The sequence below is a fragment of the Leiobunum rupestre genome, chromosome 7 (assembly GCF_980474605.1).
Source record: "Leiobunum rupestre chromosome 7, qqLeiRupe1.1.hap1, whole genome shotgun sequence".
Taxonomy (NCBI): Eukaryota; Metazoa; Arthropoda; class Arachnida; order Opiliones; family Sclerosomatidae; genus Leiobunum; species Leiobunum rupestre.
In genome coordinates, this window is record NC_143390.1 from 52247833 (window position 1) to 52392011 (window position 144179).

Sequence of the window (144179 nt, forward strand, 5' to 3'; positions counted from 1 at the left end):
AGTTTCCACACCTTGTATTCTCTAATCTCTAGAACTTGAAAAAACTAGAAAAAGTTATTGAACGTTTTGCGCAGTCGGGAAATCTTAAACTAGAATTTAGATACATTACTAGGTTAACAACTATACTCTGTAGTCTCCATCAAATACATATATTTCCTCGTATATTTCAATAACTTGCAAAATTGGAGAGAAAAAAAAACTTCTAAGGGGGGTGGGGAATTACAATTTTGTGTATTCAACAGTGCACTTACTAGACGATATATACAGAGTGTAGTTAAAAAAAGATACAGGGCCAAAAACTCAAAATGTGTTTTAGCTGATAATTTGAAATTTTCAGCAACGTAAATTGTTATTTCAAAGTTTATCTCAAGAACCAATGGGCTTAAAGAAATGGTTCCAATTTGGAACGTTTTCATCATGGTGTTTTGCATCGGGTCCGAGACATTTCGACTTGAAATTTCAATTCACACACACTTTACAAATTGGAACTATTCCTTTATATCCATTGGTTCTCGAGATTAACCTTGAATAAAAACTAGTTGAGGTTAACGGTAATAGTGAGTGTAGGGAGCTGTTGGCTCGCGTGGCATGCAGGGCTTGCCACCACCCTCCTACCCGGCCACCGGAATTAATGGCTTCAAAAGTCGTTTGATGACTTAGGCCTAAGGTGGTGCCTTGGGTATTAGCCTAGATGATGATGATTATTATTATTATTATTAAAATGACCTAGGCTTGAACCACCCTACCAGATTAGTTCGGCTAGCAAATTTTGATAATCTAGCATGAATACTTTTCTGAGTGAATAGCCCTTCAACCTGCTCTCTAGTACATTATTTGTATCACGACCTTCTTGTATTTGTCTAATATTCTGCAACTTGTTATTGGTCAAATTATAGGTAGGATCAAAGTAACGTATACCTATAATGTGACGGAGAACACTTTGGCAATTGAAATCAGCTTTGTATCTCTAATGGTTCTCGAGCTAAATGTTTAATGACCTTCATGGCATGGTTCAAGGTCATGAAAATTTTCAATGGGTCCTGAAAATTTAAAATTTGTACCTAAAACGCATTTGGAGTTATTGGCCCTGTATCGTTGTTTATGTAACAGCCCGGAATTGAAGTGTTTCCAACATTCCGGTTAAGAAGACTGCCTTACCAGGCTTCGGTAATAAAACAATGAATGGATTTCAATATGGCAAATTTTTTATCGTGTCTTCCTGAGACTGCAGTACATGTATTAGGAACACTTACACGGGTCCATAACAACCATATCTTTAAAAGTAAAAATTATGTTTAGAATCTATAGAAATGTTTCCATTCAACATTTACGTTCTGTGCCTTCTTAGTAAATTGTCATTTACGATTTGAAACAGTTCAAATAATGAAATTGCATTAAACATTACCATTACTACAATTGTCATTAACTTAACGGTATTCAAAAGTCCACAAAACTTATATTTCAAACCTACTAAAATACAATCGATGTCTTCTTCTGTCCACTAAATAAGTTATTTAGTTTTTCACTCGAAGACCTATCGGTACAAGCTATTTGTAAGTTTTTAAATTTCTTCAAATTTGTTTAGGGTTTAGATTTTTATCCCTTTTCACAATGAACTAATCTACGTATTCGCTAATTTTATCATCCTTTGCATTGCAGTCCATAGGTGGTTTTTTTAACGTTATTTATCGTCTTTATTATTTCCTTTACGTGTGACGGTGTGAGTGACTGATGTCACCAAAGAAAAAGGGCTAGCTAGATAAATGTCTTCGGATAATGGCTTTAGAAAAAACTTTAATTCGTTACACAAAACATGATTTTGTGCCAACCTCTGGAAACAGGATCGTTTTTAAGCGGTCACGTTCTCACTTGTCTTGGCGAAGTTCTCCTTAAATTGGCCTTGTTCTCACTTCACTTGACCAAATTCTCACTTATTTTGGCTAAGTAAAGTAAGCTTCGCAAATCAGACGAAACTGTCATATAAAAAAGTAGAGAGAAGTTTGATAGCGCGAGGGTCTAAAATTTGATAGCGCGAGGGTATAAAAATTTGATAGCGAGAGGGTATAAAAATTTCATAGCGAGAGGGTATAAAATTTGATAGCGAGAGGGTCATTAATTTGATAGCGAGAGGGTATAAAAATTAGACAGCGAGAGGGTCAATAATTTGATAGCGAGAGGGTATACAAATTTGATAGCGCGAGGGTATAAAATTAGATAGCGAGAGGGTCAATAATTTGATAGCGAGAGGGTATAAAAATTAGATAGCGAGAGGGTATAAAAATTTGATAGCGCGAGGGTATAAAAATTTGATAGCGAGAGGGTAAAAAATTTGATAGCGCGAGGGTCAAAAATTTGATAGCGAGAGGGTCAAAAATTTGATAGCGAGAGGGTTAAAAATTTAATAGACCCCAAAAATTTGATAGCGCGTGAGTGTATGAATTTTGTCCGGTTTGGCGTGCCATAGTTTTCATCATCGGGAAAAATGGCAGAACCCTTCGGCATAGTTGACTTAGATGTTTTTCCGGTATAAGAATCCGCTATAGATGAGTGATTAAAACCAATACATGATTTAGAAAAAATGGTAGTTTGTAACCAAGCTTCAAAGAAAAGAGCGATAATAATGGTCCGTAAAGATGAAATCTATTTACCTCCAAATCCCGAACAAAGGCCTAACAGCTCAGATTTAGAAGCATAAAGTGAAGCAAATGTTTATCAAAATCCTGTGAGAGTTATCATAACATCCAACAAATTAAAGGCCATCCTATCATGATAGGATTTCAAACATGCATTCCATAGTGCTTGGCAAAAACTATTGGGTCTTTTCCTTGCATGAACCATGGACTAATTAATTAGTTAAATGCATGAACTCAATACAGTCTTTACACCGGCACGGAGGGAATATTAAAAATGTCGTTCTCTAAAAATATGTTAATTTCCGAAACAACTGCTTTCAACCGTGTTTTTAGGTTCTTTGATAACTTTGTTCTTATTCAAATTATGGTCTATCAGAACATTATAATCAGCCTAATTAGCAAACAGACGACAGAGCAAACAACACATTAGTCACGTGGTTTTATGAGAGGACGAGCTGACACTCGTCTTATAAGCTCCGCCTACTATGTTCCGCCACAACGGCGGGGAATCAAAGTCGTTATTCATTCCAAGTAGCGTTATGGATTCCTGGTAACACGCAATTTGAGCTATTTTAGCATCCGTTTCTCGAGAAGAGTAGCGGTTCTTGTTCGAGGCTACAGAGTTGATACCGAGAGATATAAAGCGACAACGGAGGTTCAATGGAATAGCTATGTTGACACAGACGTTCGTAGACACGTGGAGTCTAAATGGTAGAATAGAGTAGCGGGACACAGGTCCCTACAGATTTATAAAGCCAAAGCTAAACCAAGTCAGGAAGATTTATATAATGGTAGTTTCCACAGTGGACTCTTATCTCAAAGCTCGGACAGGCGAACGTTGTGAACAGTTATTTGGTTGTTCGCCGAGATTTGTACAGTGTGGAGCAGAAAATGAGACCCTTGAACAGGTCTTACTGGAATGTCCGGCCATGGAGGATTTTGAGGTAATTCAAGATTGGAGAGAGTCGTCTTTTCATTTGCCCTTGGAAGACCTCCTTGGTTTCACGATTACTAACTGGAATCCATCACTTCTGAAACATATACTAAATAAATGGTACTGGAAGAAACTTGAGGTCTTGCAAAGGAAGTGACCAAATTCAAAATTCCTCTGTATGAGAACGCTTAATTTTATTTTATATTTTATTTTATTTTATTTTATTTATTTTTCATTTGTAATTTTTTTCAAATACATATCTATATATTTTCTTATTTATGTATAATAAGATTTTGTACATTTCTGCCTACTGATTGTGCTCCCCAAAGCGGAGCCGCCTTGATTTAAAAGTGTGCCTACTGTATGCAAATCAAATAAACTATTAATTCATTCATTATGTATAACTTCTGGCAATACACGGCTTCGATAATCTCCATAACCCAGCAAGCTCACACTTATTTATTACTTCTGGCCATACACGGCTTCGATAATCTCCATGACCCAACAGGATCACACTTATTTATTACTTCTGGCCATACATGGCTTGTGCAGTTGACATATTATTACTTAGTCACACTTATATAGGATAGTTTGGATTTATGTCATAAAAATTTAAATATAATCCCCCCTTTTCCTCCCATGCTTTTAGATGGTGTTAGCTTTCAAACATACAACGGAACTACATGAGTTACGTTACGTGGTTTTAGCTCTCAAACACCTCAAACATACAACCTAACTACACGAGTTACGTTTCATGGTTTTAGCTCTCAAACACCTCAATAACTACACGAGTTACGTTACGTGGTTTTAGCTCTCAAACAACTCAATAACTACACGAGTTACTTTACGTGGTTTTAGCTCTCAAACACCTCAAACATACAACCTAACTACACGAGCTACGTTACATGGTTTTAGCTCTGAAACACCTCAATAACTACACGAGTTTCGTTACGTGGTTTTAGCTCTCAAACACCTCAATAACTACACGAGTTACGTAACGTGGTTTTAGCTCTCAAACACCTCAATACCCACACGAGTTACGTTACGTGGTTTTAGATCTCCGAAATTCCCGCTTTGCAATTAGCTACGCCACCCTTATTAAATTTATATTATTTTAAAAAGTACAAAAATTTAAAAAAAATTAAACAGTGCAGCGGAGTTTTAGTATAGCAATACGTAACTGAACGAAGTACAGTAAAACCATCCAGTATAATTTAAACGGTCCCGTTGCATGATATTATTGCCTAATTATATTAAAACTATTTATAATACCTTGATAAAATTACAAAATCATATCTTACTTATTAATTTCGTTCATCGAATATCCACCTTCAGCCACATCGTGCATTGGGGTGGATATTGTCAAACTTAAGTCTAATGGACTGAATATTGAGGATTGTCGAGGGGAAAGGATATGATAATGGTGCCAACATGGCCAGGAAATACAACGGTGTTCAAGCTCGAATATCAAAAATAAATAAATTAGCTATATTTGTTCCCTGTGCTGGCCATACCTATAACCTTTTTGGAACACATTCAGCTAGTGTGTCGCCTATGAGGGCTACGTTTTTGGTATTGTGCAAAATATTTTTAGTTTTTTGAGTGCTTCCACAAGTAGATGGGAAGTCTTAGTAGGAAATCACTCTTAAGGTACATTGTGAAACGAGGTGGTCATCCAAATTACTGATGTTTTCTCAATATTAAACGAAATTACAAACAACACAAAATATAACTCGGACACAGTTTCTGGTGTGAAAGTTAGCTATCATAAAATAGCTTGATTTCCGATTTCTATGTCTTTTACAGTTGTAGAATAGAATGTTAACGAACATATGGATAAAATAAACAAAATCGTTCAGACCAAAAGTGCTTCTCTTAACGAAGGGAGAATTCCGAAGGTGGATGACGTGAGTGAGGATGAGTCATCCCTGCCTTCCCCAGCAGCGATGGCCCAAAACAACGAGAGAACTCTCTGAAGTAAAGGGAAAGGCTGTTAGGGACAAAGCCTACATATGTGAATACAAATGCGGGCTTTACACACCCCTTCAAACCCCATACGTTAAATATAGATGCCATCAAAACATCCTGGGAATATTCTTCCCAGGTCAAAATTTGCTTACTTCTACAAAGCGGTTTTATTGAATTTTCGGGCGTTACACTGACCTAGTTATCAAATTAACTATAGATTTGGAAAACTAAAAATTCGCATACAGCTCTCACGATTGAAACCATCTTATTTCAGTTCAGCCGAGCAGCGACCGCGTACAACATAATGAATGCTAAAATATAGATACGGTCACGTCGACCTTGACCTTGAACTATAGGTACCCTGGTATGTCTTTTTACGTTCCCGAAGCGATAGAGAAAGAAATGAAGGATTAAAGAAAAGGGTGCTACTAAAAGGGTCAATGATATTTGAGCAGCGCCAACTCCGCGAATCTCTTCCAGGAGGGAAATTCCCCTCGAAAAGAGAAACTCTCTCTCTCTCTCTCTCTCTCCCATATTTGGACGATTTGAAATGGTCACTATTTTCCCTTTACAAACGCTTCGCTATGATACTTCAGGCCAGTGATGGGCATTTTTCTAAATTTTGTGATATCTCTCACTCCACCTCATTCCCGTTTCTAAAATTTTAAATATAAACTCATCTCCTCTAAACACCGTAAACTAACTTTTTATTTCATCTCATCGAATTTCGCTAATTAATCTAACCTCGCGCACACTCCCGCTATTTTTTTTGTTGAAAAATTTGATTTGATCTCACGCTCTTTTCCGTTTATGGAAGTCATAAATTATCTCCTTTCAATCTCCTCTCTCTGAAATACATACTTTGTGAAACTCCTCTCACGCTCCTCTCCTTTTGAAGTTTCTCACATCTCACCTCCTCTCAGATTCTCACACTGTTCTTACAGGGGTAGAACAACGACCATCACTGGCCGGTGGCCTCATTAGATTTACTGTCTATAACTTTTTTATAGCCTTCTAACGTCAGCATATTATGTTATTGTACGTTTGGGCTTTGTTATTGGCCAAAGTTACATAATTATTTGCAAGAAGGTCATATTTTTATATTTCCTTTCATTTGGTTTTCTTACATCTAAACTCAAACTCACCTCCTCTCACCACCGCAAACTAACTTTATAGCTGATCACCTCTCATCGCATTTCCCTAATTAAATTAACCTCGCTCACACTCCAAATACATTCTTTGAAACATCTTATTTCCTCTTAAATTCATAGCTTGGAAACTCATATCGCACTTTTCTCCATTGGAAGTTTAGAGCATCTCGCCTCCTCTCAATTGCTCTCACTGATCTCACGGTGAAAGGAGAGTGCCCATCACTGCTTCAGGCATTCGGCTTTGCTGACATTGACATCAAGTCACCAGTTTGGAAAAAAATCTTCTTTTACCTAATTTTTAAATTGGTCAGCAAAACTCCACACCTGGTCACTGATGTGAACTAACTGCCAGGATGAGACCCTTTGTTACAACCGATGAACTTTGAAAAAAATAGAGATAGAAGAAAACACCTTGGTCATGATGTGAGGAGTTTCACCGACGGTCGAGTTACTATGCGGTTCGTGACTTTAAGTAAAACTTCATAGAACAAATAATCGAAAGAAAAACAAAGTAACATGCCGCGCATCATCGGACCATGGACAACTTAACTTAGCTCTAATCACTATTCACCGAATCTTTGTTGTTCCATGTTCGCTGTATTAATGTGCAAGGAGTGATAAAATACGCGAATAGGTATAATAGTCCATAATGAAAGGGGACAAAAAAGCTAAACCCTTTAACAAATTTGAAGAAATTAAAATACTTACAAATAACTCGTACCATAGATCTTCGAGTAAACATATAGACGTGAATCTCGGACCAAATAGACCTTCGATTAAAAATCTAAATAAAATAGCCAGAAATTCCAACGGTAGACCGGTTTCGTCTAATTTGGGACTCATCAGTACCGAGCCGGAAATCTGGCTTGCGACTATTACACCGAAAAGACAAACTATGCCTTAACATTAAATTCGACTTTCCGTTGCTACACCTCAAATCAAACGCCATCTTGGGAAATGACGCACAGAGTTATCTCTTTGAGCGATAATTAACTACGGTAGTTTTAAACCTCGTTGGCTTCGATTTTCTGTATTAGTTAGTAATACCTAGTAGAGACATGATGTTATTGTTTAAATTTGGGCTCCATATTGAAAAATGGCGGATAAAGTAGTAAAAATGAAAACTCACTGTAGCTGGCTTCTCCCAATAGTTGTATGTTAGATCCAACTAAAATCTAGTCAGTTTTCGTTAAGATTAACAAAAAATTTTAAACCTAATTTTAAACGTATGTTAAAAGTTTTTTTTAATAATGGTGCCTTTACAATTGAAGGAGATCAGAAGTGTTTGTTAATTAATTCAGGGAATTCAGTTGATACTCTTTGTAAAGAGAGGTAGGAAACATACATTTCTTTGCATTTCGAGAAATACAGGTTTGAGGAGAACTTCACTACTTTTGTTACAATCTGTTATTTTAACGCGATTAACTGTTGCACGGCTAAATACATTTTAAGATAATATTATTTTTATTAAAGGTCACATTTTATTTTTCAAAAACGTTCCGAAAGTGGGTGTAAACTTGAATAACTTAAATTTCTGCATGAGCAAAGTCCACTAAAGCATTACGCTCTCGTGTAACCCCTTGCATTATTTATAGCGAATATAAGTATATTAAATCACAAAAATTAAACATATATGACATCATCGTCTGTGTGTAAGAGGGTCATGATTAATTAAAAGCAGACTAACTTGTGCAATTATGCGAGGGTGACGGCTAGAATATTTGCAGTTCTTAAGCGTTTATGTCCAGGCTAGAAACACTTCTTTTGAAACTTTGAAAACTATTATTACACCATTTAATAAGTGATGCGAATTCAAAACTTCAAAACTACTAAAAGCGGTGAATGATAACAGGGTTTCTTTTTCTCCAGCCTAATCGATGGCAAATGATTTCCAGAAGGAGAACTGTGAACGAGAGCCCGTTGAAAAAGAGAAATAAAATAAAGGTTCCAGAGAGATTCTTGAAAGACAAAGGCGTCGCTTCGTTGTAGTCAGGCTTCAAGAAACACTTCCAAAGGTCACGGCTTTCATCGTCGATCCATTTGTCCACTAGGTGACCTTCCAACATCCTTCGAATACTATAAAATGTGCAAATGCTCTAGGTTAATTAATCCAGATTATTCAATAAATTGTGCACTTGCTCGAACGTACTATATCGGAACGGATATGCCATTTATGATTTCGAACTAGACTAATTCTAATATCAAAAGTAGCATAAGACTCAGAAGTGTGTCAGAACGGTATAGTAGTTAAGGAGAGTTTGTCGCAAAGTAAACAAGTCGGCCCAGGCCGTAATATTAGTTCCACATCAGTGTATTCGAGTGGGCAAACCCATACACCCTTAGTAGACACAGGTAGGCAAACTAATACAAAAACTGTTGAGGCTACGTGATTTCTTATCGTTTGATATATAAATTGCCATCCTAAGTTAAAGAGTGGGTGCCGCCCACCCTCAGGATACCCGGGTGCGCAAACCAATTTAAAAGCTGTTGAGGCCATGTGATTTCCTATCGTTTGATATATAATTTACCATCCTATGTTAAAGAGTGGCCACCGCCCACCCTCAGGATACGCGGGTGGGCAAACCAATACAAAAGCTGTTGAGGCCATGTGATTTCCTATCATTTGATATATAATTTACCGTCCTATGTTTAAGAGTGGCCACCGCCCACCCTCAGGATACGCGGGTGGGCAAACCAATACAAAAGCTGTTGAGGCCATATGATTTCCTAGCGTTTTATATATAATTTACCATCCTATGTTAAAGAGTGGCCGCCACCCACCCTCATGATACCCGGGTGGGCAAACCAATACAAAAGCTGTTCAGGCCATGTGATTTTATATTATCTCGGTGATTAAATTAGTATTTTCTTAGAGCAGATATTTAATATGGATTACTAACAACTGCATAAATCATATTATTGCAAGAATGTATTTATGTACTAAGAATATGGCAAGACGGAGATTCTGTCCCCATGGTCGCATACTTTTCAGCTTAAGGGCCTGTTGCCAAAGCCCTAGCCAAAGTGCTAGCCCATTTAATTTAACATGTTTGATTCTAGCAAAGCAGACTTTTGCAACACGCCCTAAGTTCGACTGCTTTGGATTTTTTGGTCTCACTCTTTCAAGTAGACGCTAGCGTAGACGATCCAATCTTTTACTTTTATTGTTCTATGAGACCAAATTGTTTTTTTCGATCACTCTCCCTTTAAGGGGGATGGTCGGAGGGGGCGGAAATTAACGGCACTGCGTGCGCGTCAAAGAGTTCTATCGAATGAGACCAAATCTCTGGACCAACTATACAAACTATACAAGTTCGCCAAGAAGGCGATAATATTATTTTGTGCCACATATAAACGACTTCGATAAGAAAGTGCCACACCTATTACTTCTGACCATACACGGTTTCGATAAGAAAGTGCCACCCTTATTTATTACTTCTGACCATACACGGTTAAATAATCAGCTAGGCTAATACCCAAGGCACCACCTTAGGCCTAAGTCATCAAGCGACTTTCGATAGCCTAGGTCACGTGTGACGCATCACGCATCAAATAAAATATTACATCCGTTTTGACGATTTCGCCCGCGAGAGAGCTTAGCTCTGCTGAACATCCTTAGTTTTTTAATCCATGTTTCACCTAAGAAGAATCTATTTCCGTTTGATTAAATGCGACGCGCTAGAACTAAATTCAACTTTCACCTAAGAAGAATCTATTTCCGTTTGATTAATCCATGATAAATCCTTCTTAGGTGAAAGTTGAACATGGATTTATCACCTGCAGCTTTAGCCAGTGCAAGTTTTTATCATATAACTATTCTTGTTTTTCCTTTGAGTAAACAGAAAACACGATAAAGAAAATGTTTACGCCCAGGAACTAGCATTTTGTAAAATATTTTCGACAAATTGAAGAGAAAGGCGTGGTTCGATTGGTAGAGCGTCGGTTTCTCGAGTTTGCGGGGCCAGCGGCTGCCTGTGTTCGAGTCCCGGCGCCGGCGTTACTGTAAGTTAACTTAATAAATTACTTTTCGCAGCTCCATCTTCCGTGTCGTCACAACACTTAACGACCGTCGTTAGCAATAGTCCCACTTCGATATATATATCTCGATGTGGAACTAAAAAGGGAAACGAAGGGGGGTCGGAATATACGTCATCGAAATCGAGGTACTCCAGCGCCACCGAGTGAGGCGTTTTAGAACGTATGTATACGGTGGAATTAATCGAAGAGAGAAAATCGCACCACACTATAGACTAAATATAATGTTGCTAGTACTATTCCAACTAGTAGGTTATGTAGTCTATAGTGTGACTAGGTCTTACTATAAATTTTAATAGGCGCGAAGGTACAGCTGACACACTTTTGGGTCTTATGTTACGTTTGCTATTACCTAAAGCTATTTTTAGCTGGTGACCAATAGGGTTTCTTAAATTGATTTCTATTACAAAAGAAATATATCATATTTTTACATTAACACAAAATAATTCATTTCAGGTTTTGATTCAAATCACTGAAATGTATGGTAAAAAGTCGATTTACGCCAAACCTACCATTTAAAGGGACACACCGGTGTTTGAATTTAACCAGTTTCACGCGCTTGTTTCCCGAATATGATTGGTCGTATCTGCTACCACGTGGTAAATCCAGGCTAAATTTTTTCAAACGCCGGTGTGGCCCTTTAAACGACATAAGCAGAAATTTAAAGGTTGAGTAACTAAATTTAATGTTTAAGGGAAGGGACGCTAAAATATACTTTTTCCAACGAATTAAAATTTCCCGACTTAAATTTCAATTTTCTGCAAATCATATGAGTGAAATTAGTGACCTTGACTAATCTCACTCTTTAAGGCAGAGCGAACTCGGCAAGTGTCGAAAAGCGAATGTGGGAAAGAGTGAAGATTTTTATTTAGTTCCACTCTCACTATTAAGGGTGATTGAATCTCTAAACATTACCCGCGATTTTGCCATGTCTGCTTAATTGAGTCAATTGTAACAAGGCACCGGGGCTTAGTTGGTTAAAGCTCCTGTCTAGAAAACTGGAGATCATGAGTTTAAAACTCGGCGGTGCTTTAAACGAGAGGTAACACTTTAATTTACATAATGTATTTTCAAGTGTGTAATTAAGTTGATAACAGCAAGGTGCCGGGTCTTAGTTGGTTAATTGGCCTCACTAGGAAACAAAAGATCCTGAGTTCGAATCTCGGCGTTGCCTATAAAACGCGATGTTTGCTTTTATTTACGTATAATTTTCAAATGTGTAATTGAACAATAGCCCAGCCTCATTTTTTTCCACTTTTTAGTTCCACCTTACCAACGTACTTATTAAGGGGAACCTAATGGTGGGAAATTTTTTAGCCGCAAATAATTAATTTTAAAGATATACTAATTTTAAAGACGTACGAACCGAACGGTTCGGGGCGTAGAATTCACTCCGCGGCGAAGAGAGCTCGCCGTCGCGCCGTTTTTGCCCTTTCGAAAATCAGCCCTTCTTAATTTGTTGGCGCCAGTAGGACCACAATATACACGAAATATGTAGTAGACGTGGGGTCTAAGGATTCAAATGACGGTGCCCGAAACAAAGCTTTTGTTAAAGGATTATAATGACGGTGGACTACTATACAGATAGGAAATAAACATTTCACAAACCGTATTAATTTTCCGCTAACCATGTTCAATACCGGGTCTACGCGTAGTTCCGCAACGTCGGAAGATTCTGTTTCAGTTCATTCTGGCGACGAGAAGAGTGATTATAAGCGTTATTTAACCCAATATACGTATAATAATAAAGTCTTTAATCAGTATGAAATCCACGATCTTACCAAGGATCCGTTAAATTTAATCGAGTGGCTGCAAAGCCTCAACCTAATTGCAAAAGATGTAACGTGTCCCAAGTGCAACGACTCTATGGGTCTGACCAAACAGACGAGAACCACCGACCAGTACGTTTGGCGTTGCGATAAAAGACGAAAAATTGCCGAAGCAAAAGGAGTCCGTCAGGTGTCAAACCGAAGTTTCAATTCGGAAAAATTCATTTTTTTCAAACCACCACCTTGTTACATTTAAATTATAACTTAACTTGCGCCCTCTACTTTCAAATATTTAGACCATGTGACTTCCAAAATACAACCTGTACACTATGGCAATCGGAGTGCGGGTTATGGAACGAACCAAGTAGTATTTTTGTAACCAAGCTAATAAAAAGTATTTGTTTATCGTTGAACCGTAGACTTTTTAATTGAAGTAAGACATTACATTAATGGCGACGGATTTGTGTACCGATCTCACGTTTGTTTCTGGAAACGACCGTTTTCTTTTGACCGTATTTTATTTGTACAACTATCGCGCTCGACCGAGGCTTAGCTTAAAACAATGGCTACGACGTCGCTCGTTTCTCTCCCGCGCTATGAGCCATTTCTTGTTCATGGCGCATCACCTGAAACTGCCTCAAGTTGGAAAAAATGGTTGCGGCGTTTTGAGAATCTATTAACAGCTATGGTTGTCACCGACGACGCCAGGAAAAAAGCTTTATTGCTACATTATGCTGGGGCTGATGTAGAGGAAATTTTTGAAAACATTAACGTTTTAACCGACCCGCAAACCTACGATTACGCCAAATTAAAGCTAAGTAACCATTTTGCTCCTGCGTGTAATACCGATTGCGAAACGTTAGTTTTTCGCTATGCCAAACAAAGGGTGGAAGAAACCATGGATCAATACTGCACTCGACTTCGTCGTTTGTCCTCAACTTGTGGTTTTTTGGATGCCGACAAGGAAATTAAAATACAAATCATTCATGGCTGCTTATCTTCTTCACTTCGCACTAAGTTTGTACGTGACTCTAAACTTACTCTCGGTGCCATACTTGACATACTTGACCTAGCTCGTTCACACGAATTATCGACAGCTCAGGCGAATTGAATTGAAAGCGCTTCAGGATCTCTTGCAACATCTTCTAAGCCGTTGTTTACCGTGCAACATGGCCTTGAAAAATCTTTGCCGAACAAATCGAATCCCTCATCATCCCAGACTTGCGGTTTATGTGGTGGACGGTATCCCCATCCCAAGGGAAGGCAAGGATGTCCGGCATATAAAAAGACTTGTCTGAAATGCGGAAAATTGGGACATTTTGCAAAATGCTGCCGCTCAAGTACCGAGCAACAAGGCGCAAACAAGACGTCGCACCACAATCGCGCCTACACCCACCAGAAAAGCCACTACAAAGGCCAAGGTAACAAGTTTGGAGGCAAGAGTAACCTAAATCAGGTGGAACAAACCACCAAGGAATCGTCCTCGGACGACTCAATCTTCAGTATCGTCACATCGAACTACGAAGAATCAGATGACATTATCTTTACCGTCGTCGATTGTCAGAAGCCAATTTTTCCCACAGTATCGAATAACTCACCACCCAAGGTTACCATCCCAATTGGGTCTACCAAAATCACCTGGATTATAGATACGGGCTCCTCGGTGAATGTGCTTGACCAAGACACGTTCCAAACCATCAAACCACGCCCAGAACTTTCCCAAAGGGATAAAGGTGTTTTTCCTTTCTCATCTATGAATCCTCTAAAATGTATAGGTTCTTTTGTAATCACCTTGTCGTATCGCGACCAGACAATCACCGCTTCAATCTTAGTTGTACCAAGTCAAGGTAGCCATACAAAGCCTATACTTAGCCGTCACTCCAGCGAGACTCTTGGGTTGGTCATCATCGTCAATTCTCTAACGGGTTCCACCAAAAATATTATATCGAATTATCCAGATCTATTTCACGGTATTGGCAAGCTGAAGGGAAAAATTGTAAAGCTGCACTTAAACCCCTTAATCAAACCTATTGCGCAACCGGCTCGTCGCGTACCGTTTCATCTACGAGCGCCCCTAGATCGGGAACTTGAGAAGATGGAACAGCTGGGAATCATTGAAAAAGCCACCGGTCCCACACCGTGGATCTCGCCGTTAGTACTGGTACCCAAACCACACTCAAACCCGTCAGAGCCTCAAGATATTCGTGTTTGCGTTGATATGCGCGCCGCAAATACCGCTATTATTAGGGAAAGACAACCTTCCCCTACCATAGATGATATTGTCGCCACATTACATGGATGCAATATTTTCTCCAAGCTCGATCTTCGAAGTGGTTATCACCAGCTTGAACTGGAACCATCATCTCGCTACATTACCACGTTCGCTTCCCACAGAGGGCTGTACAGATACAAACGTCTAAGTTTTGGTATATCGTCAGCGTCTGAAGTTTTTAAACACGCCATACGCGAGGTCATAAGTGGAATCGATCGTACCTTGAATTGCACGGATGACATAATTGTTGGAGGAGTTATTCAGGCGGACCACGACGCAACCTTAGACAAAACGCTCAAGGCTATCTCGGAGAGCGGCTTAACACTTAACGCTGGGAAATATGATTTCAACCGAAGTTCCCTATCATTTTTTGGAATGATCATCAGCGGCAAAGGATTAACCATCGATCCATCCAAGGTTTCTGCGCTGAAAAATGCCAAACCAGCTCAGTCGGCCAAAGAAGTTCGCAGTTTTTTAGGAATGGTCACGTTTTGTTCAAGGTTCTTACCTCACTACTCTACCATCGCAGAACCGTTACGGCGTCTTACCAAATCGGACACTCAGTTTATTTGGGGCAAAGAACAAGACCGAACTTTGCGCTGAAAGGAGTCTTGCATTTTTTTACCCTAACTTGCCAACGGAGATATACACTGATGCCAGTCCCGTTGGGCTAGCGGCAATTTTAGTTCAAGTTGACAACGCACAAAAGCGAAAGGTCATTGCGTACGCTAGTCACGCTCTATCATCTATCGAAGTTAAATATTCCCAAATTGAAAAGGAAGCGCTTGGAGTAGTGTGGGGCTGTGAGAAGTTTCACATATATCTTTTCGGCAACCCTTTTACTATTATCACCGACCATAAACCGCTTGAATTTGTCTTTAATACGACTAACCCACATTCTCCAGCACGAATCGAACGTTGGCGCTTGCGTCTCCAACGTTATGACTACGTCACCCGGTATGAAAAAGGAATAGATAATCCAGCTGATTTTCTCTCCCGATCGCCTGAAATTGCATCAACTCCGTATAAAGAGTCATTGTTAGGAGACATTTACGCTCTCCACGCTCTGCACCGGGCTTTACCGAAAGCGATGCCCTAGAACAAGTTCTCAAAGCAACCACCGCGGATACAACTTTACGACTACTTCCGTTTGCGGAATGGCGTATTCCAAAGACCCAAACACATAACAAGGACCTTCAAACCATGAAAGCTGTTAAGAAGGAAATCTCCATGATCGATGGTGTTCTTATGCGTGGCTCTCGAATTATATTACCCGTCTCATTGCGTGCCCTAGCCGTCGACCTGGCGCACGAAGGTCATCAAGGAATGACCAAGACTAAGCAGCTTCTAAGGACTAAGGTATGGTTTCCTAACATGGATGACATGGTAGAACGAAAGGTTAACGACTGTCTGTCGTGCCAAACCACCGGCCCCTCTAGAGAACGGAACCCTTTGACGCCTTCGCCTTTACCCAACTCTCCATGGCACCAAATATCCATCGATTTCGCTGGTCCCCTTCCGACCAATGACTACCTTCTAGTATTAGTGGACGATTTTTTCCGGTTTCCATTAGTCGAAATCGTACGTTCTACCTCCGGCGAAAAAGTCTTCCCAATTTTGAAGCGATTGTTTTGCACCTTTGGAATTCCGCATATTGTACGAAGCGATAATGGCCCACCGTTCAATGGACACGCGTTTGCCGACTTTGCCTCAGAACTCGGATTTCGCCACCGACGTGTTACTCCTTTGTGGCCCCAGGCCATAGACCAATCCGATTGGCGCGACTCCGTACATCAATTTTTGCTGAACTATCGCTCAACGCCTCACTCTTCGACAAAAGTTGCACCGGCGACTATCCTTTTCGGTCGCGACATACAGAGTAAATTACCACAAGTATGTTTTGACGCTGACACCACATCGAACTTCGCGAAAGTTCGAGTTAACGACGCACAAGCGAAATCTCGTATGAAGAAACACGCAGATAAACATCTACTCCAGTCTACAGTACCGTTCTCCACCGGTGATCGCGTACTCGTGAAAACTAAAAAGCAAGGGAAACTCTCTCCTATATTTGCTCCAGATCCTCTGATTGCGACTAAAACAAAAGGCTCCATGGTTACAGCGACCAATGAACATCGCACTATTACCCGCGATCAGAGTTTCTTTAAACATTTTCTGGGACCTTCTCTTTACGATGGGAGGGACGACGATGTTTTTGATGACCCTCAAGCACCACATCCTCCACAGTTAATACCACCTCCAATGCCACAAGGACGGGACGAGCAAGTAGTCGACCGTCAACTCGCTGAAGCACCCCAAGTCCATGCTGAACGCCGATATCCGCAGCGACAAAATCGTCGCCCACCGCGATATTTAATTGATGAACTTTAATTGTATATTATTAATCAAATAATACTTCTTCACGATGTTAGTAGAACTTTATATCTTTAAAAAGGGAGGAATGTTACATTTAAATTTCATGTATAACTTAACTTGCGCCCTCTACTTTCAAATATTTAGACCATGTGACTTCCAAAATACAACCTGTACACTATGGCAATCGGAGTGCGGGTTATGGAACGGACCAAGTAGTATTTTTGTAACCAAGCTAATCTAAAGTATTTGTTTATCGTTGAACCGTAGACCTTTTTAATTGAAGTAAGACATTACACACCTCAATTTGCTGGAAATTCTTTTAATGGTTTACTTATCACTATGCAATTTCGATTTGCAGCGCCAAATTGCCGCAACACACGGTGTTTCAGAAAATTCAGTGTCTCAGTTTAATAATTATTGCTGAAAAGTAGCTGTGCAGGAGGGTTTACTTGCTAGTCAGCATATTTCTCTAGTTTTTCTTTTGTTTTTTAATGAGAAACATTATTTTTCGGGAATTAATACTTAAGGAGATATAGTTAATGGGGTTTATATATGCACCCATGATGTTTATAAGAACGGGGCTGGGGGGCGCCGGTATAGTCTTTGGGCAATTTTTAATTCACTTTTCAAATAATTCTTTGCGGGGAATAATTTTTGCAACATTGGAATCTCCTTAAAAAGTACTTTTAGGGGCGTCGGGAAAGGGGGACAAAGAGAGTAGCGGGGCTATCGTTCCAATTTACCGTAATAACAATACCCCGTTGCTTAGTTGGTTAAAGCACCTGCCTAATTAACAAGAAATCTTGAGTTAGAATTTCAGCGGTGCCTAAAACGTGATGTTGTGCTTTTTCAAATGTGTAATTGTGTATATAATTAGTTGGTTAAAGCGCCGGTCTAGTAAACCGGAGATACTGAATTCGAATCTCGGCGGTGCCTAAAATGCGACGTTTTGCTTTTGTTTATGTAACAATATTTACAAGTGTGTTATTGAGTTAACAACATAAAGGCGCCGTGGCCTAATTGGTTACAGCGGATGCCTAGTAAACCGGAGATCGAGACTCGACGGCGCCTAGAACGCAATGTTTGCTTTTATTTATGTAATATTTTTTCATGCGTGTGATTGAGTTATTTAATTCGTCTGTCTAGTATTCAGGAAAACCTGAGTTCTAGTCCTGTCAGTGCCTAAAAGATGCTGAGTTCGATAAGAAATATATCTATATGAATTTGAAGCGCATTTGTAAAGCTATAATGAGTTTGCCAATTAGTATTAATTATAGCTCATAGTTTTGTGTGAAATAAAATACAAGCTTCTTTTGGTAATAGCTGGTTTGGTAAAAATATTCTTTTATGTATGCCAGAGACGCTGACGCGCTAGAAGCCAGCAACGTGTCCGTTTCTATATGGGAATTCTTATTATATAAACTTTTTATGATACGAGGTGGAAAATACAATCATGTGTAAAACCCGAAATTTTTTAAATATGACCCCCAAAACATTTCTTCTTCGAACGAAACCCCGACTGGTTTTTTTTCTTTGTTACCGAGGTCGAGGTCGGGGTCAAAAGTCGGGGATACCCACTTTTCGGGGACGGGGTTGAAGTCATGACATCCCCTTACGATTAAACGTGTAGCTTAAATTTGTTTGTATAAAGATTAAAAATTTAGCAATTTTGAATCTTGATGATTAGGAATAGAGTAAAAATTCTTGAACCATAAATAGGAAAATATTTAAATGAACAACCTGACATAAATATGTGTAAAATCCGAATCGCTCATTTTGGGAGACGCGATGAACGAAAAGAAAAAGATGGAGCAGATGCCCTCGAAATAGTAGATGATGCGATCTCCTTTCAAGGCTCGGCAATGCTTGGCCAAGTTGATCTTGATGATGGCCGGGTCGGCGATGATTACTGTCTTTCCGTCTTTCGCATTCTGGTAGAGGCTTGGTTTGTGGAATTCGGGCACTTGGAAAGCGGCCTTTTTCACACCGTGTCGTACAACGTTAGACCATATTTTCTGGTACGACGGCAATTCAGTATCCTATCAGAATTTTAAAAAAACAATTAAAAGATGTAGAAAATCGGAATTTCCCGGTGCGAGATGTTATCTTGCAATATAGGCACTATAGCATGTTTTGACCTTCCCTGCTTGGGTTCAACTGAATTTAAATAGGGCCGCTGTTCTCTTCATTTTTTCTATAGGGAAGAACTTGGGACAGGGTCGCTCTTCTGTTGCTATTTTTAAACATTTTTAATTTATATTTAAATATCTTGTAGTGTAAATGTTAAACACATTTTTAGATTTTTTGAATACCTTAGACCCAGCCATACAATTCACTATTGAACTCGAAATTATTAATTGCATCCCCTTTCTTGACGTCTTAATTACTAAGTCCTTAACCATTTTTAATCTCTTTACTCGACACGTCGCTTTTTATGTATATCAACCTGTTTATTGTGAACTCTAGCTGTATATATTGGCTAATCGTACTACGCTTGAGTTAGACCTGGTGATGTTCCCGAAGAGGTAACGAAACTAGTTGTTGTTTTTAAAAATAAAAACTTTTATTGTAAAAGAAGTGGATGTTGTTGTTTTTAAGTTAGTGTAAATGTTATTTTACCATTTTCTATCTTTAATTTATTTAGATTTCGGTATAGGAGCATTTTGTCGTTTCGTTTAAAGGACCATAGAATCGTTTCAATTCCACTAGGCTACCGTGCTGGTGTCCGGAAAAATGACTGGGAAAATGTCAAGTGACGTAGGGAATGGAGTAAGCTACTCCTGCAAATGGAATCATCTCTGAGTTAAAGAAAGAACTTTGTGTTTGATTAAATAGAGCTAATAATGTTCATTCATTTATTGGTCTATTAAGGAATCGGAGATTAATGAATTTTGAAGTGAGACCCAAAAGGCGATGTTTCTATTTCTACCTATAGTTGAATGTGAAAACCATATTAAATAATAATACTAAATTAGCTAGGTTAAGACCCCAGGTACCACTTTAGGCCCAAGTCAGTCAGCTAGCGACTTTTAGTGTCTTAAGAAACTGAAATATGAACTTCATTTGGTTTTACCCGTTGGGTTGGAGATACGTACCCTTAAACACTCGTAAAATGAAAAGTAGTCCGGAAAATTGGGCATTGGACTCGGATTGTTTCCCAGGTCTTCGGCGTCTTTCATTTTGTCTCCTTCCGAGCTGATCATTAACAGAGCCTTGAATTGCCCGGAGAAAGAGTTCAACAGGACGACCATGACTAACAGCCACAGCGCGAATACAAACCGATTGCGAGACGATGACGGGTTTTTCGGCGATCCTGACAATCAAATAGAAATCGAAAATAGGAGTTACTCTTGATTCTCTCTGGTGAAGTTTACCCGAATCGCTCGGAAGTGTAATGGGTTTCACTGGTTGATATTTACAAAGCCTTAGTACGGGACTACAAAAGTGCGGAGAGTTTACAATGGATCATGTGGATTTAAATTTCTATTCAAGTCCTAGTTTCTAATATATAAAACATACCCCATCTGATGACCGATTCTTAAAGTCAAATTTTATTTCGTATATTATAAGAAAAATGTAAAAAAAATTAAATTAAAATAGGAAAACCTACATAAATACACTTCATCGCTTTTATCATAAACAATGCCTTACGTAAGAAAGCATTACTACTATTCTGTGGGGGAGAAGAACTTGAAGACATCGCTCAAAAACTACCAGTGCCAGCAGGAGGGAACGCCTAGGACGTTTTTGAAGAAATCATTGCGGCTCTGGATAACCATTTCTTACCCCAGCGAAATCAGGTTTTTGAAATATTAAAATTCCGGCAAGTGACACATAATGAAGGCGAAACTATAGCGGAATACCAGAGACGTCTACGAGCCTTAGCTATTACCTGCCAATTTGCCAACATTGATCAAGTAATACTTTTACATATCGTACAAACTTGCCGTTTAGCATCTCTTCGTCGTAAAGCGCACAGAGACCCAGAAATGACTCTCAACGACCTGCTCATTCTAGCACAATCCTATGAAATCGCTGATCAAAAACGATCGAAGGTCATCAGTCCGAGAAGCAAGGAAACCGACCATCTGTGGACGCGGTTCACCACTCATCAAAAACTTATCACAACAACCAATCTCGTATCTATTCTCAACAACAACCAACTCGATCAAACCGAATCAACCCTCAAGCTCAACAACAACCAAATCGAACAAACCGAATCAACAACAATATTCACGATCGTATCAGCCACGCTATCAACCAACGAACCACCGAAATTATCCCTCCTACCCATAACTACAAACCAATCTGCAATCAAAACAATCATGCTACCAATGTGGAAATCAACGACCATATACAGGACAAGACCGACCTTTTTGACCCGCGTACAACGCCACCTGTAACTGGTGTTCAAAAATAGGACCTTTCGGAAACATTTGCCATAGAAAGAATCGCCACAACCGAGAACACAATCAAATCGTGGCAACAGCTACAACTGTCGGAAACACGTCACACAGTAAAGAAGACCCCGCCGATGAGGGCGTATCGGACGTCATGATCATTCATTCCATTTCTGACAATGAAACCCAAGGATTGAATACAGACAATTCAACAAAAGAAAAACGACCTATGAAAACAATCAACGTTAATGGTACAATTATTGCGGTCTTGCTCGACTCTGGATCTTCTATCAACATATAAGACAATGAAACGTACATGAAGTTAATGCCGAAATCCAAGCTTATGACGTCTGATATCAAGGTGTATACTCTTGCATTTCGTGACCCATAGCCACTTCAAGGTAAATTTTTAGCCACCATCAACTACAATGAACAAGCAATTCAAGCACCCTTCCACGTTCTTCACCATACGAAAACAGTGTACCCAATATTGGTATATCGCACGTTATCGTATTTAGGATGTTTGCCAAATATTTCGTTAGTCTCAGACTATGGAAATCCATATGACGCAGTTCTTGCCAGATTTCCAAGCCTCTTTGAACGAGTGGCGAAACTCAAGAAATACCGAGCTCATTTTTTATTGGCAAAACCATCCCACCAGTAGCGATAAATAATCCTAGAATCCCGTTCCACTTCCGAGAACAAGTCAAACAGGAAAATAACTTCTTGTTAAAACACGATATCATCGAACCAGCTGAAGGTCCGACGTCATGGTTATCACCAACCATGAATATACTGAAAAAAGACAATCCGCACAGCATTTGACTGTGTGTGGATACGCGACAACCTAATTGCGCCATTAAAAGGTCACGACACCTATCACCACATTCGTAACCCATATGGGAAATTTCCGATACAAAAGACTCAATTTCGGAATCAGCTCCGCAGTAATAGAACACATCATTCAAAATATTCCCAACGCAATCAACACCAGCAACGATATTATTTTTGGTAGAAGAAACACAGCCGATCTTCTCCACAAACTAGAAACAACGCTTTGTAAAATCAGTGACTCATGACTCACTCTAAACAAAAGCAAGTGCAAGTTAGGAAAACAAACACCTCTTTTTTGGCCATGTATTTTCCGACGAAGAACTGAAACCCGATCCGTAAAAGATCGAAGCACTTTAACGACTACCTGCACCGAAGAACGTAACTGAACTACGGAGTTTTTTGGGACTAGCAAACTACACTGCGAAATTCCTACCCAGCTATTCTACCCTAACATAACCTCTTCGCAATCTAAAAAAGAAAAATGAACCATTTATCTGGACTAACATACACCAACAAACCCTGGACAAGATAAAAACGAGTATCAAATCAAACACTACACTCAGTTTTTTTTATCCCAAAACGTACTCGACAATTTTAGTCGATGCCGGTCCAGTTGGCCTTGGTGCCATGTTCATACAATATGGTCAAGATGTACAAGAAATCATCATCACTTACGCTTGTCGATCCTTAACACCAACCGAACAAGGCTACTCACAAATTGAAAGAGAAGCTCTCGCAATAGGCCTTTCTATAAAATAACATTGGCGTTCTTGTTTAGATGTATCGGGCGCGTCACTCGTGACGTTGAAGTGACGTTTCACTACGATAGCCAATTAGAATTCGACGAGTCGCCCTTTTTATAAAGATCGAACCTTCAAAACTGAACTGAACTCCTACGTATCTCGTGACGAAAGCGATACATTAAAACAAGTTCGGCAAGCGTAATGACTTTATAGAAAGGCTTATTGTGTTTCCGTGTGAACATTTTCGCCTATTCATCTCTGGAGCTCCATTCACGGTTTTAACTGATCATAAGCCTTTAGTAACCCATTTTAACAATCCACGATCAATCAACTCTATCCGTATCCAAACATGGTGACTTCGACTCCAGCATTTTAAAATAAATGTCTTATACTTCTCTATTTATCTGAACACAACGGAACTACGCCAAGAAGACGAAGTAATCGCGGTAATTCACCAATTCGGAGCCATTAACGTTGAAACAATTCAAGAAGAAACCAAGACTGATACTATTCTTCAGAAAGCCATCAAAGCCGTACAAGAAAATTCTTGGGATAGTTTAGAAGCAGGCATCAATTCATGCCCTAGTTGATAATGACATGTATTTTAAGTTTAATATTTTATTTATTATAAGTTTTTTGTTAAAAAGCGCAATTAAATAGTTGAAAGATTTAATTGGTTGTGATTTTGTTTGCATTTTGGGGGTAAGTGTGATCAATAACAGAGTTAAATTAAATAATTAATGTTAAGTAACTATTTGATATTGAAGATTTTTAATTACCTGAAACTACAATCTAGTCATAACTCTTCGTTAATTGTATTTAAGAAATAATATATAAAAAATTAAAGGATTTTATTAGATGATGATATTTACTTAAATTTATATACGTGATCTTTTTATATCTTTTTATGTTGATTTTGCACTTGTTTATTTTTGGTTAGCTTATGTGTGTTTTTTTTGGTGTTGACTTAAAATTCTTCAACTCATATTACCTGTATATATTTCCCACCCAATACAAGCTATCCTTAATGGATGGGTTGTACAACCATGTACATTAATGATAAATGATTAAATTCAAAATTAATTCAAATTTTGGTTGCGTAGTTGTGTAGGATATAGTGGCCATATTAATGGTACCAATTTTTAAGAGGTTGCTATTTTTATTTTAGGAGTAATTTCAAGTTAACTCCCAAAAAAAAAAATATTTTGGCCACACTTACCTCCATTGCCCTAGGTTAAATGTTTACCCGGTGAAATTGGTGCTTCTCGTCGGGTGATTAAATAAAAATAGATTTGGTGCTGCGACTATGATAGAAGACGAAATTTCTCAGTATCCACTTGGTGTAATATGGAAAGCATCCAAGAGGTTTTATTTGAAGCTACCATTTGCCATAAAGGAATTAGCTATATAAAAAAGCTCAAAACCCTGTTTGCTTGAGGGAGGCTTTTTCCCAGTTTGAATTGGACCTAGGTTTTTAAAGCAAGTGTCGGCTCTAGGTGAAGTAGCTCTTTTTTCAACAGATGTCGCTAGCGTCGAAATCAAAACCAGATGCTGAAGCTACATTTCGACCCAAAAGGCGGGACATAAAAGTATGCTTCGCGTTGATTGGCTCATTTGTAAATTTGTCAATAACTTCAATTATAGTAATTATTTACAATATATTTTATATGGGATATATAGTTTGGGTTAAAGTTCACCAACGACGTAAGTAGAGTAAAAGTGGTCTACTTATATTACTATATAATGGCTCTCTGACGACGTTATTGTTTCGCTATTTTGAATTTTAACTTCCGTTCCCATTAATAGATGGCTCCACGCTTTCCACGAAATGCATTTTTTTCGAAGATTGGGATAGATTCATGGCCATCTCTAATAACAGGGGCCTATTAATAATACAGGTGGCAATGATAAAGCCGACAGTTGCTTTAAGCTATGCTAACTTTTACATCCCTTTTGTCTTGAAGTATTAAAATTCCCATTTCTGATTGTTTTACTCTCATACGTTGGCGTTCTAAATTTTTCCAATACCATTAGACATAAGTTTTCAATTCCCAACCATTACCGAAGCGTTGATAAATTTGTAATTTGTTATTTATGTTCCGAGTAATAATTATAGCGTGCATTTTGAGGTCATTCATCTCATCCTGGGATCTTCCACTGACTATTATCATTAAGAAGCAGAGTCCACTACCAATCATTACCGTTCCATGCAGCGGCGCGGATAAATGGTTTCCTGCACTCTAGGAAATTACCGCCACTGAACCGTAAATTCACTGTAAAATTTACAGTTATATGAACGTTTTAAAATTCGCCGTATAATCAACGGTCAAACTATAGTTTTATTTATCGAAAAGTTGACACTTAAATTAACGGTTAAATCAAATTTCGTATTTTTGACCGTTAATTTCACGGTGAAAATACAGTTTGTTTTTCTAAGGTAATACAACCCTAAATAAAAGTGTAAAACGTAAAATAGATTAATTGTATCAAACTTTGCCATTACCGTTGAACAGCTAGTATCAATTTTAAATTATTGTTTAATATATGCTGTAGCGATAATAATTAACCAATATGCTGAGTAGGCTTATGCCCAGATCTCGGAACTGGTCAAAATATCAGGGAGCCCGAGTCCAGGAGAGAGTGATAGCAGAGTGGCCTCTAATAACGTAGCTAATCCACCACCGAATTGTTCAAGTCGACATAAATTTTAGCCCACAGTACCATCGGATATGGTATGACATCTTCGTGATTGATTTCCATGGGGACCAGCCTGCCAGTAATTAAGCCGTAAAAATAACGCTAATTATACTAATTTCCACCACCTCGTTGACTTGCCTCTGAATATTAAAATCTCCATCAAAGTCAAATATAGAGTTATAACTGGCACTCTTTACACTACCGAAGCTGTTAGCAAAGTTCTTTCAGAAATGTTTGGTAGGGGCAAGACAGTCAAGGAGGATTTTATGAAGAAAAGTTAAAGTTTCTAGCAAGCATTTCCATTTAAGTTCCATTCAATTGTTCATTTTCCACCCGTTCCCCTTTCGATTATAAATAACTCATCTCAAAACTGTCCAATACCTAAGTAGTTCCAAGGTTACCGTGTTAAATTAGAAAAAAATCACTTGCAAGTAGCTCAATGCTTCCTCTCGGTAAATAATTATAATCTATCTGTATTATAAGGAGCTTAGTCACGAAGCCAAAGGCGGGGCGGCGAGGAAAAAGCGACCCGCGGAACAGAGGGAAACCGAGACTGCCTTTGGCTTCGTTACTGAGGTGGTTCGACTATCTATTTTCTCAAAATCTGTCGCCCCTGAGAGCTGGGCCGTGTTTGTCCCAACCCGCAATACACCCGAAATTTTATCTCTGTTTCCGCCACAAATTTCGGAGGGGGGGGGGGGGGGAGGGGTGATCGTATGGGGTAGTTTCAGCAACGGAAGAAGTAGACCCTCACGCGCATCCTACCTTATGTTATTGGTCTGAATGTCCGTAAGGTACAACTTATTTGTTTGGTCATCTACTGCGTACTGTTTTTAAAATTTTAACGGATATTTTTTCATGTGTAACAGTGTAAGGCTTAGGTAGTTTAGGGCAAATTGGGTACCACGGTAATCACATGGGAAAAAGTGCAAGGTGGGTACCACGGTAATTACACATGGGAAAAATGAGGAGGGGGTACCCCGGTTATTATCACATGGGAAAAAGGGGGAGGAAGGGCCTTACTGGGGTGGTTCTACTTTGGGGAAAAGGGTAACATGGTAATTACACATGGGAAAAATGAGGAGGGGGTACCCCGGTAATTATCACATGGGAAAAATGGGGAGGAATGGCCTTATTGGGGTACCCCGGTATTTATCACTTGGGAAAAACGGGAGGAATTGTCTTACTGGGGTAGTTCTACTTTGGGGAAAAGGGTTCCATGGAAATTATCGCATGGAAACGAGGGGTAACTCTGTACACCGAGTTCGTGCATTCAGCACTGTTAAAGCTACATATTTTTAAGAGTTTGAGAGTTCCATTTACCACTGTCAAAGGTACGGCAGTGTACACCGGGTTCGCATGGAAAAAAGGGAGGTGGCCTTACTGCGGTGATTCGACTATGGTGAAAAGGGTGGCACGGAAATTATCCCATGGGAAAAAGGGGTTGGAGGGGCGTACTGGGGTGGAGTGTCTCGAAACACACAACTAGCTGAGGTCCCGCCTTACAGGCGGGCTTCTCGGCTAGTAGTAAATAAAATGCAGTGGGTTACTCACCTTCTGAGAAAAACGACGCTAAGAAAGTCCAAAAGTAAAATGAAAATGTCACTCCAAATGGTTTACGAAAACCCCGCTGTGTATTAACGATGTGTTCGCTTATTGTCGTCACAGCTACAAGTGCTATCATAGCTACTATAATTCCGTACCAAATCTGTTACAAAAGAACAAAAACCAATTTATAAAAATCGACTACAACATAATTTATGATTAGTCTTTTATTAACGCTACTGTTGATAGAAGTCGAACCTTGGAAGAATAGTTACTGGATCCGAAACCAAATGGGGCGCTTAGTGCTTTTACGGCAGCACCGTAGTGTCAACTTATCAAGTATTAGAAAGATTTCTATCCAAATACCAGGGTTGGCTGGTTTAAATCATGGTTTAAACCAAGTGATTTTTTTTTAAAAACCAATGGTTTTTTTAATATTTTGGTTTTTTTAATTAACTAAAAATTATTCCAAAATGTTTGTAAATTTTCTTACCGAAATGATTACATTTCTAAAACATTTACACGGTAACCACATTTCCTTTATTTTCAATACCTTCCTATTCACCCCTTTGCTTTTCTCATGTAGTATATAACCCGTGGTATATAATATCGTCGTGTACCCTTCTTCATCCTATACTTCACTTAATTTTATCTACGCTTTTTCGATAAGAATCCTTATTTTTGCTTTTGGTTTTTCCTATGCCAAATGTCACGAGGAAAGTAACTCACGTTACCTCAATGCCAAATGTCACGAGGAAAGTAACTCACGTCACCTCAATGCCAAATGTCACGAGGAAAGTAACCCACGTCACCTCAATGCCAAATGTCACGAGGAAAGTAACTCACGTCACCTCAATGCCAAATGTCACGAGAAAAGTAACTCACGTCACCTCAATTTCCAAATGTCACGAGGAAAGTAACTCACGTCACCTCAATGCCAAATGTCACGAGAAAAGTAACTCACGTCACCTCAATTTCCAAATGTCACGAGGAAAGTAACTTACGTCACCTCAATGCCAAATGTCACGAGGAAAGTAACTCACGTCACCCAAATGTCACGAGAAAAGTAACTCACGTCACCTCAATTTCCAAATGTCACGAGGAAAGTAACTCACGTCACCTCAATGCCAAATGTCACGAGAAAAGTAACTCACGTCACCTCAATTTCCAAATGTCACGAGGAAAGTAACTCACGTCACCTCAATTTCCAAATGTCACGAGGAAAGTAACTTACGTCACCTCAATGCCAAATGTCACGAGGAAAGTAACTCACGTCACCCAAATGTCACGAGAAAAGTAACTCACGTCACCTCAATTTCCAAATGTCACGAGGAAAGTAACTCACGTCACCTCAATGCCAAATGTCACGAGAAAAGTAACTCACGTCACCTCAATTTCCAAATGTCACGAGGAAAGTAACTCACGTCACCTCAATGCCAAATGTCACGAGAAAAGTAACTCACGTCACCTCAATTTCCAAATGTCACGAGGAAAGTAACTCACGTCACCTCAATGCCAAATGTCACGAGAAAAGTAACTCACGTCACCTCAATTTCCAAATGTCACGAGGAAAGTAACTTACGTCACCTCAGAGATAAATGTCAAAAGGAAAGTAAATCACCTTACTTCAAAGCTAATAATATTACGAATAGAGTAAATAACTTTATCTCAATGTCATGCGAACAGTAAATCTCGTCACCGCCGTTCTAAATGTCACAAAGTAAATCCACTCACCTCAATGCTAAATGTCATGAGGAAAGAAAAGAAGTTGCTGGCTTTGCTCTTCGAAGTGGACGCCAGTGTCAGATATGATGGAACCTGGTAAAACGGAGGAGATACTTTGAAATCTTTGATGTGGGCTGAAGCCAGAACTACGGGTCCAGTCACAACGTCGTACTCCTGCGTGAAGTAAAATTCCACTATTAGCAGTAAGTGTAATCTAAAAATATGTTTCTAACTACAAAGCATGCGCAGCTTAAAATGAAAACTTATAAATATGATTTTGTTCATGATTCAAACATATAACTCGACCTCAAAAAAGGAGTTCGGAAATTTTCGATTTACATGTTAAAGCTTCACTTAAACGTAAACGGTTCAAAATTTTTAGAAACTGGATTGTTTAAAAAAGAAATAATTAATAGTCTTATTGGTAGAATCCAGATTATTCAACTTTATTCAATTATAGTTAAATAATTTTCTTACAATGATGAAAAGAAAGGGGACAAACTTTAAACAAAGTTGGTTTTATTTCTTTGAGTACTATTTCTCAAGAATTTACTTAAATAATTGAAATCTCTAGCTCCCACTAGTGGATTTTCTTTCAGGGTTATATAACTTTTTTTAAGTAGGTGGTTATCAAGCAATCATAACTGCGCGTTCGGCAAACATGAGTTTGACACTGACAAGGAGACATCCCGAGGTGTTTCTCCTCGATTTGACCTCTTGGTCGCAAATATTTCCTCACTTTTCTTAGTACAGAAATGGTATAAAATTTGGCAAATAAAATACGAAATTTTCCCGAAAACTCTTCGATCTGTAGTTACCTGCTTTCTCAGTTTCTCCATGAATCCGGTCCAATTTGCTCCTTTTTTGTTGGCATCCAGCCAGCCGTGACTCTCAATAGCTGTATAGCTAAGACAACACAATTTTTTTAATAATTAAATAAAAATATCTTGGGAGCATTTTTCTCATTTAGGGTTCATGAGCAAAGGGTAGAAGCTTCATAATAACCACAAATGGCGAAAAATTCGGAAAAATGGTGGCAAGATTGCGTCCGCTACGCTACGTGTTGCCGCCATTTTTCCGAAATTTTCCCGCCGAGCGTGCGCTAAGCTTCTTACAAGGATGCTGGCGCGTTCATCCCTTTTACTTCGCCTCCCTTCCTATCCTTCTTGGTAGCACTATTAGCGACAGTTCAGTAAGCCCGCTTAGGCTTAGATTTCCTTGGGTTTTGTGGTGAATATTTTCATGGTAAGAATAACCTTGCTCTTATTATTTGTATATTTTAAAATTAAACGGAATTTAACCAGTTTTTCGCGCTTGTTTCCCGAATATGATTGGTCGTATCTGTTATCACGTGGTAAATACGGGCAAAAATTTTCAAAAGCGGGTGTGGTCCTTTGTGTAACAATGTTTATTATACAATGGAAAAGTCGAACGTTTAGGCCTCAATAACTTTCAGTCGGTGAACGATTATTACTATACTAAGCCTTATTTAAACAGAGATGTTTTAATTTACACTACTCTCTGATGCTAAATTAATAACAAATACCGATACGTTTCAAAATGTTTTGTATCGCCTATTTTTAACAATGCCTAAAATGAGATGTGCAGTGCTATAGTGCAACAATAAACGACCCACAAAAATATTCTTTATCACTTTTCCCAAAGCGATGCTGACAGAGGAAGTATGGGGATCAATAAATGTAAAAGAAAGGATACATTCAATCCATCTACGAGGGTTTTTTGCTCTATACATTTTTTTGATGAAAATAATCTCAAAGATGGATTGTTTTAAACTATCAACTGAAAACTGTAACTCACGAAAGTAGGAAAAGTCGACCCTGAAAAAAGGAAAGAAAACTATGGCTGGAGATGTGTTCAGCTCTGAATTAACCACTATTTTTTCTTGGGTCGGAGCACACCAATACCAATGATAGCAAGAACTAATTTAAGGAAGCAAGACCCAGGGACTGCCGCTTATAGTTCCGGCATACTGGCTCTTCACCCCATTTCCAGCCCCATATTAATTTTAGGTCTAGGGCACCATCCAGTGCCAGTCCGAGGAAAGTTTTGGGATGGAGCGAGATCCGATTATGGCTCCCCCCTGGCTTGCCCCTAATATCAAAATGTTTTTTTTTCCTTTATTTTTCTTAACCACTGAGGCGCCCCCTGATACTTGGGGCATGGAGATGATAATAATTTTAAGAAATATAAGGAATTGATTTCGAATGTTAGCTATTTTTTTACAGAAATTTTTGACATATTCATAATTATTACCAAACCAACAGAGCTTAATTTCTTTGTATTCACATTTTAAGCCATAATGAGACTTGCGAATAAAGTAACCGTAGTTTTTAACAGAGTGAAACACCAACAGCAGTATCGTGAGGGGGTGGGTGGTTGAGACGGGGATCAAAACGGCCTCACATCTGCCATGTCTGGGGGATAAGGCATTGGGTCAGAAATTTATATATTGGTGCTCCAAGCGAATCAAAAAGCCTACTACACCGGTGGTCTCATCAGAATGCCCTACGCCCGCGCCCACAAGCCCGGACAGGTGACAATAACCGTCATAGGTAGCAGAACCCCATTACTGACGGTCGCACCTTCGACGCGAGCCACTCATACCGACAAAAGACGCAGCAATGGGGCGACCATTCTCGCCATTTCTCACTTCGCGCACAGCTGTGGAATAGAGAGTGGATGCTTTACACTCTTTTTCACGGTATTTTCCTGGGCGCGTCAATGTTTGGTTTTCCCCCATTCAGCCCCATCCTCCATTACGAAATACCCAAAGATTGGATGCTAGACTCCCCGCTGAGGGCAGAGGCAATGGCCGACGAGCGGGAGGCAAGTAAGAGGGGCCAAATAAAGGCACGAAAAAGAGTGTATAGCAACGCCAGCCGACATCCTACCTACGTAGGTAGAGAGCCATAACCTTCAGAAAGGGCTCGTAAAAGGGAACGACGGGCACACAGCGGCCTAAGTAACCCGGCACAGCTGGCACCGGACACCCGGTGTTGCCCCAAAGGCCGGGAAACAGGACCACTGCGTCTAATACGGAGATCCACCGCCGCAGAGCAGGCTACCCAGTCCTCCGAGGCGACCAGTTTGCCTGAGCCCTCTCCGTTAGCCTAAGCCGAAACTCCGTTTCCAGCCCATACCTGACGGAAGTTGGAGGTGGAGATAGGACCATTTGATCAGAGCTAACATCTCCCAGTGCGCCACCGCCCTTATGGGTTACAAGAGCCGGACCCTGACTCCCCGGTAAAGCCACCAGTTATTGCACACTCCGACCCGTAAAAACCAGGGTGATAAGCTCTCTTTGCAATGGATTCCCATTCCTCTGTTATGTAATAGGCGCTCTTCCTGTAGGCTGCCCCGCACTGCTTCGTATCCAAGTCGTGATCATTGAACAAACTATTTTTGGTTGGTCACTTGCCATATTAGCCTAACTAGTCAAAGATGGGTGACACTGTCTTTGTAATAATATTACTGCTTCTCGTTATTTCTACTTGCAAATCGACATTTTTGTTTTAATTATTTAATTTTGATGGGGGCGGATTAATCCCTTTTGCTGCCCTAAGCACTTGAAACATTTTGATTCCCCTGGACCCCTATGAAATAATGAAAACCATAATAAACAGAAAAATTATATTATAGTTTTGGAAATGACTAACCCTGTATTGACTTTTTGTCAGTTACTCAGAAAAGTTGATAACTTAATCACCACTAATCGAACTTCAACCTCGAAGACAGTATTGCCAATGTTTGAGAGTAGAAATTTTCCCTATTTCCTTAATATGTAAGTTTGTCGCTCCAATTCTCTTGTTGCCCTAAGCAATTGCTTATCTCGTTTAATGGTTAATCCAGCCCTGATTTTTGAGCAAACAAGTGTTAATTGTGTCACTTCAATAAATACCAAATCAGCTAGTGTTTTACCTAGAATTAAGTCCTGGAATGATTGGTTATTTATTGCATATAGTCGTAATAGTCCTAAAGTTAATATTTAGTAGGAAACCCATAATAATCATTTATGTTCTGGCGGTGGCGTGAGAACGGTTTTTTTACTGGGAGGGGCCATTTAAATTTAGGCATGAGTGTGACCGGTGACGGAAATCTAGAAAATTATATTTGTAAATGAGTGAAAAGTTTTATTATGGAGCGAACTATTATAACTTTTTTCAGAAAATAATGAATGTATTAAAAACAATTTTGTAGAGGTCTACCATGTATTTGTTACATTTTTAAACATCTTTTGTAAATGGGTAAGAACTGAAAACTAACCGGAAAGCCCGAAGTGCCATACCTAGAATTATACTAGTCCTGGATTGTTTGGTAATTTATCGTCTATTGCCGTAATAGAGACTTGGCACTCTGTAGCTTTGGCCATGGCCGCCATTGTGGTCATATTTTTCTCCCAACGATAAAAACTATTGATAAAAACCAGTGGCGTACCTAGACCCTTTGACACCCGGGGCGGGTCACGAATTTGCCGCCCCTCCAAATTTCCAAAAGAGCCAAAACGCAATGTAAAGTATATAATATAATATAACTAGCTGAGAAACCCGGCCTAGTTGAGTAGATTGTGGTTTAGAAAACGGAAACAACATGCACTTTACTTTAAATATGCAAATGAAATTATTTTTAATAGTAAATAGCAATTTTTTAAAATTGCAAACGTTTAATAGTGCAAAATATCATATCTTGTAATATTAACATATATTTGTTTTCTTTGATTAGTTTAAGATGTAATTCTGATAAAGCGTTTTTTGTACACAATATTAATATTTTGTCCGTACGGAGTAAGTATGTACAGCAGCGTTGCCAGACGTACAATAATTATTGTACAAAACAATAATCTTAGGTTAAAATTGGTCGTACCATAATGTTAGGCTTGCACAATATTGTACGCTTATTTACAGTAATATAATATCTATCTATATATATATATATATATATATATATATATATATTGGTTTGTTACCTTCTATGCACGCCCAAGATAATTTTCCGATTCGCACGAAATTTGGCCTGTGGCAATGTGGCCCCTGCCGTCAGGTTATAAGGGCGTCTTGAGATTGCTAACCTTCGTAGTTTTTGACCACGGGACCAATAACCGGTGACCGCCAGACCGAAACTCCTGACCTCACGCTGGCAAGAGACACGGGTATTAAGAGACACGGGAGTTCATATCTCTGGCTATAATTGCTTCACTTAGCTGCTTCACTTAGCTGCTGCATGGCACGACCTTCGACCATGGACTCTATACAGTGTCCAAGCTTCGACCCTTTTCGCTGGCGTTCGTTCTCTTTTCCCAGCCCCCCCCCCTCCCTCTCTATCTGTGTCACGCAGGCACTTTTGCCCGAGCCGTATTCATTCCACGCATACCCATAATACCAACCGATATGCCATTTGATATTAAACGCCTGTAATTTCCAATCAATCTTAGCTTCGCAATGACAATTAATAAAGGTCAAGGTGCGGGAATTAAGAGTTGGAGCTGAAAATCACCTGTACATCAGTGTTGCCAGATGGTGCGAAATTTTCCATGTTGTGGGAATTTTTTGGGTTCATTTTGGCTCTGTGGGAAAAAGGTAATTTTTTTTTTCAAAAACGTTGATTTTGTTGAATTTTCATGTCCGCGGGTATTTATCCTATGTTTTTATTTAAATTTGACTATCAACAGAAAGCCCAAAATTATCTAGAGCTGTGTATTTTCGTGAATCTTGTGATTTTATAAATAATATAAAGGAGGTGCCTCCTAATACTGCAATCAATCAATGCATAAGCCTAACAACCAAAATGTTTAAACATTGTAATTTCAATCAAATTTAATTTTAAAAAGTTAATTTTTCAAATATTTTGAAAATTATGGCATGTTTTCGTTGGGGGCGGAGCTAAATATGGTTGTGGGAATTTGTGGGAAATTTACTACCCAGCAATGGGAATTTCAAATTTCAAACATTTGCAACACTGCTTTATATTATATATTGATAATATTATTAGATTTTCGATTTTAAACCGAGGTTTAATTAAAGATTAATAAACTTGGTTAACAATTTACAATATATATATTATCAATGTCAGGTCAAATTAATGAAGTAAAAACAAATACAGAAAAAAAAGAACTTACAAACTTAAAAGTCGGTGTCTATGTCAAATGAGTAATCTACACTACACAGCACAGATATATTTCAACTATCCGTATAATCCGTTTCCGTTAATCTAAAAACTGAAAACGATCGGCTAAAACTTCGACGGACATTTATCTACGGTTATTACTACGTTAGTAGCCGCCGGACTCAGGAAAGTAAAATTCGTATTTAAAAACTTGTATAATCTAATACTTTCTTCATTTATAATTATCCCCGATTTATCGAAAAATCTTTTCCTAAGGACTGAAAACCTTGTGCCGTGATAGAATAAAATAAAATCAAGGTCATAAAATGAACTAAAGAGGGGCCCTCTGGAACTCCCCAGGGCCGTAGCTAAGTCTCAACAAATTTTTGGATTTTTTCAATCCTTTGGAATTTTTTTTTAATTTTTGTGGGGGCCCCTTGGCACGTGCCTAGGATGCCTACCCTTAACTCCGGGTCTGCTCAATACGAGAAAACCATTACTAAAAAGACGATTTTTTTTCTTGAGTTAAAAATGCCGCCCCTAGAAAGTGTCGCCCGGGGCGGACCGCCCCTCCCGCCCGTCCCGTAGGTACGCCACTGATAAAACTGTGACGTAGCACTGCCAAGTCCCTATAGTCCGAAAGTTACAATTTAAAAAATTCAAGTAACATTAGTAGCAAATCAATAACAATCTTTTACGTTCTCGTACGTATGGTAAATTAAAGTGTGACACCATAAGTTACCACACCGGGTGACACTGCCCTTACCCGATTTTTTTTTAAACTCGCGAGTTAAGTAGACTTTCATGTAAATTAAAAAACCTTAAAAGGAAATGTTGCTACGGGCTTTAGTTTTGTCATGGCAACCGGGAACGTTTTTGACAACATGGGAAAATCGAAGATTCTTAGGGTTATATAAAACAACAAAACGTGGTTAAATTTGGATGTATAAAAATTGAATAAATTGTGAAAGTTTTTGCCGTATTCGAAAATTTCGTGTAATTTTGGCTAAATTTTAGTAAATACGTGTAAAATTGGTAAATTAGTGTTAATTGGATACAATCGTGTAACTAAAATTAAATTAGATCAAATACTCTAAATTAGATAAATATTGGATAAAATCGTGTAAATTAGCAAAAATTTAAAAAAATCGTGTCAATTAGTGAAAATTGTATAAAATAATTTTAGTTTCCAAAATTCATTTAAGTTTTTTTTGTTGAAATTCAGTAAAGTTGGGAAATATTGGTTATACATTGATTGACGTTTATTTAATTTTCATTCCTCTTGTATTTCCAAAATCAGCAGAAAGAGTGATCTGATTGAGATATCAAAAAGAACTCACGATAGCAATAATTATATTAAACGTAATTCATCGGTAATACTATTTATATCAAACACAAAACTATATATTAATTCAAATAAATTTATAAATTTTTCACAAATCTCTACCAAATTTACATTTCTTAGCCAATATTTTCTTTAATTTTAACCAAATTTAGACATTTAATAAAAATTTACCCAAATTTAAATAATTGAAGTAAATTTTCCCTATTTAATCCGGAATGTGGGCAATTCACATACATTTTGTCAAATTCTTAAAATTTCGGGAATTTTTCCAAATTTATAAAATTTATGTAAACCACCCAATCTAATTATATATACACAAATTTAACCCACCTTTTTTGTTTTTATAAAAAATAAATAATCATTGAAAATTTTAAATATTTCATAAGGGGGGAGGAACCCTAAGATATTCGATTTGCCCATGTTAATTTACGTTGATAAAATATTCGGTATATTCCCATTCGATCGAAATCCCATTCGACCGAATTCAATATGTTTCCGAAATATAGCCCAAAAGGTGGATTCGGTTCATTGGGACCTTTTGTTTGGTTTTTTACTTCTGCCCCGAGATATAGCAGGGTACGCAAAAAACGTTATACCTAAACAAAATTGCTACAAGTGTACTAACGGTCAGGTTAGGTTAGATTAGGTTAGGTTAGTCTCTCACTTCCCTAAGGTGGCGCGCTTTTATAAATATATTTATGCTTTGAACTTTTTATTTATATCAAGAATACAATAATTCGAACAATTTCTTTTTTAATGTGAACTGGCTCCAATAAGACTATCAACACTTATTTATATAAGAAGTAAACCTATTTAAAAAACGTCTCATAAAAACGAAATTTGATGTACTATAAAAAAAATATAAACGTGCAAAATTGGGCTGTAAACCGCACAATTGGGGTATTTTCGATCGATTGGGACTCAATGTTAAATCGTTTTCGAACGAATGGGATTTCGGTCGAATGGGACCAAAGCAAATATTCTGCTTAAGTTTTTAAAAACGTTTCCGGTTGCCATGGCAAAACTAATGCAATATTTCCCTTCAGGGTTTTAAGTTAACTCCCGCGTTTAAACAATATCGGTGCGTTACACTTCTGGTAGTCCTTGTTAGTGACGTATCCATAATTTTACCAAATTAAGAAAGTTCTAAAAAGATTAAACGACATCAGAAAATGTGTATTTTGCAATTTTATTCGATAGATATATGACCTTCGCGTTAATCTTTACAGGGGAAATAACATTATAAAATTTTTAATCTGATCTCTCTTACGGTTTTATTCCTCCTTTAAAATATTCCTCCTATAATTGTGAGATTTATATTGTATAATTTTGTAATTTTTTTCTAATATTATCCAATGTTTTAGCCATATTTAAGTTTTTTATAATATAATTAGTGAACAATTTTGATATTTTATCACCTAATTATTAAAAAATTTGGATAATAAATTCTTAATTGCATATTAATTTATTTAAAAAATAGAACAACTTAAAAATATGCAAGAACAAATGTTTAATAAATTAAAGTCATTTAGAAACATTAATAACACATTTAATTCCTGACCACTGAGGACGGAAGGTTGGGTCCACCGAAACGTATTGTTTAAATGTACTAATAATGTTTATAAATTATTTTAATTTAATAAACACTGTTTCCCGCATTTTTTTAAGTAGTGGTACTTTTTAAATAGTGTTGAGATTCTATCATCGAATTATCCAATAATTTTGAGATTTTCCTCCAATAACTCTTATATATTTTTTGGAACTATTGGTGTGAAGCCGTTTTATATTTATAGCATTATGCGTACACTTATTGTAGGTTTAGATTACCTGATATTGAGTTTCTCCGTCAAAAGAATAACCATCTTTTGAATAATTCCTCCAAAGTGTGTTGAATGGTCGTCGCCAACAGTCCATGGAAAGACCTGACATGTGTTGTTGAATGTCTTAATATTTTAATATCAACGGAATTTGGTCGGTAAGTGATGTAGCAAAGAGGTTAACATTTTCGCCTCGCAACGAGAGGAGCCGGGTTCGATTCCAGCTTGTGGCACTGGGTGAAAACTCGGAACTTCTCCTTCTGCGTTAAGTTTTCAAGTTCTCACCCCATTGTTTAAAGGGGCTTTCCCCGAGTTCTTCCGTTTCCCTATCCATAAAATACTTGTGGAGGGTAAAGGTAATAGTGAGTGTAGGGAGTTGTTGGCTCGCGGGGCATGAGTGCTAACCACCTCCTACGAATTGTAACCCGGCCACCGGTAAGTCGCTAGATGACTTGGGCGTCAGGTGGTATTTTGGTCATTTATTACAGATAAATTTGGAAATTGTTTTTATTCGGGATTGGACAATCAAATCCTCGAATCCCGTGGAAAAAACAGAGATTTTAAAAGTCAATTTTTTAAAGTTATTCGAATCGTAACTTACAAGTAAAAATCTATTAATACTTTGGTAAGATTATTTGTAACGTAGAAGCGTTTAGTAACAAAAAACAGTAGAACCGGATCGCGAATGGCGGCCCTGAGTGTCAGCACTGTTTACTGAATGCCATGCATACAGTGGTAGACTTCAAATTTGGTTTCCTAATATTCTTATATTGATTCGAAATATTCTTTTAGGACTCGGATTTAGATTCGGATTCTCGAAAATTAAGCATTCGACTCCCCTCTAATGTTAATAAAATGTATTTAAGTTGATGCCAGATAAATATTATTTTCGGATTTAAATTAACTAGGAATTATTTCTTCGACGCTATGTCGAAAATAAATACATTCTTTTTATTAATAATTTGACTTACCGGTAAATAAACGAATTTCAGATGTTTTTGCATGGCTATTAGAGTTCTCAAAAACACTTTCACCAGTTGATACCTAGCTGTAACACATAAATTATAATTACTTTTCTCGATATATATATTTTCTATTAAAAACATCGTAATTTAACTAACTATATTAAAATTGCATTTTTATGATTTAACAAATTTACAAAAATGTTCTATAAATTATTTTAAAATGATAATTATTAAAAGCAATAATGAATCTACGTACTGTTGTAAGTGGTTTTTTTAAAATTTACTAACCAAGAGCCGGATTATTCAGAAAACTCCTGAACCTGTCAGCTATTGTTTGATAAAATGCAAAAATGAATCGGAGATTTTGATCCAGTCGGTGCTTTTATTGCAGACCTTTTTCGGTAATAATTTGAGTTCCGTCTTGTTATATGCTGATAACACGAACGTATTTTCCTCCCAAATCAAATCCTTCAAAATGATTGAGATCGTAACAAGAAATATTCCCTCGTCGTATTTCCTTAGTTAACAAATATCTTATGGTAATTTCTTCCCGAGAATACGTGAAACGTTCGATTTTCAAATCACGAAAGGGTTTTTCCTACTAACGTAATACGATATAAAAATGATTTTGTTGAAAGAGATCATAGCAAAAATATCGAATATTGTTGTTAAACACGGTACAAATACTTTTACGGCCGGAAAATATATTCATTTTATTTGTTAAATGATTTTGTAGATTTTTTTGGATACCCCGTTTTTCTAGATAATTTATTTAATTATCAGAGATTCATTGTAGCTACTTGAAACCTAGCACGCATATTCGTTTCCTAAGAATTATTTGTACAGTGTAATACGCTATTATAAATAATTTTTTTCCAAAAGCAAAGATGGTGGGGTGGCGGAGTGGTTAGCACTTTCGCCTCGCAGCAAGAGGAGCTGGTTGAAAACTCGGAACAACTCCTTCTGTGTTGGGTTTTCAAGTTCTGTGCCCACTGGTTTAAGGGGTTTTCCCCAAAGCTCTTCGGGTACAACATCTATAAAAACTTGTAGAGGTTATCGGTAATAGTTAGTGTAGATAGCTGTTGGCTCGCAAATTGTAAACCGGCCACGTGAATTAATGACTTTAAAAGTCGCTTGATGACTTAGGACTAAGGTGGTGCCTTGGGTATTATTAACCAGATGACCTCCAACGTAGACATTTTAAATTATCTATTTTCCGTGAAAAAAAAATAATTTTTCGTGTTTCTTGATATAACGTTTTCTTTCCTAGTTGGAATTCTATCTGTAGCTTTTTATGTAAAACATCGCGTAACATTGTGGTAAAAATGTTTTTTTAATGAATCCGTATTAAATTTCTTCCCACCTAAGCGTTTTAGTTAGTGAAACATAGTTCAAATAAAATCATTAGAATCGAATTTTAAAGGGCTTCGCTAAAAATGTCTTGTGAATTAACCTACTGTTGGATAGGGAATAAGTGACGACTATTTTCGTCCGCATGCTGCAACTTTTAAACCCTGACCTGGTTAATTTATAAATGGTATCAGCATTGTGGTAATGTATTGCCTGTTTAATGATTCAGTAACGAGATTTCGGTTTAAACTTTTAAGTTTGCTACATAAATGTCATCTGCGAAGTGTCGATTTAAGCTAAGACCATTTACACCTGGACTGCAATGAAGGTAGACGTTGTTGTTAGGCTAGTGTCGCCGCTACCCCAACGCCACCATCGTTATTTAGAGGCAACTCTCGTCCACAAGAGAATTCGGGCTGAAAAAACGCGTTCACTTCGCGCTTCTCTCCCGACATTTTACTCGGTCGCCCCGCGAGTCGTGACCAATTTTGGCCCGTTATTTACGGCGTCAAGAGAGAGAGAGCGCGAACCGTTCGCCTCCTAAAGAAGGGGGATCAAAAAAAGGGGGTTGTTGAACCTTTGTGGATAACTATCGCGGATTTTCTCCACTTGGTGGTGTTTTGCATTCATGTAAGGATATGATTTACGGAAAATGTACTTTCATGGGTTAGGCTTAGAAATTTAGTCTTAGCTTTTTACACTTTACAGGTTTTTAGGTCTAGCTTTAATTTTTTTGCGTATTTGAAAATGTATTTCAGCGTATTATTATAAGTAAAAGTTTAGTCTTAACAAAGTCCACCAGTTAGGAAATGGTTTATGGATAGGAAAATATTTATAAATACTAAAGACAGAGGCAGAAACTAGGAGATCAGAGGACAAAGAACCAACGCGTTCGAAAATAATAAAGCCTTTAAATACGTTTTGCGTTCTTTATTGCATACTATTACCATATTTTAGTTTGGGGTTACTGTATTTAGTACCATGGCGCCATCTAAACTTTGAAATAATCCTTAATTAAATATATTGATAAAAGGGCTCAAGTGATGACACTTCCCCGTTCTTTTAGTTCCTGGACCCCCTCGAGAGGAGACACGTAGCACGATTCTTTTATTTCCTATCCAACAATAATAATTTCAGTATATATCTGCAATTGCTAAAATAGTGTATTCTGCCGAGTTAATAGTCTCTTAGATTTCCTCTAGTGGGAGCCCCGAAACAGGATTAATTTTTATCAAAGTTGTATCAGAAGTAAATTTGGGCGAAGTAAGCGCAATGTATTTTCAGCTATTCTAATTTGCCTAATTTAACACGTGACGAATTTTTTATCGCTAACCGATGAGCAGCAACCTCTATTTTTGGTTATGTTTTACAATCTCCCGTGACGTCAATTTGTTTCAGCCAAGGAGAAATCAGGATTTACTTGTAGTTTCGAGTGTTATTTGATCTCTAGATATACGACACAGCGTTCTTTTAGTTCCTGGACCCCCCTCGAGAAGAGACACGTAGATTTTCGCGCTCCGTACGCCGCCCTCTCGACTCTATTTACAGGCATAGGCTTAAGGATTTCCGTAAAAGTAAGTGACTTTATTATTATTTTACTGTAGAGGAAAATTAGGCCTTTTTTAAATTGAAAATGTAGCGTATTTGAAGTAAATAGACTTAGATTCTAGCCAATTAGTCTTAGAGTCTAACCAGAAAATTACGCTTAGCATGTAGGCTTAGTGAGAAATTTAGGCTTACCATATAGCGTTAGTGCAAAAATTATACTAAGAAAGTTTCATTTTAAACTATATAAAATATTTTATCTACAGCCACTATGGACATCGAAGCGTTTCGACTTGAAACTTTTCGTTACTGGAGAAATAATAATAATCAGCTAGGCTAATACCCAAGGCACCACCTTAGGCCTAAGTCATCATGCGACTTTTGAAGCCCTTAATTCAGGTGGCCGGGTTACAATGCGTAGGAGGGTGGTGGCAAGCCCTGCATGCCACGAGATCGAGCCAACAGCTCCCTACACTAACTATTACCGTTAACCTAGACAAGTTTTAATGGAAGGGGAAACCGAAGAACTCGGGGGAAAACCCCTTAAACCAGTGGGGAGAGAACTTGCAAACTCAACGCGGAAGGAGTTGTTCCGAGTTTTCAGCCAGTGCCACAAGCTGGGATCGAACCCGACTCCTCTTGCTGCGAGGCGAAAGTGCTAACCACTCCGCCACCCCACTCTAATGTTACCAAAGAACAGCTCGCAGCCGCTGGATTCTACTATATTCAACAAGACGACGCAGTCAGATGCTACAAATGCCATGGAATCTTAGAACACTGGAAATCAGGAGACGTACCAGAATTGGAACATGCTAGATTCTTTCCAAACTGTCCGTCGAGGGATAATTCACCATCTGAAAAAAAGTATCTCTCGCAAGAATAGGACATTCCACCTACGCCAAAAGCAACTACTGTTATCGATAAAAGCTTCTCACCTGTACCTGAAGAAGATGACGACGTTTGTGACTGTCCCTCTTGTGATAAATGGTACTGCTGCTAAACACTACAAATACGTGAGTTAGAACTTTTAATTAAATTAAGTTGCAGGAGATCGTTTCACCCCTTTAAAGGAAAATGTTTATATCCGTTTCGAATTAATTAATTACGATTTAAATGGATTATATATAATATCGGATTAGTCATAGAACCAATTTTACGTAATCATGTAATTAAAAGTAAAATAAAATTGGAAATGTATATTTCTTGTTTTTATTGCCTATAGATTAGAAATTAACGGGTTCGGAAGCGATAGTGGAAATTATGGTTAACCCGGTGGGGTTAAGAGTAGAGAGGGGTAAATTCCATCCTCCAGAAATCTGCACGAGGGAAAATCTTGGCGATTATATTTCGGCGAATGGGGAGAGGAAGCAGAGAGAGAAAATCTTTCTGTTACCGCTGGGGGATTGTGATAAGATATCAGATTCATTATCTCAATCCCCCAGGGGTAATCCTTCTCTCTATTAAGAGTACTGTCAGTAAATCCTGGGGCCTTAGTCCCAGAGTTGTATACTATGATCACCAGAGCCAGTCTGTCTTATGCAGCTGCGGCCAAGGGTTACTTTAAAAACCTTACAAAGGCTAGCTTGTGTTGGCATTCTCCTGAATATTCTTCCGCTACATCTTTTTATGGAGGAAGCTGCTGCTTTTGATGCCTATAGGCATAACCAAAATGGTTGGTAGAATGTTAATAATTAGGAAAAGAGCCACACAAATCTCTACTGAGATATTTCTAGACAGTTACCGGTACTTGAGATGGGTTCTGCCCGAGGGGTCGGACATTAGTACAAAATCCCGTACACTTCTCAAGAAATCTCCGACGAAATCGTGAAATCCCAAAATCTCTGACCAAATTTGAAAATCTCTGACGAAATCGCAAAATCTTATGAAATTGCGAAATCTCAGACGAAATCTTTGACGAAAACGCGAAATCTTAGACGAAATCACAAAATTTCTGACGAAGTCGCGAAATCTCTAATAAAATCGTGAAATCTCTGAAGAAATCGCAAAATCTTTGACGAAATCGCGAAATATGATGAAATCGCAAAATCTCTGACGAAATCGCAAAATCTCTGACGAAATCGCGAAATCTTTGACGAAATCGCGAAATCAGAGATTTCGAAATCCCGTACATTTTTTTTGGAAATGTCCGACCCCTCGGTTTTGCCACTTCGGCTGTTAAATTACACTTTAGTAAGACCTTTGAGGTTAGCTTCCCAAGCCGCACGGACTGGCCTAATATTTCCCTTGGTACCCGAGGTGTGGTGGTCTGGTTTACCGATGGGTCTAAGACCATTTCTGGTACAGGTGCGGGGATGTACTGCCTTACTAGCAATTATGGTTTTTACGAAAGCACGGGGGAATACGCTACCGTTTTCCAAGCGGAAATATCTGCTATCTACTTCTGCATCGACAATTGCCTGCAAAAGAAGTATCACGAGAAGGTTATACAAATCTATTCGGATAGTCCAGCCACTCTTCATGCTCTTAACCAGTGTAGTATCACCTCTAAACTGGTTATTAGCTGTTTAGATCCTTTTTTTGTACTTCGGACCAGTGTTACCTAAATGTCACATTTTTAGAATAAAGTCCATGTCAGTGGCATAAAGTGGCAAATATGGCCAAAAGTGGCAAATATGGCCAAAAGTGGCAAATATGGCCAAAAGTGGCAAATATGGCCAAAAGTGGCAAATATGGCAAAAAGTGACAAATAGTGACTAATAATCAATAAATGCATTTAAATGATGTAAATAATATCTTTCAGAGATGTAGCATCACTTACATGTGAGATAATGTTTCAGTTTTTCACAAAAGAACCATTAAAAACACCTTAAAGATATATAGCAGACGAATTCAAACTCAGGAAAAATCGTTGAAAAATAGCCAAAATAAATTACTAGATTGGGCTATAATTGAGTATCTAGCCCAAAACCTGACAACTAATACAGTATATTTGTCTAAAATAGCACAAATATATTTTTCCTTTCGTATGTTTTTTTATTTTTATTGAAATTTATTATTTCCCACTTTTTGGCATATTAGCCAGTAAAAGTATTATTCGCCATGTCGGTATTTACCACTTTTTGCCACATTATTTGACACCTGACATTTACCACTTCGGAACACTGCTTCGGACGCACAATAAAGTTCAATTTTAATGGATACCTGGTCATAAAGGGCATCACGGGAACGAAAAGGCTGACGCCTTTGCTAGGGAGTGTGCCAAGGCTGGGTTTAGTGGGTCGAAACATGCTCTACCCATCACCCGTGGGCTGGTGCGCAGCCTGGTCTCCTCCAAGTATATGTCAGATCGTCAACTCAAACTTTGGCTTGAGATGGATGGTCAAATGCAAGCCAAATAGTTTATCCCGGGCCCTTCTGGGCAGAGAGCAAAAGATTTACTCTCACTTTCTAAGACTAACATAAGATTGGTCAGTGGCCAACTTACAGGCCATTGCCAACTTAAAAGACACTAAAATCTTATTGGAGTCAGTGATGCCCCAATTTGTAGGGCTTGTTAAGCTGTAGTGGAAACTGCCTCTGACATTCTTTGGAGCTGTGATTACTATGCGGCTCAAAGGTTTGAGCATCTCGGTATGCTCAGGTTTGAGACGTATGACTTCTTCAACATAACGGCCAAGCGGATTCTTAGTTCGGTGTCGGATGTAGGACTTTTTACTTAGTCATAGGTAGGGGGTTGCACAATAAATAATAATAATAATTACAAAAATAAACGTGGGTGCTTGAAGTTTAGTAGTGCCAATGATGTGGTGTTAGAGCAGTGGTTGAAAGAGGCGACTTCGATCCATATTCCTAAAACCAAGAACGACAATTTCCTGTGTACACTATTCCTCAATAAAAGATTTAGTTTACAACTGTCCAAGGCAAGAGCCACTACACTTCTGCCAAGAGTGTATTTATTTAAACTCTAAGTTTAAATAAATACATTCTTGCTCTGGCAACGGATAAAACAAAAATTTACGAAATTCCAACAAAGTGAATTGGTTTCCCTGTAGCATGAGTCTCTATTTACGAAGTTATTAGTTTCTTTATTTTATCACAAAAGCTATTACATTTACATAACTGCGCGTTAACTTCTCAAAATATGCAAAATTTAAGTACTTAATGGCTGTACTGTTTCCCGTGACACGTCTTGAGCAGGATACATTGGATCCAGAGCCAGTTTTGTTTATGAGTGCGACACAAAACGAGGATAGAGGATTGTTTGAAAATTTACAAATGCGAAACTCAATCGCCTGAAATTGTCTTATAATTTTGGTACAAAAATAATGATGCAAATACAGTGTAACAGGTAAATAAAATGAATGGAAAAAATATTTGAGGTTAACGTCGTCTGCTATTTAAAATTTTACCTCCCAAAGTGTTACTACTAGATAAACTTTGAATTTGGCTCCGAAGAGCGCTTTTGTAAATATTGTTATTGTCTTCTTCGGTAAAATACGGCGAAAACGCACGCAATAGTCAGCTAAGATAACACAGACGTTATTAGAGTATTGTAGCAATAGTCGAATCCACCATTCTCGGACTTATTTTACTTATTTTTATTAAAATATTTTAACTGTTATGACTTCCCGCCTTCGTACAATTCCTTCGTTTTAAAGTTGGGAATACTTCCAACTTTCCCAGTGCGCACGTTTCTCCAGACGCTGAAACCGTCTTCTAGTTTGCCATTTAACGCGTCGTTTTGGAAGTGATAAGTGTCAGCCACTTCCAAAACATCCCCTGCACGGGCTGTCAGCTGATCGGACTCGTCGTCGAAATGGTCCAGAATAACCACTCTTTTCGGCGGAAGAACGTAGGCGTAATGAAGAGGCACATCCAAAGAATACACGCTGGGGTGCAATTCAATCTCACGCAGATGTTGACTTGTGGTTTTCAAATAATTTGATAATTCGAACGCCAGACGACAAAACTGAAAAGAAATATTCGTTACAGTCATCTACTATCACCACTTTCCCACTAGTAAGCCCTCATCAGGGGAGGATTAACCCTTTCGGCACCTTTAGGCACAGAAACATTTGGCACCCCTTGGCATTGGTCAGCTAAGAAGGAAGGGGCGTATCGGTTTTTAAAAAAAAATAAATATATTTTAGTTTCCCCAAATCTTTTCGGCGTTATTTTGAGTAGGGGCAAGCCAAGTACATGGACCGTGGGGCTTTATCAGAGTTTTGGCGCCCCTAGAAAAATGGCGTCCTAGGCACGTGCCTACTTTGCCTAATGGTTAATATGCCCCTGGCCCTCATACGGAATGCCTTATCTACTGGCTTCAACAAAATAAGCAGCTGTATTACATAAATGACGAAAAACTAAAGCATAAATGTAACTATCATCTTTGAAAAACTTTTCATTCACATGCCATTTCCGTTCAAATATTTGTTTTCCAAACATATATACGCATTCCATTTATCATAGTTTTCTCATTTCCGTCCGTTTCCCGAAATTTGAAATACCTTCCTAACTGTGAATTATCTTTCCAAGTTTCAATCCAGTTCCTAACCGAAAAAACATATCAATTCCCGATGCATTTCTATATTTTCCGTGTTAAATATTAAAAGACCTTTGAAAAAAGAGCTCTTAGTTTCAAAGACCGCGAAAAACTGTTAAGGGCCGGAATTTTGTCTAACTGTAATACAGTGGCGTGAATGCCGATCTCCGTAAATATACAGTTAAATCGAGCTTTCTGTTTATGTTTCAGCAGAGCACTTTGCGTCTGTAAATTGGTTCTAGTGGTAAAAGGAAATTATTTCTAGTAAATATATATAAGATAATAGAAAGCGTTACAGGGAGGTCTTCCTCACGCGGCACTCTTCTCAAAAACGCTTAATTCATACGATTCTGTGGCCTCTTGGCTTTCACCGCCGAAGCGAAATTAAACTTTTCTGACCTTTCATTTTACAGGTCAGTTAAAGGGGGTATCCGAATAACTGGTAACCATTATTAATAAGGACAGCTTTTTAGACTTCTCGAAAATATTGAGGATTAACTTACACCAGATGACATTGTGCAGACTAAGTAATCGGAGTCGGCCAAAAGGTAGAGGTCAATCAAGAGGCCGTAGAGGGACTCATTGCTGTAGCGAGTTTTCTTGTTTCCAGCCAACTCGGAAACCCTCTCTTGGAATATGAAATTGTATTCTGGATATCTATAGGTCAAAGAAGGCAAACTTGAGTTTCTGAAACGCCACTTGGTTCATTTCGAAAGTCTATATCTATTCGAATATTAAACTATTCTACTTTAAAAATTCGACTATATTGTAAAATAGCACTTAAAACTAATTAACTCAATATATTTCCTCAACCACCATTATCATAATTAATAAAAGGTCTAACATAATTTGGTATTCCTAGCAATAATGAATAAATACACAACCTTTAAATACTGTTTAAGATTACTTTTTTACGCTGGTTACCTCGATTTGTTTACCAAGTATTTTTTACCAATCACACGAACCCAAACCTTAATGTTCGCATTTCCCTGCTGCTTGGATTTGCGCTTGTTGCAGCCAACTTCCAGGGGCTAGTAGGCCACACTTTGAAGCTCTCTGGCACTATTTTAACTCATCGTAGGAAAATGGGGATAAAAGAGGCATACTTCTCAATTCACCCCCTACAACTCCTTCAAATTTTTGCATAACCTTTTGAAACACCCTGTATATACACACTTTACTTGTTGATTCGGCCGCTTTGAAAAACCCCTCATTAGACCTATCATACTTATTATTTTATTTCTTTTGTTCTTAGTTGTTACAGAATTAAAAATTAATTGTTTAATGAAATGGCTGCGCAATAAAATAACGAAAATCAGCGATAAATTGCAAGGCAGCCGCGTCACCCTGGAGTGCTTTGTTAAAGTCCATTACTAAGACGCGATGGTCGTGCATCCAGAGAATAGATACCACCAATATGCAACATTATTATGACATCACCTTCTTTTTAAATCCTGGAAGGCTTCGGGGTCGTCTGTGGCCACGAAAACATTGCGCAATGTCTCTTCTTTGGCCATGTCCAGTTTGTTGTAAAATCGTTCCACCTCTCCCATGTAAACTTCGTTACCATGAAACAGAGCCTCTTGATTCACTTTATCGCTTCGTCTAATGTGAATTCTAAGGACATAAGAAAAATTTCACCATGTCAAAATTTCTATTATTTTATTACAAATATTCTCAAGGCTAAAATAGCCGCTGTAAATTAAGCAATCAAAAGCATTGCGAGTTCCAGATTCGGCAGTTAGGAAATAGAGGGCTTCCACAAAGCAAACTTTAATGAAGGTGCACTTTGGATACTTTACAGGCGGAATAAGATCAAAACATTTCGGGGTCCATCGTTAATATAGTGTTGCGATTACGTAAACATAAAGAAAAAAAAAAATAGAAAAAACCCTAAAAAGGTTTAATTTAAAAGAAATAAGCGTTAGTTAAAATTAATGTTTATTATCTTGATAAGATAAGGTCGAACTCAATACTCTTTTAATAAGCTGTATATAAACCCAGTTTCAATTGTAATATTCACTCATATTGTTCCATACAAAATGTTGTATCTTCAACGCAACTCAATGAAAGAGTTAAGAAAATAAATTCAGTTTTTAAAAGTAATTGCCTGGCTAGTCATTTCCAACAGCTATGTCACCAGTCCTCTTATGATCCAGCGAAAGACGTGACAAATTGGTGCCGAAACCCGGGAGGAACATAACCAAGTACAAGTTCAATAGGAAGATTCACGTATTAAGATCCTTCAACGTATCCTTGCGGAGCCACTTAAGAAGAACGCAAAGTCTATTAGCTTGGACGGTGAAGATACAAGAACCAGACCATGGAGCGATTGGTGAAAGCAAGAGCAACTTTAAGGACAAGGACAGACGCCATTATGAATAAGATCGATGACGAATGGAGTCAACAAGAACGGAACGAGGACCGACTAAGGCAATTATTAAAGCAACTCTCAGAGAAGAGGGACAAGTTGAGCTACAAAGACGAGCAACTAGAACCGCTGGTACCTGAAGACCTATTGGGAAACGAAATCGACGAAGTAGAAAAATACAGAGAAGCGATCATTGAAAGGCAGACCACGCTAGAGAAGTTCTTTCAAGACCTGGAAGTAGAGGAAGTATCCCGAAAAGAGAATATCAAGGAGAATTATGACGAAAACCAAGGAAAAATCATGGTCAACCTCCCTCGAGTAACGATACCGCAGTTTAATGGGGACCCTACGCAATGGCGAAGTTTTTGGGATCAGTTTAGCGCAGCTATCCACGGAAAAAATGGCATCGGAAACGTTACCAAGTTCGTCTACTTGAAATCCTATATGGAAGGAAAAGCTCTCAACACGATATCTGGACTTCCGCTTACTGAAGAAAACTACATCGTCGCTGTCGAACTATTGGAGAAACGATACGGACGAAAAGGAGTGGCCATCAGTAGTCATCTGGATAAAATAACCAGATTAGATCCGATCAGAAGATCCACGGATATTTCCGGATTGAGGTCACTCTATGATACATGTGATGTCCAGGTCAAGTGTCTCGAAGCATTAGGAATTCCTCAAGCAAGTTACGGATATCTTTTTTGCCACATCGTAATTCAGCTTTTCCCTCACGATATGGCGCTGGAGTATTCAAGACAATTGGACGAGGCCGACGATGAATACGATGCAAGCGTTCTGATGGAGTACTTGAGAAAAGAAGTGGAGTGCCGAGAACGAGCTGCAGTGCTTAATAGACCAATACGAGACCATAGTGACGACGCTAAGAAAGTAAGATTCCATTCAAGAGCTGATGTCGGGACCTCCAGATCGAGCGCATTTCCAATGAGAAGCAAAATACCCACAGCGTCGATCCTGAACGTAGCTGTAGCTGATGCAGATACCTGTTGTTATTGTAATAGCGATCACAAGCCGGAAGACTGCACGAGTGCAACGCTGGAACGGAAGATGGAGTTGCTGACCCATCAAGATAGATGTTTTCTATGTCTTAAACCGAGACATACCGCTCGACGCTGTAAATCAAAAAACAGATGTAAGAAATGCCAAAGGCGACATCACGTATCAATATGCCGAGACATTCATGGAGAAAAACCAAGAACTTCGGAAAAAGAACTACAATCGTCTGAGAAAAATAATGAATTGATATCTATGGCGGCGAGCTGTCCGACGCAAGATTTTCACGGTCAGCAAGTACTCCTTCAAACAATCGTTGTATACGCAGAAGGTATTAATGGAAAACAGCCGATACGATGTCTCTTGGATAACGGCGCTCAGAGGTCCTTCATAACTAAAGACGTAGTCGAAAGACTTCAATTGCCAATCATTGGAGAAGGTACCATCACCGTTGGAGGGTTCGAAACAGAGAAATCAACAGCATCGACCAGAAGGAAAGTCAAGGTCCTTCTACGGGGCCTGAATGATCCGACAAGTAGTATCGAGATGTCCGTATTCGAGAGCCCGAAGATCCTAGGAGCAGTTATCGGTATGCCAGATAACGATATCAGAGAAACAATGGCGAAGAGAGGTATCCAATTGGCGGACAAGTCTGAAGTAAATGGTCAACCTGTAAGAAGAGAGCTGTCTATGCTAATAGCAGGGGACTACTATTGGAAGATAGTCACCGGCGTGATTCACAGATTAACGGACTCTCTCGTCGCTTTGGAAAGTCGACTAGGATGGGCAGTTCAAGGGCCAACCCTGATGTCTTCGAACGTATTTGCTCAGGGTGTCGTCGTGATGAATGCGATAGTTGAAGAGGAAGAAGAAGAAAAAGACGAGATGAGTCTAAAGGCGTTCTGGGAGCTTGAGTCCTTAGGGATCCTGGATGAAGAATCTATATCAAGAACGGATGAAGAGTTAATCCTGAAGCATAATTCTAATATCAAGATTCAAGACGGACGATATGAAGTAAAATTGCTATGGAAGGAAGATCAAGTTGAACAACTTGGAAGTAATTTCGCACTGGCCAGTCGACGCATGCAAGGCCTCGTGAAGAAATGTCAGCGAAACCCTACATTATACCAGCGCTATCAAGAAACGTTTGATGACTACCAACAACAGGGTATCGTAGAGGAAGTCCCACATGAGCTGATCCAGTCCGAAGAGCCGAAGTACTACATACCACATTTTCCTGTAATACGAGAAGATAAAGAGACAACGAAGTTTCGTATCGTCTTTGACGCAGCGGCGCACGAAAAAGGATGTCCATCATTGAACTCTCTACTTAACCCTGGGCCGAACTTGAATCCCGACTTACTAGCGTTACTCATCCGTTTCCGAAGAAACAAAATAGCTATCATGGCAGACATTGAGAAAGCGTTCTTGATGATAACGCTGGCTGTACCAGACCGTGAATTCACGAGATTTCTTTGGATCAAGTCCCTACCAAAGGGAAGCGAACCCGTAAGATTCATTCACCTGCGCATGACAAGGGTCTTGTTCGGGGTCTGTTCAAGTCCATTTCACTTGGCCGCAGTATTGAAGTATCACTTCGACCAGTATAAGGACCAGTATCCTGAGACAATAAAAGAACTCGAAAAAAGTATCTATGTGGACGATCTCATATCAGGAAAGCCGAATGTCGAAGAAGCGAAGATACTTTACCATCAATCCAAGGACATCCTCTCACGAGCTGGAATGAATTTGAGAAAATGGACATCGAATTCTGAGGAGCTAGTAAAACATTGGAAAGACCAAGGAGTTCAAGAAGATAAATCTTTGGTCCCGAATTTAGAAAAATCCCCGCTGCCTCTCAAGGTCCTCGGCATCTCCTGGAATTCTCAGGCAGATACTCTGGTCTTTGACGTATCGACTCTCAAAGAATTTCTGAAGACAAGAAAAAATACGAAGAGAAGTGTTTTGCAAGCGGCGGCTCGAGTCTTCGATCCCATTGGTTTCCTGTCTCCATTCTTGGTACGTGTCAAATGTCTCTTTCAAAAGCTATGGCTGGCTGGCTTGGACTGGGATTCTGAACTGCCAAGTTTTCTAACGGAGGAATGGAATAAATGGTGTCACGAACTCGATGATTTACGTCATGTCTCGATCCCACGATGGTACTATCAAGATTGTGAAGAAAGAATCATCTCGAAAGAAATCCATCTATTCTGCGACGCAAGCAAACAAGCTTATGGAGCCGTAGCATACCTAAGATACGAGACAGTTACCGGAAAGATTGGAGTCAGTCTGCTTTCATCAAAAACCAGAGTCGCTCCAATAAAAGAATTAAAAATACCTCGTCTGGAGTTGATGGCAGCATTGGTTGGTTCTCGATTACTGAGCTATTTGTTGGGCGTCTTTAACGGCGAGATCACCACTTATTATTGTTGGACCGATTCCACCATCGTCGTTCAATGGATCCAAAGATTGGCTAGAGAGTGGAAACCTTTCGTAGCAAACAGGATTGCCGAAATTCACAAGTTAACAGAGCCGTCGTCCTGGGGTCACTGCGCTGGAAAGACCAATCCCGCGGATCTGCCGTCCCGAGGATGCTCCGTAAACGAACTCATGTCAAACAGAATCTGGTGGAATGGACCTCCATGGCTTCTACAAGAAAAATGGACGTGGCCGAGAAATTCGAAGTTTTCCAACGACAATCAAGAAGTAGAAGAAGAGAGGCGAACTATTCAAATGCCCGGTCTCGTGCAAGAAAGTGAACCCGTCATGGATCTGCAAAAATACAGCTCAGTAACTCGAGTACTTCGAGTAACTTCCTGGATTCTACGTTGGCGAAACAATACAAGGAACCAAAGAAGAACTGGTCCCCTAGCAACAGAAGAAATAGAAAATTCTCGTAAAAAATGGATACGTCAAGTCCAACAAGAGTCATTTCTAGAGGAAGTCGCGTGTTTGCTGAACAGTCAACCGTTACCAAAGAACTCAAAAATCATTCAATTTTGTCCATTTCTACAAGATGGCATGCTTCGAGTCGGAGGACGTTTGCAGAACTCAAATCTCGAATATCAAGTCAAACATCCATACCTTCTACCATCAAAACACAGGTTGTCCGAGCTCTTAGTAAAAGAAAGCCATTGCGCCATGATGCACGGAGGTCTAAATGCTACCTTGACGCAACTAAGGGAGAACTACTGGATACTTCAAGGTCGTCAGATGGTGAAGAGGATAATTGGAAGATGTACGGTTTGTCGGCGTTTCAGCGTCAAGGCTGGAGATCAAATTGCCGCCCCCCTGCCTTTCCAAAGAGTCAACGAGGCGCCTCCATTTGCGACAACCGGAATCGACTTCGCCGGTCCTTTAAAAACTGCGAGGCTGGAAGGTTCCAAGAAGGTCTACATCGCTCTCTTTACTTGTGGAGTAACCCGAGCCATTCACTTGGAGTTGGTGTCTGATATGAGCGCCGACAAGTTTATGATGGCTTTCCGAAGATTTGTGGCTCGAAGAGGAATTTGTTCAAACGTATATTCTGATAATGCAAAGTCCTTTAAGAAAACCGACCGAGATCTTGAAAAGCTTTACCGGAATATCGAAGAAAAGCCGTTTCAAGAATATCTGGGCCACAAGGGAATAGCATGGAGATATATCACGGAGTACGCTGCCTGGTGGGGCGGTTTTTGGGAACGGCTTGTCCGTTCCGTGAAGACCTGTTTAAAGAAAACCATTGGGAATAATGCAATGTCCTTCGAAGAACTAGTAACGAGTCTAACTGAAATTGAGGCAGTCGTCAACTCAAGACCGTTGACGTACAACGACACCGACCCGAACGAGCCATTCCCGTTGACTCCCTCACATTTTCTCATTGGTCAACGAGCCACTTCGATTCCCGATCATTCCTTCAAGAGACCAGACGTCAACGCCAACGAGAGACGGCTGATTCAGCGACTTAAACATCGTCAAGCCGTTCTGAACCATTTCTGGCATCGCTGGCGCAACAATTACCTACTAGAACTTCGCTCGGCCCACACCAGCAAAACAGTAACCAGCACCGTTCCTTTCAAGGTGAACGATGTCGTACTCTTGGGCGATGAAAAATTACCTCGACAAGTATGGCGTATCGGACGTATTACCGAAGTCTTTCCTGGACGTGATGGAAAGGTTCGGGCGTGCAGTCTAAGGCTACCTGGTGACGTCACAGCAAAAAGAGCCGTTCAACACCTATACAACTTAGAAATCAGCGAAGGGTCATGAACAATCATTGTCCATCGGGCGGAGGATGTTGCGATTACGTAAACATAAAGAAAAAAAAAATAGAAAAAACCCTAAAAAGGTTTAATTTAAAAGAAATAAGCGTTAGTTAAAATTAATGTTTATTATCTTGATAAGATAAGGTCGAACTCAATACTCTTTTAATAAGCTGTATATAAACCCAGTTTCAATTGTAATATTCACTCATATTGTTCCATACAAAATGTTGTATCTTCAACGCAACTCAATGAAAGAGTTAAGAAAATAAATTCAGTTTTTAAAAGTAATTGCCTGGCTAGTCATTTCCAACAGCTATGTCACCAGTCCTCTTATGATCCAGCGAAAGACGTGACATATAGTAAACTAAAAAAATTATACATATTTGTGAATAGAGCGTTCCATAAAATCGGCGTGGTGTGCGTTCCCCCTTTGGAGTTCGGAGGAGGTAAAGGTTTGGCCGATTTTTCGTGTGAGACAAAAATATTTATCTGGCAAACCCGTATGAAATTGAGAGGAGTCGATTTTTAGGAGTAGCGTAGTAACGTTGCTAGCCTAGGCTTCACTAATTTCCGGCTTTCCGCGCCGTTTTTCTTATTTTAAATGATTTTTGTAATAAATGTATGATGGTAAATAAGCAAAATACTAGTCCCAAATCCACGGGTTTAAAAAGTAACTCCTAAAAGGTACGTCTCTAAAATATTCATAAAAAGACAGGACATAAGTCGAATTATCTTATACCAAAAAATAACAAATGTTGTTAGTCCTTCTGAACTAGCTCTATAGTCTGTATGAAAAGTTTGGCCGGTTTTGGGCCGATTTTATAGAACGCTCTTTTGGCAATTGGTTATTGTAATGTTTAAAAGTTCAAAAAACAAAAAAATTCTATCATAATTTAGAATGTCAGAAAACGAAATTTGCTGGTGTTTCACAGTAAGTCTGGGCGCAAGTGGCGTCAAATACTGACAAGGAGTTTGGGTGTCAAATTCTCCCTTCTTAGTCCGATTTCCCTAATTACTTTGTAGAATTCGCGCTTTCCGCCATTTTAATACTTTGGGGTAAAATAGGGACACCAGATGTCTCTCGTGTTACCGAGGCACAGTGTTTCGAAAAGCCCAAAATGCGGCAGAAATTAAAAAATTACCAGACACATATAATATTTACATATTTATAACCAGGAAGTAAACAGGAGTAACGTAGCACCGAAAATTTAATGCTGCGCCCCCTAGCGATGAAGTTAGCTTCCCCCTTGGAATACGGGGTTAACGTTGGTGGCATTCGATAGCCCTTAAAGAGTTTAGAGAGTTGACAAAAATTCACGGTCGTAAGTCTTACCATATACTAATAAAATTAAGTTATAGGGTTGGAAAAGTCCATTTTAGAGCATGTTCATCCGAGATTTCTTCCGAAACACGCAAGTGGATACCCAATATTTTTCGAACGTTTTCTAGTAAACGTTCCATTATATCCATTCTATAAATATTTCCGGTTTCCCTTCGCGACCGTTGAAGAAAGTTGACCTCGAAGGTTTGTAGAATATTACTGTTAATCTAGGCTGAAACCGCCATATTTGGCTATAAATTTCATCAGCGGGTAAAGCAACTTATGCATACCAATTTTGTAATACTATTTGGCAGATGTCAATTAAAAGTAAATATCGTTGGCTGAAAGCCAAAAACGCGTAATATTCTGACAACTTTTTTGATGAGGCTCTAATCTGTTATCAACGCTATAAATCATTTTTTATTGCAATATAGTAAAATTGCATTACACTTCCTGAATTTTTTCTTAAAAATTTAACGATCTTAAATAGAATAAAAGATTAGGGTAAATTTTTTTTTAAAAAGACGATATCATTTTGAATATTTGGAGTATCGCTATTTACGTAGAATTTCAATGATTATTTAAAATCATTACCGAATACATTTTGGTAGGTCGTAGTTGCTTTCTGAAGAAGAAAACAAATTGAAGCGAGATAACTATACAGGGTCTTTTTTTTTGCTCGGAAAAGTGTTTTTTTTTCAAAAACTATTTATAGTACCGATTTCAAATTTGGAAGGTCAATTCTCTATACCGGGGGACATCAGTTTGAGAAATTTGAGCGTTTTCGGTAATGTTTTTCACCAATTTTGAAAAATTATTTTTCGACCACTAGGTGCGAGATAAAAAATTTCTATTATAAAGTTGTAGGCCGTCATCGAAAACCCTTAAAAATTGTTCACTCGACGAAAAACAATTTATTTATCAGTGAAAATTCGAGCTTGAAAAATTTACAAGTTGGTGAAGTCAAATTACGATTGTTTGAAACGATAATTGAAACCGAATTACCTAATCCAGTTGAAACTTTGGTTAAAAAAACGACCCGATTTAAAAAACACGAGGCTATAGGTCAATCCTAAACATGCATTGGGTATTTAAAGGAAAACTTTGGGAGATTATTATCAGTGTTTGATAATATTTCGAACAATGCCTCGTTATTCAGTAGCTGAGCGTACCGAGATAGTTGCCATTTACTATGGAGAAGCAGCGCAAAACCTTAGAAGAGTGACTGAAATCTTCGCAGAAAGACATCCAAATGGAGCACCATCTGTAAATACAGTAAGACGAGCAATTCACGATTTCAATCAATTTGGTAACTTGCAACCTAGGTTTCGCGGATTGGGTCAACCGGATTTAGACTTCGAGAACAATGTACTCGCGTACTTTGTGGCATATCCTCGTCACAGTTGCGCTAACGCCGCTGCTTATTTGGGTGTTCTGCAAATCGTGTGTGGAAAATTCTTCGTAAGAATCGCTATCACCCATACAGAGCTACGCTCCACCAAGGACTAATTGACGGAGACCATCAAAGACGTTATGAATTTAGCAACTGGTTACTAAATGCTGTCCAAGAAGATAGACAATTTTTGCGCCATGTTTTGTTCTCCGACGAAGCGTCATTTTCAAAACAGCCATCTTTGGTCTGACATCAACCCACATTGGGGTTTTGAATATCATCACCAGGTTCAATTTGAACGGGTCAATGTTTGGGTTGGACTTGTTGGAAACCGTTTGATTGGTCCCTTTTTCCTGCCGACGAACCTCAACGGCCAAAGGTATTTACATTTTCTACAGAACGAACTGAGTGACGCAATCGACGACCTTCCATTGGCTGAAAGACGTCAGTTGTGGTTTTAGCAAGATGGCGCCCCTCCGCATTTTTCCCGGCAAGTAACTGAGCACCTCAACAACGAGTTTCCTGAAAGGTGGATATGGAGAAATGGTCCAGTGCATTGGCCAGCAAGGTCACCTGACCTAACACCGCTGGATTATTTTCTCTGGGGATTCGTTAAAGCAAAGGTATACGCCACGCCCATTGAAACTAGGGAGGAACTCATTAGACGAATAATCAGTGCTTGCCGAGACGTCACACCAGAAATGGTAGAGAAAGCGTTTAAGAACTTAATTGTCCGCGCACAAACCTGTGTTGCAGCCAATGGTGATATTATTGAAAATGTTTTGTAAAAATTTATGTGAATAAAATATCTGCATTTAAAAACCAAACGTGTACATTTTTTCAAGTGTGAAAACTCTTCTACGTTTGTATTAGACTTGTTCCCTTTTCAATTATCGTTTCAAACAATCGTAATTTGGCTTCACCAACTTGTAAATTTTTCAAGCTCGAATTTTCACTGATAAATAAGTTGTTTTTCGTCGAGTGAACAATTTTTAAGGGTTTTCGATGACGGCCTACAACTTTATAATAGAAATTTTTTATCTCGCACCTAGTGGTCGAAAAATAATTTTTCAAAATTGGTGAAAAACATTACCGAAAACGCTCAAATTTCTCAAACTGATGTCCCCCGGTATAGAGAATTGACCTTCCAAATTTGAAATCGGTACTATAAATAGTTTTTGAAAAAAAAAACACTTTTCCGAGCAAAAAAAAAGACCCTGTATTTAAAGCGCCAAAATGTGTGTGTTTTTTTTAAATCAAAAGTTACTTTTATATTTAACGCGCTTTCACTTATTTGAATAACGTGTTTGTTCAAATATGGATAACCCACAAAGTCAATTTGTTGGCAATGTTCGCCACGACCGCTCTTTCAACGCAACAATAACAAACGACGCCTCATTTAGTAGTAATATTTTACCTTCTTTAAGTTCTTCGCCAACCAACAGTAATTCAATTGATAAGAGCAACCCAAGAGTTCCCATTACTAAAAGGGAATTGGTTGGAATTTTCAAGGAACACAAAAACCTAGGTGACTGTATTTCGAGTATCCGAATCTTACTTGGAAATCAAATAAAGGAAAACCTTTCGAAGTTTCAAATGGTAATTCTACGGAGAGCAATTGAAAGCAAAAAAAAAAAAAGTTTAACCGTTGGTGGAAAAAAGCTGGTAGAGTGATGGCTGACTTTGAGAGGAAGCACCACGTCTGGTTGCAGACAGCTTTTAAAATTCCTGAAACTCTTCTTACTAATTCTGATCCAAATACGCCCTTAGGAGTTCCTGATGTAGGAAGGCCAATTATAGAATTTTCAGTTGCATCTGCTCGTTCAAAACGAGTTCACGTTAGTGAGTTAGCATCCTTATTGGAAGACGAACCCGCTGAGAAAATCATAAAAGGAACAGCAGTAGCGGTTGAACGGAAAGGAGAAACTGAATTGACCTTGGGCCTAGAAAAACTGATGAACCGTTCGAATACAGCATCAGCTGTACCCGAAAGAATGTCCAAGGACGTGCCAACGTCTTGTTCTGACACAGAAGCTCTCGCGTTGATTTTAGATGGAGATTTATCAGTAAACACCTATAATATGATCAGGCAAACTTCTTTATCTCATGGCTCTTTTCTCTTCCCATCTTACTATAAAGTTCTTCAGGCAAAATTACTCTGCAGGCCAGCTGTTGTGAATGTATCTGAAACGGTAGCGTTCGTTTCTCTTCAAAATCTTTTAGACCCCACTGTAAACCGGATTTTAAATCTTCAAGGAGAATTTATCATCAGGTACACAAAGGACATTAATCAGGAAAGTTTACATCTAACTCTTTCAGTCTCTTGGGGCTTTGATGGAAGCACCGGTCAATCGCGGTATAAACAGAGCTTCGGTATCTCTATCGACTCTAGTGATGCCTGCCTTTTTGTAACCACAATTATTCCTTTGATCCTAAGATCAGAATATGGACATACCGTCTGGAAAAACAGAACCCCGCAGTCAGTACGCTTTTGTCGGCCCCTAAGTATTCAATTTATTAAAGAATCCAAGCAGAAAGTGATTGGGTAAAACAACAAATTGAACAACTGCAGATCTTCACTTCAAACATTTCGGGCATATCTGTGTCAGTCGCGTACAGTCTTAGTCTTAGTCTTACTGTAATCGACGGCAAAGTGCTTAGTATTTTATCAGGTGCTTCGTCTCAGCAATGCTGCCCAATCTGCGGGGCAACACCTACCCAATTTAACGACATTCATCGTCAAAACTTTTTACCGAAAGATGGAACTCGGTTACGATATGGACTGAGTCCATTACACGCTTGGATACGGTTTATGGAGTTTTGCTTACATTTGGGGTACCGCAACGTTGATGGATTAAAGACCTGGCGCATTAAGGGGGGAGCTAAGAACCCGACCTTTATTAAAAGAAAACCAGATATTCAACGTTTGATGTGGGATAAGTTATCATTAAGGGTAAACTTTCCTAATCCTGGTGGGTCTGGCACGAGCAACGATGGAAACCCGGCCTGAAGGGCTTTTTCGCCTTCAAATCAAGAAATATTTGCAGAAATTCTTTCCATTGAACGTTGGCTTGTGGAGGGGTTGCATGTAATTTTATGTGCCATATCCTCAAATTTTCCCATTGATTCCGAAGAATTTGGCCAGTATTATCTAGAATTAAGTAAAAAGTACGTTGCCAATTATAAGTGGTTTAATTTGCCTGTAACCCTACATAAAATCCTTGTTCATGGTTTAATAACTATTCAGCAGTCCACTTTACCTATAGGAGTTCTAAGTGAACAGGCGGGTGAGTCCCAGACAGGGAAATGAATTCTAGGAAAACATCTAGAATTGAAAATTTACGGGACATATTTAATCGAGCCCTGGATTCGAGTGATCCCATTATTTCGAACATTTCCCTCGGCAAAAGAATAGCAAAGTAAAAACAAATTCCACTTCCGAGAGCCGTTATGGATTTACTTAAAGAACCAAATGAACCACCTTATCCAGTCAGTTTAAATAATTCTGAACACGAGATAGAATTCTGTTATGAAAACCACAAATATTTTCTGAATAATATGCGTTTAGCAACTGAAAATATTGAATAGCTATGTTTGCTTCATATATTTTAAAACAAATAAGCAATTAAGATATTTGTTAACATAATTTTGGTATATTTTAAAGTGATGTTAAACTGTTTTCTATAAAATAATTTTTGCAAATTAGTATAAGCAAGGGTAATACTAATTAGCATAACGGTAGGGCTTTTCTACTGTTATTCGTTTTAGCCAAATTTTGGCTAGCAATTTTATTACTAATTTCTAAATATTTTAACTCAACTTTCTTCAACGGTCGCGAAGGGAAACCGGAACTATTTATGGAATTTATATAATGAAACGTTTACTAGAAAACGTTCGAAAAATATTGGGTATCCACTTGCGTGTTTCGGAAGAAATCTCGGATGAACATGCTCTAAAATGGACTTTTCCAACCCTAAAACTTAATTTTATTAGTATATGGTAAGACTTACGACCGTGAATTTTTGTCAACTCTCTAAACTCTTTAAGGGCTATCGAATGCCACCAACGTTAACCCTGTATTCCAAGGGGGAAGCTAACTTCATCGCGAGGCGGCGCAGCATTAAAATTTTGGTGCTACGTTACTCCTGTTTACTTCCTGGTTATAAATATGTAAATATTATATGTGTCAGGTAATTTTTTAATTTCTGCCGCATTTTGGGCTTTTCGAAACACTGTGCGAGGGAAGTCACAGTGACGGTAAAAGGTATAATTAAAGCTATATGTACAGTTATTAATTTTTAATAATACCAATAGTTCTAGGAAAACGTTGAGACTTGGTATGTTTCCTATATTATGACGTCCGCTATATTTAATAATAATTAGCTAGGCTACAAAAAGCATTGGTAAGTGTCACTTTTAAAATGAGGCTTCGGTTATTAATAATAATAAAAAATAATCAGCTAGGCTTATACCCAAGGCACCAGTCATCGTGCGACTCTTGAAGCCTCTAATTTAGGTGGCCGGGTTACAATGCGTAGGAGGGTGGTGGCAAGCCCTTCATGCCACGCGAGCCAACAGCTCCCTAGACTTACTATTACTGTTAACCTCTACCAATTTTTATGGGAAGGGAAACCGAAGAGCTCGGGGGAAAACCCCTTTAACCAGTGGAGAGAGAACTTGCAAACTCAACGCCGCAGTGGTTCCGAGTTTTTCAACCAATTCCACAAGCTGGGATGAAACCTGGTACCTCTTGCTGCGAGGCGAAAGTGTTAACCACTTCGCCACCCCACCAAGGGATAAAACATCTGAATCATTATGAAATGCTCGTAAAAACTTAAAACGTTAGCTATATTATACAGGGTGTTTTTTTTACTCGAAAAAGTGATTATTTTCAAAAACTATGTTTTCTAGAAAGTTGAAATTTGTACTGTACATTATACGTGCCGGGGGACATTTTCTACCAAAATTGCATCTAAATCGAAAAATATTTTCACGTTTTTTGAAAATTTAAATTTTAACCGCTAGGTGCTAGAGAGCTGCAGAGCAGCGAAAATACCATACCGTTTCCGCTCCGTTTTGTTTCCCGGTATGTTACATGAATCCGTTTCCGGTCCGCTTTGTTTCTCGTCCGTTGTTTCCGTCCGTTTCCGGTCCGTTTAGTTTCTCGTCCGTTTTTTCCTTCCGTTTCCGGTCCGCTTTGTTTCTCGTCCGTTATTTCGTTCCGTTTCCGCTCCGGTTTATTTCTAGCCCAATATTTCCGTCCGTTTCCGCTCCGGTTTATTTCTAGCCCATTATTTCCGTCCGTTTCCGCTCCGTTTTATTTCTAGCCCATTATTTCCGTCCGTTTCCGCTCCGGTTTATTTCTATCCCATTATTTCCGTCCATTTCCGCTCCGTTTTGTTTGTCGCCTATCATTTCGGTCCGTTTCCGCTACGTTTCATTTATCGTCAATATTTTCCGTCCGTTTCCGCTCCGTATGTTTCTCCGATATTATTTCCGTTCGTGTTCCGCTCAGTTTAATTAATCGTCTATATTACTTAATATTTATTTCCGCTCCCGTTTTATATTTTGCTTTCCCTCAGTATACACTCTTTTTAGAAACGTTTACTGGGCGCCGCCATTATCGTACAGACAACCAACAAGCAAGCCCTCTACCGCAGAAATTTCATCCCCCCAAAACCGGTTTTCTCATCACCCTCCCCGTAATGGCGGTCGATTTGGGAAGGCGCGTTTCAGAGTCTATAGTCTTCAAAAATGAGGAAAAATTATTTTATTTTCCGGAATACAGAAATTTACAGAAACAATTATTATTTTTATTGAATTGAATGTAAAACTAAAACTTTACCGCAAGCCGGGTCACCCCGCCAATTTATTCCCCCTTTTTCGCTAAACGGAAATTTGCTCCGATTCCGTTCCGTTACAAAGATTTTTCGAAAATTTGCTCCGATCCCGTTCCGTTACAACGATTTTTCGGAAATTTGCTCCGATCCCGTTCCGTTACAAAGATTTTTCGGAAATTTGCTCCGATCCCGTTCCGTTACAAAGATTTTTCGGAAATTTGCTCCGATCCCGTTCCGTTACAACGATTTTTCGGAAATTTGCTCCGATTCCGTTCCGTTACAACAAATTTTCGGAAATTTGCTCCGATTCCGTTCCGTTACAACAAATTTTCGGAAATTTGCTCCGAATCCATTCCGTTCCTCTACTTTCTTATAAATTAGCTCCGATTCCGTTCCAGCGCCGCGGAACGGAACGGAGTCCGCGGAAACGGAATAATTTCCGCTCCGTTGCAGCTCTCTACTAGGTGCTATAAGAAAATTGTCGATGAGAAAACGTACAAATAGCGTTGGCGCGAAAAAATCGACGTCTTTTTCACTGAAAAAATACGACTTGAAAAAGTGACAAGTTGGTCAAGCTAAAATAACTTTTTTTGAATTCCATTGGGAGAGTAGTGTAACTTTATGAAAATCAGAAATTTGTTAATCTGGTGTTTAATGCAATAAACACCGCTGAAAAATTGAGGAGACAATGGCGAAGAAGGTATTACACGATTTAATTTCGTAGGATGAAAAATGCGGTTGAGACCCTTGAAGAGCTGCGTCAACGAATTGTAAGCGCTTGCCGGGAAGTAACCCCGGAAATGATTCAAGCCGCCTTCGACAATATGAATGTTGGCGTCCAAGCCTGCCGAAGGTGGTATTTTAGAAACCCACTTATAAATTTTGTTGTAAGTAGATAAATAAAATGTGTCTTTGTTTTTTGAAAAAATTAGAATTTTTCATCCTACGAAATTTAATCGTGTAATACCTTCTTCGCCATTGTCTCCTCAATTTTTCAGCGGTGTTTATTGCATTAAACACCAGATTAACAAATTTCTGACTTTCATAAAGTTACACTACTCTCCCAATGGTATTCAAAAAAAGTTATTTTAGCTTTCCCAACTTGTCACTTTTTCAAGTCGTATTTTGTCAGTGAAAAAGACGTCTATTTTTTCGCGCCAACGCTATTTGTACGTTTTCGGTGACGCTCTACAATTTTCTCTTTGACAATTTTTTTCTTATAGCATCTAGCGGTTAAAATTTAAATTTTCAAAAAACGTGAAAATATTTTTCGATGTAGATGCAATTTTCGTAGAAAGTGTCCCCCGGCACGTATAATGTACAGTACAAATTTCAACTTTCTAGAAAACAAAGTTTTATAAAAAATTCACTTTTTCGAGCAAAAAAAAAACACCCTGTATAATAGAACCACAATTATTATTTCTGTTACCGCGTTTCGTTAAAAATAGATTAAAAAAATGTTACTGTTTACGATTTATGTTTAGAAAGTGGTAGTTTCTTTGTGAACCATAAGATATGAAAACTAGAGGCGTTTTCTGTTTATTCCAAGACGGCCAAAATCAATTGTATCTTTTTGTTCGATCAATCATGAAAGAATTCATAACAGCTCCAAATATCTTTTAACTAAATTTTGTCTCCAGAGAACACGACTTTCTTGACAACTAGCTTTTGAGACAACTTCCAAACATAAACCTCGTCACATTTTCTATTTGGATTTATATAATAATAAAATTTAATTATCAATTGTGAACTTTAATTTAAGGAGTAACGCCACGCTTTTCGAAATATCACCTTAAACGTTGATCCGTCCACTACGTACAAACGAGCACAAATGGATATTTCTGTTTCGGTGTTAATCTTTCCAATCAAAAATTGGTCAACATTTTCAAGCTACACAGGGTGTTAACTAAAAAACTGTACAGGGCCAATAATTCAAAATGTTTTTTGCTAGGAATTTGAAATTTTCAGGCCACAAGCGTGACAACGGAATTTTCCCTGACCTTGAACCATGTCTTCAAGGTAATTTAAAATTTATCTCGAGAACCATTAGAGATACAAAGTTCGTTTCAAATAGAAAAGTGTTCCCCTTCACATTTTAGGTGATCCTTCCTTATTGGACCAATAACAAGTCGAGATAATTTAAACATAACTATGAAGGTCGCGATGAAATTAATGTACCAGAGACCAGGTTGAAGGCCTAATAACTCGAAAAATAATCATGCTGGAGTATCACAAATTGCTAGTCACACTCATCTGGTAGGGCGTCTTTAGAATTTGCAAACTCCGATGACTTTAGCTCCTGGTTCAAGGCCATACAAAGTTTACCTAGATAACCAATGGATTAAGAGAAATGGTTCCAATTTGAAAGGTTTTCATCGTGGTGTTTTGCATCGGGTTAAAGACATTTAGACTCAAAATTTTAATTTACACCCTTTTCAAATTGGAACTATTTCTCTAAATAATTGGTATTCGATATGAACTTTCAATGACCTTGAATCTTGAGTTGAAGGTCATCCGAGTTTGCAAATTCTATAGACCCTACCAAATAAGTATGTCTAGCAAATTTTGATACTCTAGCATGAGTACGTTTCGAGTTAATAGCCCTTCAACCTGGTCTCTAGTACATTTTTTATCACGACCTTCCTGTTTTTGTCTAAATTCCCTAGACTTGTTATTGGTCAAATAAGGTGATATTAAAACTATTTAGATCTAAAATGTGACGGAGAACACTTTTCTAATTGACGCCAACTTTGTATCTCGAATGTTTCTCGAGATAAATTTTAAATAACATTGAAGACATGGTTTAAGGTCATGGAAATTTCCGTTATCAAGTGACCCCCGCACGTTTAATGTGTCTTGAAAATTTCAAATTCCTAGCTAAAACACATTGAGTTATTGGCCCTGTACCGTTTTCAGTTAACACCCTGTATAGATTAATACTGGGCAAATAATTTACTTTGAGTAAATCGGATGTGCATTTATAATTTTGATTCGGTTATCAGATTTCAAGAAGTTAATGTAGACTTTATTTTACACCAAAATGTGTCCGCCGCCATTTTGTAGAAAATAGGACTGCGTGCTTGTTTACAAGAAGGCAGTATACATGGTACAGTAAGAAATGTACCATTTAATTTGATATTGCCCGACCAACCGGCCAGAAGGTCAGCGAACAGAATATTAGTAAAAACATACAAATAATATAAATGCAATATTAACACAACATTGAGAGGTCGTTATTTAACTGAAAAAAAAATGTTTTAACAATCTAAGCGATAAATGAATAGAGTTATATGCAGTCATATATTAACATATTTAAAATCTGTCCCGTCAGACTCAAAAGGTAAAAAGCATTCTGTAGCAGGAAACTAAGATATTGTAGGAACATGAGAGGAATATAGCAATGTCAAAACGTGATTTTAAACCCGTGACAATGAACATAATAGACCTTTTAAAACATCAACGGTAAACTTGTGAGAGCGTAAACGGTGTGGGGTGGCGGAGTGGTTAGCACCTTCACCTCGCAGCAAGAGGAGCCGGGTTCGATCCCAGCTTCTGGTACTGGGTGAAAACTCGGAACAACTCCTCCTGCGGTAAGTTGCCAGTTCTCTCCCACTAGATTTCCATAAGCTTTTCGGTTACCCCTTCCATAAAACCTTGATGTTAAAGGTAATAGTAAGTGTAGGGAGCTGTTGGCTCGCATGGCATGAAGGGCTTGCCACCACCCTCCTACGCATTGTAACCCTGAATTAATGGCTTTATAAGTCGACTGATGACTTCGACCTAAGGTGGTGGCAAGGGTATTAGCCTAGCTGATTATTAGCTTTATTCTTTACAATCTACAAATAACCTGTCAAATATAAATGTTAAGGTTAACATACCCAACAACTGGTTTGGTGAAATGTAAACGTTTTCGAGAGTCTTCGATAACTTTGGACAGAATGTCATTTGGTCTCAGAATATAACCAACGAACTGTCCCCACCACCATGCTATAGGATCGACTCCAGTTTCCACTAGTTCGTCTTTAATCTCGCTCGGAAGATGCATTATTTTACCTCGTCCAATGTCACCTTTAAAGAAGAGTAAAGCGAAGCATATTATTTCATTTAGAAATCAAGTAAACAACGGTTGGTGTTCCTCATTTAAAAAAGAAGTAAGTATATTTTGAAAACCTCTTCTAATTCCAGCGGAGCAACGAAATATTATCTAGGTGGACTTGTTGTCTAATAGAATTTAAAGATGCTATGCTTAGAGATATTGAATTATCTACTATGTCATTCCACGGGAACTCCACTAACGACGTCATTATGGGTAAACAAATTATATTCTAATTTTTTACACAATTTCTTCTACATTGGAAATAGACAATTCTGAAAATTTAACTGACAATTAGAAGTAGCTTTAGAATACCACCAGAGGTTGTATAATGATCAAATTACTCTAAAATTAAAAAAAAATATCAAAACCGGGTTCTTTGACCACATAAACATTAACAGATTTTCAAAAGTTCAACCTCGACCTCTTTTTGACTCCACCTTTATCTGTTGGGTGTTTTCATTTGGTAGATAATAAGGTAGGCATTTAAAAAATATATATTTATAGCTAATCGAAGGATATTTAGCTTTAAAGTTTTAGAAGCAGCGGATAACTGATAATTAAATATTATTAATTTTTAGTGATAGTTTTATGATCAGCTGCACAGTTTTTATTTTCAAGGTCGTAAGTTTGATCTCAGAAGCAAAAATACCAATAAGGTATCCACTCAAAACATAATTATAAAATAATAAATTAAATACACACTATTAACAGGCGTTCCAAGCGTTTCTTCATTTCGTTTGAAGTTTCCATCTTTGCAAGTGTCACTCAGAGGTCGAAAGCCAACGCTGGTCCAGTCTCTGTCCGGCGTATAATGCCACTTAGACGTCACAAGTACCACTCTCCTTCCGGCGTAATAGGCTTCGACGAAGCATGACATGGCGTCGTGGACTCCGGAAGCGAATCCGGCCTGAACTGTCAGTTCGCAAAGAAGTACTTTGTTCGGGTCGCAGTTTGCAGGGTCGTTCTGTATAAATGGAAAATGGCGCGAATGGAGTTCCTTATTGGCAATTATCTGTATCATTACACAGGGGAATTGGCAAGCCAAATATGCTTTAAAATCAAAATAGCACTTTCATCTCATTGCGTTACTCAGAAACGTTTTCTCAAAAATGCTCAGGTAACTCTTAAGACGTTTAAAGCAAGTGTCGGCTCGACGTCAAGTAGCTTTTTTTTCAACAGATGTCGTTATCATCGACATCAAAACAATGCGATAACTATAGGAACCACTCGCGTTGATTGGATAGTTGGTAAATTGGTCAATAACATACATTACAGCAATTATAAACAATACTTTTACATGGGATATTTAATTTAGTTTTAAGTCCTCTAAATAGTGTATAAGTTGTTTAAATAAAATACTCTACAATGGCTCTCTGACGACTTTATCATTTGGCTATTTTGTATTTAACTTCCTGGGCCATTAATAGATGGCACCACGGTCTCCACTACAGTCGCTTTTTCCCGAAGAATCGGATAAATTCATGGCCACCTCTAATAACAGGGGCCTTTTCATAATACAGGTGGCAATAATAGAATAATAAAACGAAATCCGACGGGCTAAACACTGTCAGATGGCCTGTACACCAATTAGGGGTACTCAATAAAGGTACAGACTCAAGTTTACGCGTAATCTCATTACTATAGTCAAAGTTACGGGCTTGTACACCGATTACGCGGAGTGACTAGCCCCTCGCGAAAATCGAAACTTAATTATATAGAAAAATAATTACCGACCGATCCATTGCTTTCAGATTAGTACTTTGAAAACAGATTTTCAATTTCAAATCAACTTTAGATTTCAAATCCAGTTTCGATTTCAAATCCAGTTTCGATTTCCGACCCAATTTGTGATTTCAAATTCAAATCCAATTTTCGAATTCAAATGGCATTTTCGATTTCAAATCCAATTTTCGATTTCAAATCCAATGGTCTATTTCAAATACAATTTTTAATTTCAAATACAATTTCTGATTTCAAATCCAATGGTCAATTTCGAATACAATTTCTGATTTCAAATCCAATGGTCAATTTCAAATACAATTTCTGATTTCCAATCCAATGGTCAATTTCAAATACGATTTCAAATAAAAATTTCAGATTTGAATCCTTTTCGATGTAAAAAAAAAGTCCAAAGAGGCTTAATGCGTACACTATGAAGTAACGAACCTGAAAGTGGAATATTTTTTTTTGAATCCTCCGAGTGATATTTTGAAGTTGAAGTTTTTTATTGACAATTAAATCGTTCTTCGTTTCAAGAGTATCAATGTTAATTTCTAAATAACTGAAAGATGAAAATTTCAAAAAAAAAAACTTATACACAGCCCAAACAGCCGTCAAAAGCTAAGGAGACAATGAGAATAGTGCGTAGTACGACGTCTCTCCTTGTCTGGGATGTGCAGTGACGTAACTAGAGATGTTTTCACACAATGCGAAATGAGAATATGGAATTGTATTAGCCTAGTTACGCCCTGCAGTGGGTGCTAGTTTCGCACTAAGAATGTGTTTGGTGTTCCGCTTATAGCGTGCGTAATACCATATTTTGTGCTTCTCCAAACCAACATCCTGCCAGCTAGTAACAACAAACACAGCACCCCACACAAGGAGAACGCAACCCGACAAAAGTCGTGCATTTTCTTGTGTACAGTTTTCATTCGTTAGACGCTTTAGCGCCTGCTGCCGTCGGAAGGGGACACTTGGGAATTTGCCTTCCCCCTTTCCGTAAAATGTTCAGCGTAAAGGTTCGTCCAATGAAATGTGTACGCAACACTGCGTTAGCGTGTTTAAAGGCTAGCTGCGTTTTCCTTGTGTGTTGGCTGAGCAGAGAAAATCGTGATGCGATTACTGACCTCATTTAGCTCTAAATTATTTCTAACGCAATTGTGACGGGTACAGTAAGAAAAATTCCCCAAAAATAGGAAAGCAGTGTAATTATATGAAGGCATTAACACATATTGGAAACATTGAAAATATGAGAGGTGTGGTAACTTTGTAGTTGTTTGATTTGCCGGTTTAAGTTATTTTCTTTAAAGAAAAATGCCTTACTTGATAAACTCTCCGCTCAATTTGTCGAGTCTGTTCAAAAGGCCATCTACTTTGGGTAAATCTTTCTGTAACTCTCTAATTCGCCTAGACTCGCTTCTGATGTACTTGGAGAGGTCTCTCAGAGCAGATCGGCTTCGTTCTAGGATCTCCAGATTGGCGCGGTCGACACCTTAAACAATAAAAAGGTTTTTAAAAGATTTTTCAAACCGATGACAGTAGAAGCAAGAACGAATGAGCGTGAACTTTTAATACGCGGAGGTAGCACCCAGGTCACCTCGTGTTTTGCCGGAGAAAAACTACGTCTCATCTATTCCCAGATAAAGGGGGAAGAAACACACACAGCGCTTTCACTTTGGAAATTAATTTTTTTTTCTATACTAGGTAGCCGAAATATTCCCTCTTAAATGTTAAAAATTCCCCGAAATTTTAGCTGTACTCCAAATACTGTCATTTTGGCTCTTGATAAAGAAGATACAGAATTCAATGTTACTTTTCTTACTCTTCCATTTATACTGCCTTCTTATAGCAATCATGCTAGCAGTCGATCGTACTTTTACAAAATGGCGGGCATCACACTTTGGCGTAAAATACATTTTGTAAAAGCTATTCTGTACAATTGGGGTGGCGGAATAGTTAGCACTTTCACCTCGCAGCAAGAGATGCTAGGTGCGATCCCAGCTTGTGGCACTGGGTGAAAACTCGTAACAACTCCTTCCACGTTGAGTACTTGTTTAAGAGGTTTTCCCCGGAACTCTACAGTTTCCCCTTTCATAAATTTTTTTGAGGTTAACGGTAATAGCTAGTGTATAGGGAGCTGCTGTCTCGTGTGGCGTGAAGGGCTTGCCACCACCCGCCTACGCCTGAATTAATGGCTTTAAAAGTCGCATGATGACTTAGGCCTAGGGTGGTGCCTTGGGTATTAGTTAAGCTAGAAGACACCACCTGTGCACAGCCCATAGGTGGTTTATTCTAACTTAACTGATCGTATATACTATTCTCCACCACACTCACCCTTTACAGCTTTCCGTTGATACGCAACGAGTTTTGAAATTTTTAATGTTTAGGCTTATTTCTCTTTTAGATATAACAGTCGTCAGCCAGATTTCCCGCACGGTACTTTCCAAATAGAACGAAACCGGTCTACCGTTTGAATTTCTGGCTATTTTGTTTAGTTTTTATGTAGTTTATTACTCGAAGATCTATTTGATCCAAGTTTTCACGTTTTTTGCTCGAAGACCTATTGGGTACGAGTTAGTAGTAAGTTTTTTAATTTCTTCAAATTTGTTTAGGATTTAGCTATATTATCCCTTTTAATTATGGACTAATCTACTTTTTCGCGTATTTTATCATCCAAAATATGTGTATGACGTGAGCGCCCCTAGCGGATTATTATTTTTAGTATAGTCAATATAACAACCGAGCGTGGCGCTGAACTCCTACACGTTATGGTTCCGTTTATAGGGGGAAAATCCTTGCTCGCGGAATTTCGACGAATGTGTTGGCCGCTGTAGCGCGAACAGCGCGTGATCAAAGTTGGCCGTGCCTTTGGTATTAGCCTAGCTGATTATTTTTTATTATTATTAATTACCGAAGCCTCGTAAGATAAGTGAAACTTACCAATGCTTTTTGTAAAAGAAACGGACGTCTCGTTGCAATTTTTTCTACAATAAAAATATTAATTTTAGATGAGTTCATAGAAAAACAGGAAATAAAATATTTTATATAGATTTGTTTTCTTTGATATTTCTATTTTATTTTATGATTATTGCTTTCGTATGCACTTGAGCTTTCTATCATGATAAAATATGAAAAACAAAAGAATAGTCAGGTTTAAAAAAATTTAAATTTGGCACCGTATATTATTAGATGATAAATTGATCGATTTCAAAATTACGTATTTACCTTTACATGGTGAGGTATAGCAGGCTTATTTACCCGCTTTTATACCCTAACATGGCGGCGTATTTTCACGTGCAAAATTAATTTTAAGATCACCAATTGATAAACCAAAGGGAAAACGGTCAAGGCCTAACTTACGTTCTTTATAATCAATTGAAAATTTTAAAAGCGGAAAGCTTTATGATTAGAAAGTAATATATGTAGGTGTTATCAGAAATATATAATCTGTCATTTACGAGAGATGTATCACTACTCAGTTACTATAAAAGTTTATAAATTCTAGTAAATTAATATCAGAAGTTTATAGAGAATAGTATTCATCTCTCTATATTGCTAACGCTATTCCGGGACATTCTCCAAAAAATCATCCAACGCTCTGAACCCGACCGTTTTCGACTTCCCACAAATTACCCAAATTTATATTGGATTGATTTAGTGTTCGTTGGGGGATCCCGACCCCATCGACCAAAAATTCAGTCAGAGTTGGCCATTTATCGGGGCTAAGGTTTTCGTAATTTTTAACGGTTGCATCCCACTAAAAATAGAGATATGTTCCTCCCCCCCCTCTTTACGAGGGCGATTATGTAATGAGTCGATATATATATATCGAAGTGGGACTATTGCTGTCGTTAAGTGTTGTATGCTTGTATGCTTGTTTGTTTGTTTGTTTGTCGTGGAAAGCGACGACACGGTAGATGGAGCTGCGAAAAATAATTTATTCCAGGCGACACCGGGATTCGAACCCAGATTTCTGGCCGCGTAATCTCCAAAACCGACGCCTTTACCAAGCAATACACGGCGGCCTCTTCGTATTTCATGCTTGAACTTTTAACCTTGAACACTTTTATAGTTGGTGTAGGCGGTCCTGAGATTTTCCACCCCCCCTCACGCGTGCCGTTAGTTTCTGCCCCCTCCGACCAACCCCCTTAAAGGGAGAGTGACCGAAAAAAACAAGTTGGTCTCATTCGATTGAACTCTTTGACGCGCACGCAGTGCCGTTAATTTCCGCCCCCTCCGACCAACCCCCTTAAAGGGAGAGTGACCGAAAAAAACAAGTTGGTCTCAATCGTTAGAACTCTTTGGCGGGCACGCAGTGCCGTTAATTTCCGCCCCCTCCGACCAACCACCTTAAAGGGAGAGTGAACGAAAAAACAAGTTGGGTATCATTCGATAGAACTCTTAGACGCGATCGTAGTGCCGTTAATTTCCGCCCCCTCCGACCAACCACCTTAAAGGGGGAGTGACCGGAAAAAAAGTTGGTCTCATTCGATAGAACAATAAAAGTAAAAGATTGGAATCGTCTACGCTCGCGTCTACGTGAAAGAGTGAGACTAAAAAATCCAAAGCAGTCGAACTTAAGGCCTGTTGCAAAAGTCTGCTTTGCTAGAATCGCACATGTTAAATTCAATGGGCTAGCACTTTGGCTAGGGCTTTTGCAACAGGCCTTTAAGTTGCAAAGTATGCGACCATGGGGACAGAATCTCCGTCTTGCCATATTCTTAGTACATAAATACATTCTTGCAATGATATGATTCCTGCAGTTGTTAATAATCCATGTTAAATATCTGCTCTAAGAAAATACCAATTTAATCACCGAGATAATATAAAATTCGAGAATGACATTCTATTAATTTCTGGTCTGCAAAATTACATTAATGGGTATTTTTTTATGAATTTCCGAATTTACATGACTTTTGTTGCCTAAACTTCCCAAATGTTTGATATAAATTTCCTAAAATAAACACATTTGAATCGCAGTTTAAGAATTTCTTTAAATCATATTTCCACTAATTTCAATAATTTAAAAGAACTATATTTGCCGTGTTTTGCTTACCTATTTCACCTTTGATACTTTCCGTCTATCTAACGATAGGAAATCACATAGCCTCAACAGCTTTTGTATTGTTTAATTTGGTTTGCCCACCCGGGTATCCTGAGGGTGGGAGGTGGCCACTCTTTAACATAGGATGGTAAATTGTATTTCAAACGATAGTAAATCACATGGCCTCAACAGCTTTGGTATTGCTTTGCCCACCCGCGTATCCAGAGAGTGGGCGGTGCGCACTCTTTAACAAAGATTGGAAAATTATATATCAAGCAATAGGAAATCACATGGGCTCAACAGCTTTTATATCAGTTTTCCCACCCGGGTCTGCTGATGGTGGGCGGCATCCACTTTTTAACTTAGGATATATATCAAACGATAAGAAATCACGTAGCCTCACCAGCTTTTGTATTAGTTTGCCTACCTGTGTCTACTAAGGGTGTATGGGTTTGCCCACTCGAATACACTGATGTGGAACGAATATTACGGCCTGGGCCGACTGGGCCGATTTGTTTTAGCTAGGACTACAGTGTTCTACGGGCGACGCCAAGGGGGGGGGGGGGTTACTGTTACACTTTTTGTTTAAGTAACCATAACGTTTTTAATAATGCTTTGCGGGGAATAATATTTGCACCATTGGAATCTCCTTAAAAAGTACTTTAAGGGGGTCGGGAAAGGGGAGAAAAGGAGTGGCGGGGCTATTGTTCCAATTTACCTAAGATACTTATGTTCATATTTATCGTTAGTAGATGGTTGGCGGAGTGAAGATTCTCGTATATTGATCTTTTAACACTATCGAATCGGGAAAATATGGTTTACCAATAAGGAAATATTCCTCTGCAGTGTAATTTTACATTTTACATCTTGCCTAGAGGGATACTTCTCTCGCCAGAGATACATTATAAACTTCTGGTTAAACAATTGCGTTACAGCTGGGCGTGTTACCCGTTTCTCAAGAGGAGGTCCACAGCAGTCAGTTGGAAGGAAGCCGCCTAGTGACTATTGTCAGAATATAATGACTGTCATTTTCCCTTTAAAGTAGCGTGTTCGGATCCCTTTTCAAAATACAAGAGACGTTAGTGTCGTCATGTTAAGAGAAATTTGCGTGACACTCTTCATTATAGAAATTTATAGCGGATATATTGCGTAACAGTTGGCGTTCGCCAAAAAAAGCGCGGCAAAGAACATTTTTTGTTCCAAGGGACGAAAAATACCCGAAAAGAACTTCCGGAGCTTTAAGTCTATGAATAAATACATTTATAATAAAAATCTTTCATTTCAAATTTATTTCCATCACATTTTAACGCTTTCAAACTACACCCAAAAATTAACAAAAACTCTTATTTTTCGGTCTGGTTTGAAAAAACAATTAAATGCGATGTAATAATTTTGTAATCAACTATTGCTTTTAATTACGATTAAATCACTTATATTATTATTAGCTCATTTATATTACGCGCAATTATAAGAACTTAAAGTTAAGTTTATAAGCAATTGCCCGTTTTAATTATTAAATTGATCAGTAATTTTTAGCAACTTCCCAGTTTAATATATATTAATTTCAATTAATTTAATATACGAACCAACAATTTTAATAAGGCTAATTAATACACGAATCAATAATTTGAATTACGGCTTAATTTACGTACAATCCAATTAGATCTAATAATCTAAGAATTTATAAACTTTATCTCGATTATAAACGTTTCCATCTTGTATAACCTTTTAAATTTATTAGTAAAAACCACCGATTTAACCTTTAGGTTCATTTGTTATCAATCATGTGACCTTATTAACTTGCTTTTAAGCTTTTTTATTTAATTTAAACGAGGCAAAATATGACATTTTAAAAGAATAAAATTTCATCTCCTTTAACGAGATTCTGAAAGACTTGTTACTATTTCAGTGACGAAATCGATATTTTATCGTGGAAATGCCAAGATTTCTTAGAGCTTAAAAGTTGATTTGTGAAAATGTATATAATTATGTATAACCAAGTTCCGAATTTTTAATTATGAATGTTAAAATACGCGTATTGTAGCGTATATGAATTGCTGTGTAAATCCTTGAAGGTACGTCTGTACTGTTGATTAAACATTTCATTTTGACTGTCGTCTAAAGCGGAATTCGCATGAATCTTCAAAACCCGTTTCCCTCTCTAGTGACCATGAAAATTGTAAAGCGGGAAGCGTGAGCGGGATTTTGGTTACACGCGTAATGAGGTATGATTCTGCTCGCCCTTTTGTGCATAACAGTGATAACAGAGTTGAGCAACTGTCCGTTACGCGGGCTAGTGGAAACCAAGCATTATACACTGAGATCTGAAAGTCACGAGACTGAGGTTTATTAGGATACTCTAGACACGTGTGACTGATCTAAGGAACTTTTTCTCGGCTAAATAGCTTGTGTCTTAAATCTTATTAAAGTTGGGGCTAGTTACGTAAAAGCATAAGTAACATAATAACCATAAGTATGACACTTCCTCTTGTTTCAATGCTAATTTTCAAACCTATCTTGACTTGGGTTTGAACTTGAACTGAATGGCATTAGTATATTTCTATTTGGGAATATTTTTTACACTAGAGGGCGCAATAACTGTGAAAATCAGTTCGGTGATAATGTAGACTATTTGCCATTCTTATAGTTATTTTGTTACTTATGGTAAAACCTATATTAAACAAAAGGCATTTTTGGTTCATAAAAGTGTTGAAAATTATCGACAAAACTTTCCATTTACAATTAATTTTAGTTTAATTTTTGGAAATTTATGTAAAGAAATCTCTCTCAATCTCTCTCAGTAACAATGCCTTTAAGCGCGTCTGCGAAATGGTTAGTAATTACAGTCTCCGCTCCGTCACCCATTAAGCCGGAACCAAAAATAAAAACGCCGTCGGGATATAAAAAAGGTAACGTTGATCACGCGATGGGGAGCTAAATACGTTCAAGCAAACAAACTGGCAGATAAAGTAAATTTGAGAATACGTGTATGCAGGAGGGGGGGGGGTGGGGGGGGGGAGGTCGACGGAGTGACCTAAATTTGCAACTTAACCGACTGTACAGAGAGGTGCCAGCTTATATTCGAGCACACCAGCGGAAGAACAGCCCACTTGGGAGAGGCGAAACGGGTCGCGTGACGACTCGCCCGTGACAACGCTGCGTGACATTGGGTCAGAAATTTATATACCGGTGCTTCAAGCCTTGGCAGAAAGGTATAGCGGTATTTTTTATTAGTAAAAACAGAAGTATATAAGCGTGCCTCTAACGACATAAGTGTTTTATAACGCTATTAAATTGGAGTACCTACCAAATTGGTGTCTAAACTTGAGATGACTTTGTTTATATTAGATTTTTTTTTATTTTAAGTGTTTAATATATTTTCGGTATAAGATTGTCAAGGTCTAGATCACAATTCTCGATGACGAAATTGACATTTACTAAAGGGGCTGTTCACAAATTACTTAATGCAAACAATAATACTTTTTCGACAAACCCCTTCCCAAGTAAAAATTGGAATGACGTCACCCCCTAAATTATGTTACCACTCCTCGACCTCCTCAATTATAATAGCACAAGAAACCTTAATATTATAAAATTTCTTAAAAAAAATCAAATGTATTGAATGAGAAAAACAAGTGCTAATCTGGGACTGTAACTTAGAATAACTGATACATTTGGTTCCTTGTAGAATGATATAATAATAATCAGCTAGGCTAATACCAACGGCACCACCTTAGGCCTAAGTCATCGAGCGACTTTTAAAGCCTTTAAAGGGAATATAACCTCTGGTATTTCTGTCGCCCTCAGATGGTTCCAATATTGTCCGCTGCCTCCCACGGCTTTTCACACCTGTGGCGCTGATAATCGCTGATTGTGAAGGGAATAAAGGAAATTGATGGGGTCTTCCATAAAGAACGCGTTGGAGGTTCTATTCCCTTTAATTCGGGTGGCCGGGTTACAATGCGTAGGAGGGTGGAAATGTTGAATAAAATTTAAGTGACACTCGCCCTCTATCATTTAGTTACTCTTGTACAAACCACGCTACACCGCGCATTACAACATTTTCGAACGGGTTTCTAAGCGATGTTGCCGCCCAAGAGCGTATAAATACCGTAAAAGAACAAAACAAAATCACGTTACTACGAGCCTATAGGAGAAAGAATGCTAAAAGGGCGATGAATTGTTTTTTTTCTTATTAGTAAGAGAAAATTGGTTTCCAATCAACTTACCTAAAAATCTCCCACACATTTATTTCCGAAGTTGTAGAACAACTCCAGACATCCTGGTCCTCAGTCTGTCCGAGTTGGTGTAAGAGCCCAAGAACCACGAAGAGCATTAGCGACGCCAAGGCCCAAATCGCGTACCGGTAAGGTCTCATGGTGCGGAGCACTAGGATAAATAAATAAAACGCCTCAATAATCGGTAGTCGAAACCTGTCGCTGGCAAATGGTGAAAACGTTTCTATTAAATTTGAAACGTTATCTTAAAAGGGTCTCGCATCAGCAGTGTCACCAAAGTCTTACATAGACAATCCAAGTCTATACGTATTGTCCTTGTATTAATTATCTGAAATGGAGTTACTTACGAAATTGTCAGGAGAATGTGGCGGGACAACAGCTGACCTCCCTTTCGCGATTAACCGCGGTGAATTAAACGCGCTTGTACGGTAATAGACCAAATCCGTGTCCGTTTCGACCCCCCTCAAGCAAAGAGTTTGTTGTTACCTCCCATTTAGCTGGCCTTAAAAACGAAATAGCCAACTGAAAACATCATATATATCAAAACGTCTAGGCGCCTCTTCGTTTTTAATAAAATACAATAGTTTATTTTATCACCAAATCACGGTTCTATTCTTCCCTACTGTACACATTTTTCAGTTATAATCTAACCACCGTGATATTAACCCAATAGATTTATATTACAACTAACTCTTAAAATATTATTAGTAAAGAATGTTAAGTTTACGTGTTCAACACAGTGGCGTAGCTTCAGATTTTGGGCCCGCCAGCAACTAGACCCCATGGGCCCTTTTTTGGAATTTACACTATGGTCCTAAATTTGAATGCCCGCCCCCGCCTATAGGCCACATTGCGGGCTCTGCTCCCCCGTAGCTACGCCACTGGTTCAACATGAAATTACATAGAAGCCATTAAACCTATTACTATTATTAAATATCTTATATTAAAACCTTCAAGTGTATTTACTGCCCTAAGATATTCTGAGCTACAACAATATAAAATTTTCATAAGTACAATTAAACTGGAGAATATCTCATGGTAATTTTATTTTTTATCGCGTTTTACAAGACGCTATTTTCTCTCGCGGCACGTTTTTAAAATTTCGGGTTTTTTAAATGAAAAAGTAGGTTTAAAATATCGGATTGAAAAAGGCCACAGTTCGAAACGTCTCTGTAAATTAAATTATTATTGTCAATACTAGATTTAATATTTAATTATCAAAATTTTACACCCGGTACTTTATGGACGTGTACCACGAGTTTACCTTTTGGACTAAATGGTTTCCCGTTATTAGCCGAACCAACTAAGGCATTCTACTTAAAAGCGCGTTTATTTATTTAAGTTTCCAGCGCCGCTATCCATCACGGGAACGAAAACATCAGCACCGTTCTTATCGTTTTTCACTAACTTCGCGTCGTATCTAGTTTCTAGGCGTGACTCGAAATGTTGAAATTTCTAATGAGGAAGAAATGAGGAAATAACGGCGGAGTCGAGTTCAAGTTCCCTTTTTATTTACGTCATTTTTCCTCGCATGGTATCCGACTTTTTCTTTCCAGCTGCGTAAGTTTAATAACAAGGGAAGTTTCATGTTTCTCTAGGAAATAACAATAAAAACCACCGTATTTACGCTGCAAGGCCGCCAGAATTAATGTTGTTACTATCATATGAAATATAATTACCCACACGTACGCCATTAAGTTCTGTTTTTAAAGAATTCACTTCGAACTCAGTGATGAAAAACACATCTAATCATCATCTTTCTAAAATAGAGAATTAAATCGGAAGTTTGAATTTTAATTTTTTTATCTATTACGCGTAAAAATACCGTTACTTACAGTATGAAATTAGTAATCAACGAGTAATTAGCATGAATTCGCCAGGAAAAAGAACACCTGCATTTTTTTTAAATGTTTTCGTAAGATTTCCAACCACTAATTGCCACACGTACAAAATTAGTACCAACTCTCTCTCAAATAAAACACCTGCGCGTAGCATTTTTCACCTTTTTTCAGTGACTATCTCAACCAACCAAGAAATAATTTATTTATACTAAGGGAGAATGACTATGCTGAGATGATTAAGGGCCATCATGCTCTACCATTCCATCCAAGGACCTAGAGGTCGGTAACGGTTAATCATTATCCATGATTAAATTGATTTTTTTGGGAAAAAAATGTAAACAAAGAAATTTACCGGATAATATTTCGGAAAATGGTTAAAAAAAAATGTATTATTCGTAAAATTTGAGCTTTTTATCGAAAAAAACGTCTTTTTTCCGATTAATTTTACAAATTTATCGAAAAAATTAATCGGATAATACAGAAATATAAATTACTTGATCAAAACATTTTACGAATAATTTTGAGAGCTTTATCTATTGAATAAAAGTTAACCATCCCTGACCAGGGCCGGGTTTACTGAAAGGTTTCGTAAAATTTCATCATTTTATACAAATAATAAAATCTTCAGTAATATTACATTACACTAGCAATTTAATTCTTGTTTTACTTATTTATAAGAACCAGTATTATCAGTTTTTTAGAGGAAAACTAAATAATCGGGTGCAATAGACGCTTCAATAAATCATCCTCTAAGGAAATCGCCAAGAAGTAATATTTCCGAGAGCCAGGACTTGGAGGTCACTCTTTATATAGTGCTTGTCAAAATAATTGAAATTTTTAGCTTTACGACAGCAAAAAGCGTTTTAACCAGGAAGCTTTTTTTGTATTACGGCTAGGCAAAAACACGACGTTCTGTTTACAGGTGAAAAGTTTCCATTATTTCCACAAGCACTATTAAAACAATACCTTGCTGGTCCTGGCTCTCGGAAATATTACTTCTTGTCGATTTCCTTGAGTATCTATGTCATTACCCAAAGGTTTCCAATATTTGACTTTTGATATTTTCGGCACTGCTTAGTGGGTTCATTTTGGAAGTAATCCCTTAAATAGTTGGGATCTTCCGTAAAGAACGCGTTGGAGGATATATTCCTTGTAATGAAGAGTTTTTGTTAGGTAATTTAAAATATGAACTTCCGAAGGTGTATCAAATTTCATTATTGCAGGGCTCCCACCAAAGGAGGGGTTATATAACCACCGTGTCTGTCTGTGGGTCTGTCTGTCAGGCCTGCGAACGCGTTCGCATTTTCGGTGCAAAGTGTAATCACTGCGTACGCAGTTTCTCGAGATCTCTGTGTTCGCAGTTTCTCGAAGGGTTGGCAAAACCACCGTGTGGGTGAGCGCTGTTGTAACTACTTAATTTATAATATTCTGAATAAATTAAACTCGATTGTTTCGTCTCAATTATTTAAATTAAAATTAAAATTTTATACCGGGCAGGGTTTGAACCGAGAATACGTTTTTCGTAAATAACTCTGAATTGCGGAGATATCTTTGGGGTCGTGTCGAGAAATTAATACCACTAGGGACCATTCTTCCGAGGAGAGGTATATTTTGACTTGCCAACTTGTTTATTATAAGATTTTAATATATTTTTGTGACAGACATTTTGAACCGCCCTAAATGGCCCTCGGAGCGGTCCGGTTTCCAAGAATGAGGAAGTGTCCTCTAATGTCAGAAGGGGCCCAAATCGAATGTCGAGGGCGGGCCTCAGAGAACTTGGGCGTTAGGTCGTAGCCGCGGCGTGTTGAATAATGCAAAAAAGGGCCAGTTGCAAATTTTGAAACTGATGGCGAAATCACCCATTGCCGTTCATCAAACTAAGAATCCTGCCTCGGGACACTTTATTTGGGTCGACACAATATTTTTAGATAGAAATTAGCTGTTTTCTTTGACCATTTTTACAGGCCCTAAATGGGTTAGAGTGTGCAATAACTGGTGGCTTAACCGGGGAGTCGGGGTCCGGCTCTTGTAACCCATAAAGGCGGTGGCGCACTGGAAGATGTTAGCTCTGATTAAATGGTCCTATCTCCACCTCCGACTTCGGTCAGGTTTGGGCTGGAAACTGATCTTCGGTTCAGGCTAACGGAGAGGGTCCTTGAAAACTGGCCGCCTCGGAGGATTGGGTAGCCTGCTGCGGGGCGGCGGGCCTCCGTATGAGGGCACGGTGGTCCTGTTTTCCCGCCTTTTGGAGCACATCGGGATCTCCGGTGCCAGCTGTGCCGGGTAATGTGGACCGCTGTGTGCTCGTCGTTCCCCTTTAGGAGCTATCTCCAAAGGGTTTGACTGTTTTCCTACGTATAGGTAGGGTGTCGGTTGGAGTTGCTACAGCATCGACTCTTAATCCCACTGCTGTGTGCGAAGTGGGAAATGGTCCACCCATTGCTGCACCTTCTGCTGGGTTGAGTGGCTTGCGTCAAAGGTGCGACCATCAGTATAGTAGGGTACTACTACCCATGCTGGATTTGTCACCTGTCCGGGCTAGGTCGACGCTGACGTAGGGCACTATGATGATCGACCTCCGATGGTATGGTCTCTGTTACTAGGTACATCGGGCTATAAATCCTGATAACAGTTTTTCTCTGAACGTTTTAAGGCCGATACTAGACAATTTCTTTACTTTCAATTTATACTTAAGTTTGTAAACTCATCTTGATATGTTTTAACAAAAAATCCGTTGTATTGCAATGTTGGAATAACAACGTTTTAAAATGACCAGAACATTTATAATAATAAATATTAACGAATGCATGATAAAATTTTAATTACCGGAATGTTTACAAATCTTTAAACTCCCCTGACCTTTGGCAGCCGTGATTTTACCTACTTACATTTTCTAGCAAAAGCATGCAGTGTTATACCAAGCATTGATCTATTTATATATATATAGAATGTTTATATTCCGTCGTTTTTTACCTTCGCTCCCGTTGCAGCTCTAGGATAAGAACCTGGCCCCTCCCCTTAAATTTCAATCAACTCCAGGCGGCGCATTATTGGCTCCCTAAATATTACGTCCTCTTGACGCGATTGACATTCGCGTGAAAGACACGTTAAATAAGAACGCCTCCTTTTCCATTTCCTCCCCCTTTAGCTGATTGCCCTGGTTCATGATGCGTCGCGACTGACGGAATATAAACATTATCTCTATATATAAATAGATCAATTCTTGGCAGGGCCGGACTGGCTAGTAGTTGACCTCACAGGGCTCCATCTCCCATTACTGCAAAATGTTTCCTCTTTGGCCCCCAATTTGAGTTGGCCAGTCCGGGCCTGATTCTTGGTTATACCACGGACTGTAAATTTTAGAGGACGAGTAAAGCGTTGCCTTCCCCTGTAGAATTTTGGTTTCCCCGCGCATCAATCACTTCGAAATAGAGAGAGAGAGTCCGTCAAGGTCATTTGTACCAGGCATAGAGCTAGTCCCCCCCCCCCCCCCCCCACGCATGTTATCTGGAAATCTGGCCGACCGAAAGACAAGCGCTTTAGTTAATGACCTTGAGCGACTTCCGTCAGCCTGATCGGTGAACGAGGCGTAAAATACCCCGTGAATACCGGTCCTCTAAAATTTACAGTCCGTGGTTATACTGAGTGCGAAAGAAATAGAAGAGAAGACTCACCGGAAGAGATGTATCTACATTTCGGCGACAGAGAAAAATGTCCGGGCCTGTGGTGGCACATCCGTTTCTTGAGACGTTTAATCCTTCCTCTCTGCTGTTTTCGTCTGTTCTGTTAAGATAGAACTTAGCTTCAATAACTTGAAAACACCGTTTTTGGGTACTATAATTTGTTTTCTAATATCAATCAAATGTTACAACCCTTTTGAAAATGTTCAAATTGAATTTGTCCAATATTAACAACCTATTTATTTTATCAGGATCAGTATCTCAAACTTCAAATGTTTATGAAAACATCTACAGCCAAATGAGGGCAGCTAAAGAGCAGTTTAGTTTAGTTTTGTGGCTTAACTATGAGAGCACTACCAGGAACTCGCAAGTAAGATATTGTTTACCAAATAAAATTCGATGGAAATTATGATTTAGCATCATAGACCGTTTCAATCCAGATCAATTTGCGTAGAAAGTGTCCGCTGCTCAGGGATTCTTCAATTATTTTAAAGAAAAACAAATTTTTAGTGTTGTTAATTTTCCGGAAAGATAAAATGCGGAAAATTTTCCAGAAAAGTTTCCCAAATCGGAAAAACAAAAATTTGAAACATAAATTACCTTTTAAGGGTTTTTAATGTTTTTAACTTTTTATCGATATAAAATGTCTAATATCAGTAAACATACTACAAAACATTAATAGCGTTACATTGTTAATCAGTTTAAACTAGTCTAGAGGTTTAGTTTTACTTTCAGATACGAAAAAATGGGGCGAAAATACCGCTTTATTTCAATTTGCAAACAATATACATGTATTAGACTAATCATGGAATGAAAACTTTTTTTATTTTTTTTCGGAAAAATACTGAAAATTTTCCGGAAAAAAGGGCTCGGTCATTTTCCGAGCGGGAAATTTTCCGACTTACAACACTACAAATTTCTATTTAAATACCATTTAATAATAATTTTTAGAACAGGGGTACCCAAATTTCAAGTTGAAAAGATCGCCATTTTGCTTAGAACACTCACAAACTACCCGAGGTGTTAATCTCCGATTTGCTTCAAACTTGGGTGGTTGGTAGACCTTTATGTAACTTAAAACTTGCTGAAGGGAAAAGTGACAATAGGCTTTCGTTTTTGACAACTAAGAATGATTATAACAAAAGCAGTTCTTCGAACTGAAAAAAAAGCAGCTTAGGGGTCGTTGTAAGTGCAGCCTTAAAGGGGAATATATTATTTTTTTATTGTTATAGGTGCGGCCTTAAATTGACATATATTATATTTAATATGTCAAGTTATTTACAAAAATAGTATTTAAGTATATTTCTGTGAACAACAATGACGTTATTCAGCCTTTGAAATCACAGTTCACTGCTCCTCCATTTTGAACACAATAGTTTTGGTCGCATTCGGTTCACAAAGGTATGCATATTTATATTTATTTCCATCCCTACACACCAAACATTTAAAATATATTATTATTATTTTGCATTTTTCATTTATTGAAATGATCTGCAACAAAAAGAATAAGTTAGCTTTTATCCGTATGTTGTTGGTACTTAGTTTTAAGGCAATTTCTTAGTTTTGTTAAGTTGATTCTATAGAATTAGTGTTAAATTAAAATAAATGATTGACCATTGTCAATTCTATGTATTTGCCTTCTTGTTAATGATGACACTTTTATATTAACCATCCCCTAGGCAACTACTTTACTTCTAACATTATCCTTACCCTAATCTATAATTAAACTTAAATCATATAAATATATATGTATAAAAGTGTTATAATTCCTACGAAAAACTTTTTTTTTAATTTGTTCTCCAAGAATTACCCATTTAAAATATATTTCAGAAAATATTGAATACTACCCAGAAAGAGAACAAGATTTAAAACTCATTTGATTACCTCCCGCTCAACAGGTTCTTGTTTCAAGTGTTATCACAATAAACAAAATTACGTAATTAAAGATTAAGAAGTGCTTAAAGGTTCAATTTATATTTCTTTCTGACAACATAATTTACATTTAAAGAGTGGCTACTCTATTCTGAAAAATTTGATGCTATTAAAATTGCAATCTTATTAATTGAACCCGTTAGTTATCTTGACATTTGCCATTTGGTAACGCCAAAGTGTCGAACAGCTGAGAGACCGAGAGAAACGGGTTCGCTACGGTGCGTCTTCCGTTCTCTTCCCTTCGTCATTTCGATGTTTTGAAAACTTCATTTTTTAATGGTGTTAACTAATTTATTACCAAAGGTCATATCGTGGCCTGTGCTCTAAAATGTAAGGAATCCAAATCCGATTTCAAAATTAAAATCGGACCAGTGGTTGAATTTAAAATCACCGGCAAAAAAATACGGTTGAAGTTAGAGTTTCAATCCGAGGATACGTCCCGGCCGTGTCTATGTTAAGTTGACGTGTCGCGAAATCCCCCGTTCAGAGAAGCATTAAAAAGCATCCTATACAATTCAGCAGATTTTTAGCGCGCGGTGCATAATAATTTTATATTTTATAATAGCATGAGAATTTCACAGATTTAAAATTTATGAAAAATTTATAAATTTGTAATTTATTTTGGAAAAAACCTAAACTGCAAATTCGTACATAATTAGGTTAATTTGGATACATTTCAGTAAATTTGGATAAATATGAGCAATTTAAGGAAAATCTCGATAAGATCTGATAAACTTTATTAAATAACGAGTAAAATTTTTTATATATTGGATAAAATTAGGTAAAACAGATGAAATTGGGTCAATTGGATGAAATTTTGAAAATACAAATTTCGGGTTTATTCAGGTTAAATTAGCTAAAATTACATATATTTCGAGATTTTCAGGTGAAATTAGTTAAAATGAGATAAATTTCGGTTTCACGCATATTGGTTGAATTACGTAAAATTGGGTAAAATCCAATAAATCTATGAAAATGGATAAACTTTTGAAATTTGGGAAAATTAAACAAATTCCAATAATTAGAATGATAATAATCAGCTAGGCTAAGGCTAATACGGGTGGCGCCCATAAGTCAGACTTGATTTTCTGAAATTACTCATTTTATCGTTATTGCACTGGCGCCCGCCGGATGGGGAAAACGGGCAAATTCCCCCTTTTACGAGCTATGTATACATTCACAAAAGAGTGAAGATTTAAACCCCTCAAGACTATTTATGAATATTGGCTTCCTTTGAATAATGTCGGCGCACAGTCATTTCGCTAACCTATTTAATAATAATAATAATCAGCTAGGCTAATACCCAAGGCACCACCTTAGGCCTAAGTCATCAAGCGACTTTTAAAGCCATTAATCCAGGTGGCCGGGTTTCAATGCGTAGGAGGGTGGTGGCAAGCCCTGCATGCCACGCGTGCCAACAGCTCCCTACACTTACTGTTACCGTTAACCTTTACCAGTTTTTATGGGAAGGGAAACCGGAGATCTCGGGGGGAAACCCCTTTAACCAGTGGAGAGGGAACTTGCAAACTCAACGTGGAAGGAGTTGTTCCGAGTTTTAAGCCAGTGCCACAAGCTGGGATCGGAAGTACTAACCACATCATTCAAGCATTTTGGATAAAATTAAAGAAAGTTGCGTGCAATCCATCTAAGTTTGGGAAAATTGGGTAAACTCATATATTGGGTTTATTTACGTTTTATTATTTTTTTAATTAAAACAGGTAAATTTCAGTGATATTAGGGAAAATCGCACACAAAATAAGGAAATTGGGTAAACTTTAAATTTTGTGTTAATACAAAAACTTAAAACAAATTAAAATAAATTGCTAATATTTCGAGAATTTTGAAAAAATAAGGAAGTTGCGTAAAATCCATTAAAGTTATTAAGGTATACTCAAATTTCTTTTAAATAATTTTATGTTTTTAATCTATCGGTTTAAAATTGAAGAAAACTAAAATTATTATTCAATTTGGACAAAAGTTACCTAATTTAAGTCGATTTTGTCCAACTTTACTTCATTTTACTGAAAAATCTTAAAGTTTACCAATTTAATTAGAATATTCAACCAATGTAATTGAAATTTTAATTTTACCCAATTTAATCTGTTTTACCTAATTTTGTACAATTTATCCAAAATATTCAATATTCTTCATTATTAACGATATTTTCCTTAAATGGCACATATTTACCCAAATTTACCTAATTATTTATGAATTCGAAGTTAAGGTTTTTTCCAAAACAAATTACAATTTTCGAAATATTTCATTAAATCGGTGAAATTCCCATGCTATTTTAAATTGGCAAATTAACATTCTTAGTTGTCAAAAACATTTTCGGTTGCTATGACAAAACGAAAGCCCGTTGCAACTATTCCCTTCAGCAAGTTTCAAGTTAAAGAAAGGTCTGCCAAACCCCGAGTTTGACCTTCTTAGTGGTGATCTCGACCTTCAAAATGGCGATCTTTTAAACTTGAAATTTGGATATCCCCGTTCTAAATAATATGATTTCAATGGTATTAAATAGTAATTTGTTTTTCTAAATTATTTCAAACGATAATATTTCAATAATATTTGAAAATAATTTAAGAATCCCTGAGCAGCGGACACTTTCTGTTCAAATTGATCTGGATTGAAACGGTCTATGATGCCGAATCATAATTTACATCGTACCGTACTTTGTAAACAATATCTTACCTGCGAGATCCTGGTAGTGTTCTCATAGTTAAGCCACAAAACTGAATAGCAATATGGGTTTTTCTAACGAATTAAAAGATCATCGTACATGATGACACCCCGAAATAGCTCCGTTGCACGCGGAAGAAACGCGAAAGATGCGACAAATGTTACCTAGCAAGCGTCTCATCCGCCCGAACCTTAACAATTTTCGGTCGATAGTTAAAGCATTCTACACGTGGCTCCTTGAATAGTTATTTCAGCTGCTGCCACCGATATTTTTCTAACTGAAATAACCGTTGAACACGCGCCGAGTTGTTGATGCGAAGGAAGAGGTGTGCTAGCCGCTTGACGAATTCACGGCCACTCAGCCACGGCGATCGATTTGGACGACGATTGGAGGACAGTCTCGAGGGCGGAGTTCATAACGAAACCTACACGCGAAAATAAACGTGGTTTTAACGCAGCTAACAAAGTACGCGTTTGGAATCATTTGGCTGAGCGTGACAGATTTAGACACGCATCAAAACAAAAACTAGCTTTTCGTTCTCCAATCGATCTCGCGGAAGTTCGTTAACTATAAACATGGCAACGGCGATTTTCCACGAAATTGCGTGAATAGAGAGACTAACATCGGAAGCCAATCGATGTGTCAACTAAAAAATAAATTTATTTATTTTAAAGTAATAATCTTATATCTCGGGTGGCTGGTTCCCGATTTCTACGCTCAGTTTTGGGGGATTTCGTCCATATATCCTATTTTATGAAGTAAAGTGTATTCGAAGTCATCCAACCTCGACTACTCATATAGTTCACTAATTTTCTAACTAATTTGTCGTTATAATTTCAATAAAAACTAGTTAACGTTTTAGGGTAAAGTAAGTAGAGAGCATCTGCCCCGTGTGGCACCTATAGGAGCAACAAACACAACACCTCACACAAGGAGAACGCAACCCGTCAAAAGTCGTGGATTTTCTTGTGTACGTTTTCCATTGGCTAGACGCTTTAGCGCCTGCTGCCGTCGGAAGGGGAAAATTCGGAAATTGTCTTCCCCCCGCCCGTAAAACGTTCAGCGTAAAGGCTCGTCCAATGAAATTCGTACACAGCCCTTCGTTAGCTTGTTTTAAGGCTAGCTGCGTTCTCCTGGTGTTTGTTGCTCCTAGGTGGCACGAAGGGTTTGCCATTACCAGTCGCTAGATGACTGAGGCCTAAGGCGGTGCCTTCGTATTAGCAAGAACGTATATATGTATAAGAACGTTGAACAAACGGCATCGCTTGGGCCATGATGCAATCCGCTTGCAGCGCGCGCTTGAACTAGAAACGGTTTTAACCTTTGGCGCGCGCCGAACGCGGTTTTTTGGGCGGAGTTATTCCGTAACCGATTGAATCATGGCACCAGGAGCCAATTTGATCGTTCAACGTTATTATACATATATACGTTCTCGGTATTAGTAATTATTATTACTACAGTCAGCGTGGGTAACTCTGAACAACTCTAACTCCGAATACTTTTCGTTTACAAAATAATATCTTGAAATTGATTTTAATCAAAATGGACAAGGAAGACCTAGTTTTAAAGCTTAAGAAAGCTTAAGAACCGTGGAATGGCATACAAAATATTTCAAAGTTGTGGAAAACGATCCGAGAATGGTACGACTTTAAAAAAAGTACCCCCCAACTTTTTCATTTTAAAACGTTTGGTCCTAGGTAAAAATCTCAATAATTGTGTATCACAGCAACAGGTGGCGATACTGCCTTGGGCAAGGTCGTGAAAGCAGACGTCAGCGAATTGACTAAGGGCGTCGATAGTACAGGTTTGTTGAACTTTTTAACATATAAATTAGGCATAGTCATTTAAATTAGCGTATTTAAAATGGAATTAAAAATATCAATAATTCAGCTCTAATCCCATTACAAAGCCATATTGTGTTTGTTAGATATAAGTCTAAGTATTCATAAGATAATACTTATCTTTAGTTAGACATTACCTATTGTTTTTACCTCTCCTAGGAGGGGTATTACAATCACCGAATAGGTCTGTGTGTGTGTCTTTCTGTGGGCTGCGAACGCGTTACCGGGGCAAAGTCGAGAACCCGTGTTTGCAGTTTCAAGGGAGCGTTAACGGATAAATTTACGGTTGGGCTGGTTTCCTTGTGTTTTCGTTAACGCTCACCGTAGCGACGGTTTCAACTCAGTTTTATTGGAAATTTTGTTATTGTAATGTTTATGTATATCGTGGGAATGTTGAGTTCGTGCTATGGCGGTTATGGGTATTTTACGCCTTTTTGTTTATAACAATAGAAGTGAAGTTATTATATAATACCTTGAAACGTAAAAAAGCGGAAATAATATTTATAAACAAAATTGGAAAGTGAACTTTCACCTATTTGGAATATTGAAAACTGCCTAGCTCTTTCGCCAACATTGTGTACGTTTAGATATTGTTTACTTTAATTTTTTGAAAACTGGACTTATTTATCGACAAGCCCTATGGCGGACAACTTCCACCCTGACACTCGCAAGACGATTGTTGTCGAACTCAGCGCCCCTTTTACCTACAATCCACCTATGTTACCTACATATTTTCCAAGTATATCCGTCATAGCGGGCATTTTAACCTTTAATACTATTTTTTTAACACAGCGCCACGTTTTCACCTAGAATCAACCCTCAAACCTTTTGCATTAATTTTTTTAAATCGCTGGTCGCTCCGGTTTAGTACTTCTTATGTGTTTATTACCCCATGGTTTCGTTACGAACTCGCTGAACTGTACATTTGTCGCCGTAGCTCACGAACTATACCAGATATGAACTTCTCCTTTGGACGGACACAATGGGAACTTAATTTGAAACTGTATACCAAATTGCATTTAAATCGGTTTAGTAGTTTTTGCTGTTGAGCGGTCTTCGAGGAGAATATGGAAGAAGAAGAAGAGGAAGAAGAAAAATTAAGCCTTACTTTGCCCCATTACTACGAAACGTCGCCTCACCCCTGTTAGATGGAATTCGTATATGTTTGTCGCGTTCTTGTAACCTTTCAATCGATACATCACTTGTTTTGATACGACCAATAGTTTTTGAGATACGAGGGGGTAAAATCGGCTTCATTCTGACTCGAGATAATATAGCAAGTGCTCGGGTAGGTGCTCTACTCTATACCCGGACCTTGTATACTTCAAATCACACACTTCTGACAAAAAGTTAATTCGAAAAACAATGGAGAATTACTATGGTTATTTCGATCTTTGAGGGTCAGTAGCGGCCAAGATATTGATTTGGTGACTGTGGGCCTTTTAACACTTTTGTTCAGCATGATCAGGAGGACAACATATCCAAATTCCATAAAAATCGGCCGAAAGCCATTTTCCCATAGACGGTGTGCGGGGTCCTTTCTATTGATTATTTTTCTTGTTTTTTGATAATGTGGGGGATAATTCGTGTCTACGATTTTTTATTTGCATTGATTTTTATCGGCTTCGTTGGGTTGACGTCATGAGCCCACGCAGTTTTTTTATTGGTGCTTTCACTTATAGTTGTAGTTTTCGCTTTAACTTTTGTTTTACATATAAATTTGATGGTTTAAGACCTACATGTATAATACTATTTGTTGGTTTTTCTCTATAAAATAATTTCTTGCACGTATAATTTTATATTTTGTATTTTCTATTTCTCATTTTTTTGCTTTGGTACGTTTTCGGTCTAAAGTTGGTTTTTTTGTTCTATTGATATTGGAAATTTGTTTAATGCAATAACATTTGTCATATTTATAATAAAAAGAAAAATAATCTACTTGTTGGGATAGCACCGGGATAACATTTTTTTGGAGGACGCTTTTGATGGCGAAATATCATAGAGTACCGTGTCCAGTAGTTAATACACCCAAGGGCAAATTCTTCGGAGGAGAGGTATATTTTGGCAAGCTTGCCAACTTGTTAAAAAGTAACTTCAGCTTAAAATAAATATTTTTCTCTAAGTGTTTTTTATATTTACTAATAATAACATAATATTGTTCTAAGATCTTATATTTTAATTTCAAAAGCAGATCAGTGAAGAAATTTCGATAAGGCGAGCAGATTTTATCTGATCAGGAAAAAGAGCTGTGAACGGGATTATCTGTAGCAAGCCAATAATATATATCATTACGTGCTAAGGTGGTGCCTTGGGTATTAGCTTAGCTGATTAATATTATTTTTATTATGTTACTAGTCTTAGAAAGTGTTAAAGTTAATAAAAACCACCTACGGCCTATAATGCAGTTAAACTACGGAAAAAAAGTAGAAAAATCCATAATAAAAAGAGGCAAAGTGTTATATAACGGTGCCTTAGAAATCGGCAGCTATAGCCTATTTTGAAACTCGGCGAAGGGTTTTGAAAATTGAAACGCTTTCAACAGTAAAAATACCGTTTACTTTGGCTAAATAGTGTTATAATAACACTAAATTATTGAATAACAACTTAACTATAAAACTCCTCTTCGTTTCCGAGATAGTTACTTTCGAGGTCCAAAGGCGTTTCCACTCGCATTTATCGCCATCACATAATCCTAGAAGAAATTTAACACGATCCCTCCGCGACAGACTAAAATCGTTCAGTGTCATATTTATATGTTTATTACGTTTCTTATGATGCAAAAAAATTTGCTTTTAAAAATAACTCATCAATGGGGTCCAAAATTTACTAAAATCAGATTTGTTCCTAAAATTTATTAACCTATACATTTTTTACGGTCAGTGGCGGCGGAATAGGGGGGTACAGGGGTACATTATACCCCCCCCAGATTTCACTAGGGGGGTACAATGTATGTATTTGTACCCTCCCAAATTGCAGCACAGTAATACAACCAATAGTTGATTTTATAAAATGTCTTTACGCTTGCCCAACTTGTTGAAATGTTGCCCTGGAATAGTTCAGCCAATGCCTAAGAATGAGTTCATAAACTCTTTAGTGGGAGAGAAACGGATCCACAGCTGAAGCGGGGAGGCGACATTTCAACAAGATGGCCAAGGTTATTTTATAAAAAGAACTATTACTACAGATGGCCCATCTACATAACTGTCTTTTGTCCCCCCCCCGTTACCAAGTTATACGCGTTTGCTTGTTTGTACCCCCCCTAAAAATTAGCTTCCGCCGCCACTGTTTACGGTCATTTTTATTTAACGAATGTAAATAATGGAAACTTTGTCTGGCAGTTGTCATTTAGTACTGCGTTTAAAATGTCTATAATAAGCACGGATATATTTTATAATAGCACTTTGGACCTATGATTAACGGACAACTGAACAGGTTAATCAGTTCGTCATTTTCAGACATCTGAATATAATCACGTAGTCTGATCTGGTTGATTCGTTATGTTCCTCTCACAAATTATATCTAATTCATTATCAGTAACAAATCTGAAATGTTTTGCTATAATTAATATCGCCAGATTCAGTAAGCTGAACAGCTATCTGACTTGAGCGTTCACAAACTATAATCTTGAGGAAAACAAATTTAAATAAACTAATTAAAATTTCAAAAGGAATTTACATGTATTTGGGGAATAATTAAAATCAATAACCGTGAGGCAACTGAAATCTACTTACATTCTGCCGATCTGTTTTACATTAAATGATCTGATATCTGATCGTCAATGCAAACAATCTGATATCCAGGATTTCAAGAAAACCTGATTTTTTTTTAATTAAAAAAACATTTTTGATAAATATCCAATTTTTTTTCAAAACAACCAAAATTGGTAATTTTTAACTGCATTTAAGTACGAAATAGAGAAAGGGGGTAGCATCCGGTGAATGCATTCTCATTCACCGGAAGGACACAAAGCTGTTGCTTCCCCCCTGGCTCCCGCCGTTCATCCTTTCCCCCATTGCTTTCCTCCCTTCTTAATCACCAGAATTTCTAATCACCAGATTCTCTCTCTCGTTCACCAGCTGCTTTCCCCCATCCCCATTCACTGGATACTTTATCTCTCTCGTTCACCAGTTGCTTTCCCCCATCCCCATTCTCCAGAATTTGTTTTCCTCGCGCAGATTTTCTGAAGGATGGAATTTACCCCTCTCTACTCTTAACCCCTCCCTCGTTAACCATAATTTTCACTATCGCTTCCGAACCCCTTAATTTCTAATCTCTAGGCAATAAAAACAAGAAATATACATTTCCAATTTTATTTTACTTTTAATTACATGATAGCGTAAAACAGGTTCTAATATTAGACCGACAATATAAATAACGCGTTTAAATCGTATTTTATCAATATACCCATTCGCTATAAATCGCAGCAGTTTTCCAGAATTAGTTTTACCTCACCGAAATACTTCATGTACCCAAAATTGGACCGCAAATTGTTTCTTTTTAGGGGAATCTCTATGGGAGTTTAACATTACATTAAAGCTAAAAGGTCCAGTTTGGGGTACTTTTGGTCCGAAATGGGGTACATAGGGCCGAAAATGGTCGAGAACAGTTTATGAATAGACTCGGTTCGAGTAAAAAGTACGTGTTTGTCTCCTTTGAATGTATTCCAAATGGGTCGAAACAAATATATTCAGTGTCCAAGTTGCGAGAAACAAATACGTAGCTATAGATTAAGAACCCATAAATGTAAACGTACATCGTGTACAACGTGCAATAAATCGTTTAAATCACAACTGAGTTGACATATTAGACGTTGCAGTCTAAACCCTCACAAAGTAAACTTAGGCAAAGTAGAAGCGTAAATTGATAAACAACGAGTCCGCGCAGAAGCCGTTGCTCGATCTGGACTACCATCGCATCGCATCTCTTTGGAAATTTGACAAGTGCTTGGGTGGAACAAATGAAAACCACTAAACGAATAAACAAATATATAGAACTTAGACCTTGGCAGAAAAGTTTATTGGAACATTTAATTCTCTCAGACCGAAAAAGAATATTTGTAATAGGAAAAGATGGAAAATCGTGGATGTGAAATTACTTGAAATCCCGTAAGCCCAATTTTACACATTGTCAGCAAGTGACAGTTTCGGGGAGTGAAATGCTTTTTCAATTGAAAAAGGTTTGCTATGGTGCGAACCACTTTTTCTTTAACACCTTGAGAAGTACAAAAATATGCGACTAACACTTGGCAGTATTTGAAAGTTTAAAAGATGGTGAAATTGTTAGTACGAAATATAATTGTGTGAGTATAAATATTAGTACTCCAAATGTAGTTTGGGTATTTGGAAATTATATGCCTGAATCTTCCGGTTTAAGTTCTGATAGAATTGTACGATTTTATATAAAAAATAATTATTTATGTAAATATAATTTATGAAATATGTATAGTAGAAATGTTAATATAAAATTTGCCTAATTGAGGACGTGTGAATATAAAAATAGTAAACTTAAGGTTGTTTTTGTTTAATTCCCGATTTTTTTTAGGTATATGTTCATATTATAGCCGTCCTCAGGTTTTGTCTTGGATATAATTTATGGAAAATGTACTTTCATGGGTTAGGCTTAGAAATTTAGTCTTAGCTATTTACACTTTACGGGTTTTTAGGTCTAGCATTAATTTTTTACGTATTGGAAAATGTATTTCAGCGTATTATTATAAGTAAAATTTAGTCTTAACAAAGTCCACCAGTTAGGAAATGATTTATGGATAGGAAAATATTTATAAATACTAAAGACAGAGGCAGAAACTAGGAGATCAGAGGAAAAAGAACCAACGCGATCGAAAATAATAAAGCCTTTAAATACGTTTTGCGTTCTTTATTGCATTCTATTACCATGTTTTAGTTTGGGGTTACTGTATTTAGTACCATGGCGCCATCTAAACTTTGAAATAATCCTTAATTAAATATATTGATAAAAGGGCTCAAGTGATGACACTTCCCCTATTTCCGGTGACGTACCAATTCTCACGTGACTCGCTCATTTTTCTGTGCGCGCTCACGTTTAATAAGATAACTGAACTTTGACTTAGCGAGATCTTTGTTTTATATGACGCTACATTAGGAAAGGTTTGAGTAGAAATTCTGTCTTGTTCCATGTTACATTTTCAGCCTTTTGGAGCGTTCATTGTACTTTTTTCATTAATGTTTATTGTATGAGACAGTATTTGAACTTTAAGGCATATTATACTTAGTATATTAAATTTAGGCTTACCAGGTAGGAATCTGAATTAGGGTTAAAAATGATAATTACAATTTTCTTATTTGAGTTCATTTTGTGCGTTTTTTTAGTTCCTGGACCCCCTCGAGAGGAGACACGTAGCACGATTCTTTTATTTCCTATCCAACAATAATCATTTCAGTATATATCTGCAATTGCTAAAATAGTGTATTCTGCCGAGTTAATAGTCTCTAAGATTTCCTCTAGTGGGAGCCCCGAAACAGGATTAATTTTTATCAAAAATGTATCAGAAGTAAATTTGGGCGAAGTAAGCGTAATGTATTTTCAGCTATTCTAATTTGCCTAATTTAACACGTGACGAATTTTTTATCGCCAGCCAATGAGCAGTAACCTCTATTTTTGGTTATGTTTTACAATCTCCCGTGACGTCAATTAGTTTCAGCCAAGGAGAAATCAGGATTTACTTGTTGTTTCGAGTGTTATTTAATCTCTAGATATACGACACAGCGTTCTTTTAGTTCCTGGACCCCCCTCGAGAAGAGACACGTAGATTTTCGTGCTCCGTACGCCGCCCTCTCGACTCTATTTACAGGCATAGGCTTAAGGATTTCCGTAAAAGTAAGTGACTTTATTATTATTTTACTGTAGAGGAAAATTAGGCCTTTTTTAAATTGAAAATGTAGCGTATTTGAAGTAAATAGACTTAGATTCTAGCCAAATAGTCTTAGAGTCTAACCAGAAAATTACGCTTAGCATGTAGGCTTAGTGAGAAATGTAGGCTAACCATATAGAGTTAGTGCAAAAATTATACTTAGCAAGTTTCATTTTAAACTATAGAAAATATTTTATCTACAGCCACTATGGACATCGAAGCGTTTCGACTTGAAACTTTTCGTTACTGGAGAAACCCTAATGTTACCAAAGAACAGCTCGCAGCCGCCGGATTCTACTATATTCAACAAGACGACGCAGTCAGATGCTACAAATGCCATGGCGTATTAGAAGGATGGAAATCAGGAGACGTACCAGAAATGGAACATGCTAGATTCTTTCCCAACTGTCCGGCTAGGGATAATTCACCATCTGAAAAAAAGTATCTCTCGCAAGAATAGGACATTCCACCTACGCCAAAAGCAACTACTGTCATCGATAAAAGCTTCTCACCTGTACCTGAAGAAGACGACGTTTGTGACTGTCCCTCGTATGTCAGACGATTCTGCTGTTAGACACTACAAATACGTAAGTTAGAACTTTAAATTTGGGGATGGGTGGAAAAAATTACGGCTCTTCGCTTTTCCAACTGCATTTCTGATGTACCCAAAAATGGACCAAAATCGACCAAAATGGACCAAATGTACCCTATAAACGACCATTTTCGGCCCTATGTACCCCATTTCGGACCAAAAGTACCCCAAACTGGACCTTTTAGCTTTAATGTAATGTTAAACTCCCATAGAGATTCCCCTAAAAAGAAACAATTTGCGGTCCAATTTTGGGTACATGAAGTATTTCGGTGAGGTAAAACTAATTCTGGCAAACTGCTGCGATTTATAGCGAATGGGTATATTGATAAAATACGATTTAAACGCGTTATTTATATTGTCGGTCTAATATTAGACCCTGTTTTACGCTATCATGTAATTAAAAGTAAAATAAAATTGGAAATGTATATTTCTTGTTTTTATTGCCTAGAGATTAGAAATTAAGGGGTTCGGAAGCGATAGTGGAAATTATGGTTAATGAGGGAGGGGTTAAGAGTAGAGAGGGGTAAATTCCATCCTTCAGAAAATCTGCGCGAGGAAAACAAATTCTGGAGAATGGGGATGGGGGAAAGCAACTGGTGAACGAGAGAGATAAAGTATCCAGTGAATGGGGATGGGGGAAAGCAGTTGGTGAACGAGAGAGATAATCTGGTGATTAGAAATTCTGGTGATTAAGAAGGGAGGAAAGCAATGGGGGAAAGGAGCGGGTGAACGAGAAGGATGAACGGCGGGAGCCAGGGGGGAAGCAACAGCTTTGTGTCCTTCCGGTGAATGAGATGTGATGAACTGCAGATATCGTGTATGGGAGGCAAAGACTGCCTATTGAGAATGACCACCTTTGCCCCAACGGTTGGTGGTTTTCGGTCCGTATGCCTTCGAAGCCCTCAGTTGTTTTTAGGAGTGTCTAGTAGTTACTTGTTAATTGTCACACGTGCCTTTTGCCTTAATGGTCGGAAACGTAGCTGAGATAATTTTTCTATAAAAAAATAGTTTCGATTGCATATACCTATTGAATTACTTTTAATTATTTTTCAAATATGACAATTTTCAAATAATTTAAAAAATATCATTCGAAAGCATTAGATATAGCAATTTTCTAGTTTTTTGTATCTTTTAAATAATATTTTTCGAAAAGTCGATTTTAAAAATTATTTTTTAGCAGGCGACACTTGCTAAGTATTTCTTCGCGGAAAGTGCAGCTGGAGGTCTCCGTCAAATCCGGACACATCTTTCTTGGTTAAGCGGTCAAAGCTAAGAAAATAAAAGTTTTGAGTGCGTTGAAGTGAAAAGCCTGGTTTTTCTCAGTAACAGAGAAAACCGTCGCGCCTGTCCTGTAAGGTATGAAGTATTGAAAGTGGATTTCTTTGCTTTATATTTTATATGCACCACTCGCTGAAGTTAAAGTTTAATTAAATTTTAATAAATAAACAACTTTTAGTCATGAAGTATCTTGTCACTTTTAGCTAAAGAAAAACTTTTAAACCAGTGGATTGTGACGAATTTTTCATGAAAGCCATTATTGCTTAGTGATTATTATTGTATACTCTAATTTTAGAAGATTTTGATTTCGCGAAATGATTACCGATTTTTGTTTGTTGCAACCTACTTCCAGGGTCTAGTAGACCACACTTTGAAGCTCTCTGGCGCTCTTTTAACTCATCGTAGGAAAATGAGAAAAAACAGGCATACTTTTCAACTCACCCCCCCCCCTACAACTCCTTCAAATTTTTGCATAACCTTTTGAAACACCCTGTATATTAAAGCAATATAATATACAACCGAGTACTCTCACACCTTTACATGTAGTCAAAACCACTTACCTATCCTTTAAAGTCAGTTATTATCGAGGTGGGATAATATATTATTTTGTTGTATTGATTATTTGTCTTTCCGCACATATGCCAGCCTTTGGCTTCGCAGTTGTTGTTCAATAAATAAATAAAGAAATAAAATAAACAAATGACCTCGTATATCAATATTATTACCGGAATGGTACAATAAGAGTAGAAAAGACTCCAACATCAATATTATTTCCGGGTTGGTACGATAACAGTAGAAGACACTAAGGTATCAAGATTGTTTCCCTAATGCTACGATAACAGTAGAAGATACTCCGATACCAAGAATATTTCCTTAATGGCTACGATAACGGTAAAAGGCATTCCGATACCAAGATTAATTCCGTATTGGTAGTTTTGGTACGATAAAATAACGTTGTGTTTGAAAAATTGTACGGCGAGAAAACACGAAACAAATCAGTCTGTAATGCAGGTGTATATTTGAAGCATTGCCACCGAGACAGGTGAGGCCGGCGCTAGAAACGCGTAAGGATAGGTAGTATTCGCAACCTCTACGCTGCTTTCAATCATAAATATAAAACCATGGCTAGAATCAAAGCCTTGGCAACGTTTCAAAAGTGGTACAGTCCTATTGAAATCAGGTTTAAAACTATAACTAGTGACAGGAGACAACAAGCACAGAAACACGAAGAGTAAGCTAAACAACGAACGGTTCGACGTCGCGAACTATCCGCGGTTCTACCACAAAATGTATTAATTGATGCTTAAGGAGAATTACTGTGTTTATATGATTCTAAACGTGGCTCTAACACGGATTGTATTTCAATGATTCAACCCAATTTTATCGATTATATCCAATTGCTTTGCCAATGTTATATTTTTTAATTAAACCGTGATTTTCCCATGCTATTTTACGTAGAGAAAGTTTAAATTTGAGTTGTGAAAAACAAGGTCGTTGTTATTTGTAAATTTCATCAAAATCGTAACATTTTTCACAGTTTTGGAATTTTCATTTTTTTAACGCTATAGGTGGTAGACGAAAACTGTGGTAGACAAAAATTGTCAATGAACAAGTTGTAGAGCACACTCGAAAAAACCATAAATAAATTTTTTTTAGGCCGGAATAGGTCAATTTGTCACTTGTCATGAATAATAACAAGTTGGTAGTAGGTGGCCTAGGCTTTTTCACAACTAATTTAAAAATAAACCAATCTAAATTTTAATGTTTGTATGACTGCTAAAAATGAACGTTTTTAAAACTATTATTTTAAATGGTAATTAATTTTGAGAGAAAAAAACAATTTCGCCCGGCATGAAAAACATTTCAATGTTCTAGCGATTGTAGTTTCCGAAAAAAAATTAACTTCTTGAGCCAAATATCACCCTGTATAGGATGTTAGGGATAGGTGTATCAACAATTTAGGGGCGTGTTCTACGGTTCATAATGAGTAAAAAATGTTTAACGAACATGGGTGCTTCGTTTCAGAGATATGGACTCCCCAAAAAACTACCCTAACCTTAAAACTGACGAACGAGATCTTCCTTGAACCAAATTGTTTGTATAAAATTATCAGATGTTTTTTTATAGGTGAAGCGATAAAATTTAAAACAAGTGGCCAAAGTTCATTTCGAAGCGATTAGAAGTAAGAGAAGTCTGACGATGGCCGGGAGTAGTGGCTCACTCCTGTAATCCCAAGCATCTGGTAGGCAGAGTTTGTGGATGGCCGTGTGAGGACGACCACCAATCCCCCACACGGGTGGTCGGAATACTTCCGCCACAGGTGTCCCAGCCCCTGTCCCCACGCATCCCCCCGTTGGCGTGGCCGTTACACAAATCTCGCCCTGATTATTCTGATGGACGAAAGGACTGAACTGTCATTTCTTAATTCACACTTTTACAATAATGGTTTAAAATGACCTCCTCGGACTTCAATACAAGTGTACAGTTTCGTTCAAGGAAGAATATCGTTCATCAGTTTGTGTACTTGTTTTTTGGGTAGTTTTTTTCTGAACCAGAAAGGTGGTGGTCTCGAGAAAAATTTATATTCGCGATCTTAAACTACCTGTACACTCACTTTTGTATTCGATTAAAACTAGATAGATATCGTATAAGCATATGCTATTACCAGAGGCGTTAGGGCCTTTCTTACAATTTTGACCTCAACTTCTTGTATGGATTTTAAGTTATTAAAGGTTAATACTTTCATATTTTATTGCATTTTTACACGGTTTGGTTGTTTTATGGCTGACTTAGCCCCTCTACTACCGCCACATTTGTACACGTATTCATTAAATAAAAATTAATTTGATTTGATTTGAATTGTTTTAGTTAATAGGCCACTAATTAAGATATTCGATTGTATTACTAAAACGTTCAATGCCTCTATTTAACACGTAATTATTTTCAATTTACTACTCAAAATTAAGGGTTGAAAAATATATACATAAGTTAACAGTCTGTCATGGCCTAAACGGGACGACAAATGCCATGTACCTCTTAACTTGATTTTGCGATTGATATCAACGCCTACAGCGACTGTTTCCAGAGCTAGATCCTTTATTCTTAAATATTATGATTTAGAAAATATTCGAGCATTATTTATCACACATCGTTAAATACGTAGTAATCATTTCTAAAAGATTTAAACCATTTTTTGTACGATTTGAATTTCAAGAAAATAGTTTTTGATTTATCAAATAAAAACAAGGAAAATACCCCTTTTTTAAGAGCTTATTTTAAAGCTCTTTTCTAGAGCTATCTAATAGTGTATTTATATTTCGTGTTTTCAATCTCCCACATGACCCTTTAACCCCTCGAATGAGACCCGCCAAAAATAAAAATGTACATTTTGACATCCAATAACCTGGTATCAATTCCAGTTAGGACTATATAAACTCCACCTTTGAATTGGCCTTGCCGAAATGTGTAAGATTGTATTATTTTGTTAAAATAAAATATATTTATAGAAAGTTATTAAACTTAAAGCGAAGGGGCACAGAAATCGAGGTACGATATACCAAAAATGTGGGGGTTTCGGTTAAACTGTGTTTATTCTAAAACTACTTAATTTTTTCAGCTAATACCTTGGGTCTATCCGTTTTTTGGGAAAATCTATCCGTGTTTAAAATTTAAAAAAATCGATCATGGTGACATGATTTGTCGAAATCGTATGTAATGACCCTAAAGTTAAAAACCAAAAATTAAGGTAGCACTAACGACGTAAGAGTCGGGCTTTGGTCAAAAATTCGCTTTTGGGTCCTGGTACAAATGCTGACTTGAAAAGTCCTAAAGGTTTTCGATCCCTTTTAAAGTCGGTAAGCCAACCTTACATTTTGGACCACTTGCCGGCTTAAAAAAAGACCTTACCATTGTAGTAACGAAATTCAAATTGTAAATAAGCACAAAACGAAAAGGTATCAACTAAATATTAATACTTTACTTCCAAAAATACAAATAAAGAATCTCCATTGCGAAAAATATCTCGAAAATTTAATTTTATTGCTAATATTTCGAGTAACAATCGTTTTTAATATCCCCTGTAGCCCAATGGAGTCGGATTTGGGTACATTTGTTCGAACTTCATTCGTCCGAACGGTGGTACAAATGTCCGAATGATCATTTGTCCGAATGCCGGAAAACAGGATCTTATGTCCGAAAACATATTTAATATGCCCGAAAAATTTATCACAACTTTGTTCGTGATTTATTCATTCAATTTATGTTAACTTTACTGTCGAATTTCATTTGTTCGAATAATCGTTTGTCCGTTTTTTCGAACATTAGAAATTGTTTTTTTTTTAAATATTGTTAATATAAGAAAATAGTAACATTAACGTGAACCTAACCTAACCTAAGCTAACCTAACCTTACCTAACCTAACCTAAAATATCCACAACATCCAACGCAATTCCCACTTACTATATCGGCCAAAGGAAAAAAAAATAATTCTTGCACTAAAAACAATCCGGACCAAAAAAAACAGCAATAAGAAATACTAATTTAGCGACAGAATTCGGACAAGTGATGCTACCGATTCGGACGAATGAAACAAACAAGTTGTCCAATTCGAAAAATTGAAACATTTGTTATTTCGGCGGTTCGGATGATTGGAATTCGAACAAATGTACCTACCCCTAGTCGGCGTCGGTCAAAGCCCTCAAATGCTAAGCCGACCGACCTTCGGTCTTACAGTACGTCCTAGGAGAGTTCTCTGCTGACTAAAAATGTACCTGTTTCCTACTCCAAAACGACGCCGCGCCACAGTCGGTCCAATTTCAAAAGGTGACTATATATATATATATATATATATATATATATATATATATCTATATATCTATATATATATCTCTATCTATATATCTATATATATATCTCTATCTATATATCTATATATATATCTCTATCTATATATCTATATATATCTCTATCTATCTATCTATATATATCTCTATCTATCTATATATATCTCTATTTATCTATCTATATATATCTCTATTTATCTATCTATATATATCTCTATTTATCTATCTATTTATATCTCTATTTATCTATCTATTTATATCTCTATCTATCTATCTATCTATATATATCTCTATCTATCTATCTATATATATCTATATCTATCTATTTATATCTCTATCTATCTATCTATCTATCTATATATATCTCTATCTATCTATCTATATATATCTATATCTATCTATCTATATATATCTCTATCTATCTATATATATATCTCTATCTATCTATCTATAGATATCTCTATCTATCTATATATATCTCTATCTATCTATCTATATATATCTCTATCTATCTATCTATATATATCTCTATCTATCTATCTATATATATCTCTATCTATCTATCTATCTATATATATTTATATATATATAATTAATTAATTAATTCTATTGTTAAATTATGACATAAAATGCTCAAAATTATTTTCTACATCTGTACAGTGCAATACAGACTACTTCCCAGTCAGACTAGATTTTAGTTAATAAAGTTGTTAAGTGGTTTTAAAATTATCGTAGCTTTAAATGTGTCTAATTAATCCACAGAGCTAAGTGCAAAATATAAAATAAACTTCCTATATTTTACAAGGTTCAATAACTCCATATATTTTATACGTTTATAGATACAAGTGGTATTTAATAGTATAATACCTTAAAGTTGTTTAAAAAAATTGTTTTGTAGGAAATCATCATCAGCCTTTTTAAAGTTTTAATTGGTCAATAACATTTTAGTGCGTTAATGTCCAAATATAATTCATGTCTACACAAAAATATGTTTTCATTTTTCATTCATGATATCTACTGCACCCAATCACCCAAGACTTCGAAAGCAAATACTTTTGGGCTATAAATAACTTTTTCAAGCTTTACATTAGAAAAGATAATTATATATATTTCGAGAATAAATCAATTATTTCATAAGGTACTCACTGAATTCATAAAGTCCAAAATTTTAAAACATCCACAAACCCTTACATAACTTCTTGAGCTTCCATTCGAAAAGGAAATGATAAATTTGCGACACAAATCGACATGCCCGGCGATACGGTGTGTGGGCACCTAGGCAGCAACATATTAAATAGGGGTCCAAAAATAGTTTTACACTGAAAGTGGGGCTCTTGGAAAGCACTGTGAAGCGCGGGGCCCTAGGCAGTCGCCTCGCTTGCCTTGCCGTAACGCCGGCCCTGCACATCGGTAAATAAGATGAGGCAACAGCCAAATGATAGGTGACACAGAATCGTTAAATCTTGGATTAATTACGTGTTACTGGATATGGCAGACGTACCTTTCCCAAGGCATTCGCGGACGTCTCTCAAAAGGCCCCGGTAGCAAAAGTGGGAGGGGGGGTTTCGCGTAGGCGGCATGACATTTTACTGTGACAAGCTCTTTTGCGCAGGCGCGATTATTTGAAAAAATATGACGGTTCCCAGTTTGAAATTTTGCTTTCGAAATTTTGGTCGATAACTAAATAACTAGTGATTTATTCAAGTATATTGTAAATTAATATTGTTAATTGAAAATGGGAAGAATAAAACATTGCACATATCCCAAGTGTAATAGTGATTCTAGATATGGGCATAAACCGCATATGTTGGGAATAACGTTCATACCTTTTCCCAAAACAAAGAGGAAACCTGACATATCTAGAAAATGGTTGAAATGGTTAAAAGAAGTAAGACCGAACTTTAATTTGCAAAACATAACTTGGAACACCTACCTGTGTTCTAAACATTTCGTTGGACAAATGGGTCCAACCAACCAACATCCAGATCCAGTTCATGATCCAGTAAGTATCAAATAATTTGTATTATATTCGATTCATAACTGATGGTGGTTTTTTCTAGAACGTGGTATCATTGTTGGAAACTAAATCATCATCTAACGATTTTGAGGATCTAAATCAAGAGATTACTTCATACGAGTCAGAAAATCAAACCAGACCCGCGTCTTCAGAGAAAGATAATATAAACACTACTCTAGTTAGTTTTAGTAACATCTCTAGTCAGTGAAGAAACATTATAATATTGATATTTATTTATAGGAATTACCTTCTACATCTTCAGTTCAACAATTACGACTAAATGTATCACCTATTACTCATCAAGGTTGTGCAGAAGACCTTCAAACAATGTCAATCGAGTCTCCCAGGAGGAGCATGAGACCCGAATCATCGTCATTTTTGGAATCTATTTCTACGCCCATAGCTTTTCAAAGGCGAGATCTCAACATATCACCTATTACTCATCAGGAAGAACTAGAAAATATTGCATCTTCGTTAATGGAAATGACAAATGACAGCAATACTGAGAAAATTACATCAAACCAGGAAAATGTTGGCTCAGCTTGTTCTAGCTTGACCAAATCTGCTTTGAACATGACCCACGAATTGCACGATGCAAGAGTAGAAGTCAATAGCTCTAATTTAATGGATACTTCAGTATTTAACATTGAAAATAGTCTCGAAGCCCATACAGATATCGAAATTGTAGACACATCTCTCGTCCCAAGTTTTAGGGCTTTTTTTAATTCTGAAAAATGGTTCAATATACAAAAGGAATTCAACTGGTTTTCATCATTGGATAACACCAAACTTCAACTCTACAAAGTCAACGGACAAACAAAGAAGATTGAAATAGATGTAACAATAGACGCTGACTTCCAATTTCAAGTATCAGTTTTGGGGCGAAATTTTAATAAACATAATTTAATCATTTTACCACACTGGGTTTATACTGAAACTGAACTGTGTGGTGTATTGGCAAATCTTAATCAATTGAAGGTATGCAGCGGAATTCCAGATGAACACTCAGTAAATTTATTGAGAGAAAGATCTCGCGGAAAATTCTGCTTGCATTCCGGAGTTATGCGTGATGGAATGTGTACAGGATTAACCAAGAAAAAGACCTGCTTGTTCTGTTTCAAACTACGAGGCTATGCTTTAAAAACCAAACGATTAAATGCCACAAAAACCAAAAGAAGTATAAATCTTTGACAAAAGAAGAGCTCATTGAACTGTTAAAATCTTCAAAAACCAAGGAAATGCTGTCAAGGAGAAAAATTAAACGCCTTCAAAAAAAATTAAGGAACGTATAATGGTCGAAGGGAAAAGACTAGAAGATACTGATGAATCGTGTATTCAGTCAATTCTCGAACAATCATTAAAGGGAATATAACCTCACGTTTTTGGTGTGGAACACCAAAGTTTGCAGCTCTGGCCACTCTTACCTTTGGCTTTAAAAATGTTGGCGCCACTGTACAGGGAAATTTGAAAAATTGAAGGGGTCTTCCATAAAGATCGCTTTGCAGGTTATATTCCCTTTAAACAAGAATGAAGATAATTCATTTGCAGGAATTTTTCTACGTACCCAACTAAAAGTAATCAAGCAAAATAAACATGGTAGAAGATGGCACCCGTTGGTCATAAAATGGTGTATATATCAATATCACAAGTCACCTAGCTCGTACAGAAGTGTAGCTGCTTCAAAAATCCTACAACTACCATCGTATAGTACTCTGTTCCGCAACACTCCTAAAGACAAAAAAGTTCTAGGTTTTTCAGATGAAGTGTTAAATAAACTGAGAGAAGACATCAAGCCTGAAACTCTAGAACCCCATAAGCAGTATTTTAGTGTACTCTTAGATGAGCTTAAAGTAAAAGAAGAACTAATTTACAAGAAAACTAATGGAGACATTATTGGATACACCCATTTAAATGACGCAAGAAATAATATCAATGATGTAAATTCAAGTCAGTATACCGATAAAAAAGTAGCAACACATGTATTGATGCTAATGCTTAGAGGTGCTACCAGTCATGTGAAGTATCCTTTCGCTCATTTTGCGACAAATAGCTTATCTAGAGATGACTTGAATTCCATCATTTGGGAAGCGGTTGAAAAATTGGAGTCTCTTAGTTTCAAAATAATATCAATAATAGGAGATGGAGCGACAAGCAACCGCAAATTTTTCAACATAAACATGGACCCTTCGGATGAAATTCCTCATTGCTGTGCAAATCCGTATGCCATAGATGAGGAAAGACCAATTTTTTTTTATTTGACCCACCTCATTTATTAAAAACCACAAGGAACTGTTTATATTCAAGCAGAGAAGGCTCCAAGGTACGTCTTATGTATAAAAATAACCAGACCATAACTTGGCATCCAGTGGAAAAAGTTTACCGAACAGAAATGGAAAGTATTGGAAATATACGAAAAGCTCATAAACTAACATTTGAACACGTTAACTTAAATTCGTATAGCAAAATGAAGGTCAGATATGCGACCCAAGTATTAAGCTCCTCAGTAGCAAATGCTATCAATGCCATATTTGAAAAAGATGAGAAGTATAGCGAGACTGTCAAATTCATGATGATATTTGATAAATGGTTTGACATTTTCAACACGACTAACTTTCACGAAGCACATCACAAGAGGAAGCCCAACAAAAGACCATTTGTTACCTTAAATGACTGTCGTCTCAAGGTAAATAATATAATAAATTAGTAAAACTCCATTTGCACGTTATTAACCTGTCTGGCTTTTCCAGTGGCTGGAAAATTATTTCCTTGGTTACTTAGATGAATGGGAGGAGGATGTTGAACTTCGCCCAGGAGACTATGACCTAGAGCAGCGAAGGAAAATGTTGTTATCGCAAGAAACTCTATCAGGCTTAAGGCAAACAAGTAAATGATAATACCACTTATTCCTGTATGTAAATAAATTTGATTTAAAAATTTTCATTTGTTTATCACAGCGAAAGCCATGATAGGCATAATAAAATTCCTTTTAAATAAAGGTGCAAAATATGTCCTAACGGCTAATTTCAATCAAGATCCTCTGGAACTTGAGTTTTCAAGACAACGGGCAGCAAATGGGTCCAATGACAACCCAACTGTCGAAACAGTTGACAATAATCGCGAAACATTATGGATGCTGAAAAACTACAAGATACCATGTCATAGTGATTTAGGAAATACATCAAAAGAAGCTGTGGAACAAGTTTAGGAACTTATTACAATTTTACACCATGGTGGTTAATTAAATATCATTTACTTCGTAAATACTGCCGACATTTGTAATAGTTGTTTTCGTTGCCTAACTTTTGAATTAGCCTTTGTTTTCGAAGCTTTTAGCTTCGCCTTGGTTTTAAAGTCATGTTTTAATTTTTTAAGGTGCCCATTAGCAATAGTGTTCATAAAATTTTGAACGCAGTGGTTCAGTAGTTTTCGTTTTTGTTCTTCAAAGGCATCAGGTTCAAAAAAACCACTCCATTTGACTAAAATGTTATCATTGTTAAATATCTCTTCTTTCGCTTTAAGAATCCTGTTCTTTATTGCAATTTGGCAAAAATATTTAGTAATGATGCTATAAACACTCTTGAAAAAATTAAACGACTCTGTCGTTAGGTAAAACAACCCGCCCCTGTCCTGGGCTTCAATCCATGAGCGTAGATTTTCCGGAGTGTTGTCCTTCGTAGTGATTAGCTTCTTAGCTAATGTTAGGCCACTGTCCGATTTTCTTCCGAGAGATCTTAGCACCGCTCCGATTACGTACATTGATACGTCACTAGCCTCTACTGGTATGTTGATGTCGATTGGCATGATTTTTTTGGCAGCTGACCCAACTTCAATGGTCCTCCTTATTAACGAGTTTAAGGCCCAAATTCTTTCTTGAACCTGCATATCTCGAAAACCCTGTAATAAGAGAAGCTAATCTTAATTAATCGTCAAAAATATTATATTTTATCAGGAATCTATAACGCTACTAGGAATGATTAGCACAGCTTATAGCCCGGCGAAGAGCGAGGCTCTACATTCTCCCGCACCGTGAACTCAATAAATCACGCACTTTCTATTAACCCACATTATACCAAGCCTGATAGAGAGGTGGTTAATAATTCCAAGTAACATTATAGATTCCTGATTTTATTCAATTACCAGAGTATGTTTCAAAGAATTTGAAATTTGTTGAATTTTCTTCTTGTTTCTAATCAAATTATTGAGTTTGAGGTAGAGTTTGTCACCAGTTGTTTCCGTTAAAATTGGTTTTATTGCACCTTTTAATTCAATTAAATCTGGAACAGTGAGGTTTATTATCCAATCCGAACCTTTTTTCGCACCTTGGCAGTAATTTAATTTGGAATTCCTAAATGAATATTGGACTTCCATTATAATGCAATTGAAAGATGCATCATAATCATTGCCTGTATGCAAAAATTAAATTAAAGTGTTGGTTGCACGAAATTTTAGCTATGGCTAATTAATGGTTCATTAGAAAGAGCAAACATTTTATAGCAAGTACAGAAAATTTCATCAAAATCGGTTAAGTGGTCTTTGAATTATTATAAAAAGAAGTCGAAATGGTGGAAATCGAGTTTTTCGGCGAATTTCCAGACTTCTCGGCACCCATGACGTCAGAAAATGCGAAGCGTATCATTGGCTAATTGTCTGTAATACATTTCTTTACATCTGGGATTAAAAGCAGGTTGATTTAACACCCAGGAAAAAGTCCTACGCAGTAGTAATTGAAATAGGTATACACAAGCCTACGTAGTAGAAAAACGATATGAAACCGAAGGCTCCTTGTAAATTCTTCTTAAAACGTCGGGTCGCGCGCGCCGCGTAGCGCGCGATTAAAAAAATATTTTTTATTTCGATAATAAGCCTAATATTATGATTAAAAACCTCTGGTTTGAAAACTTCTACAAGTAAACAGAATCCCTCCACTTCAGTTCCTTCTATTTTAGGAATAAAACTACAGCTTCGATTTGCCCCAAATTGCTCGTGCTACGGAGGAGAAAATTTCGGGGAGCGAATAAGGTCAGTTTCGGACTCAAAGTTAATACACTTTGGCTTGGAAATTTGCTTCGACAATGACATTTTTGGAAAGAGAACGTCCTGGGCTTCAAAACAAGCCCGCATTCATTCGTTTTTATTACTATCGATTTTTCGTGCAACCAACACTTTAATAATAGATACTAATAATTACCAAAAATTTATACTAACAATCAATCATATGACTTCTTATGATTTTTTTGGCAATTTTCCTGACTAGGGCTTTTCCATTGTTTGGTCATTTTCGAACACTACAAATGAAATTTAAAGGTAAAAATGGAAAAAGCCACTTTTAAATAATAGAAAAATGATATTTAAACTTACTTTGTTATTGCCCTAAGAGGTTTCGCCTTGACTTCTGCATCTTTAAAAACAACTTCTATTTCATCGTCATTTAAAATATCGTCATCACTAGAGTCATTTGCGTTGACATTTTCATCTATGTAGAATCAAAATTTTTTAAGTTTTTCCTGTAAATACGAGCGATAGGAGTCTCACAAACCTGATGATAAACCGTCACAACAAATATCCTTTGACATACTTGGCTTCATGCTTTCTTGAGGTGATTTACACCGAATGTTTTTAGAAATGCTCGAGTTACCCCTTTCGTCTAAACAGTGTAAATTAGTTTCTGTCAAAAATTACAATAAGTATATGGATATTATACCAGAGCTTGAAGAAACCTCACTACTAGAGTTACTAGACTCATTAGTGTCTTCATTTGAACTTCCATCTAATTAGATAGTAATAAGGTTAATTGGTCAATTTAAAACAAATGGGTTATTATTCAATCTTGGATAAATAATGTGGTAGCACATTATTTTATTTAAGATTCAATTTGGCCACGATCTCCTACTAGAGGATTCCGAAGTTGAGAAATGTGCTTTTATTTTGGGTGCAGAGATCCCTAGTTCTTCGTAAGTGCTCCAAAGATTCATTAATAATACTAGAATTTTTAAGATGTTGAAAAACAGTAAAATAAATAAATAAATAAATGTAATACACACTTACCAAGAAATTGTTACTATGGAATACACTATGATACAAAAAACCAAACAACTGTTAAGCCTAAAATCGCCCGCCGAACACGTGTACCGCGTAAGCAATATTTGTATCAGTAAAAGGTGTTTCCGTTTTCCACCGATAGATCGCGCTGTAGTCGGGATAGGCCTTTGGAGCGACACGGAAAATTGGTAATGCCATATCCTGTAACACGTAATTAATCCAAGGTTAAATCGTGTTTGTAACTTTGTATATCGTAAAAATTCAAGTTATGCCTTGGCACAGCTTAGGGTGGTTGTCTCAAATTCTCCATTGGACGTAAAATATTTAACATAAACAAGTATTATATAACTGTAAATGAAATGAAACATCAAAATCTGACTGATTAGTATAAATAGAATATTTGAGTCTTGAGGAAAATTAGATTCTAAACGCATAAAAGGCGAAGGTGGGAGATCCCATTTTAGCGTTTCTAGCAACCTGGACCAGGGATATCCTACCGTTGCTGTTGACTGAATGTGTTTTTATTCGCAATTACAGCAAGCTATACCGTCTTCATTTCCATTACAATCTATAACAAGCCTACCTTGTGACTGTGTCTTTGAATTTTATTTTATTTTCTTTCTGCGTTTGAACTTGTGACGATTCGAAATTGGAGAATTTAATTAACTGAAACCACTAAAGACTAGTTATCAGTAGATCGTTAAAAGTTGTGCAGCTCTAACGAAATTTCGACATTAATCCGCCGTAATTGTCTTCGAAAAACTTTCTTCTGGGTTAAACGAGGACTCGTGACGAAACAAAGAAAACTTAGAGACTCGACTAAGCAATTTCAAACTCTTCTAAAGAGTTGAATAAACACAACAAATTGAAATAAGTCATATAGATAGAAATTATATATTGGTAAATTCTTTTCAAAAAGATTTTCTATAAAATAATTAATACACAATGTGGTTTTATTGCTACAAAGGACGTCTTTTCTCTCGAATACGTTCCTAGCGTCAGAGTGCTAAAGCGGGGGACGGCGCACCTTTTTTTGGAATCTAGTCGGTGCCTCCGATATTTTTAGAATTACGGAGGCACCGATCTAGTCCATTTTGAGGTTAGCGGCCAAAATGACGAGGGAATTCCCTAAGAGGGAACTTATTGTATGATTAGTTTACATTTGTATGTTGCTTAAGCCGCCGTTGAAATAGGCGGCCAAATTGTCCAATGTAAGACTCTTCACATTGGCAAATTGTTCTATAAATTATTGCTTTATCAAGAACGTTGGTTGGTACTTTATTTTTACAAAGTAACGCTGACAATTTAGTTGGTGGGAAGTTAATTGGGTTGACGCCTACGTTTTTAAGAACCCTTCCTAATTTTTGAGACAGGCTGGGTAAAATAACATACGTTGAAATTGTATTTTTACACGCTTATTTCAAAGACCGAGATTTAGGGGGGAGGGGGAAAGACTCAAAATCTTTAAAATGATTTTGGAACGCAAATGCAAATTCCTTAAAAACAATTTTCTAATTCAAAATAAGATTATTACCTAGCGTTTTAACCATGTTCTTCACTTTTAAAAGGCTAAACCATCAAAGCTTAGGTAGCCTTACTCCTCTATTTTCTAAAATGTTCCAACCACCTTGTTCAGTGTTAAAATCTACGACTAAGGGAGAGTTCACATAATATTAGAAGGTGTATAAATGTTTGATGATCAAGAAAAGTTAGTGTTTAATATTAAATAGAAAACAAGTTAGGCGATTGCTGTTCAGCGTGGTATTGCGGCAGCCATGCTGAACATATTCCCGCCGAGTTCCTCTCTTGAGGACTGTTTCTTAAAATTTCCATGAATTGTGAAGTAGGTTTTTTTTTTACTTAGATGTTATTAACAACGATTTTTATGAATTTCTGTATTAAAGTTCATATTTATGAATAAATAAAATAAAAAAGCAAAATTCATTAATAATTCTTTTCAATTCGGTTCGATTGCAATAAAACATTAAACAGCTTTCCAGAGATAAAAATAAACCATCTATGACAATGAATTTTTGATTTATCAATAAAATATTTCTTAGCGAAATTATGCATTGAAAGCTTATAATGAAATAATTTTTAAAACAAAACAGAAAAAGGTTTTAACACTCACTTTACAGATTACGTAATGTGATCAAATAAGGCAATACAAGCCAAAAAATAATTTTTCTAAATATAGCTATTTTGGGTATCCACGAATAGGTGACTTCCAAATTTCCAATTTCAATTTGTTTTCAAATTTTCAAATTTTTTGAAAATAATAATCTGGGGCATTAATTGATTAATTACCTTGAAAATAAGCCATTAGGCTTATTTATATCACTTTTCAAACTGAAGTTATAGTGATTTTATAGCTAAAGCGCAAATGGCATTTTGAAAACCGCCAAAATACATTTCGTCCTGTAACTCCCCTCAAAAAACCTTTTCAGCATTACTGCTTTACAGGGGTTGGTTTTATGCATAACTACACCTGTTCACCAAATTTCATCAAAATCGGTAACTTGAGGGGTATGGACCTGGTTGATTTGACCTGGAATGACTCTATTACTCTGTTAATTATATCTTAAATAATTAATCCATTTCTATGCATTGAGCGACGGAACGGTGCACGCCACGCGTGTAACGAAACAGAAATTTCATTTCTCAATTCCATCATTTGTGTCGACAATTTCAGGCCCACCGAAGTTTTAGTTTTTCAAGCCGAGTATCCTTCAACAAAAAGCTCTTCAAATTGAAGTAACTGATACAGTTCAGTTGGGGATTTTAGAACAAATTTATGTAACATGTCATATTTAAAGTGGTCAATGTTTTTAAAGTTACAATTTAATACCTGCTTGTTTAATTAGTCAAATTAATAAAAGTTTTATTATATTTTATTACCAAGTTTGGCAAAGTTTCAAGTGGATGAGCTCTTTCTTTGAATTAAACTGTGTTTCACTCTCTTTAAATACCAGTTTGCAAAGATACTTCCAACTATACTGTTTTAAAAGGAATTTAATCTCCATTGCGTTCTTTATAGAATACACTAATAATTTGAGGGAATATCTTTGCAACAAGCCACTAAGCAGCGCCGAAAATATCAAAAACGATTAATTTTATAGCACTTCATGAATTTTCCGTCACTTTGGCCACATAGTAGTTCTTGTCTAGAATGGAAGTAGATGTAATTTAAAACCTTACGAAATATTTCATTAATCAATGAGATGTGCTACAGAAATTCTACTTTGCACTTAAAATCAAGTTCGATTTTTTGGAACCATAAATTGAAAAGCTTAATTCAGTTTCTACCCACAATCCCTAAGGATTTGTGAATAAATCTCACGTACAGTGTAGCAGCCGTTTTGTGAAATGGTAAATTATAAGTCAAAATTAATATAAATTTTGGCGATAGAGGTCACAGAAGTGTCGCCTTTATATCTACATACTTTTTTAAATTAAAATCGACTTGTTTGAAAATTACATTTGTAATTAGAATTGATCATTTCTGAACTACATTTTCGGTTGCATTAAGACATTTCCTTTTTAAGCGAGATTTCTGGCCAATTGGATTGAGCCCACAGCCCGCGTACTCACTAATGTGATATTTATACTTCGTACCAATTTAAGCAAATAATATAAGGCTTTATATTCTTTGATTTAAGATTGAGATTACTAGCGCCATCACCCAATATTTGATCTTCGACCTTGGAAACCTCTACGGACTGTGTTTATTGTCTTCTACATGGCGTTGGTTACTTCTAATGTCACCACGTTTTGCTATCTTGACTATTATTAAATAAGGTGTGTACTATGTTATTATATTTTGGGTATTGCTATATAGGTTTAGGCTATGTTATATTTGGTATTTTCGGAGTTTTATTTTATTGGCACCAATTTTCTTATACAGGGTGTTTTTAAACATACTGATTTTTCACTCGATGAATGAAAAGGTGTTGAGAAAGTGCCCTGATTATGTTAAAAGAGGGTGATGTAGTTAAAGTACAGGGCGGGTGATATTTTTCTAAAATTTCCGTTTAGGTTGGTACAGTTTGCTTAAGTTAATGTGATTTAAATATTGTTCCTAATGAGCAGGGTGATTGATATAGCGTTGTAATAAATCTTTTGTGTTAAGGTTACTCTTCGGTTGTCAATAATTAGTTCCCTTGTTATGTTTAAGGACAGGGTGATTGAGTTATTGTACAAAGTAGTTGATATGTTGGTGAGATTTACACTTAGGTTGTAAAAGTGTGCTTATTAATTTAATGTATATGGTGATTGAATATTGTTCATAATTAATTTCAGGGTGATCAATAGAGCATGTCATGTGTTTTGAGTGCTCTTATTCATTTGATCTACAGGGCGATTGAAATATGGTTCTCAATTAATCAACAGGGGAATTAATGGGGGTTTTGCTTTAAGTTTGAATTACTCTTTGGTTGTTAATGCTTAGTGGGTTAGTTATGTTAAACTACAGTGTGATTGAGATTATAATTTTAATATACAGGGATGTTGAGAAACCCTCATATGTTTATTACGTTAATGTACAAGATGATTTATAATTGGTTCAAATTTAAATTTTATATTCAAAACCTATTAAATAAATGCGGGGGGGGAGGTATTGTCAGTACTCAAATATCCGTTAAATCTTGTTATATCTGAAGTAATATAGATAAAAACAATAAAATTTATTTTCCAGGAAAAATAAAGTGTATACGCTTATTGGGACCAACGTCTAGTGAAATATTAAAATAAAACTAAAAACAATTAAGATGATCAATCAAATTTGAAAGAACTGCGTTTAAATTTAAATAAACAATCAAATTTGAAAGAACTGCGTTTAAATTTTAGATAAACAATCCAATTTAAGGAATGGTATTTAAATTTCAGAATAATTACATTTAAATTATTATTTAAATGTGACAAGAGATTTCGACTTGTAGTGTAACAATGAAAAGTTTTCGCGCTTTATACCTCGACCACGTTATTTTGAAGAGCTTCTCAGGCCAAATGGAGTAGAAATTGTAAAAAAAAAAGTTTGACACATTTAATGAGATCGATGACCCCAGTTGATCACGTTTTTCGTACGTCAGTGGTCGTAGCGCGGGAATCATTTTCTAGCCTTGTGCTGTAGTCACTCCAATATATTTATGTAATTTATAATATTAGAACTCCAAATGCTAAAACAGAAATCCAGATGTGGATGAACATATGTGCAGTTAAGTATAATGAAATGTGAGAAAATGTGTAGTCCGGGATGTATGCTTTTGACTTAGCGAGTGTCTTTCGAATATGCATTAGAACAATTTCTCAGGATTAAAGCGCATACCATTTTCAGCAGCCCAGTTTTAGACAAACTGTAAATCGTGCTGTAGAGCCTCTGTGTCTGCCATTGCTCTGATGGTTATTTCCAACTTATTATGTTATCGTCAGCAAAAATGAATGGTGGGTGGCCATAACTTATGAATATAATTGATCCCTGAGGCACACCACTAGCCACACTGAGGCATTCTGGATGAAAAGTTGAAGGGAATGCGGCAGTGCGAACGCCTTTTAAAGATCAAAGTAAAATATATCTACAGCAGCCCTTTCATCCATAGCTTTCGTTACTTCTTCAAATGTAATACGTACATTTGTCTAGCAGAATCTGCGCGTAACAAAGCCATGTTGTGCATCGTCAAAGTAACCTTTTTGATCCAACGTGAAGACACTGTAGTGTTTCCAACCGATACTGAGATAACAGTTACGTTATCTGAACTTAGCGAATTTTCGGATAAATCTGGCATTAGATAACCCAATGAAATTTTTAAATATCTCCAGATCGGGTGGTTGGAAGCAGGTTATCAATCCAGATAATTTTACGGGTAGCAATCAGTTTATCACAAACTGAAAAGTATTATCTGATCAGATATAAAAATTTAATACAGTTATCTGATTTACTTATCCCTATTTGTTAAATTCCTTAAAAAGAGTATAACCTAAATTCACTGGTTGTGTTTGGTAAAGGCAAGTGCGAATTAAGGGCGGTCGCTCGATTCGCTCGACAAAGAATACTTTCTGAAAAAAGGCTATATAAGTAAATAGGACGTCATGAGTAGAAAGTAATCACTGGGATATGGCAAGCGGTGAAGCGCTATACGGTTTGTTACCTTTTTGGTTGATTACTGGCTCAGGCTTAGCTTAACTTAATTGTTATGGGACTAAATAAATACGCCGCTTCTTTGTTTGCTTTCATAACGAACACTGAGAACTTTTAATCATTCATACTTCCAGGCATACATACATACATACATACAGTGTTGCCAAAAAAACGACATCCTAGCAGACGACACTTTTGTCTAAAAGGGTTAGAAATAGGTAAAGCTAATTCTGTTGTATTCTACACGGTCGAGATCGGAGACCATGAAGCTATATATGGGGTCATTATATGGAAGGAACTACATCACCTGATGGTGGAGTAAAAGCTATCCAGTTTGCCAAGTGTGTGCACTGCGATAGGTAAGCTATGTATCCTTAATTATTCAATATTGTTTTTGTAGCCGTTCCTTGGTTTGTTGATAGATTTTCCAAACATCTATTGCCCCTCGAGGAAAATCTAATTAAAGTACTGGTAATACGAAGACCCAATTTGTTAATAAACACCGTGGTCTAGTACCGTTGGCTACTTCCTCGGAGGTTTCGACGTTTCGTCAAGACAACACTTTTCGTCATGGATAGATTGAGATAATATTAGTGCTTAAGGCAGATGTCAATTTGGTCCCAAATGTGGCAAAACTTTGTATCACTTTCTCACTTCGCCTCGTACTTAGCCATTTGTTCATCTTAAAATTTAATTAACATTCAATACACTATTTTGGGCAATATGATGGTAAACTATTGCTTTTACAGCTACTGCTGTACAGCGAAAATTAAATGGGTGGATAGTTTTAACTCGTCAACCATTTACAATGGTAAAAGAGCCAAGTTTCAAATCTTTCATTAACGAACTGTCCCCTAAAAATCCGTTGCTACAAGATGCTATACCAACGTGTTCAACAACTGATAAAAATGACGTTATGATGTCTTATTTGAAAGAAGTTGAAACGTACGAACCATTATGAAGGTAAGTTTCGTTTCTTCCACTGTTTATCGTTAATATTCTGTACCTTTTGAAGCAAGTTTCTGGACAAATATCGTTTACACATGTTTGTTGGACCTCCAATAACCGTTTTCAAATCTGACAGCGCTGGTTCAGTAGGACATGTGATGAGCATTACTGGATACGATGTTTGGTAACTGATATATTTCAAGGTGTTAGCAATTACGATGGACAATGCGTCTAACAACAATACCTTCACCTCCGAATTCGAGAAGAGATCCAAAGACATATGATTTAGGTTTAATACCAAGAACCGTGTACGTTGTTTCGCACATATTCTGAACATAGCTGTGAAGGACATGTTGAAGGAACTTAAGGCAAATCCTAAATATGACGACGAAGATGAACAGGATTGCAACTTCGACTACTTAGAAAACCACTGAAACATTGGTAAATCCGTAGCCAAGGTATATAATTAAAACCTTTGACTTCATCGAAAATTAACACAATTATTTATTTTCGTAACTTTATCATCGATACACTTCATTGCAGATAAGAACTGTCGTATCTAAAACTAGATTGTCAACAGGAAGAAAAGAGAAGTTGATGGAGTTTAACCCGCTGTTTAATCTCCCGGATGTAACTCTCATGTTAGACGTCAGAACTCGCTGGAATTCGACATATGTCATGCTCTGCAGGGCACACCAACTTCGCCAGGTTGGAACATTTTGAAAGAAGTGATATTGGACCTTGGCTCCTTGGTCTCTGACGTGACCTTTCGTGGGTTTTTTATTAGCCCTTGCAGGCGCTTATAAACGATGACAGAATTTCAAAGTCATATGATCTTGGACTTAACGTTTTAAAGGTAAAAGTACCATATCTTAAAATTACTTGAAAATGCTGAAAAGTATTTTCCAACAAGGATTTTAACGTGGCCACCAATCGTGTATCGGCTTCGCGCTATCCTACGCTGGGACTGGAAATGCCAATAATTGGATGGTTAATTCAAAAACTCAAAACAAGTATTGCACAAAGAAATCGGTGTTTTGAAAAGAGCTTGAGAAAAATTAGAAACCTACCACGACCTCATGCGAACTGAGGTTTATTGGATTTCTATGGGTAAGATTAAGTAAAAACGTTTGAGCATTTATTTATTTATTTCGCGTTATTTTCAGTATTAAAGCCAACATTGAGCTAGATGTTTTCAAGGAATGCTACAGAACAGAACGAGGTTAATGCGTCCAGCGCCTCGGCGGCTTCGGTATAAGAACATGATGTTCTTGCTATTTACCCTAATCGTCCAAAGAAACAAGCAAAGGGATCCGAGATTAACAAGCACTTGATCGCCAACCTTGCGCCACCCCATACCAACATAATCGAATGGTGGAATTTAAATATCATTAAGAAATGGTTTCTTAACATTATTGGCTTAATAAACTTTATTTCAGGCGCATGAAGACGAATTTAAGCAGGTATCTAGAATGGCACGTGATGACCTTACCGTTTCAGGAACATCAGTACCCACTGAAAGCGCCTTTTCTACGGAATCAGATGTTGCCCCCCACCCCCCAAAGAGGTTCCTTTCAGCCCGAAACAATAACTGCTTTAACCTGTTTAGACATTTGGTGGAAATAACCACACAATATGTCTTGGTTGTCTTCGTAATATTATTAAGGAACACATAAATAAAATTTAACAAATGTGAAAATTAAAGAATTTTCATAAAGATTTAGTATAGTATATCTTCCGTCAGATGACCGATAGGCCAACTAGTTATTCTCTATATTTAATCAGGTCAGTTTACATTTAGAAAAGTTAATCAGAAAGAATTTCAAATCAGATCACCTGGTGGGAGTCGGTTAACATATTCAGTTAATCTGACAAACCGAATGACGTCATATGCGAAAGAAATACGATCTGAGTAATCTGATCAGGTGGCCGTTGGACAGGGCCGGCTCAAGTAATTTTTTTCACCCGGGCAAGGGGGATTTTTGGCGCCCCTGTTATTTGGAAACTAAATTAAACTACCCCCCCCCCCCGTAAAAAAACATTACCATGTCCGTGTTATAAATTTACGGTTTTTATAACAATAAATAATCCCTTTAATCACTTTCTTAATACTTTGGGTAAACATATTTAATACCTTCTTTATGGTACATAGCCATTTTACATGGAGCTTGAAACACTAGGTAAGGTGGCAAGACTAGTATACCTTAAGTACATTAATTATAATGTCCATACTGAGTAGTATCAGTGCCAAAAAACACTTCCAATTCAGCGACCGTGTCGGCCTGCCAAAGAATATGAAGCCCCAGGAGTGGAAGGATTGATATTATTGGCCGCGTGTTTTGGTTGCGTTAGAAACTTCCTGCAAGGCAAATCAGAGTAACCGGTAACGGTTAACGCAACCCGATCTCTCTTTAAAAAAGAGAGGCGCAAAAGTTCCACCAGACGGAGCTACACCTTCTATTCCTGGGGCTTTATATTCTTTGGCCTGACCGTTCCGACGGTCTCGACGGACTCTCCTCTACGCCAACATGGAATCGCTCTGCAATAAAATCTCAGCCTTCCGAGGCTACCTCTCAACTCTCCGCCCTGCTATTGTCGCGTTAACTGAGACAAAACTGGACTCTTCGATAAATTCCTCGGAAATATTTGGCTCGGACTTTGCCGTATACCGTTACGACCGAAATCGACACGGTGGTGGTGTCCTGATCGTGGTCGCCAATAGCATAGAATCTTATCCAGTGCGCTCCGAGGATACCGTTGTGTCGTATTCTGCCCGGTTCAACGCCTATCTTGAAAAGCTGTCCCAGGGTGTCTCTGATATCCTAGTAGTAGGCGATTTCAACTATAAATCCATAGACTGGGATCTGTTACAAACCCCTTTAACTCTCGATTCGAAGTTCTTGTGCACTGTGCTCTCGTGCAACTACACGCAGCACGTTCTAAGTGCTACCAGAACTACGTCTTCCTGTGAAACAATTCTCGACTTAAGGCTCTCGTCTCCCGCAGGAGTTGTTGGCGACGTGATACACCGCCCAGGTCTCGGGGACCACGACTTCCTTCAAATCACTCTGCCGGCTCTCCCCTCACCACCTAGACTGCCCCCCCCCGCACCTGCCTAGCGATCGGCAAAGTGGATACTGAAGCTATCTCCACTGAACTCCAGTTACTGTGCCTCCCAAACCAGGATATGTGTGAAAAGTGGGACATTTTAAGTCTACCCTCTCTGAGGCGGTCTTACGTCACACCCCTCACGCAACATCTCATCCAGATTCGGTGTCGTTCCCCTTTAGGAGCTCTTTCCAAAGGGTTTGGCTCTCTACCTTCCTAGGTAGGGTGTCGGCTGGAATTGCCAGAGCATCCGCTCTCATTCCCACTGCTGTGTGTGAAGTGGCGAGCTGGTCGAACCATTGCTGCACCTTCTGCTGGGTTGAGCGGCTTGCGTCGAGGGTGCGACCATCAGTAGTAGGGTTCTACTACCCATGCTGGTTTTGTCACCTGTCCGGGCTTGTGGACGCTGGCGTAGGGCATTCTGATGATAGACCTCCGGTGGTGTGGTTTGAATCTTACCGGTACACCGGGCTATAAATCTGACACATGTTATCCCCTATCTGAAAACTAAGCTTCGGAAGTACGCATTTGTTCCCTCCTCCATCAAGGATTGGAACTCTCTCCCGGACCACCTGAAGTCCCTGCCAAACCGCGTAAACTTCACACGTGAAATATCTAGGTCTGCTCTAAGCTGACCTTCTCTTTAACTCTGACGTGATGAGCATCGCCTTTTGTCGGAATTCAAATACTTCAGAACTTTAATATATGTTAAATAAAAGAATTAAGTTTACGAAGAACCCGTGAGTTAAATATAATAATAATGTATATTTTTATTTTTAACTCATGGTTTTTTCTTAGTAAACTTATTTTTTCCTTACATTAATTGCTTTAACAACTAAATTAAAACACTATTTTGCGGGAATCTTTAAGGCCTACACTTATGGACTTTTTTAAAGCTGTCGCTTGCTTTTCTGCTTCAACGGCTTCTCTTAAATTCCCTTTTTTTTATAAAAAGAACTATGCCTAGAATGCTTCTTTTTCCCGGACATCTTAATTCATTTCAACGTGACTCTAATTCATATCTATCTAACTAACAGTGGCGTAACTAGGGTAAATGTCACCTATTCAAGCACAGAAATCGCGCCCAGTCTGCAAGGGCGCATTTAAGGAGGGTTTGGGACCGGGAGAGTTAAAAACGACGTGTTACCATACGCACTGGGGGCTTCTACTTAGGAGAAAGGCGATTATTGAATAGTATAAGGAAAATAATAGATAGATTTATTACCTCTTGTATTGATGTCAGACCAACATTTGATATTTCTTAACGTTTTATGAAGATATACACTTTTTTAGAAATCTTTCTGAATTTTTCATATTACTTTTTATTATTTTTGGCCATTTTGCGCCCTTCTCAAAGTGGCGCCCATGGCATGTGCCATGTCTGCCATACCCTAGTTACGCCACTGCTAATTAAAACTAATAAATGGCTTTCTGCACGTGCTCGTAAAATAGAAGAGACTAATTGTAACCACCAGCGCCGGCCCTAGGGTAGAGCTAGTGGAGCGGTCGCTCTAGGCGTCACGACAGCGGCCAGGTGGAAAGGGGCGCCAAAATTCCCCTTGAGAGGCGCGGGGCGGCGTGGCAACCATAGAAAAAAATATCTCGCTCTACCCTGACCAAGGGCTAGGGCCGGCGCTGGTAACCACGAACACACGACAGATTAAATCGTACCGATAGACTGCTTTGGAACTAGCCATCGAAAATGGTTTAATTGCATTTTAGAAGATTGAATGCTGGTTCATAAGAGCTTAAAAATCAAATAGAATTCTTGAAGATTGCCTGCTAGTTTATTTATCATAAAGCTGGAATAACGACAACGAAATAGCAAGCAAGTACATTGAAGTACTGTATTCCTTTGGGCTTCCTTCTATTCTTTTCCAATCAATTTTTCTTCTTCATATTGAATACCCTGGTTTATAATGAATATACCAGGAAAATGCTTTATCCGTCAGAACTATCCACTGTAATTTTATGGATAATTTACTATTGTAAAGTAAATAGTAGAGAAAAAACGTTCATCGACGATGTTGGATATTTTCGTTGGGAAAGCGATATGTATTTCTAATTAGCTAAAGATTTTTCGAATTATGTTATGCTTTCATAAACAAATCCCATTCTTGGTAAACCAAAAAGGCGCGCAACTCAATTTCGGCGCCCCTCTCAAACCGGCGCCCCGGGCAGTTGCCCGGGTTGCCCGGCCCTTCAGCCGCCCCAGCCGTTGGAAGCACTAAGACACTGACATCCCCGAAAAAGTCTTCAAGGTTTTTTTTTCCTGGGATGCAAATAAGGCTTATCGATTTTAATTCGTTAACTTGCTTTGGGTTATAATTGTTTTTTCAGGCGTATTTTCAAGAATGTATTTATTTAAATGTCGAGATTATTTTCTCAAATTCCACCCGTTGGGGCCCCCGGTATACTCCTCCGCTTTAATAAAATCAAATAATACTGCAATCTCATTGGTTCTTAAAAATTACGTTTTTCGACGCGATTAACGATGCTGCGTGGACGAAAAAAATAAGACCGCCTCCTTTTTTCCTCCACCCCCCCCCCCTTAGCGTGACGGGGTTAGGGCCTCAACGTGTCCGTCGATAGTCTCGACATATTCATTCTCCCGGAGTATTAATAAATAAATACGTTCTTGGTATTACATTGACCGTTTTCCAAATGATTAACCACTTCCGCTAGAAGGAGGAGTCGTTTTCATGGTTGCTAAAAACGAAATAAATAGCGGAAATCTCCTAGATTATGCGGATTTTAACTTTCCGCGCCGATCTGTTTAAAATAGATATTTTATGCTTACACTTGGCAAACCAGCTAAACCTAAAAACCGTCTGACTAATTTCGACCAATCATAATAAATTAAAAACGGATTGTTTTGCCGGGATTTTTAGTCGACACCTGATTTCTTTGATCCAATGTACAGTGCTCGGATAAGAAAATTTTGACTCTTACTGTGCGGTATAATTTAAATATTAAAAAACAATGGGAAATGAAACGTTTGGCTGATACAGGAAAGAAATAGAGGCTAATAGAGGCTGTGTTACCACCGAGGGCATCCTTTTTCTATACGGGATTTTTTCGCTTTCAGTAATAACTAGATGGCGCCACGGTAGGCGCATAATTTCTTTTTACTAAAATTGTTCAATATTCTTTAAAATAATGGCTTATAAGAACTCTTCAGTAAATACTTTGCTGTTTATAATTGTTCAAATAGCGGTAAAAAAATTGTACGAATGGAAGAATTCATAGTGCTAAGAACATAAGCCTTTGCTTCATTCCGCATGCCCATGTTTGGTGCCGTACTCTTTTTATTCATTACCCAAAGACAATACTTTGCGACTGCCTTGGATTAAATATATCAATAGAAGGAATTTTGAGTCATCTAAATTTACATTCGTAAGTAAATCTAAACTTTGTACTAGAGTACTAGACTTACGTTCTCTTCATTTCGAAGAACACGAAAGAAGTAATCGCAACAAAGTGCCAACTAAGTACCTTGGTTATCAACCAGCAGGAAATATTCTAAAACCAAGAAGGGTTTTAAAAAGAACAATAGCACAAGATAATATAAAGAAAACTAAGATGAGAAAATACGCGAAAAAGTAGATTAGTCCATAATTAATAGGGATAAACTAGCTAAACCCTAAACAAATTTGAAGAAATTAAAAAACTTACTAATAACTCGTACCAGGAATCCATAACGCTACTTGGAATGAATAACGGCTTCGATTCCCCGCCGTTGTGGCTGAACATAGTAGGCGGAGCTTATAAGCCTTTGTTTGTTACTGAATTTGACGTCATTTAAGGCGGTATAAGCGTTTTTAGCCCCTCCCACAATGTTCCGCCACAAAATACCACAGGGGATATGGGGAGATACTCATTCCAAGTAGCGTTATGGATTCCTGCTCGTACCAATAGGTCTTCGAGCAAACAGAAAACGCGAAACTCGGATCAAATAGATCTTCGAGTAATAAACTATACATAAAAACTAAATAAAATAGCCAGAAATTCCAACGGTAGACCGGTTTCCTTCTATTTGGAACTCATCAGTATCGTGCGGGAAATCTGGCTGGCGACTGTTATATCTAAAAGGGAAACTAAAATTACCCTCTCACTCGCTCAGAATACGAACACAACGTAAAGTCGTTGCAAACATAAGATAAAATTACCCTCTCACTCGCTCAGAATACGAACACAACGTAAAGTCGTTGCAAACATAAGATAAAATTACCCTCTCACTCGTTCAAAATACGAACACAACGTAAAGTCGTTGCAAACATAAGATAAAATTACCCTCACGCTCGCTCAGAATACGAACACAACGTAAAGTCGCTGCATACATAATATGAAATTACTCTCTCACTCTACATCGTGTAGCTCTACAAAAATAACGTAAAGTTGCTTCATACATAAGATAAATATTTCTATACCGCCGTCAATTCGCCGAAATAGATTTCAACTGAAAAATGTTTTCGATAACATAGGGCTCGCGACGACTGAATTAAATATAAAAAAGATGCTGGAAGAAACTAAACAAGTATTAACAATCATAGATGGCGATAGCTGTTTCATAAAAGACTAAGAAATATAATTAATAAATTTTTATTACCAGAAGTAAATGAACATAAGTTATTGAAATTGGCTTAAAAACTGGAAATATTTTATTTTAAATTTTATTTTCTAATAATTAAAAAATGTCATGGCTGCAAATTACTAAATACTTATCTTTAGCTTTCAGGTGGATATTTTCTCCTATTTTAGATCATTTTCACATTTTAGTAATTTATTTTCCTAGTTTTTCATGTTGTTAACAATTCCAAAAAAATATCCATTACTGCTCCTAGGAGTCCAGCTCTCATCAGCTGGTTGATTTTTTTTAGGACCTTACAAGAAGTCTCTATCTATACACATTAAAGTAAAGCTATAGCTTTACTGTTTATTCTTACCCTCGACTCCTGCCTTCTACAAGCCCCCATTTAAGAACGCAGACTGATCCGGATTGCCTGGCTTTAAACTATGGCGAAACCGTAAGCCCGATATTTCATTTCGGCAGAAAATGAGGGCTGATAACATTTTCTAGTGAGAAGCGTTGTTGAAAACTACTTGTCATAGGCAAAATCTGAAAGCCGTATTGGATTCGCGTTGTCCGAAAGCTGTTCCGTTGATATGTTTTAATTTAATTCGGTTTATTGTGAAGTGCTTAATGAATATTGATTAATTTAAAACATTAACCATAGTTTTGCGGGCGTTCGTAGAATCTTCTCGTCTCCGCGTATCGGCTACTGGCGGAGAGCAGTGTTGCCAATGTTCGAAAGTTAAAAATCCCACAGTTTCGGTAAAAAACCGCCCAAAAGCCACAACCCCTATACATTCATGAAAACTCCTCGGAAAACAGGTTCAATTTTTTGGGACCGAATTAAATTAGGTTTTTTTGTTTTGTATTTTATTTATTTTTATTTTTTGGAAAAATTATTAATGTCTTATTTAAAGAACTAAGTTTAATTTATCTTCTTTGCTTATCTATAGGTAGCAACTCTACTATTTTATCATGAAGATATATTCATGATTTTGTTCTTTATACATTTTTGAATTGCGGAGATCGAAATGTCGGGGTTCTGGCTTGATATTATTGGCCTCAAAGCTAGATCTCAAAATGCAATATGCATTCCACAGTAACGTTACGATAGCTTAAGCCTCTGAATGCGCTCCCCCCACACCCATTTGACCCTTGCTCCTCTTCAAATTGGAAAATGGACAGCTTCGTTTTTCTCTACTCCCAAGTTGTTTCGGAGATAAGACTGTGGACGAATTCCAAGAAATGCGAAGGCCAGCTGCAACCGCAGCAGCGACCTTTCGCCTTTCTTGGAACTTGGCGCACGTCATGATCCCCCCGTTCTTCCTTGCGGGGAAGTTGCGGCTCGCGACGCTTTGCGTTCTTTATGGAGGGGGGACTAGGGGTGGGTAGTCTGGGTACAGTGGCTTATGAGAATTAAAAGTAAAATTTAGGACCGTTATCGAGCCGAACAGGTGGAAGGGGGTACATGTACTTTCTTTTTCCTCGGAAGGCAGTATCAATATTTCTTTAGAAAAATTTTCGTGGGTATTTTGAACTGGTGATCGAAAATCTCCCAAAAAGTGAAAAATCCCACAAAGCCCTTTGATTTGGTTAAGAAAACCCATTATCCCATTTCCAAAAATAACACCCTAAAAATCCCACGATATGGGATTTATCCCACGATATGGGATTTATCCCACGATCTGGCATCACTGGCGGAGAGACAGGGTGGGATGTACCGAAGAGGGGAGATACCGAGAGAGAGAGAGGGAGAGTCGGGAGACAAATCGCGGGCAGGTGGCGTCGTGTCGCGGCGAAACATTTTAGTCTGGCAATTCTAGTATAGTGTCTGAGTCTCCCATCCTGCATTCGCGTTCATATTAACTTCATATCCTTCATCCATGGTCAGGAAGCCAAGAGAAGGAATAGCAAAGACTATGAAAGGTTTCACAGGGACATCCCGCGTGAGCCTCTCCCTGCCTTCCGCTTCATTACGATCAGTCTCGGAGAGAAATTCGGGGCAAACTGCAGCGCGCCTAGTAGATTTTTCTTGAAGTAAGATTTCGCGCATGCGCCGCGACGTTTTCCGTTTCCTTATTATTATGAAAGACGTTAGGGTTAGATCAAAGACTATGAAAGGTTGGTTAGAAATATTCATACGCTTTTCGATTAGATAGTTTTTCAATAGTTATTATTTACATACTTATAAAGTCAAATTTTTATACAACATTTAGAGCTTATTTATAACTATAAACTATCAAAACAATGCCGATAAACAAAACCTGCGTACACATAAGGTGTAGAAGTGACAGTCGATATAGCCAAAAAGATCATATGAAAGACATTTACTTCATCCCATTCCCTAAATTCAAGAATGATCCAAAAAGGGTTTCAATTGGATTAAATGGCTAAATCGCCCTAGTTTTGGAGTAGAAAATGTAACTTACAATACGTTTGTGTGTTCCAAACATTTTCACGGAGGCCAAGGACCAACTGAGAAATACCCGAACCCTGTGGACATTGGATTAGAAGACAGACCAAGAAGGGAACGCTTTGGAACCATCAAATATAATAAACAACAAGATAGTTATGATTTAAATGACTTGAACGTAGGTTCCTATATCTACATAACAAATAGTGTCAGTGATTGTGAAGAATTGAACGACCTTACAATCAGTGATACCATAGTCTTTGGTGATACAGAAATAAGTGATGATTATGATCATAACTACTCCTTGCATCCTTCAAACTGCAGGGAAAGTGCATTGCAACTATTTAACTTTGAACTTCCGATTAACTGGTACCTAAAATTTCTTGCACACGAAATTCGCTTGTTAAAGATCTTCCATAAAAATTCTATTGTGAAAACTACTGCCTTGACCGTGATTATTGACAAACAATTTTCCTACAGTATTGAAGTATTAGGAAAGTTACAAATTAATCATCCACTTTTAAGTAATTTACCAAGCTATATAGGATCGAGTGAAGATTTGATCAACATTTTATCTATGATTGAAGAGTACCAAATTTGTAAGGGAAATCCCAATAGAAATTACATCGATCTCTACGACAGAATGAATGCTAAAGTAATGCATTTATGTCCGTAAACATCACTTCTCCGTCATAATAATTGCAGTTTATTATCACAAGGAAGTACTTGACAGAAATGTTTAAGCGTGAATGGAACATTCAGAAAAATGTTGTCTAAGCAACGAGTTGAAGAAATTAACGAAGAACCTGCCCCAAAGAAAATAAGAATTAGCAATATGAATAAGCCGGAGCTTGACGAGAATTTAAAGCAAACGTTGCGGGACAATAGTAGATTAGAAAAACAAGTACTATCACTAGAAAAACCAATTAAGTCCAGAATAGAGATGAAAGGGAAGAACTTGGATGGATGTATCTGATCATGACGTTCTGATAAATGAGCTAGAGAAGCACGCTGAAAAAGGTGACCGAACGAAGAAATTTTCTGATCTTTTCCTACAAACCCAGTTAAAAATGTTACAAGGTGTTCATCCAAGTCAACGACGATGGGACCCATTAGTCATTCAATGGTGCATATATATGTATAGGAAATCTAGAGCAATGTATAACGATTTAAGATAAACCGAAACTTTGCGACTTCCATCACGCAGTACTTTGCTTCGCCATAGTGCAGAATTTAAAGTCAAAACTGGTTTCCACGATAAGGTTTTTCAAGATCTGGTAAATGAAATACAACCTCAGTCGTTGCCTTTGCACAAGCGTTTTTTTTTTTGCTTGTTATTGGATGAGATAAAAATTAAACCAAACCTTGTGTACAAAAAGGGGAATAGAGACATCATTGGCTATACCAAATTAAATGACACTTTCGAAAACATCAATTGCAAAATTTGAAGACTTAATGACAACGGAGAAGCCCTTAGCTACACACGCCTTAATGATAACGATTAGAGGCGCTACTTCAAATTTAAAGTTTCCCATAGCTCATTTCGCTACTAATTCTCTAACATCAGAAATGCTGGATAACATTGTTTGGGAAGCTGTAAAAAGACTTGAAATTCAAGATAATATGTATTGTAGACGATGGAGCAGCGACTAATCGCAAGTTCTTTAATACCAATGGTTCAAAGGTGTTCAATTACAAATGCGAATATCCTTACGCAATAGATGAAAGGCCAATTTACTTTATATTCGACGTACCTCATCTCCTGTACGAAACTGTGTTTTTAGCAGTATTGACGATTGTAAGTTGCGAAAGCTCTTTATTAACGGGCAGTATATTTTGTGGAAAACATTTGTGGAAATCTTTCACATAGAACAGTGCAGAACTGGAAATCTTCGTAAACTGCACAAACTAACCTACGACCACATTAATTTCTCACCATTCAGTAAGATGCGTGTGAACTATGCGGCACAAGTCATCTCACAGTCAATGGTCAATGCCTTACAACACGAATACAGCAATGAAGAAATGTACGGAGATAAACTGAAAGAACTTCAAGAAACCATTAAAATTGTTGATATTTTCAACTCTTGGTTTGACATCATGAATACTAGGAACTGTTTAGAAGGTTATCACACCAGAAACCCTAAATTGAACCCATTCAAGACACCAACTGATTATCGATTCAAGTGGTTGAAAGATGTATTTTTACCCTACTTGGAAAAATGGAAAAACCAAGTTGATAACTTACCGCATTTCACCTCAGCGGAAAAGAAGAAAATGTTTCTAACGAGGAAAACGTTTACTGGTTTAGTGCAAACTACGAATTCAATATTAGAGATTATTCCCTTTTTATTAGAAAAAGGAGCGAAGTTTGTCTTCACAAGGCACTTTAAACCGGACGTCCTCGAACATGAATTTTGTACGCATCGGCAATCAAATGGAACGGCAACTGATCCAAATTTGGATCAGTTTTCTACTTCGGTAGGAAATCTTATCCAAATTAGGAATCCTAAATCGAAAATAAAATTATTCGGACAAATCGCCGGGGAAAACACTGAGCAATTAACCATTAATGAACATTTTTGTGATGATTCCGGCAAATTGAACTGTGATGTAAACAAAGACTACATGTATAATGTAAATATGGACGACCCAAAAATCACATTTTAAAAGGAACATTTATTTTTGTCAAAATCATTAAATTTTGTTGTCACGATTTGCTTGTATTTTTAATCACAATACGCTTAGAGATTAATCGAAATTTTTTCAGCCAGAGCTTTCCTTAATCTGGTAAGTAGAAGGAAAGTAAGGTCGACCCGTCAGTCCCGGGTTCGGGTTTGAGTTCGGGATCGAAATCCGGGATTTAAGGGGTGAAATGGGGGTAAAATCGTCGAAAAGTCAATGTATTTATGGTATTTCTCACGACGATTTGTTTTTTCGTATATCAACATATTGTGTTCCGGCCAGCTTGTTCATATATCTCCGCTTATCTCGAAAGACACTTGAACGTATATCTTATCACGTTTTATCGAACGGAATAAGATGATATGATGTAAAAAGTGATAACCTAGGCGGCGCGCGCGCGGATTACCCGGGGGACGCGGTTAATTTGAATTTAAGAGTGTTTTGACGTCATGGAATATTCGTTGTTAAAGTAGAATGGAAATATTTTTAAACTTCATTTTAATATAATTAGCGCGTAAGTGGTACTTAAATATGCTTAACACTTGAATCTATATCACGAGTATTTCAAACGAATATTTTAAGTATGAGAAACGTATCGTTCTCAAGTATTATAATTGTACACGTGATTCCGTATGAGGACCGGGTAAATTCCTATATACGTAACGCGATACTCTTCAAAATGCGTATACGTAGAATGGAATTAATTTTAAACCCCATTTTAATAAAAAAGATATCGAAGATAAATAATTTCAGAGTATAAAAAGGGAAAACCGTATAATAGTAAGACCATATTTAGAAAGTTCACCATCTGAATTGTATTGGAAGTGACTCCGAGGAACCTTAAAATGTAAGTAGGAATACTCAGTGATAATTCTTAACTTTGTCTTAAATTATTTATTTTATAGGAATTGTTCATTTCCTGTGTCTGCTGACAAAGGGTTAATCGTTTATGCAGATGAAACCATCTACTGCGGTCTATTAGATTTAACAAAGGGTATCAAACTAACAGAAGCGGAACTGCAAGAGCTATGGACAAAGAAAGATGACATTGAAGCTTATTTCAATAACGAAGCTGAAACTTCGTGGGTTTTCACAGGTTCTGAAACCAAACGGTTTTCGGTTCATAGATTTGCCGAGCAAATGGTTTTAGATGTTAGACAAATGTACCATGGTTATGGAGTAAACTATGGAAAACTGTTACCGACTAAAGAGGGGGTAGCTTTCGCTCAATCTTCTTGGTTGAATTTCCTCGACCAGTACGAGTCTATTCAGAAGTGTTTAAAGAAAATCAAGGAAATAAAGGAGGTGATGACTAACGTTGTAATTAAACAATTACACGAAGCTCTTAAGAAAGCGTGCAATGCCTGTCAAATTGATCATCCATCTCAACTCCAGCATGATTGTATCATGACGGATTATTCTAAGCGTGTAGATTTGCATTTTTATGAAAGAATTATGTCGGTAGATTGTGAAAATATTATTGAAATGTTAACTATTCGCTGTGAATTGTCGAAAGAAATTTTAAATACTATAATGTCACTAATGATATGCAATGCTAAAAACTTGTTAAAAAACTAATAAAATTGATTGCCCTAATGCTCAGATTCTCATTAACCATTATGGATTTAAGCTTACAACATCCAATGAATGGGCTTGTAGCCGGGTCCACCCAATGCGGAAAGTCATTCCTGGTGGGACGGTTGATTCAATATAAGAAGACCTGCATATCCCCTCCCCCGGAGAGGATAATATGGTGTTATACCGAGTATCAGCCGAAACTATTTCAATCAATATTAGAACACACACCTTCAGTCGAGTTTCACGAAGGGTTACTTGATGTTAATATATTAAACCCGCAAGTTAGGAATTTAGTTATTTTAGACGATTTATTATGCGAGATATCTAATAATAAAGATGTAACTAATTTATTTATTCGTGGATCTCATCACAGAAACACCTCCGTACTAATTTTAATGCAAAACCTTTATTATCCCGGAAAAGAAATAATAACTTTAAATTTAAATGCTCATTATCTATTTATTTTTAAATCACCACGAGATAAATCAACAATTTATCATATCGCGAGGCAGATATCTCCAACCAATAGCAAATACGTTATTGATGCGTTTCAACAAGCTACGTCACGGAAATTTGGGTATTTATTAGTGGACTTGAAACCTCACACCCCAGATCAGTATTTACTACGAACAGGTTTAATACCGGGTGAAGAATCGGCTGTCTTTATGCCAAAATGAAGTGTATTATAGAAGGGAATTTTTTTAGGGTTAATCGAGAGTGGATTATTAAAGAATTAGCTTACGCAGTATTAGAAACTGAAGAATCGGAAGTGTTTACTTTCAAATCTCCATGCCCTTTCAAAGAGCTTTCAAACGAAGATAAAAGATAATGCAGATGGATATCTCATAACATTTGTCATCTTCGTTGGAATGACGGCGAACGTCCTTACAGAACGAGACGTGACATTTGCAATCAGATAGCGGAAAAAGCGACTTCGTTTTTCACCAAAGGTTTAGAAAAAGCTGCAGTATTATCGACACTCCTCGGTGTTCCAGTAACTAACATCGAAGATACCGGTTGTCCTAAATTATCAGAACTAGAAGACGTTGAATTAAACTGTCTTTTTAATTCCGAAACTGTTCATTGCGCTAAGAAAGGCTAAGAAAATCTCTAAATGGATGTCTCAAAACGAGTTAAGAAAAACATAGACTTTCTACGTTTCCTAACATCCTGTAATCTAAATCAAAGAAAGACAGCTATTAAATACGCTAGCAAGGAAGCTATATTGGCTCTCGTTGAATGTTGTATAAATGTATTGCACGGAACAATTGAACTGTCAGAACGTCATCGTAAGCGATTAAAGAAACATAGCGCGGTTATACGAAACGTGTCGAAGAAGAACCCATTATCAAAACGACGAAAGATTCTGGTACAAAAGGGTGGTTTTCTTCCATTTTTATTAGCGCCACTGCTATCTATCGTTAGCTTAGTCGCCGGAAGTGCAATAAGCCGAGCTATAAACCGATGATGGCTCGAAAAATGCTTTTAGTACCTGAAGATGTAATGGAGAGATTAAAAAACACTACACCTTCCAAAACAGAAGAAACACCTGTACTTAAAAAAGAGAAGACACTCGATGATGAAATGAAATCTATTCTAGATAATCCAGATTTAAACGAATCAGAGAAATTAGCATTATACAATCAAACTCTCCAACGACGGTTAACTTACGTACGTAAAGAACAAATCTCTCCCGTTATTGAAAACTTTGAACGACCTAAAACCTGGTTCGCGCAAATATCTTATTCTCTACCTGCAACTTATGTTAGTGATGCAATTTCATTATACCGAGCGACTACGGAAGATCCGAGATATATTAGATGGGCTAACTCAGGAGAGCTTTCTATTCGAGGACAAGTGATTGGAGGATCTAATATAATCGATCTTTTGTATGACGCTGTGAGAAAAACGCCTGGAACAGCGATTGATCCTATAGGAGTTACAGAGTTTTACGAGGGTATTCATATGTCAAATATTTCAAAACGTTTAATTAAAAATCCTGTAAGATTGACACTGTTAAAAACATTCGCTGTATTTCATACACCACCAAGTAGTTTAATGTTATCATCATCTTCACCTAGTCCTCTAAGACCTTGGTTGCATACTAAATAAAATATATTAACCTGATAATTTTGTTCTCATTTCATAGTATAAGCCTACAATGGAAGGTTGTACAGAAATGGTCTCTTTAGGACTTTTAGCCTATTTATCACAACCATTTTCAAAATCACCGAAAATTATCACAGCTGTATTAATTATCATAGTTATTATAATATTAGAATTATTTAATTTCCTTTTTTGGCGTTACATGCCATTACATCAAAATATTACCCGATATGGAGAAAGAACTTGAGAAAATCTATACTAATCCCGCAGACCCAGGGTCATTCGCCGGAGTTCGAACGCTCTATAATTCAGCTCGACATAAAGGTTTAAAGGTTTCATTGGAAAAAGTAAAACAATTTCTTATAAGGCAGGATACATATACGCTGCATAAACCTGCTAGAAGACAATTCAAACGAAATCGAACTATTGTTTATGGAATTGACGAACAGTGGCAAGCGGACTTGGCAGATTTTCAGAAGCTGTCTAAATATAATTCAAGATCTCGCTATGTATTATGTATTATCGACATATTTAGCAAATACGCTATGGCTGTAGCGGTTAAAAATAAGAAAGGTGTAACAATTTTAGAAGCGTTACGTAACGTTTTTGAAAAAGGTCGTCAACCGAAAAGAATTCAAAGTGATCATGGAAACGAATTTGTCTGTCAAGAAGTGCAGAGTGAATAACAGCGAAGGGGTATTAACTTTTTCGCTACTCGATCAGAAATGAAAGCGTCCATTATTGAAAGATTCATTAGAAGTTTTAAATCTCGTTTATATCGCTATTTCACGCAGAATAACACCCTTAAATATGTCGAAGTTTTAGATGATATTATAAACGCTTATAACAATAGTTATCACAGATCAATTAAATGTAAACCCGCGGAAGTTACTCTAGATAACTCTGCTAAAATATGGAAAATTGGAGATATTTGAAGAATTAGTAGAAATTTATAAATTTTCGATAAGAAATATAACCCGAATTTTACTACAGAATTGTTTAAAATAGCTGAGAGACTACCACGTGACCCACCTGTATATAAGCTGATGGATTTAAATTCTAACCCCATTTTAGAAGTATTCTATCGCGAGGAGGTTCAGATTGTTGGTCGAGATTTAAAAGACTGTTACTTCATCATCGAAAAAGTAATAAAAAAAGAGGAAAAAATCAGACGGCAGCGTAGAACTGTATGTCAAGTGGCAAGATTACGACCCTACATTTAATTCTTGGATACAAGAAGTGGATTTAAAATGAGTTTTACGTAACGCTACCTTCATATTCCTCGCCATTATATTACCAAGATAATAGCGTTGGTAAATTTCGAACGTATTTAGCTGAACCGTTAAGATTTGAGGAACAGTACGAAGTTGGGTTAACGGAAATAAGCTACCCTCGGACATGGCATAACTATCGAAAACCTAATCTATTGGTTATTAAAGACCCTCTCGAATATGATAAAATGACTGATAACCCTCTAGTTAAAGACCCTCTCGAATATGATAAAATAATTGAAGTTCCCGCGGGTTTTTATAAAACCCCGGAAGAACTATTACATGTTATGAACGTCCAAAACCAAGACGAACAAGTTACATTCGCTTATTTAAATTATTCTAATCGAATTAAAGTTAAATTGTAACCGAAAATCAGAGCTGTAATTGGCCCCGATCTATCGATTTTACTAGGTTTTAAGGATAGAAGAGATAATGATTTTACCATTTTAAATTCAATGATAACCCCCTACCCAGTTGATATGAACGCTGGGTTACAATCCTTATTCGTTTATTCTGATCTGGTTGAAAATAGCGTTGTTGGCGATAGTTTAGCACCTCTATTAAGAATCATAAGCGTCGAAGAGAAAGCCGAGTCTAATGGGAAAACCGCTACAAAAATATTTTCACAACCTCATTACCTACCAGTCGCGTGTAATAATATTAAGACTATAGAGATTAATATAACAGATGATTTAGGTGAGCCAATACAGTTTCATAGTGGAAAAGCTCACGTTGTATTACATTTTAAACCCCGCAAAATGTGGACTTCACTTTAAACCTTTAATCATTCAGGTCACACCCTCATTCTAGCTTAAGAGAGCGAACAGTTAACATCATGAGTTCTGAATATTCACCTTCAAGAACTGATTATGAAAGTTACTATTTAAACCAGGTTGGTTTCGGTGGAATACCTGTATATAGAGGTTTAGCTGTGCAAAGAGGACATGGACTAGGAAATATATAATCTTCAGCGTTTATATTCGCGGTACCTTTACTGAAGAAAGGCGCTTCTTACTTGGGAAAAAAACTTTTAAGTACCGGAGCGAAAGTAGCGACCGATGTTGTTAGCGGAGTCCCAATTAAAACAGCGCTTAAATCGCATTCTATTAACGCTGGAAGGGAAACTTTAGCTTCAGCAGCTGATGAAGCCATGAGACTAACATCTTCAGCTACGGATCATATTAAAAGAATGACGGGTTCCGGAAATAAAAGGAAACGAACTCAGTCGAAAAGCGCCATTTCAACAGCAGGCAGGATAGCGAAAGGACGTTTCCCTAAACGTTCCGATATATTATCATAACGTCCCTTTTACACCCGCACTCAGTTGAGTGTATAAATTCCGAGCTAGATTTGTTTCAAGTACCTATCACACAATCTTCGATTATTGGTGGTGAATGGGTTGAGTATAATCCAATATCAAATATAGTTGATAACGCATCAATTACATTTTCTATCAACGGTAACTCTGAAACGTATATAGACCTTTCACAAACTTTGTTGCACGTTCGAGTTAAGGTAACTAAAGATAATGGTCAACTACCGCAACCCGCGGGTGGGGCAGCCAGAACTCCAGCCGACAATATCGCCCCCGAGAATTTGTTTCTTCATTCGCTTTTTAGCGACGTCCACGTATTTCTTAATGAAAGATCAGTAACACCTTCCAGTCAAAATTACGCTTATAAAAGTATGATACAAACTTTATTAACGTTCGGAGATTCTGCGAAAAAAAGTTTTTTAACGAGTTCACTTTTCTATCGGGATACACCTGGGAAGTTCGATTTATTTTTCGATAACGATGGTTTCTCTAAACGAGCGAGTTTAGCGCAAAAAGGGGCGATTGACTTGTTAGGCGTAGTCCATACTGATTTATGTCAACAACCACGCTTTTTATTAAATATGGTTGATTTGAAATTTAAATTCGATAAAAATAGAGCAGCTTTTTGCGTTCACTCCGACGTAAAATGTAAAGTGGAGATTTTATCAGCTTCCCTTTATCTGAGGAAAGTTAAAGTGATACTGGAACTATCGCTCGCTCAAGCCAAGGCGCTACAATATGGAACCGCTAAATATCCTGTAACTCGTTCGGAGTGCACTATTTTCTATACCCGCTGGTCTTAAGACTAGTGTGCAAGATCATTTATTTACCGGACAAGCACCCAAGAAAGTTGTTATCGGGTTTGTGGAACAAAAAGCGTTTCTAGGAGATTTGAAAAAATCACCGTACAACTTTCAACATTTCGATTTATCAAGCATTGGATTGTACATTGACGGTAGCAGCGTCCCTCATAAGGCGTTATCTCTAAACTTTGAGGAAAATCAATATATTCAAGCGTATTGCAATCTTTTCATTCAAACTAATCAGTGGAACGTAGATGAAGGGAATCAGATAAGTCGGGAAGATTACCCTAACGGAAATTGTTTATTCGCGTACAATTTAACCTCTGATCTTAATAACAACGCTAATCACTTGCATCTTGTAAAAAACAGTAACCTGAGATTAGAATTAAAATTTGCAAAACCGTTACCGGAAACGATTTCCATTCTAATTTACGCTGAGTTTCAAAATTTGATCGAAATTGATAAAAATCGAACCGTGATTTTCGATTACAGTAATTAATGGATTCGCTACAGATAACTAAAATTCTTGAAAAAGATTTAAGTACTAAAAATATATTTCGAGGCGTGTTCGCAGCTGACAAGCTACCTAAATATGTAAAAATATTCCCTTCTCTATTTATTGTAAATACCGATACGAGTACTGGACCCGGAGAACACTGGGTTCTAATATATTTTTCTAAACATAAAAATAGTGAATTCATGGATTCCTTTGGAAACCCGCCAGATTATTTTAAATTTAATGACTTTATTGAACGAAACAGTAAAACTGTTACTTTTAATTCTAATCAATTACAGAGTAATTCTAGTAATACGTGTGGAGCATTCTGTATCTATTTTGCTATAAACCGGTGTAAAGGAATAGAAATGTATAACATTGTGTCTAGGTTTAAGAAAGATAAAATGTAAACGATAAAATGATTAAAGAGTTTATGTACAAAATGTATTCAATAAAATAATTTTTTACAATTTATAGCAGTAGCAGTTTTTATATATACATAAATACAAGCATTCATTATCATTTTTCAATATCTCTATGACCGTGCGCTAGGGTACGAACCCCGCAGGGTAGAATATATATCTTATCATCATTTGGTGATAAACAAAGTTTTCTAGTATTTAAAGTAAATAGCTCATGCTTGAAACTAGTTATACGCATCATCTCGGCTGACATGGTTTCTTGATTAAAAAGACAACGTTCATAGTCTTCGTGGCGGATGGCGTTACTAATAAAGTTCATGGCAACGCCCTTACAAACCTTTTTATGGTTTATAATGAGTTATAGATTATGTTCTAAAATTTTCAAAAACGTCAGCTAAGAGCAACGCATCGCTTTTCACATAGAGGTCGGTGTATTCTCCTACGAAAACCGAGTTTAAGAGATTTGAAATATTTATACTTTATCACTTTCAAAATAGTTCTTAACAATCTGAAATTTACTGGCTCCTTCCAAAACGAGATTAGATACTAACGCATCGAGGCTATCGCTTAGAAATCGATAAGAGTCTAAAAACCGAAATCTCCCTAAAAAACAATAAAATTAATGTTAAGGTTAAATTCATAATTAAATTTATTTTACCTAGTTTCAGTGAAATATAATTATCGCTAGTGGAAGGAATACAGTCAAGTGTCTGTTCTTTAAAATGACCAATCTCCTGACATATAAGATGTAAATCGTATCTATGAAGATTTATTATTATTAGGTTTATTTCCTGGTTAATTAACTTAATAAATTCACCTGCTAAGGTTATGAAGGAAAATAGGGATAAATTCTGGAACTTTCTTTTGAAGATTACAGAGGTTATGCGCTGGCCCGCTATATTTACCGCTGAAATGACAATGATCTCGAACAGCGGGCATATTTCCCTGATTTAGCTGTTTCTGACAAATGTAGCAATGCGTAGCAGCTTGAAACTGTTCCTCCTCCTCCAGGGTAATAATCATTGGTGCATTGGTCTCAATGAATTCCATCAACTCCTTCTCTTATTCCAGAATAGACTCCAGAAATCTTCGAGTTGCATCTTGTCCTCGATAGCAATCGGTTCGAACAGGTACACCTATAAGTCTTCTCTTATAATATATCTGAAAGGGAATTTTGCCAAATAACTTACCGTTAGGTCCAACAAGCAGCCACGAATACGCGCAGCTGATGTGCATGTTTACTTTGCTGGTATTTAAATCGGGATCTAGATCACATCCTTGAACTCTCGGTAGGATTGCTTCAAAATCGGCGTAAAATACATACTGCACCTAATAATTTCATTTCATTAAGAGTTAAATTAAATAATTTTTATTTTTACTTTTTCCGTCCACTCATATTTATCAAAATAAAGCGTCTTCTTCTTGGTAGGGAAAACTGTTTTTTGGACGCCGTGGGTGGCGCATTCTTCGATATGCAAATCACGTCGCTGTTCCGCGTTATTTCCAGTGAATCGGTGAAGACACATTCTAATACAGAAAACAATTAGTAGATTGCAAACTAATATATTGGAAACTAAATTACCTGCAGTAATAACTTGTGCTTCTGTTTTTTGTTAGATGCTGTAGCAGTTTTCCTAGGTCTCGTATAAGACAGTAATGTCTATTCCCATCGTAAATATCTTTAGTTTCATCGGTGATGTATAGCAGATCAACCTCCCTTTCCTTACAACACTTGTTGGCGCTTACGTAAAGAGGGAATATATCTCCCGAGAAGCCAAACACAGATATTGATAAATTATTAGTAAATTCAAATTTTTTAAGCTCGGTTGAGTTTAATTTGAAAGGAAAAGATATGCCACTGGTATCAATTTCATTTTCATAAGGTCTATATTTGGTAACACGGTGAGGGTTTTGAGTCCAAGGAACTGGGCGAAGTTTAGCTAGAATTGACCAGAGAAAACATTTATCATCATTTTCGTTTCTAATATTAAGAATCGCACGACGTTGAGATAGTTTTTCAGGTAGTTCCATATACGATGACCCCCGTAACGGCTGGTAAGATGCTACATTTAATTCTACATACAGAATACGATCAATTACCCAACCCGATCCTACCAAAAATATAATGTTTTAGTTCAAAATATAACTTTTATATTTAGTACATATATACCTGTCGCTTCAAAGTTTTCCGCTGCTGACTGTATTGTTTCAAGGCATTCATTCAGCTGGTTTTCAATGATGTCAAGCGTTAATGTTGTTTGCATAGTGCTCCGGAAATAGGGTCGTACTTCCGCTCTTTGTTCCACACCTCCTAAAGGTCTCATATACACAGATCTTACGAGTAGGAACCATTTAATTCCACGTTTACTAGCCAGTCTTTCTACTAAAAATTTACGGAAAGCGGCTCGGTAACGTCCGATAAACATCCCCGCATCAATATCATAGTCTTCAGCATTGTAACGCATAGATGCTAACGTATCATTCAAGGCCTGGACCATACTTGGAGATGCTGGTGGTGTTTCATCAAGTATTGATGAGGCGGGAACAGGTGATGGCGTTGGGTTGTTGGGTAAATCCGCTGTAGATGGTTGTGTATGGGTAGATTCCAGTTGAATGTCTTGAAGCAGACTAGGTGAAGGTGGACGGTATGGCGATGGTGGACGGAAAGATGCTGGCGAACGTTGCATTGGTGACAGTGTGCGAGACAGGTCCATGGGTTCGGAAGGGCCGGGTGCGTTCAAGTCATGAGTTCGTTGATCGCTCTTGAAATGTTCCAATCTAGCAACATTCTTACCACATACTTCACAGACAAACGTATGTCTATCACCGTGTACTTCTCTAACATGCCGATTTAAGGAGGACTTGGTAGCGAAACTTTTCGCGCACGTAGGGCAAATATGTTGGGCTTTAGGCATCTTGAATATAGCTACCGCAGTTAACCGTGGAATGACCTCCTACAACGCTATACAACCTCTTTTATAGTATATTCAAGTATCATTTGAGAACAATACGTTTCTCATACTTAAAATATTCGTTTTAAGAAATACTCGTGAGATAGGTTCAAGTGTCAAGCATATTTAAGTACTACTTACGCGTTAATGCTATTAAAATGAAGTTTAAAATATTTCCATTCTACTTTAACAACAAATATTCCATGACGTCAATACACTCTTAAATTCAAATTAACCACGCCTCCCGGGGAATCTGCGCACGCGCCGTCTAGGTTATAACTTTTTACATCACTTCAACTTATTCTGTACGATAAAACGTGATAAGATATACGTTCAAGTGCCTTTCGAGATAAGCGGAGATAAATGAACAAGTTGGCCTGGACATAATATGTTGATATACGAAAAAACAAATCGTCGCGAGAAATATCATAAATACATTGACTTTTCGACGATTTTACCCCCATTTCACCCCTTAAATCCCGGATTTCGATCCCGAACCCAAACCCGAACCAGGAACTGACGGGTCGACCTTACTTTCCTTCTACTCTGGTATTCTTTGTGGTAGCTCTTGAAGAATTCCTTTTACTCCTTTGCCGTTGTTTGAAATGGTTCATCAATTTCTTCCTCTCCCCGTTGCCTTCAGTATTGCACAGAGTAGTTACGATAAATTTTAGGAGAATCGCCACCTTCTTCTCTGATAGACCAACTCCGACTACAAAATATTCCCATTGAGCCAGTAC

General features: G+C 37.4%; 4 protein-coding genes and 1 long non-coding RNA gene across 11 annotated transcripts; all 5 read right to left on the reverse strand.

Annotated features, from left to right (window-relative positions):
• Window positions 1-8418: 8418 nt before the first annotated feature.
• On the reverse strand, window positions 8419-12570 carry LOC149937210 (uncharacterized). The gene is made up of 3 exons (XR_016472329.1): window positions 12503-12570; window positions 12330-12411; window positions 8419-8762 (listed from the first exon to the last, which is right to left on the reverse strand). It is a non-coding gene; the product is annotated as an uncharacterized LOC149937210 (long non-coding RNA).
• A 6295-nt stretch (window positions 12571-18865) lies between these two features.
• On the reverse strand, window positions 18866-45811 carry LOC149937211 (putative glutamate receptor). The gene is made up of 6 exons (XM_090153749.1): window positions 45630-45811; window positions 29901-29988; window positions 29092-29256; window positions 27367-27520; window positions 20234-20451; window positions 18866-19177 (listed from the first exon to the last, which is right to left on the reverse strand). Exons 1-6 carry the CDS (start codon window positions 45809-45811, stop codon window positions 18866-18868), a joined length of 1119 nt encoding a protein of 372 aa, XP_090009875.1.
• Window positions 45812-46285: 474 nt separating this feature from the next.
• Window positions 46286-100387, reverse strand: LOC149937212 (alpha-(1,6)-fucosyltransferase-like). Of its 7 annotated transcripts, none has more exons than XM_090153170.1 (13): window positions 100301-100387; window positions 98245-98447; window positions 94713-94795; window positions 84523-84631; window positions 78999-79158; window positions 72666-72709; window positions 71049-71217; window positions 70173-70287; window positions 68709-68970; window positions 67789-67978; window positions 49168-49344; window positions 48231-48384; window positions 46286-47154 (listed from the first exon to the last, which is right to left on the reverse strand). In XM_090153170.1, exons 4-13 carry the CDS (start codon window positions 84581-84583, stop codon window positions 46804-46806), a joined length of 1683 nt encoding a protein of 560 aa, XP_090009296.1. In that variant the 5' UTR covers window positions 84584-84631; window positions 94713-94795; window positions 98245-98447; window positions 100301-100387; the 3' UTR covers window positions 46286-46803. The 7 variants fall into 7 exon arrangements, with proteins under 7 accessions (XP_090009296.1, XP_090009298.1, XP_090009297.1 ...); XM_090153172.1 differs by lacking the exon at window positions 100301-100387 and having other exon boundaries at window positions 98245-98301; window positions 98383-98771; XM_090153171.1 differs by lacking the exon at window positions 100301-100387 and having other exon boundaries at window positions 98245-98315; window positions 98383-98771.
• Window positions 100388-109847: 9460 nt separating this feature from the next.
• LOC149937213 (uncharacterized) lies at window positions 109848-111883 on the reverse strand. Its single transcript, XM_090153751.1, has 4 exons — window positions 111804-111883; window positions 110736-111001; window positions 110215-110492; window positions 109848-110121 (listed from the first exon to the last, which is right to left on the reverse strand). Exons 1-4 carry the CDS (start codon window positions 111811-111813, stop codon window positions 109848-109850), a joined length of 828 nt encoding a protein of 275 aa, XP_090009877.1. The 5' UTR covers window positions 111814-111883.
• On the reverse strand, window positions 111871-112576 carry LOC149937214 (uncharacterized). The gene is made up of 5 exons (XM_090153752.1): window positions 112489-112576; window positions 112300-112365; window positions 112135-112242; window positions 111957-112071; window positions 111871-111883 (listed from the first exon to the last, which is right to left on the reverse strand). The coding sequence occupies exons 1-5, from the start codon at window positions 112568-112570 to the stop codon at window positions 111871-111873; spliced, it is 384 nt and encodes a 127-aa protein (XP_090009878.1). The 5' UTR covers window positions 112571-112576.
• Window positions 112577-144179: the final 31603 nt, after the last annotated feature.

What these genes read in the sequence shown, in the direction of transcription:
- LOC149937211 (XM_090153749.1), bottom strand. Translation starts at nt 45,811, where the DNA reads ATGCTCAAACCTTTGAGCCGCATAGTAATCACAGCTCCAAAGAATGTC. An exon ending in TGGAGAAACTGAGAAAGCAG is followed by an intron (nt 29,257 to 29,900) that starts GTAACTACAGAT and finishes TACTTCACGCAG; the next exon opens with GAGTACGACGTTGTGACTGG. An exon ending in AGCGTCGTTTTTCTCAGAAG is followed by an intron (nt 20,452 to 27,366) that starts GTGAGTAACCCA and finishes TTTGATTGTCAG; the next exon opens with GATCGCCGAAAAACCCGTCA.
- LOC149937212 (XM_090153168.1), bottom strand. Translation starts at nt 93,728, where the DNA reads ATGACACTGAACGATTTTAGTCTGTCGCGGAGGGATCGTGTTAAATTT. An exon ending in ATGTAGATACATCTCTTCCG is followed by an intron (nt 79,159 to 84,522) that starts GTGAGTCTTCTC and finishes TATTTATCCTAG; the next exon opens with TGCTCCGCACCATGAGACCT. An exon ending in TTCCAGGATTTAAAAAGAAG is followed by an intron (nt 48,385 to 49,167) that starts GTGATGTCATAA and finishes TTTGACCTATAG; the next exon opens with ATATCCAGAATACAATTTCA.
- LOC149937213 (XM_090153751.1), bottom strand. An exon ending in ATTCTTTGAAACATACTCTG is followed by an intron (nt 110,493 to 110,735) that starts GTAATTGAATAA and finishes CTCTTATTACAG; the next exon opens with GGTTTTCGAGATATGCAGGT. An exon ending in GAAGCCCAGGACAGGGGCGG is followed by an intron (nt 110,122 to 110,214) that starts GTTGTTTTACCT and finishes AATAAAGAACAG; the next exon opens with GATTCTTAAAGCGAAAGAAG.
- LOC149937214 (XM_090153752.1), bottom strand. Translation starts at nt 112,570, where the DNA reads ATGAATCTTTGGAGCACTTACGAAGAACTAGGGATCTCTGCACCCAAA. An exon ending in CTCAACTTCGGAATCCTCTA is followed by an intron (nt 112,366 to 112,488) that starts GTAGGAGATCGT and finishes CTATCTAATTAG; the next exon opens with ATGGAAGTTCAAATGAAGAC. An exon ending in TTGTGACGGTTTATCATCAG is followed by an intron (nt 112,072 to 112,134) that starts GTTTGTGAGACT and finishes GATTCTACATAG; the next exon opens with ATGAAAATGTCAACGCAAAT.